This window comes from Prunus persica, chromosome G5 (assembly GCF_000346465.2).
Source record: "Prunus persica cultivar Lovell chromosome G5, Prunus_persica_NCBIv2, whole genome shotgun sequence".
NCBI lineage: Eukaryota > Viridiplantae > Streptophyta > Magnoliopsida > Rosales > Rosaceae > Prunus > Prunus persica.
In genome coordinates, this window is record NC_034013.1 from 12,816,286 (window position 1) to 12,951,953 (window position 135,668).

Here is a 135,668-nt window from a genome sequence, read left to right on the forward strand (position 1 = left end):
TCATGTTTTGTATTAAAGTTGTTGTAATTCATGTATTTTATTTTAGTAGTAGTAATTCTTGATTACTTGTATTGGCTTTCTTTATTTAATAAACAAAGCATTCAATAAAACACCTTTTTATTCAACATATTCTATACATCAAACAAAACATAATTAAAAGGAAAAACCACAACCAAAGCATAATAAAAAATAAAAAAAAATTACAAGCAAAGCACAATAATAAAAACAAACCACAACCAAACCATGATATAAAAAAACAACACAACCAAACCATAACTAAATAAAACCTAACCAAAGCATCTATGCTCCATCATTCACCGTCATTGCCTTTCATCACCCATGGATGCTCTATCAAGTCAACTTGACGCCTTTCATGAATATAAGAAGATTGCATCTCTATATATCGATCTATCATAAGGGTCATGAAACGACCATCCCTAACCAACGGTTCCTGCTCCAATGGTTCTCCACTTGGCCCCATGAGCCTTTCATAAATTCGTGTCAAGGCCGTGTTCATGGGATCCGGTTCGTAGACCTTTGCAGCATCGTAATGATACTCATCCTCCACAATCATATTATGGAGGATGATGCAAGTTATCATAATGCTTCTCAGCACCTCCTCATCAAACATATGCATTGCACCTCGAATGATCAACCACCGAGCTTGGAGGATGCCAAAACACCTTTCGACATCTTTCTTGTATCCTTCTTGATAGGAAGCAAATAATCTTTGCTTATGGGATCAGGGATTCGGAATGAATTTGACAAATGTGGTCCACCTCGGGTAGATGCCGTCAGCTAGATAATACCCCTTCTGGTAGACAGAATTTTTGATTTAATAAGTGATATTCGAGCATTCACCTCTCAAAACATTGTTGAAGACCGGGGATTGACCCAGCACATTGAGGTCATTTTGAGATCCAGCAACTCCGAAGAAGGCATGCCAAACCCAGGTATCGAATCCAGCAACGGCTTCAAGGATGATACTTTTTTGGCCTTTTCTATTTCCGTAATCTCCTTACCATGCAGCTATTCTTCCATTGCCAGTGCATGCAATCGATGCTACCAATCATTCATGGAAATCCTCGAGCTTCGGCTTTTTGTAGAAGCTGTTGGAGGTCCCTGGGAGTAGGTTTGCTACAGAGTTTTGACTGTATCACAAAATCTTACCAAGGCCTCCAACATATTGGACTTCCTCATCCGGACAATCTCATCCACCTAATCAGCAGATGAACCATATGTCAACATTCGTATAACAGCTGTAAGCTTTTGCTCCAGAATAAATCCCAAAACCCCAGCAACATCACACTTTTGAACAAAGTATGCATCATAATTGCAAATATCATGCATAACTTTATTGAACAAATGGGGTTGCATTCTATATCGCCTTCAAAAATCAACATCAGAGTACAAAGAAGTTGGGATAAAATATGTCACATCTCGGGATCAACTCCGCCGTAGCACAATATTGTCCGCTTTGGGCCCCCCCTCTTTGGCCCTCACGGTTTTATTTTTGGGAGCTCACGACCAACTTTCCAGTGGTGACCAACTTCCCAGTGGGTCACCCATCCTAGGATTGCTCTGGCCCCCAACTCGCTTAACTTCGGAGTTTCTACGACTCCGAAGCCAGTGAGCTCCCAAAAATAAAACCGTGAGGGCCAGAGAGGGGGGACCCAAAGTGGACAATATCGTGCTACAGCAGAGTTGATCCCGGGATGTGACAAAATAATCTTCCAAAAAATTCTTACCCCGAGAATGCCTATGTTTGTCCACATTCGGGCCACAGCTGACTTGTGAACCACGGCGGCGACATTGGTTCTCTTCATAAAGCAAAACCATTGCTATGACAACTTGTTGATCTTCTTCTCTCTGCAACCTTTGCCTTTGAGCTTGTCTACGGCTTCTCTCATTTGTTTCTCGCTCTTGCCTCTCTAAGCATCTCCTCATGACCTCCATTGAAAATGAAGTATGAATTCTAAACTATGAGAAATGAAAATATAGAAAGATGTGGTGTGAGAGGTATGAGCTGAGCCTATGGTTTTATAGAAAATTTTGGCTAGATAGAGATGACATGTGGCTCGATTTTAGAGGATGAAAATCTTATCTAAAATTTGAAATTCATCTGAAATTTAAAATTTTGAAAATTATTTGACATTTGAATGTTGAAATTCATCTGAAATTTGAAATTTGAAATTTATCTAAAATTTGAATTTTAAAATGTATCCGAAATTTGAACCCAAAAATCTTATCCGGAAATTTTATCCGATTACGAGATATGAATAGTCTTGACATGTAAGAACCCGAAAATCTTATCCGAAAATATTATCCAAATTAATTATTGAGGTAAAAAAAATTTGTGAAAAAAATAAAAAAATGAATAGTAATTGCCATTTGCCATGGCAACGGGTGGAAACACACATTGCTTTTTGCAAGTGCAACCATTATTCATATGAATAGTGGCTGCCCTAGCCCTCCCTTGCCATGGCAAGGGGCAAATGGGTGGAGTTGCTCTTATTGGTTTGGCTGGTCGGTGTGATTCAGGTCGGCATGGACCCACGTAATGAGGCGTGTGATTAGATTCCCCAACCCACTGTATATGGAGCTTGAATGAGGTCACCTAGATGACATAACTCTGCTACGTCACACTCTCTAATGATTTGCTAGATTAAGAGCGGATTTAATAGAGAATTAAGGCAATAATTAATGCTTGTTTCTTCCAGGGGCGGAACCACACTGGGACCATTGTGGTCCCGGGCCCCCACTCAAATTTTTTTTATATATTTAAAAGTAATATACTGTTATGTATTTCTATATATATATATATATATATATTATTTCAAATACTTTATGTTTTGATATGTACCCACATGTGTTGTGGTGAGCCTATTAAAGCACAAGGAGGTGCTTCAAATTGCCCATTTGCTAAGCTGGTAATGGTGCACTCTAGGTGTACAAATTACCTTATTTCCATTTTCAACATTTAAGTAAATGTCTTTGTCCTTTTACTTTCATTTATTTTTATATTACTCCATTTACTTAAGTTTACCATGTAAATAAGGAAATACCCCCTATTTGGATTCAAATTAAAATACTAGAAAATCAAATTCCCACCAAATCAAAATATGAAAAATCGGTTTTAGTGCAAAATACGATTTAGACTAAAAATGATGGCTCATTAAGTCAATATATACTTCATACTAAAATCCCATAAAATCAAGTTTTCTTATTTGATGTGTAAGGAATGAAAGCCACCAAAAATTATCTTGAGAAAATGATTATTCCGAAAAACCATTTTTCATACTTAGTCAATAATTTTACATAAAACATTTTTTCATGTATGATATGAATGCATGAAGGGACCTAAGGTTTTTTTTAGTTTGTGAAATTTTGATTTTTTCTTTCTATATTGGATTTAATGGGGGAAAAGCTTTAAAGATATTTGCTAAATCGCTACTTTTTTTCTATCTCTTGCAATTTTTCTTACTTAGAATGCATTTGTCTATCCCTTTGTCAAGGACAATTATGATTGCAAACAATAAGCAATATAATTCTTGACATATGTGATATATATACTATTTTTCGTATGTATTGTGAGTTCGTATTTTTGATTCTTTATAATTTGTAAGAGGCCCCCACACACATGAAATCTTGACTTCGCCACCGGTTTCTTCTGTTAAGAGCAGATTAAGTAAACAAGTGAACGTGGACTTCATGTGGATCCTCATCACTTCCAGATAAGAGTGAAATAGCTTTAGATGTCAACTTTGATTTGTTCGGCAGAAAACAATTGAATTTCTAAGATGTCAATGTTTTGGTTTGCTGTCAAGAAATGTTCGGCTGAAAAGGTTGAATTCAGTGTCTCATCTCAAGAACATGCAACAAGTTAACAATTCCATTACGGAGGGGGAAGTCTTCAATCGTATATTTCATTGTCGAATGAATTATCCTTTAAACATGTATTTGATTGTTGAATGATTGTCCTTAAAATTTTACTGGGATGTGTACAAGGTTGACAATTGGCAGACCTAGCATGAGGTAATCAGAGTGACATCACTATAGGAAACGTCATTCTTTACGATCTGCATGATGCAACACGAATGTCTTATTCTAGGGATTTAGCTTTAACTTGCCGACATCTCCAGCACTCAATATCTTGGATACTCCAATTTCATCTCGTCACAGAGACAGAGAGAGAGAGAGAGAGAGAGAGAGAGAGAGAGAGAGAGAGAGAGAGAGAGAGAGAGAGAGAGAGAGAGAGAGAGAGAGAGGCACCTCTCCATAAAATTCAGATGCAGCTATATCATACTTTAGAAAGTTGTCAATTCAATTTCAGCTAAAACCATTGTGAGAATTTAGAGGTCTCTAATCGTTTGTGGTTACTTCACACGTGGAATATTGGTTGATGGGTTGGTTTGGTTATACAATTACACAACTTCTTTTTTGTTTCTTTTTTAACGAAAAATTCCATTATAATTTATTAAATCTTATTTCTCTAGAAATACTATTGAAAAGAGCAAATCAAATACAGAACTTCGGGTGCAAAAGTGAATGTCTTTTTTTATCACTTAACTATAGCCCCTTGCAACTTTGTTTTAATTATACTTTGACCGATCGGAGTATATTATTCCCTGTTGGATGAAATATGCCACTCAATTTGCATGGTGTAATTAGAGTAGCATCACTGTACCAACGTCATTAGCTACAAACCAACCCTCAGAATGAGGAAGGTTTTAAAGTAGACAAATGAATAAGACAGTTTTGTACCAAACAAAAAATAAGATAAGTCTTTCTTAATCTTAGGCTACCAACACCAAGATGAAGAACTAGATGATGTAAACCGCAAGGAAGTTTCATCACTTTCGTCATGTCAGAGACATCGTCTGCGAGTAAAATCTGCAAGTTTGGTCTCTTGTATGTGGTTTTATGCCTTCTGGGCTTCCATTGTTTTAGGATTTCCTCATCCTGTTGCCTTTATGGGCTTTTTATATAATCCACTTCTGACCCAGCTTGGAAAGGCATTTGGCGTCTACGCATCCCACCTAAAATTCATATGTTTATTTGGAAGGCTTGCCGGAATGCTTTGGCGGTCCGACATAATTTGGCAAAAAGACGGATGCTGGTGGACAATAAATGTGCCTGTGATTGTGCGGATGAAACCTAGGAACATCTATTTTTCCATTGTGAATTTGCTTGTGCGATTTGGTTTGCGAGTCCCCTGTAACTTGATATACGACAACTCAGAGGTGGAGATTTTATGGCCTGCTGGATGGGATTGCTGGCCTTGTATGAAACTCAAGATAGAAGATATGATGTTTTGCAAATAATGGCTTTTGTCCTCTGGCGGATTTGGAAATGTCAAAATGAGGTAGTCTTCAATGGAGTGGCTGTGCAAGCTGGTGATGCAGTGACTATTTTACTGAAGCAGGTAGCAGAATTCAATGCTAGGCATGTGGTTGATTCCATGCAAGGGATGCCGCAGAATGCTTTGGCTGCGTCTGGAGTCGCCATCACTCTGGCCTAGACTTGTCCTTCCCTAGGTTCTATCAAGCTCAATTGTGATGGTGCATGGGCAGCGAAAAACAAGCCAAAGGGTGGTGGGGTGGGTACTTTGGGATGGCATTGGCTGTTTCCTTTGTGCGGGTGGCACGGGGGATTTGGGCTAGGGATGGCAACGGGCCGGTTAGAGGCAGGGTATGACAATACCATCTTCGTCCCTGCTCACCATCCCCGTCCCTATCTCCGCCCCAATCCCCGGTTTAGGTTTTTCGGGGAATCTCCGTCCCCGTCCCTGTCGGGGAAGTGCCTCCCATACCCGCCCTAATCCCCGGGTTTTAATAAGATATTTCTTGTTAAAATAATTTTCTAAAGTACAATCACATCATTGTGGAATTTTAAAAACAACCACCACAAGATATTTCTTGTTAAAATAATAACTCAATAAGGCAAAGAAGGAGGACACAAAACTTGAAATAATTTCTATCCAAATCTTTAGAAACTTTTTCAGTAAGCACAATAAATCCATCTAGTCTCTAGGGTAACTTTGTTTATTATATTATATTAATATATATTGATTATAAATAAATATATTACTTATCGGGCTGGATTCGGGGATGGGGATAACAATCCCATCCCCGGTCGGGAATTTTACAAATTTGGAAATCCCCGTACCCGGCCTCGATTTCCCCCCAAAAATTCCCCCCGTTAGGACCGGGGACCCGATGAGGACCCGACCCGACGGGTATTATTGCCATCCTAATTTGGGCTGCTTGTCGACTTTAATGGTGGAGGCGGAGGCAGTGCGTGAAGCTCTAATCCGTTGCTTGGAACTTGGGTATGATAAGGTAGTGGTGGAATCAAATTCACTTAGTTTGATTAATATGTTAAATCAAGAAGCTAGCAAGGACGTGGAGATTGAAGGGATTCTTTTTGATGTTATATGTCTGACTCAACAGTTTCACAAGGTGGAGTTTTTGCATGCTCCGCGAAATTGTAATCAAGCTGCACATTTGGTGGCAGCCCATGCTTTTTGTTTTGGTGGTAGGCACAGCTGGAATATTGTTTGTCCTGAATAGATGTTTAACTGCCTAGCCAAGGATGTTAATTGTTCTATTCGCATTTAATAAAATTTCTATATCTTTGACTATAAAAAATAAAAAATAAAAAATAAAAAAGTTTTATGCATGCAAAGAAGTTACGAAAAAAAGGAGAGTTGATTATAGTTTAGTACCATGGGGTTGCACTTGTAAGGCATATTAGTTTATGTCCTCTCAATTTTTGCACTTAGATTTTCAGGTTTTTAAGGCATGTTAGTCCCAGTTCCAGGGTATTTTCTCTTTTTAATCGTTTTTAAATATTTTATTACAACAAAACAAAAACAAAAAATGTGGAACTCATAAGAGCCATGTAGGCAACGAATCAAAGATTTGACAGAAAAAGCGAGAGGACATGGACTAACAAGTCTTACAAGTGCAATCATATGGTCCTAAACTCTCATTAACCCAAAAAATAAGGCAAAATTTTATTGAGGGCATTTTGGGTAGTTGCACAAAGCTAATGATAATAAAATTGCAGCGATCGCATACATGATCATCAATTGGGTTTGAACAAGTCTAAGCAGCACTCAGTTGCAAGTCCTCTGTTCCAGAATTTCTCAAAGTATTCAGCATATGTGAAGTTCCTGTACATGGCTGGTTGATCATGGCTGATCAGGTCCTTGGCTGGCCCAATCACTGCATCAGGTGATGGACAGTAGAAGGTTGGAATTGATATTCTCTCAGACTTGCAGTTAACCACAGCTCTGTGCAGCACACTTTTGTACTTATCATTGCTAATTACCTGATACCAAAAAAAAAAAAAAAAAGAATTAATTTGCCTTTTTTGGGTCTTATTAATTATTATTAAGGTAATAATTCCAAATATTTAGAGCATATTAATTAATTTTTACCTGCATCATATCACCAATATTGACAATAAAAGTGTTGGGAATGGGGTTGACAGCAACCCACTTGCCATTTCTAAGGACCTGCAATCCAGCCACATCATCTTGGAGAAGGATGGTGATTAGGTTACAATCTGTATGTCCAGGCAATCCATATGTAAGCTCTGGTTCTGGACAGGGTGGATAGTAATTCAAAGCCATATGCTGGCCTTGCTTGCCTAATGCCTCAACAATATAGTTCTTTTCTAAGCCCAAGCTTTCTGATATGGCCCCAAGCAATCTCAGCACCAGCCCTCTCACAGTTGTGCAATACTCACCCACTTGCTCCCTGTGGACAAACAAAGTGCCAGATCATCAGTTATGTGGCCCAAATTTAATTAATTAGAAGTGAATGAGTTTGAGTATGTTGGATACAAGCGATATTGGGGAGAGGGAAATCAAACACATGACCTCGCATGCATGAATAAATACTCTTAACCATTTGAGCTACAAGCCCCTTATGAGTATTAATTAGCATAAGATGGTGATCAATTGACAGAAAAGGCAAGAACCCTTTTTTCACCTGAATGATGGGGGATTGTTAGGCCATTCTTGGACATAGTCTTCAAGAGGGTAGCAATGGAGTCTCAGAAAGTCCCTCCAGTTGGAAAGTTTTTCAGTCCTGACATTGAAACTAGTGGAAAGCCTTGTGGTCTTTGAAGGGTCATCTGAGTACATCTTCAACCTCTCACTCTCTGGCAACTTGAAAAACTCTCTTGCTATACTTAACATGTCTTTGATCATTTCCTCTGGCACCCCATGATTTTTCACCTGACAAATATAAAAGGGTTGGTCCATAATTTTGTTTACTCATTCATTTATGTAAACATGCAGTATGTGTAAGAATTATCAATGAAATAATGGGATATATTAATATACCTGAAAGAAACCATCAGTTTGGCAAGCTAGGCCAATCTGTTTGATAATATTAGAGTGGTTGTGGCCATGGAGGTCCTTGAGATCAATGAGAGGAATGGAGGCATCTGATATCTGAACATCAGAGAGATTTGGACGGTCAGAGATGGGCCTAACGTAGTTTGAGGGGACATGGTTCACACCAGACATGAGGTCTGTTAGCAGTAGCTTTGTTGCTGTGGCCATTTTGCTCAAGAAAGAAGAGAAGTTTTGCAAAAACTAAACTTGTAGGTTTGGTGAATTGTGGTTTTGATCCCCATTTCCTTATTTATAACATTTGAAGAGACTATACTCTAAGAAGCTTCTCATAAAGTCATTAGACGGTAGCTTGGAAAACGTGTACAAATTGTGTACAGAAAGTCATTTTTTTACTCATATTATACTTCAAATTGTGATGTATACAATCAAATAAATGTGTCAAAAATCAGATGGCCAGAAGAAATTGGTGTGTATAGCTAGAAGACGATGCAAGAAATGAAAGGTCCAATTTAATTACAATACACAAAAACCAAAACAAAAACATGAATACAGACAAAAGAGAAAAATGCTGGTCGGTGTGATTCAGGTCGGCATGGACCCACGTAATGAGGCTTGTGATTAGATTCCCATGGAGCTTGAATGAGGTCACCTAGATGACATAACTCTGCTAAGTCACTCTCTAATGATTTGCTAGATTAAGAGCATTCGCAATAGGCTTTCTAAACTACTTTTTTAGACAAATTTTAAAGAGGAATCGTAAAAATGCAACTCCAACCACGCTCCCTATCTACCTCTTAAAATAGGAAGTCCTCTAGGAGTTTCTAAATCTGATGAGAGAGAAAAGACTCCTAGTAACTCTCAATAATTTAATGCTGGAGTATTTCAAACCTTTATTTAATGCTAACTATTTTTTATTTTATTTTTTAATAGAGATGAACCAATCAAAAAAGAGTTATAACATTTATGACTCTCCAAATTAAGGGGTATTGTTGGAGTTGAAATTGTTTAGAGAGCTCCTAAAATAGTTTTCTTATATTTTTAGCTAAATTTTAGCTAAGAAATAGAGAGCATCATTGTGGATGCTCTAAGAGCAGATTTAATACAGAATTAAGGCAATAATTAATACTTGTTTTTTCTATTAAGAGCAGATTAAGTAAACAAGTGAATGTGGACTTCATGTTGATCCTCATCACTTCCAGATAAGAGTGAATTAGCTTTAGAATGAATTATCCTTTAAACATTTATTTGATTGTTGAATGATTGTCCTTAAAATTTTACTGAGATGTGTAACATGGTTGACACTTGGCAGACCTAGCATGAGGTAATCAGAGTGACATCACTATAGGAAACGTCATTCTTTACGGTCTGCCTGATGCAACACGAATATCTTATTCTAGGGATTTAGCTTTAACTTGCCGACATCTCCAGCACTCAATATCTTGGTTTCATTTAACGTCCATCAGAAAAATTAATAAATAAATTAGGCACGTCTTCTTAATTTTGGGTCTCACACGTTGAAGCTAAGATGAGAGGAACCACCAGATTAGATGACGTGATTGTTTTGGTTTTAAACTAAAGTGGGAAGACCTTATGGGAGGAAAAGAAGAAATGGATACTCCAATTTCATCTCGTCACAGAGAGAGAGAGAGAGAGAGAGAGAGAGAGAGAGAGAGAGAGAGGCACCTTTGGTTGATGGGTTGGTTTGGTTATACAATTACACAACTTCTGTTTTGTTTCTTTTTTCACGGAAAATTCCATCATTATTTGTTAAATCTTATTTCTCTAGAAACATTATTGAAAAGATCGAATTAAATATAAAATTTCGGATGCGATAGTGAATGTCTTTTTATCACTTAACTACAAGTCCCTTGCAACTTTGTTTTAATTATATACATTGACCGATCCGAGTATATTATTCCCCGTTAGATGAAATATGCCACTCAATTTGCATGATGTAATTAGAGTAGCATCACTATATCAACGTCATTAACTACAAAACAACCCTCAGAATGAGGAAGGTTTTAAAGTAGACAAATGAATAAAATAGTTTTTGTACCAAACAAAAAATAAGATAAAGTTTTTCTTAAGAGTGCTGTTAAACGAATCATAAAATTAACTGAGTACACTCTACTACAAAAGTATATATTGAATTACTGATTTACCCTAATATAAAATGACCAAAAAGAATATATGGAATTGTGAAACAAATATAATTTTAAGAAGTACACCTTACTAACCATATTCAACTTTAATCAAGAGATTACTTGATTCCCATCTTTGTGATCCGCGAGTGCAGTCAGGAACAGCGAAAGAAAGAAGCTGAAGTTGATTTCTGGCCGTAGACTTTGGCCAGCAAAACAAAGCCACCGCTTCGAGGTAGGAGAATCTTAACTCATTACTAGCAAACAATAAAAAGATTAATATTTCTCAAAATCGATCCTTTCGTCTCTCTCTTTCTATGTTCATAGTGGATACCAAAAGTACACCTTATAGCACTAGCTTTGGGAGAAAAAGTCTTGTTATTCGTGCACGTCCACCTCAATGTGGGGCTTAGAACAAGCCATTAGAAAACAGTTTTGGAAGGAGACAAATGAATTGGCCTCTTATTAGTACATTGCAAATATATTATTCCAGTTTTATGTAGCATATATCAAAATAAAAGCAACATGATACAATCTTGAATCCCAACAAAATGTGTATTGGCATTCTTATCCGGAGAGCTTTCTAAAATTTTTTTCCTGTATTTAGAGGTAACAAACAATAAGAGGTGGAGAGCAAACCAGAGATGATATGCCTGAAATTTCACTTGTTCTTATTCCCTTTACGCCAGTAAATTCACGTACAACATACAAGTTATTGATTTCCAACTACGAATAGTCCATCTAGAGAGGTTGGGAAAGTTGAGAACAAATAAATTTCACAGTAGCATAGTAGTATATAACTGAAACATGCATAAAAAATCACTATTAACGAAAGAGGTGGTGATTGCAAGAACTTGGAATTGCAAAAAAGTGTCAACAGTTTTAATAGAAGCATAAATCCATATGAAAAGTCAAAGATTTATAAACACTATTAAAAAAAATCAAGCTGAAAATCAACTATAAAATAATGCTACAAGTATTAGGGTGTACCAGGGATATTTTTGGTAGTTCAATAGGGTATACTTAGTTAATTTTACATCTTAATTAAAATATTATGATATACTTAGATCATAAGGTGTACTCAGTTAATTTTAAGGTTCGTTTAGCAACACTCATTTCTTAATCTTAGGCTACCAACACCAAGATGAAGAACTAGATGATGTAAACCGCAAGGAATTTTCATCACTTTCGTCATGTCAAAGACATCGTCTGCGAGTAAAATCTGCAAGTTTGGTCTCTCTTGTATGTGGTTTTATGCCTTCTGGGCTTCCATTGTTTTAGGATTTTCTCATCCTGTTGCCTTTGTGGGCTTTTTATATAATCCACTTCTGAGCCAAAAAGAAAATTCTAAATGCAGCTATATATTTTGCCACAAAATCCACTGCTATATTTCTAAAGCATTGTATACGCTGCTCTCTACTATAACAGGGTAGAGTATCTAAATCAATATGCAGTAGGAGAAGTGGCACAGAGGAAGAGTCTCCAATCTCCATGGCTAAACTTCAAGTACAAAAATTAGCAAGCATAATGAATTAAACATCTGTTCCAATGAAAGTATTATCTTCGAGATAGAATACAAAACACAATCTCTACTTGCATTTGTAGTTTCTTTTAACTTTTGCAACTTCAACTTTCTTCAAAGAAAACAATTTAATCCCCAAAATTTCATTGTGGGGATGCACTAAAGAGAGCTTTACTGATGATGCCAGTGGCCTCAATATAGCGATCCATACATCTAGAGATGCAGCTACTCTCACTCCCACCTAGGCTGGATCCTGGTTTCGTGATGCACTTGTCGAAGCACTTTGACCTCAGGGTCTGCGTGACAAATGAAAAACAGGTGAGAAGAACAGTTAGAAAAAGAAAAGTGGTACTAGCATATACAGAAAACAACAGAAAAGTGAATTCAAAAAACTAAAAAACTTGGAGATTTTCCTTTGAAATTCAAGAAAGTAATGACTAACACCGCCTGCAAGTTTGAGTACATAATATATAATGGCATCACAATGTTGAAACTTAAGACCTAAAAGGGCCTCATCTCTAAGCATATGCAGACATGGAGATATCTGAAATATCAATATGAATACCCACTACATTCGTCTAAGCTATCTATGTATGGGTACATTCACATGCGGTTTGGTAGGGCGATTTCCCCAACTCAGATTCTTAGTAACTTCATACTTCATATCCAACATTTTGGAAATTTTCCCAAGGCAACTTCCCAAGAAGATATAACTCATAAATGTATCGGAATATGTCATAGCCTAGGCTTGACAAACACAAGGAAAACCAAAGGAAAAAGAAAGGAATATAGACATGATGACTAGTATTTGATATGTTGAAGAAACAACAAACTCTAACTGGTCTAACTTCTAACAAATAGGAATCAGAAGAAAAGATAGACGCAGTTCTATTTGATCATTAAAGAATTTTCTTTTAATCAAAAGAAACCCACAACAATGACCAGGATTAAAAGAACAAACTTTTATACCTTAATACCTCTATAAGTTCAAAATAGGCTTCACACATACACAGAACATGCATGAATATGTATTTGCTGACTCAAATAGTTTACCCAACAAACAAAAGAAGGGCAGGCATTCTATTGCAAGTCTTAAACAAGTGATCCATGGGAACTCACTAGCATTAAAAGAACAAGCTTTTATACCTTGATAAATATTTGAAGTTCAATATAAATTTCACAAACATAGAAAAAAATATGAACTGATATTGCATACTAAAATTATTTAACCATCAAACAAACAAAGGCACGGCATTCTATTACAAGACTTAAACAAGTGAACCAGAAATCAACAAATTTATACTCAACTCCAAGATTGCATATTTACATACACAAAATAAACCCAATATGGTGACGAATATAAGAAACCCATAAATATAAAGAGAGAGAGAGAGAGATTTACCTCCAAGAACTCCTCGGCATAAGCCTGAGCAAGTTGGTTCTTAAGCTGGTCCTTGAAAGCGTCAGGGTTGAATTGGGTTGCAGAAGATCCACTTGATGGGGATGAAAACGAATCCATTACTGATTGTCTCTCTTTCTAAACAACTCTTCTCTTCTCCCCTCCGGCCTCCACAACCCACAGAGACAACAACTGTATCTCTCTTCTAAAACCCTACACAACTCCTATTGCTGCTATTGCCTCTATTTTGACTTCTCACAAAATTTTGGGAGGCAATGAATGAAAACACACCGCTTTGGAGTTTGGCCCATATTTGATTGCTTCTGCTTCAAGGCCCAATCATCCTTGCTACCCTAGTTGGGCTAAGTTTGAATTCGGTCTGTCCATCTGGGACTCAGATATGCAAATTTAAAGCCCATATAAGGTCTGTTGTTAGCCGAATATTCTTTTTCTTTGGACACCCAATTTTCTTGTTTTTCTTTTTTCTTTTCCAGCTTAAAAAAGGGAGAACGATCACACTCTTTTTTATACAAGCGATATTGAGAGAATGGGAATTCGAACACATGATCTCAGATAAAAAGATAACAGCTCTAGACTACCTGAATTACAAGCCCTTTAAGAAGTTACGAGGGATGGGACTTTAAGTGTCCACAAAATTCCTCATCTTCTTTTCTACCCACCATATGTGTGCTTCCCAACTGTCTGGCCATGATGGGTTTGGGATTTTTTGTTTAGGCCCAGCCCATACAATCCTTTTCTTTTAAGTGATGTATATCCAATCCAATAGGTCATAAAACTTCATGCATCAGTAGTTGAGGAAGATTATACCTCATGGATCCTGTGTACATTTTGATGTACTTGACCTTAAGAGGCATCATTCAAAACCTAGGTTACAAAATTCATCCAATATTTAACAAAAGATCCCGTCTCTATCTGCTTAATACTATTTAAGATTGCTGCTCGATCCACCTTTCACCTGTTTCAGCATTTCGAGAGCTGTATTTCAGATGCAAACAAATGCTCATATATATCGCATTAATTTCTCTCCTGACCAATATACACATGCTAATAGAGAGAGAGAGAGAGAGAGAGAGAGAGAAGAAGGTGTGATGACAATGAAGCTGCACGTAAGACATGATAGCCGCCAACTGGAGGGTAGAGTGTAGTGTGTTTGCCTTTGCCTGCTTGCCTGCTTGCTTGGTGGTCCATTCAAGTTTCTCATCACAGGCGTACGTGGTCCTAATTATCTTTCACTCCACAACAATATGCATCAAAACATATACTACCATCCATCCGATCGATGAATTCGTTTCTGTACCATTAGATTTTAATTTAATTTCATTATAATTAATTACTTTATGCACACAATATACAACATACAGTCAATAAGAAAAAAACGTGAGTGAGTTAGGTCAGTTAGCCAAGACAGCCGACCCGCTTGCTTTCGAGTTTCATATTATTCTCTCCGTTTATTAAAGTAGTTTAGAATATCCTTCTGTAAATAAATAAAAAAGGGTGTAAAATGGGCTGGTGGAAACATGAGAGAGAGAGAGAGAAAGAGAGAGCTTCATATGCACGCATATGATACATATAGTCAGGTCACTGTTTGAACATGAAGGGAACATTAAAGTGATGTCAATAATATATTTGTGTGCCATCAATGTTTCTTAATTTCTAAGCACTAATTTGTAGGATCAACAGCTTTAAATTTTAATTTTTGTACACACAATAAAACAAATCGTGAACCGATGGATATATACAACCCTAAAAGTGGAGGGTAGAGCCCAAGCCCCGCAACCCTACCCCCTAAACCCACGTCTAGAGTGGGGCAAAGAGAAAGTGAGATGAGAAGAAGAGAGAAGAGATCGAAAGTTGGAAAAAGCTTAACTTTCCATAACTAAGTACAGGTAAGGCTTAACGAGACGAAGCATATGAAAATGATCAAATCCTATTAAGGCTATGAAAAATTGTGAATGGGGCTTAGCTTAGGCCTAGTCGGGGGTCCACTAATAACTCCAACGGGTGAGACATCATAGTCCACTCCCCCATCCCTCTGCACAAAATTGGCTCATTGCATTGATATGTGATAACTAGCTAGCTGGGGCAGTGGGCACTTTACTTGGGAGGAAAACACAAATTCATTTTCTGGCTGGTATATGTGCAATGCCTAGCTATATCTATAGTCTTTCAAGTTCAATTACTTTTCTTTTTGGGTTCCTTTTGATTCATTTTCTAGGGTGTTTGAAAACAACCCACTTCGAGGTTTCGGGTGTGGCCTTGATTTCTTCTTCACATTTTAGTTAATAACCAGACAAATCATGTGCTGCAACATTCACGTATATATAGGACAATTTCTCTTACCAGGCAATTTGACTTGTTATAAACGTTGATATATATATTTATGCCATGTTTATTTAACCTATTGTTCGGAAGTCTTTCCCTTGTTAGGAAAGACTCATGCGCGTAAACCCTACCTACTTACCATCTTCAATAGAAAGGAAAAAAAAATTATTAGGAAAGGTAGAAGTAAGAAACTAACCTTTCATGAACAGGAAGAAAAGAAAAGCGATACATCACTACCAAAAAAAAAGTGGTAACAGTTACTATTTTGTCATCAATTTTGATGACTGTTGTTGGGGTTACTAAAGGCTTTAGTAACTAAAAAAAGCAAAAAAAGTGACCGAAAGCCTTTTTAGTCACCAAAAAAGTCAAAAAATGTGACTAAAGCCTTTAGTAACCCCCACAACAGTTACCAAAATTGATGACAAAATAATGATTGTTGCCACTTTTTTTTTGTAGTGGCATATACATATATAGGAAAGAAACACACACTGACTTTCCAAATTATATACAATGAACATGGCATCTTAATTAGTCCGTCTAAGTTAATTAATCCTCACGCCTAAGCTCCAATTATTTCTTTTCCCAGAGAGTCAAATTGACACCGACCGTGCTACAGCCAGGTCATCGGCTAAGTTTAGCTACACAGAAAACTAGCCACTTGTTCATGAAAAATGTGAGAGTAGATATTAAGCACACCTTAACCCTACTAAAAATAGCACCAAACGTTTGCAAATTGACAGTATTTTAAAAGGAAGTCCAAATTGGTTGATGATTATATATTTAAGCACTAATAAATTTGTTTAAGACCCAAAATCACATTGAACTCCAAGGAACAACGTAGCTAGCACCAGATTCTCCTGATTTTGCCCCCATCTACACTATGATTTTTTTTTTTTTTTAAAATCAAATCTCTCCCACCTTAGATCTTTTTGTGCATAGAGTTGCCATCGCATTCATCCAATTTTAATTAATGCTTTCAAATAAAAAATAAAATTATATGTGCAATAAGTAATAGTGATTCATCGCTTAATTTAGGGACTAAAACATGTGTTATAGGAGAACTCCATATAATTATACATAAAAAAGATTTTGTCCAATCTTAATTATTTGTCAATACCGTGAAAGTTGACAATATTGTTCAAACAAATTACTTAATGATCAAAGAATGGTGCGATAATATATCCAACAAATATTCCACTTGGAGACAAGATGATTCTTTTTTTTCTTTTTTTCTTTTTTTTTTTAAAACAATGTTATTTTGATCACCATCTTAGTACTACTCTAGCTCAAACTCGCTTAATTTCGGAGTTTTGAAGGAATCTGGTACATGTGAGATAGTATAATCGCATTTAAAAAAAAAAAAAACAATGTTATCATAATTGCCATATAAGTGAGAACGTACCCTACATTATTAGGGCATTTATGTTTTTTTTTTTTTTCATTTATGCTAATATATTGGCTGCCAGATAGTTGGCCAAAGGCTGCTTCAAACTAATTTCCCAATGAGAAAAAAAAAAGAAAAAAAACAAAAATGAATCAAATCTGGATTGATCATAGTATTCTTTTATAAATAAAAAATAAAAATAAAAAACTTAATTAGAAATGCATCGCATGATGAGGATATAATAAAAATTGAATCGAGAATTAATGCTACTTTTTGTGTTAATATTTTGTCAAACATGCCACAGTATGAAAATTATTATCTTACAAACACTGCGAATTTTCGCGAACAGTTCTGTTATTTTATAATATGTTATCACCAAGTCATGGTTTTTCCATTAAACAAACTACTAAGACATTTAAAAATGGCATACAGTGAGTTCCTATTTATTATTTTTTACCTCGAGAAGAGTTGACACCTTACAAGCTCTAAGCTTAATTTATCCATACATTTTTACATTAATATGTAAAGGCTAAACTGCGATTTTGCTCCTTGGATTAAATTATAATTGTTAATTTATTTCTGGATTACTTTTTCCACGCCATACATGTGAGTCCTTTTGTACGTGATAGAGCTATAAAATCCTTCCAAATCTGACGAATCACGATTTAATTCAGGGGTAAAACCGCAGTTTAGCCACATGTAAATTAATAAGCTAGTTGGAGGTGCTTCCTTTGCAATCCCCTTGTCAAAATTTTCGGCAAGTGATTAAATTAATTAAGCTTAGATTAAGGAGAACAATAAGACAAGAACCCTGGTTGGGCGGCTAAAACAAGTGGTTTTTACATTTTTGGGATGCCAAAGTTGCAGGTTGGATGGAAAAAAAGGAAGAGAAGTTGGCCTCAAACACTTCTAAGTCAAATGAATTACACGCATATTTAATAAAAATAAATTAAGCAGAGTTTTAAGTGATTTCTTTCGATAAACCCAAACGTCACTGTGTTCAGGGGGAGATGACGATAGCCACATCTTAACTGTAGCATCTGCTAACCATGATTAATAATTAATAATTAAATTTATAAATAAAATATATAAGTCAGAAAAAATAATACCCCGGAACCCAAAATGGCAAAATACATAAATAAAATTGTATTTTTATTTAATTATATAGTTGTGTTTGCGTGCCGGATGAGTGTCGAGAGTCAGAAATGAGAGAAGAAAATATCAGAATTTAGGGCATATGCATAATGAAGAAAAGCTGGAGGATAGAGACATGAAGGGAAATCAGGGCTCACATTTTAATTATGGATGAAGCATATTTCAACATCCAGGCAACTTGAGTTAGGTGATGTTCATCAACCCACTGCCTAAGTCTTAATATTGAGAGAGATATATATATAAAAAATATATGATATATTAAGGTTTTAATTCCATGAGGACAATGATTGGGTGGTAGGGATCAATATATGATCAATGATAATTCTTTATATCTGAAAGTACCCTACTACCATTTCATATGTCATTTCTAAATTTAACTTTTTTTATACAACATATTAAAAGACGGGGAATTCAAACAGAAGATTTTAAGTGCATAGATACATTTATAACTTTTAAAACCGCGTAAAAAGTTGCATTTCTTTTATTTTACAAATAAGTTGTGAAACGAGGAAGCGAAATATATATTTAGTGTTAGCTTCCATCTTTTAGATTGGAGTATAGGGCAGTGACAATAATGAAGATATCTATGCAAGGGCAGTTAGACATTGCTACAGTACTTATGCCTTCGTTATTTTGCTTGATTAAAAAAAAATGGTCCATACAAAATAAATGAAACAAACTTGACACTCTACTTCCGATGGACCGACAACATGATGACATAATTAACTCATCCTATTCATCATGCAATTTTACCATGATATTTAAATTTCATAATATTGGAAGTTGAAATGGCCCTCCAAACTAATCCTACCAACTATCGCTCTCATATGCCTTTTGCTAATTAAGGTGCAGGCTGGCGGGCCTTTAATTACTTCTTCTAATAAAATAGATAGTCTAGTTAACCTCAATGTTAATTAAACGTATGTGCTACTAAATTGAAATGGATATAGAGATGATCATGATATCACATGAGGTAAAATAAATGTATGCGTAGATGGATTTAGCCAAGTTGGCTATAGTTGATGTGATCCCCACTTTACATCCGAGTTCGAATTCCCATCTTTATAGTTTAGATTAAATTAAAGTAAAATATCGCTTGTTTTAAATAAATAAAAAAGGATAAACTCATGCATAATTAACTTAATTAATGCGTGGGTATATATATATATATATATATAGCAGCCCTTCGGGTTGCCAGCTCGTCTAATAAGGCTTGATTTTGTTGACAAGCCAAGTAGTCAAGTACCTAAACACGTTTTATAATTTGTTGAAGTGACAAGCCAAGTTCAAATAGAAACCCTGCAAAACTGCAAATTACTAGTGAAGAGACAATAGTTGTCGATTGAAGGCTCTTTTGATAAGAATTTCGGAGATCTCTAGAACGAGCTTTTTCTAGTTGACATGAGACTCATAAATGCCAATATCTGACCTCCCAATATGATTAATAAATATGACTGCAAATTACCAATGGTTCAATCATCATGTGATTGTTGTAAATGACGTTGCTTAACTTCGAATAGATTATTAATTAACAGAATACTCTTTTAATGACACCTATTAATTAAGTTTCTTAAAAAAGGATTATCAATTTGAATTATTTTAGCATAATCTTGCACTAAGAAATTAGTCAAACCCAGCTGAGGTGCCACACTAAATTGATACCACTACTTGAATATATTTCACATGGACAAAAGTTGCAAACATGTGTGCGAGCTTGAATCAAGCTCAAGCCTTAGAGTAAAAATTTTATCCGCGAACTAGACGAACCTAAGAGTAAAAATTTGAAGAAAAAAAGAACTTAAATTAATATGAATGCACTGGCCAAATCACAAATGACGACGGAATTAATTTGTTTGCTTTCATCAATAAGATTTTGACCAAAACAACCAAAAAAAGATTGTATAAAATTAGGGTTAGTTGATCTCTTTAGAGGCATGAGGGAGTGGATCCTAATTTGAAGAAAGGTGATATAAATGACTGAATGCTTCAGCAAAGGGCAGTCAAACAATTATATCGCCTAACAGAGAGGATGGTCCTGTTGAGAAATAAATATGGCAGCAAGCAAGCAACAAGTCAAATTAATTATCCCCAAAATAACCCACTTAACATAAACTAATCACCATCAGGTAAATTTTACCATTTCTTTATCTTTTCACCAGCTTAGCTTAGCAGCAGATGCTTCAAAATAGGTACCGTAGAAGCAAAATTCCAAAAAACAAAGCCAAAAAGAATAAAAATGGTCCACCAATCCTAGTTGCTCTATTGAATTACAAGTTCGTGCTCTCCAAAACAGCTGGCCCTTTGGGCCTTATCGTAGATAACATTTAAAATAAATAAAAAGACTTCAATTTGAAAATGAAAAATACCACCCAGGATGATGACAGGTACAAAGCTCACATGAGCCCAACCAGATAATACATGGGGTCCCTACGCATATATAATTTCCCAGAATTTATTCACCAGAAACAAAATTATTATTTTTTAAGAAAATATATAAGGAATCAATTAGTCTTCACTTCACTTGATTGGATGTGATCTGTACGTTATTTATTTGTGATGAGTTCGATACCTAGTTAATTGTGATTAGCTTTATTGTAACGGTGTAACGTTCTTTTGGGTGCACAAGCTCGTTGTAAACGTATTTTGTAAATATTCTATAGTTTGTTAAAAAAACATATAAAATAAAAATAAAATTATGCCTAACTTGAGAAGGTTCCAGGGAGGCACCTCCATGTAAGAAAATCACACACACATGGTCACAGTCACGCATACACACACACAAATATCTCTTTTTATTTTTCTTCCTTCTTTAATTTCTTTGTTTTCTCTCTCTCTCTCTTCTCTCCTCTCTTCTCTCTCTCTCAAAGCCCAAGGTCAACAACAAGAGGAACTTCTTTGCACTCTTTGAAACGTCCATGGGGTATCTGAGTCTTGTTGGTCAAAGAAGCATGCACCGACCGTCATTGTATTGAGAGCTACGCTTCTAGCTTCTGCTTCTTCTGAGCCTGCTGCCTGCTACTTTCCTCTCTTCTTCTTCTTCTTCATCATCATCTCACAGTCACAGAATTTCCCATCAGCAATCTCAGCCCTAGAAAAAAGAAAGCAAAAAACCCACAATAATAACAACAAAAAAGAAAGAGGAAAGTTGGAAAAGAAAGTGTTGCTTCAGAGTTTAGGCCAAAACCCACCTGCTTTTTTTTTTTTCTCTTCTTCTATCTCTTTTTCTTCTTCCTTAGATCTTCAAGATCTAGGAATCGAGGTAAAAAACAAGAGGTGAGGGTTTGATTTTCGACTTTTTTTTCTTTTATCATGAATTTCGGGTCAGCTGCCCGAGATGGGGGTTTTTCTACTGAAGATGAAAACATCATGGTGACAGGTAAGCTTCCTTTCTCCTATGCCTCCTCTCCATCTTCTTCTACTTCTTCTGCTCAGTACAACAAAACCACCAGCATAGCCACTCTTGTCCCTTCTGCTCACTACAACCGTGCCGGCTACGACGACGGCCCCGACACAAAGCTCGAGCTCATGGACTCGTCGCCGAGAGATAGAGATAATAATGAAGAAGACGATGGCAGTCGAAGAGAAGAAAACCCAATCGCCATAGAAAGGGAGCACATGTTCGACAAAGTTGTGACGCCAAGCGATGTGGGGAAGCTCAATCGCCTCGTCATCCCAAAGCAGCACGCAGAGAAGTACTTTCCTTTGGATTCTTCCACCAACGAGAAGGGGCTTCTGCTCAATTTCGAGGACCGGAATGGGAAGCCGTGGAGGTTTCGATACTCCTACTGGAACAGCAGCCAGAGCTATGTGATGACCAAGGGCTGGAGCAGATTCGTCAAGGAGAAGAAGCTCGACGCCGGAGACATCGTCTCCTTCCAGCGAGGCCTTGGGGAGTTGGGGAAAGACCGGCTTTTTATTGACTGGCGGCGCCGCCCAGATGCGCCTGATCCCATCCACCATAACCACCACCATCCCCACCAGCTTCATCCTCATCATCATCATTACCAGCCCAATTTCGCAATCGCTCATCATCAGCAGCAGCAGCAGCAGCATTTCTCCTGGAACCACCACCAACGCTCGGTTCCATGGAGCCCGCTATTGATGAGGCCACCACCCGGGGGAGGACTCGTACCCCGGGACCACTTGCAACACTTGTCCCAGCAGATTAATTACAGCATGAATATGCATCACCCGTATCGAAATACAGGGACAAGTAGCACTGCTGGTGGTGGTAGTGGTGGAAGTTCTTATGGTTACGGAAATGTGGTTAGCTCTTCTGGACCAATTTATTATCTGAGATCGGCCTCATCCACTGCCCCACATGAATACGAGGGCAGCGGATTAGGATTACAACAACAACTGCAGCAGCAGCAGCAACAGCAACAACAACAACAAGTACAGCTCCTGGGTCGGGTTCATGAGCCGAATATGGTTTTGGAGTCGGTGCCTGTGGTCCACGGGAAGGCAGCAGCCAAGAGACTGAGGCTATTCGGGGTGAACATGGATTGCCCCATATCGGAGTCGGATCATGAATGTGACATATTGTCGTCGTCTTCATCTCAATATCATCATGCTACAATGGCATCTCCCTCTCACCAACTTTCGCCTTCCTCACAACCCCCACTCCAATTAAGGCTCTTTGATGGCACGCCTCTGCACTCAACTACAACAACAACAACTTCTGCTAGTACCACCACCGACTTTCTCAGCATCAGAGGCAAGCACCAGGCTTCTTCTCCATTCTCCATGTCCTTGGATTTTGACGTCTGACAACTCCAACAACAGCATCTCACAATGCCAATAAAGACACAAGGGCAAATTCAGAAGAGTTTCGGAGTTGAAATTCTTCGGTTTCGTTTGGTGAAAAAAAATCTTCGGTACAGAAAAGGGGTACAAGGTTTGGGGTTTTTTTTTTCTTTCCTTCTTCTTTTTCTTTGAAGAGAATGAATGAATGAATTCTAAGTGAGGAGAAATATGCCAACTATTAATATTATCCAACTCATGTCTTTGTCTTTAATAGTTTTTTTTTTTAAATTTTCATGTGTATAAATATTTTAATTTTTATTTAATATAACAATTTATATAGACACAGATGATGATCATATATAGTCAGCGCAGGTATATTCTATGAAGACATAGATCCATCATTGCCCCAAGATATAATATTTCATGCTTATTTCTTTTTATAGCCTCTCTCTCTCTCTCTCTCTCTCTCTCTCTCTCTCTCTGGAGTTTAGCTTCAACTCTCCCCCTTTCCCCAATGAATTTGTATCACCAAGCCACCATGCCTGCCTCTTCTTCTCACTTTTGATATATGAAGTAATTTGTTTCCAATTTATCCTTCTTTTTCTTTTGGTATGAATATTCTCTTTGGCCACCGACTTATCTCTCTATTCTGACTCTTCTGACTCTCTCTCTCTCTCTCTCTCTCTCTCTCCCCATCTCTCTATCTATCTATCTATCTATCTATCTCCCCAATGTTGTTGTTGGTTGGTTGGTTCAAGTAAGTAAGTAAATGGAGACAACCTTTCCTGACTGCTCAGCAAACTGATTATGATCAGTAGTGCTGCTAGCTATAAGCTACCTGATGTAATTGCAGTTTTGTATTTTACCTTTGGTAGGTTGTTGTTCTTGTCGCTGCGTCGTTGGGCACACCACCGCAGGTTTTTCAGACAGACTTGCAGAGATTAAAAGCAAAGGTAGGCTGTTATATATATATATATACAAATCTTTAATTACTATTTGTTTGTCTTTGTCTTTATTTTCGTCATTAATTCTAGCCACCCTCTTTTTCTGTCTGCACAAATGTAATTTTCTTTTTTCTATTTTTAAAAATCGAGTCTCCTCATTAATTTAGATCCTATCATGTTTAATATTAATTATAGCAAATAAAAATCACGATTTCATTAATTTGTAAGGCTTTGTCATAGAGTTATAAATATTAATTATAGCATACATACTTGGGTAGAAATATATGTTTATGGTATATATAATATATTATATATATACATGCAAATTGCAATTAATTGCATGCATGAAGTGAAATAAGCAATATATATATAGTAATTACATGTGTTGGAAAACCTAATCTTGAATTGTTCAACCTGAAATTATCTAAATCTGTCATTAGTTTCATCACTATAGTGAATTCATGAGAATTATGCATTGTTATCATAGAACTAGCTAGGGTTGCAATTGATATTATGTAGTTTTTGTAAGAGAAAAGAGAACAACCACCTGCTTAAGAAACATGAGATGGAAGATGATAGATGATATAGAAACATACAATTTCCAAATATGATAGAAATATATAATTTTCCAATATAGAAATGCAAACTTCAAGAAACTATACCAATTCATGATTTATTTTGTATTCATTAATATTAATAACCATCAAATCTTTTGTTCCTTAGTAAATTTTTCTTGATGCTATGATATAAGAAAATATAGCATCTCGTAAGAAAATTTTCAATCACTTTATCGCTATCGTATGATTATGATAGAAAACAAAAACAAAAAACAAAAAAAATATTTGTCGCTATTGTATTATTATTAAGAAGATTTTTGTTTCTTATTGGTAATTTGATCTAGGTTTGTTTGATCTTTAATTGTCATATAGATACTAATGTAAAATATGTTCCTTTTCCTAAACCCTTTCACTCTACTAGTGTTTCATGGTCAGATAAGGATTCTGTGGAGTCCTTTGCGAAACACTTACATAAGTTTGCTTGCTAGAGCAGTATATGAGTGGTTTCTATAATTCTTGGTACCAATGATTTATAAGTTTAAAAACTTATATATATTTTGCAAGGGTATACTACATTTAATTTAATTAACATTTAACTACGTATATATAGAAAATAATCTTCTTTTATCCTAAATCAATAAGTGCAAGTCCTACAAGTTTATGAGTGTATATTTCGTATATGGAAATAATAATTTGCCACATTTATTTGTCCGAAATCCAGCGACAAGACAAAGTAAAACCAGAGTTGATTAAGTCGCAAGGGTTCGATTTAATTGCGTATTATGTCTTGTTAGATATATAGCTTGATGTCTTTTGGGGGAGGGTGGTTTTCTCACACACACACTGTCAAGGTGCCATGGGACGGGGTTTCAAACCTAAGGCTAATGGTTTGCAAGTCAAGGCCTTTTCCACTAGGTTAGACTCCGTTGACAATTGTTTGGTTTTTTAAATTTAAACTGATGAACCCTTAATAGTAAAGTTGTAATTGAATTTCCTGCAAAACGAAGTGCATTTCTTACAATGAAGCAGCAGCATTTGGATACATGAACAGCCTGGAAATAGCTTTGCACATGATGAAACTATCATATATAGTAACATTGTTAGTTGTTTCCTTGGCAGGTCCTTCATATATACAGAGTTGTGGATATTCTTTGCAAGTATAGAAAGCTGGTAATATTCTTCGGTAATTAATGCTTTCAGGTGTTAATGGCCGTTTTTCATGGTTTTGGCATGAGTTTTTTTCTCCATAGAAATTCCCAATTGAATGTTGAGTCACCTGTTCACAAGTCTTTGGATTTGAATGAAGAGTAGAAAAATTCTCCTCTTCATTTCTGGTTTGGAATTTGAGGAAGGTTGCTGAACTTTTAAGTCAATGGTGCAAAACTAACTCTACGATATTCCTATCAAAGAAAAAAAAAAAACCCTATAATTCTATTTCGTTTTGCGGATTTTTCTTAGCTACTATTTGATCTAAAGAGTCATCTTAAGATGTCTCAACAATGCGATTGAGATTGGGAAAGAGTGCTAGTATGAATCAAGTTCATGCAAAATTTTTAAGACATATTCATATTTTTATATAAAATTGAAGGTAAATTTCTTTTCTTACCGACGCAAATGGTGCATCATCGCCGAATTAAGTCATTCAGTTGCCTAAACAAATCGAAAAGGTATAATCAAAATGTCCCCTTTAAATTGTTCCATATTATATAACTAGCCATCTACCTCATTCATTCCTAAAATGGCTCTCTATTTGTACAAAATATACAGAATTTGAACTCTTCCAATGGGGGATATTGTTTTGCTGAATTGCTGCTGAATTGTTGCCCTAGGGATATGCCTTGGTCGTAGTAACGAAAGAGCTAGATTCCGATTTTATTATTTATACCCACTATCTCCAAAAGTAAAAATCTACTATTTTGCACTCCCTTTTTTTATTTTTATTTTATTTATATAAATAAAGAAAAATTCCAAGTTTAAAAAAAGATTAAAAATAAGATGGCCAAGGGGTGACTGAGGAAGTGATGACCAACTGGATTGACAATGGTGGGTGGATGGAAGGGGACGGGACGGCAAGGAAAGGAAAGATAGGTGTGTGTTTTTTGTTTTTTTTAATATTTATTTTATAAAAAAAATTCAAAGATGTGATTGTTGGTATAAAATTAATGGGAAGATGCATGTGATTGTTGATGTAATTAGCCAGAAGGCTTCGCTGGTAATTTCATGCATGGAGATAATAATCTAATAATTGTCTCATGAAAGAAAGAACTGGATAATTCAAAAGTGTTAAGGAAGTTACACATCACATCCTGCTGACTTTCAAAACTTTGATTAATTTTCAATGGTAGATGGAAACTTGAAGACGGCATATGTGACATGACAAGAATATTCAATGGGAACGACTTTGAACAAATCTCGAAATAGAAAAAGAAACAAAAGCAAAAACCAGAAAATTATTGAGTAAAGATGAGCAGTCCTATTCATAGGCTTTGGTTTATTGGAGCAGTAAAGCATAAGTACTGTTGTATTTGGGGTTGTCATCCTTTACAAGAACAAATGCACTGCCAATGCTTAAAGCTTGCTATTTTCCAATTAAATTGACCTCACTATATATATTCTTTTATACAGACGTCCGAACGTTATTACTGTGGTTATGTCCCTGTTTTCCTCCTTATTTACAATGACGTCCATATATATATATATATGTATGTGTAAATTGTAATGCATTCAATGAGACCCCTACCCTGCAACTGGGGGCGTCTATAGATATATATGTATGTAAGTATAGATATATAGGCAGGCAGGTAGGCATGTAGGGTGAGATAAATTGATGATGGAGAAATCAGAGTGGTCAGTGATATCAGAAAATATAGGGATGCTGCTGGCATGCAGCATTGCAGGTAGCAGACCGGACAAGCATAACGAAATATTTTGGACAAGTCCCAATTGCATTTAACAGTTTGCGATTTCTCTACACGCTTCTCTTCTGCAATTATATATCAAACTGCGCTGCGTTCTTTCACATTACTTGACAGTGATCACGTCCGTACATTATTGGGTTTTGTTTTCTGATGACATGATAGCTTTGCTTCCAAGCTTATGGCTAGTTAGCTTCAATAATTAATCATGTTGGTGCAATTGGTCCACATCACATTATGAAGAAATTATATGTCAACCAAACCAAACCCATCTTCTTCTTTTTTTCGGTTTAATTACAAACATATTGGTAGGAAGCAAAAGCCAAAACTGATTTTGCTTCTTCTGAATTGCATAAGAAACCAAAACAACCTGACTTACATCAACCTAACCTAAATTGCATTGTCTTCCTAAACAACCTGGTTGGATAGCAAAAGGACATTAAGGATGACGAAAAAGGAGGTAAGAGGCAAACAAGATTCCTATGCCTTCAAAACTTCAACTTCAAAGCAGCCCCCCCCCCCCTCTCTCTCTCTCACTCAAACCCTCGAGAGAGAAGAAGAGAGAAGAAGGCAGTGCAGTCCCCACTCTATGAAAGAGAGGGCAAGAGTAGGTCTTAGGGTTGAATAGGCGTAATCAATGACGCCAATAAAAGGAAAAGAAAAGTAGTAATATTTTCTTTAGTCTCCCTTTCTTTCTTGATCTTCTTTTTCTTCTCATGACTTTGGCCAACCAAGGACGCGTGCAATCTACCCCCAATCCATACTGGACTAGTTCTTCTGCATGGCCCACGTAACGTTGATATTTTCTCTCTCTTTCTTTTCTTTAGTTTTAATACACCACATTCCCGTGATATATGAACATATATGAATGTGAATGCGATAACCTTTCTCTCTCCTCATACTGTTTCTCTCTCTAAAAGACTCAACAAAAACACACTCTCCATCTCCAACACATTGCATGTGGGTAAATAAAAACCAAACAATTCCAAATCAAGATAGGATTATAAAAAAAAAGAGTTCCAAGGAAAAGAGAGTGAGGTGGCGTGGCATGGCATGTCATGTAGCAATGTGGCCTGCTTTTGTTTGTTTCCTTATTTCTCCCACTCAACATTCCATGTCCCCAAAGGCTAAATGGACCAGACACCCATCTGGGTCTGCTCACATTCAGAGAGTTTTTCATCAAAGATGTCCAAAAGAAAAATCCAACGGCTCTGATCAACTGGGTTTTCACTTTTTGTTCCGTTATTACAATCTGATCACAGACTGTACACACTCATGCAGAAACCAAAAAAGCGATATAAAGAGAGAAGAAGAAGAAGAAGTAACAAAAAAGCTGGTGGGTTTCTGCTACGGCTTTCAAAATTTTGGTGTGAAAGACAGAGCATTAACAGCGACAGTGCAAAGGCAGCCGATCCCATAAAACAACCGCAATTATATTATTAAGGGAGATGAAAGCAATGGGTCATGGGGTGAGTGCACAGAGCAAGCACACCCTAAAAGCTCCAAAGCAGCCGTAAAGATGCGTAGCAAAACCTTACTATTTTTGTAAAAGAAAGAAGAGAAAATAGCCACAGGCCACGCCCTTCCTTATGTGGACGGTATGAGAGAGAGAGAGAGAGAGAGAGAGAGAGAGAGAGAGATTGAGAGAGAAAGTTAACAAGTAGGGTTTATGTGTGGGCCTGAGTTTTTTTTTTTTTTTTCTCTGAATTTTTCTGACCCACCTGGATGGGACTGGATGGGATGGGATGGGATGAGATGGGATTTGTGCTGCTGATCCATAGCTCTCCCTCTTTTAATGCTGAGTATTCAGTTTCATGCTAAGGTATCCAAACTGCACCGATGATTCCACAGGCCCAGTTGGATGGCCACCCCTATCCCCACCCTAATCCTTTCCTTTTCTGTCTCTTCCTTTACCCCTATTTCTGTCTTCTTTTCTCACTCTCTCCGAGTAACCAGTGACTAACTCCTTTTTATTTTTTTGACAATGCAATATTTTAAATTATTTTAGTATACGAGTGCTAGAAGGTGGATATATATATGTTCTTGATCAACAGACTTAATCCATACTTGCAGTAACTAATTTCTTTTGTTTACTATTTTCCCTTTATAAATTTTTCACTAATTAATGAGCCGGTTAGTTGGTAATATTAACATATCGAGTGACTGTTTTTTTGTTTTTTTGAATGTGACGAGGAAGTGGGTGATGGGATTTTTGTGGTTAGCCAAAGGGCATTTGGGTTTGGAATTGTTTTTGGGAAGGAAAATGTGATTATCAAGTAGAAAGTGGTCTACCACTTTGATTGATTTAACTTTACCGGCCTACTTTTGTCTCTCTTTACCATGCTTTTAATTTGTTCCTCAATGTTTATGTAACATCACAATTTTGGTTTCATAAAATTATGAAGATGTGGGTGTGGACCATTTGGACCATGTGAACCATATGGGGCACACAGAGAGAGAGAGAGAGAGAGAGAGAGAGAGAGAGAGAAATCCTGTCTGATTTACATTCTCATAAATAACAAAAACATATTGTTATATATGTTTTTCTTCCTCAGAAATTTGCACATAGGTTTATTTATGATGGTAAATGTAATGTCTGGGTAAAAGAAGAGGAGATAAAAAGATGATGATTTAAACAAGTAATTTTGATTAATTTTGATAAGATAAAAGTAATATTGATTAATTATTTGAGGGGTTATGGTGAATGATTAAATGGAAACAAAATAGCAAAGTTTGATAGGGAGGTCCCCTCTGCCATGACCTGTCACTTTTGTCTAGGTGGGTGAAGGGCATGGCTTGTCCAATGTCCATGGTACTTTCTTCTTCCCACTGGGCTAAGCCTGCAGTAATGTTACATAATGTCTCATGTGGTGTGGTACCACATGAACCAACAGTAATTTCAAAATTAATCAAATATTAATGACCTCTGTTCCTATTCATTCACTTTTTCTTTTTTATTTATTATTTTATTTTATTTTTAACTTTTTGCCCAGATGCAAGGGAGGGACCCTTCTTTTTCTACACGACAATGTGCCAAAGTATTGAAAAATGTATTTAATTTGTCAATTAATGGTGGAGTTAAATCAAGTAAACTAAAGCTATTATCGATGTAAACCTTTTTACTGACACAAAGGCATGCATCCATCTTTTTAAATTAGAGTTGATTTCAGAACAAGCACAATCCAAGGTCAGTGGTTGGTCTCCTGGTCTAAGTTGTCCAATGATTGGATGGCATCAATTTTTAGTGCAACATTAAACTATAATATATGTTTTTCTTGTCACATCTTGATGTCCACATGTGTTTTTTTAGCTTTATTTGCAATATTTCATTTGATGGGTGGGATTAAGATGTAAGGCTTAGCCCAACCCATCACTTTCTCTTTTTCTTTTTCCCTGGCTCAGCCCAACAATGAATTTCAGTCTAATTATATCAACTGCAAATTAAGAAATAAAGAAAAAAAAAAAGAACCAAGCAATGACAAATTTCTTTGCAGCACATCAGAAATAATCCTCTTTGAGATTGTAGATGGGTTTTTCACATCTCTATAAACCTGAAGGAACAGATTTTCCAGGCAATGCTTTAACCAAAATACGTATGTGTCATCATAAAATGGAAATTTTATCCACTGTCCAAGCAAATTGTTTCCACCATTCAGACACTCAGAACCATCAACCTTGCATTTTAAAGACTTGAACCCAAAGTGCAAGTCACTCTATATAACAAGTAGTACTATTATATACTGCATTTCGACTATGATTTGTACATACAACCAGGTGAAGAGTCTCTAGCTTCCAACACCAACAGCTCCTTCTGGTAGTATCCGGAGAACACGCCTACAGCTAGTGTATGTCTCTTGTTAATAGCTTGCCTGAAACCTAACAGAGCAGAAAATGGGCAAAAGTTAAATTAAAAATGGAAGACATATAAGAATGGAAGGGAAGTAGTTCACCTTATTTTTGTCTAATTTGCGGCCACCCATTTCCAATTGCATGCATAAGACACAAGTTTCATACTTCATGGAACATAACGCTGCTTCAGCCTGAAGCCATAATTTTTTATACACCAAAGCTTGTGGGTCTAACTCTTCCGTGGTCAAATGGTTGTCTCTCAAGGCGTTGCCCATAACCTGCATCTTACCATTACAAGTGTGAAGTTTCAGTTTCTAAGTAGAGAAACAACATTAAGCACTGATATGATAATTTTCAGCAACAGGTCCACAAATTATACCTGAACGATGTCATTGCTCTTCTCAGTGCCTACGCCACTACATGAAGGAAAGGAATCCAACATTCTCTCAGTGAAAACATGAGAATTAACCTTGCGCCCCTCACGGTCATTCTGATAATTAATCTCTTGTGGAACAGCCAAGGCCTTTTTCTTTGTTACTTGAAACCCCATGTTCGAGCACTGAAAAACATTATTTAGGCTCTCAGATCAACAGAACATATACACATGAGCATTTTTAATTTCATAAAAGAAAATGATGAAATTATTTCTTTCAGCCAGCTCCCAGGTGGACACAGATAAAAGTATAACAAAAATATTACTATAATGGCATTGTTATTACGATAATTATTATTAATCTCATTGTAAGCAATAATATTAAATCTACCAAACATGATAAATAAAAAAAGGCATGTAAGTGAAGGTTAATGCTCTCACAGAAAAAAAACCAGTACGGCAATAGTATGGATTCAAATGTAAGTACATATGTAATACATCTAGAAACTAGTATGTTAAAGAGGACATCATTTCTATTTTAGAAGATGAGTAAATTTCACATATATGCATCATAGCATCCCCGCAAAATTTAAAATGTTAAGTACCCAAGAGCTTTCAGATTCAAAATTTCAAACAGGAAAACAAAGTTCAGTATTTTCTTCAAAAAAATTCTCAACATTCAAGGTCACACACACATACCCCTACCTTGTGCAGCTCTGTTGATTTAACAGGACAGTATGGAGTGCCTGTAAGAGTTATATCAGAGATTGGAACCTTTCCTCCATCCCCATGTTGGATGTACGTACAAAGATTATTGATTATATTCTGCATCACATGCTTATGTTCATTTAGTGAATCTAAATCATTCGAGCACTTCTGTACAAGCAATTCTGAGAGATCGTGCATCATATTAAGTATTGTGGGAACATCTAATTTTGAATGTGTAGACAACAACTTGGACAAACCCTCAGGCAAATTCAGCACAGAGCCACTTTCTGAGTTATTAAGCAGGGGATAAACTCTTTCCAGATCATGAATGTCATTAGAAGTCTGAGTCCCTATTCCTTTAATCGATGAAGAAGACTTTGATCCTGCTTGATCAACGGGTCCATGTCCTTTGGAGGATGAATTAACAGCTGAAGATTCACTCTTTTGGAAAGATGAGAAATCATCTCCAACATAGTCATTTGCATGGTAATCTACAATTGCTTTAGCATGACGAGGAAAAAATTGAGGTGCCAGTGGATTCAAACTATTACGCACTTCTTGTTCATTTCCAACAAAGTCTGAACTCAAAGACCTTGAAACTCCATATTGCCTAGAAGCCAGGGTTCCTTTCCAACAAGGTGAGTCCAAATCAGAGTCATTCTCATCCAAATTTTTTGAAATTGAAACAGCTCCTTTGGGACCAGGATGTTTCAAACTGAAATCATCAGGAATATTGGTTAAAGTAATTAGCGGCTCAGATGTTGCCTTCAGTAATGCACCTATACCCTCACTAGAGAGAGGTTTGCCATCTTTGCCTCCTTTTCCTTTATCATTGGGACTTCCATCATGATGAATCTCTTTCCCTTCACTAGATATCAGGTCGTGAAGATCCTTTATGCCAGAAGGACTGCATTTGGAAGAACTATCGTAATTGTTCGGTGGATAATTTCCTTTAAAATCCACATTCTTTGACAAAGCGAGATTCAAGGGTGAAACAGTTGTGCTGGTATCTGACTCAAGCAACACAGCTGGAAATGAGTTATTTGTCGGTAAATGGAAAACCGTAGATTTAGCTGTAAGAGCATCAAGTTTTGTAAAGCCACTATCGCACAAAGCAATTTCAGAATTGCAATGACTCCAAGTCACATTGGGTGCAGTATATGGTAGCTGAGCTTGAGAATAATCTTGAAGCCTTGATGTAGAGGAAGTAACTGACATCGGAAACTCATGTGGAGTCGCCATAGTATTAACCGCTGAAAAAGAGAAAAATCCAGCATCTACTTGGTCTGTGGATCTTGAAATGAACTGATTTTCAGTTCCTATAGTTAAATCACTGCATTTTTCATGGACACTTTCAGAATTCTCATGATTGGGCTTTGATCCCTTAACTGCAGGCTTTCCTGTACAGAAGCAAGTTATGCATGAAGCTCTTACTGTATTGACGTCATAACAAGTAAGCCACAGAAAATAACTTTCATTTCTTACTACCCTCATCGATAATGTTCCTTCCATACAAGAAAGCAAAGGCCCTTTGCAACTTAACAAAAAATGTAGAATAACAGTACAAGAGAAAAAGAAAAAAAGGAAGAATTTATTTTTCCTAAAAGTTTGAATAGTTCTTCATGCAAACAGCGAGAGTTCTTCTGTAAACTTAAAATCGTTCTTCACGCAGTGTTATATGATGCATCCAATAATCATGATTGATAAACAATTATCTTCTCTCTTTTTTGTGGTATTTACATTCTCCTATAAGTTAGACACCTTATGTAACCAAAGTAGAAAACACTCATAGTGATCGATATAAAGTGCTAGGAAAAAATAAACAAATAAAGAGATTGTGCGAGAATGATCCGTTTGTTATTTTGAGTTGATCATAAACATTAAACAAGAAGAGATCAACTGGTAAACATCAACCTAAGAATTTACCACCACAAAGTGGCAAGTGCTTTGAAAATTCTTTGGGAAAATGTTTACTAATCTATCTTAAAGTGTTGCACAACAAAGGTGGTTGCTTTTTGTGAAATGACAATAAAACGTTGTGTGCTGGGCATCAACAATGAAAGAACTGAATTAATTTGTCTGTTTAGTAACTTAAACAGAAAAGGGATTAAAACAAACTTAATGCAGAAACTCAATTTCATAAGCATAGTAACCGAGGCAACGAAAATTACCTTGTTCAAGCAAGGTTTCATAAGCCAATGAAGCATTCTTGTTGCTGGAGAAACTGGCTTGGCTGTGCCCAAATGATGAAAGCTCCGTGTAATTGGTTAAGGACTCCTTAGAGGCCGAGGGCATAAAACCCAAGTCTGAGGCAGCATTTGCAGATGGGTACTGTGGAAAATGAGAATCCTCAACAAACTCCAAGAATGAATAAGGTGCAGTGGAAAATGGGTCATCTTCCAAGTTGATATCAGACACGGGTTTGAGCATGGAAGCACAGGGGTCTGCTGAAGTCAACGAAGACCAAGACGGTTGGTGAGAAAAGGGGTTCAATGAAAAGGGCTGAGCTGCAGGTGACAAACGGGACTGAACTACTGACGATGAAGCTCTCTTTCCATGGACATCCCCCTCCATCTCTATGCAATGAAGTTCCAGTCAACCAGGTGGTCAAAACCCCCTTGCCAAACAAAAACCCAGACCCAATATCAGAGAAAGCAATGCATTTACTCAAGTAGGTGAAAGGTTAAAACTTTTTTAGCTACCCATGAATATTGATAAGCAAAAGAACTCTAAACTTAGCCAAGAATGCAAATTTAGAACATACCTTTTGTAGAGGAGAAGCAAGCAAAGACTGGTAGAAGCACAGAGGAGGAGGATGTGCCTTTTGATCAAAAGAAGAGGGGTCTGTTGATCTTCCTCTTATTATTAATTGATTTGCAACAAACAAAGAAGCGAATTTGTTAATTTTTTTTTTTTGGGTAAAAACAGACTCGATTTTGGTTCTTTGTATATTCACCCTTTGACTTTGAGTGGATACGAATTTTTGTATAATTCTCTTCGGGTGGATACGAATTCATATAACTTTCTATTACAGATTAAAATGTGTTTGTTTTCAAACCCTGTTCTCTAATTTTCGTTTTTCAGGTGTTTATAAAGTTTTATATCATCTCCAAAGTTTAGGAATTCGACACGGATTCTTCTTGTAAATTTTTTTCACCTCAAATTTTTTGTTTCTTTATTTGTTCATATGGGATATACTAATTCTAAAGAAAAACTCAAGTAATTGTAGAGTTTTTACTGGGGAATGGTTAAGCAGGTGACAATGAGTCAACTGACTTTGAATATTTTGCCAATAGAAAAGACGACCTAGTTGTTTATATATTTGTCGACCTTTGAGCCAATACCTTGAAAAAGCGGACATCTCTAATATTCCTTGCAGACCAAACAGTTAAAGACAAATTTGATTTGACCTGTTGCCTTAGGAACGAAGAAACGAAAAGTCCCTGTTGGCTGTTACTTTCATAACCAAGTTCAGAGGAAAATTCCTAGCAAGTTTAGGCCTGCTTTTCCCATGGAGATGTTTCCCACCAAAGTACAATGGCAGAATATTTATTAATTTCATGTTCAAAACCTATTTCAGGCTGGTGAGCTGAAGAGAGAGAGAGTGAATTAGATGAGAAACCCTCTTGGTGGTGCAATTCAATTTCCCAAAATTTTATACAGGAGTTGCAAAGCCAAAAAGAAAAGAAAAAAGAAGTTTTGGTCAAGTCCTGATAGGATTGAAGATCTTTTCTGGGCAACCAATCAGAAGGGGAATCAAGGTGCTTTGAGTGACCACACCCTGGATGACAAGGCTCCACTGAAATCCCTTTCAACCGTAATGTGAAAATGCCAAAATAATCACCATCTCAGCTCAGTTGCTGTCATTATCAAAACAATAATTCCAAACAAACAAAAAATATGAAGTTGGGTAAAAGAGAAAGAAAAAAAGCCAGTAATATACATTTAAGTCACTAGCACCAAACAAACGATAAAAGTTTACAGTTTGAGTCCTTGAAATTGCTCCATTGAATATATTCCCCACTCCTAAAAATATTCAGCATAAAACCAAGCCTGCATACTGTACAACACTAAGATATGGAGATGGACAGATTTCTTCTTCTTATTTTTTTCCAAACCATATGCACATGTACTAGTTAACAACAACATATAAAAAGTACATAAGATCCTGATTATGGAACATGTTACATAACATAGCACATAGCAGAGTCACATGAGGCAACAAGCATGGACATTATCATCATTGAACATGTTGCTAACTTTGTCATCCCCCCTTTGAGTCACTGGAATTGTCCCATGTTTGTCCCCAACATTGTAGCCATGCCTATAGTAGTTGTAGCTCTCTTTGAACTCATTGATTGTGTCCTTGAAATAGTCACCGGAGGATGTGAAGTACAAAGGAGGGTTCGGGTAGGGCCAGAACTCTGCCCTCTTCCCAGCCCTCCTCACTGCCTTGAGAATTTTGTTACGATCAACATACCCGATTACCGTCACCTTTTCCATCGGTAGGTCTACGTCCACCGAATCGATCCCTGAGTACACAGAAAATTGATTTTACTGCAGAGTTTTGCATATTAATTACTTAGCTATATGTCACAATTGATTATTTACCTCTGAGCTTGAAAATGGCATTTTTGACAACCCTCTCACAGCCAGTGCAGCACATCCTGACTTTGAGCTCCACAGTCTGTAAAGCAAACACGGTTTGAGAATCTGTTCTGTTCTTGCAAAAAGTATGTTTTAGTTTTTACTTGTTTATTTGCTGAACTTTCCTTCCTTTCTTTGATTCCTTCGTTCCTTTTGTTGTTTCAAACATCTTTATACTTTTGGCAGTTATTAATTGGAAGCCAAAGGGATTAAGAAAAGCCATGTTGGGTACAAGAAACGTGGTTTAAGAGATCAATACGCGACAAACAAAGATTCTGACATGGTTGGAGTTTCTCCACCATACCAATGGTTCACTGAAACCATGATATTTATAACTCTCTGCACCGCTTCGGACAAGTTTTCTCAAATGTTTCTCTCTACTTTTGATGACAAATATATATGTCCTTCTTTGTTTTGCATCTATTTCCTTTGCAGCATGAATAAGACAAGCAGAGGCTTCATGCTGCAACTATGTGAGTGTTTGTGTGTGTATAGGATATATCTGACTAGCAGGATGAGTAGCATCAAACACATGAAGAAGAGAAGCCATATAGATAAAGAGAGATAGAGGGAGGAAGAGAAGCCATGCATGGTGATGAGATACCTCAGAAGATCGAAAACAAAATAATTGAGACGACAGCGAACCTGCAACGAAAGGGGCCGACTCTTTGGCATGTTGTATTTGATTTTCTTGAAGTGGCTGTTGCTTCTGTAATGGTGATCCGGGTAGTCAAGGTAAGAGAAGTATGCAATGGATGATATGATAGAGCCAAATGTTCTCTTTAGTACCGTTGCCATGACCAAGAACTAGTTGTGTGTTATATATACAAAGAAAGAAAGATGGGAAACTTAAAGACAAACCCAGCCCTAGAAGATATTCCTTTGTAGCCTTGGCATCCCTTTCCTCGTGTTTGATCTCTTTGCAATATATTCCAAAGGTGTCTTAAACAATTCCAAGTTAGCAGTTTCTTGGGGTTAAATTCTCTGGTTTTATTTTGGGGATAAGAGACTCCCAAATAATTAGAGCTTTTAGACAGGGAATGGTATCTAAATCCTCACATTAATGCTTGAAATGTGGGTCAAGCTAACATGGCAGCTGACATAGAGAAGAGAATATCAGCTCTTATAGGGATATGGATGAGCTTATAAGTAATAGGAAAGATGGGTTTTGATGCAAAGGGGACATATATTCTAAATATCTTCTTTCTTTTTTAAACCAGCTTTGAAAATCAGTTACACACAGCATGCACCATCTATCTACAAAGTTTATATTCCCACATTTCTATTATCTGTGCCTTCTAGTCTATGTAGGTGTTCTTCATTTCCACAAGCCTATTAGAAATGGAATCTTTTGGGTTCTATACTTTTTAGTTAAAAATATCACTTGGAAGCTCTACCAATAAACTATGCCATAAATAAACTGGTACACTAGCATTCAGAACCACTAAAGTGCGCAACAAAATGATGGCATTTTTTTCCTTCCGGCGGGCGGTGGCCACAACAGACCACACATACCAGAAAACATGTTTTTTGGGTCCTATACATGTGATTTGTTTACAGATAAATAATGCTCTACACGTAATTTATATTATCTATAAATTCTCAGAAAATAATGCTCTACACGTAATCACACGCATATGCCATTTTTACTAGTTATTAGTGTGGAATTCTGGTTTACCGAATAATTCTGGTTTAATGGGAAGGTTGGATGCTTCAATTGTTCTGCCTTTACCTGCATTCTGATAACATCTCTCTGCATTATTGTTTAAATTTCGGACAAAGGAATTTCTCATGCCATGGCAAACTTTAGGAGACAAACAGTACAAAGGAAAGAATCTCACATTTGAATATAATAATTGATAACACCTCTATGTTCTTGAAATCAAACACTTCCTCAAGTGTTGTTAGGACAGTTGGAAAGGCAGCGCGCAATGCACACGTAAAATCTAGAGGTTCTAATCCCAATTATAATTTATATTAGGCATCAGATGAGATGAGATCATGTTATTCTTAAGCAGAGAATTTGGTGATGTAGCTCCATTTGATTGTTTTCCCATACAAGGTGCTCACATAGATGCCTGGTTTTGGACATAAAAATTTGATAAAATTGGAATGAAACTTAAGAACCAGATTGGGCACTTACAGTTTCAACCAGAATTTTCTCTACCCTACATCAGAAAATTCTAGAGTTTAAAATCTTTCAGTCCACCTGGAGAGCATGCTTGAACAAAATTTGTTCTTCTCTCCATAGCCCACCAAAATTTGTAACTTAAATTTGTCAAGCACCTAATCAGCAGGGGAAAGAAAGGAAATTTGTTTTAATAATCCTGCTTTAGGGACAAATTACAGTTTGACATGTGTTTACAAACTTTCCTTTTTGTGATTTTAACGACTTAGTTTTGCATATATGTCAATATGTGATTTGCAGTTAAAGAAGGAATGACTCTTAACGAGTAAGAAATCAAGTAGTGCTCGAAAAGAAATATAGTAGGCATGCTTGACCAAAATTTGTAACTTAAATTTGGCAATCACCTAATCAGCAGGGGAAAGAGAGGAAAAATACCATTTCTCCTTGCAGACAAATCACCATTTGATATATGTTTAGAAACTTTTCTTTTTGTGATTTTAATGAGTTATTTTTGCATGTGTGTTGGTTTGTGATTTACAATTAAGGAGGCATCGCTTCTTATAAGAGCCAAGTAGTGTTCGGAAATAAATATGGTAATAGTAGGCATATATAATACAATAAAGTCTTTTGAGCATATAACCATTCAATCTATGCATATATGGTAAGAGGGTGTGAAATCTACTAACAAATTGATCCTAACTTTCTGAATTACAATCTTTTGCCAAAATGCGATGCATCACTTATCTCTTGGTTTGCCATTTTCACCTGAAAGCAACAAAATTTTGCATTCCAATTTGTGGTCACTTTCACTTGAATTGCACATAAATCTAGTGGGGAATTTTACACAAATGACTCATGTCTTGGGATGCAACCTTTGTACTAACTGGGGCCATATTTCCTTTCAGGCAACCTTTGTAGTGAGAAGTTCCTTATTAGCTGGGCCATATGTACTTCCAAATACATGGGAAATCATAATTTTTACTGGTGTCATGGTCCATGAAAGATAAATCTAGGCCATGTTGGACTACATCCTCTCTGAAAAGCTCTTGCCCATTATTCACAAATTGATAATCTCATTTCATATTTGGAATATTCTGCAGCACCCACCCCAGTTTTCTTGTCCACATAAAAAATGGTAGCTTTTGTGGTTTCAACTTTTAACATGCTCGTCTTTCCAGGCCCCCCCATATGTGGAAATAGGGGTTCATCCTGTGCCATTATTTTAAGCCCATCACTCCACTGTTTTTCTGGTGCAATTTAGTTCTTTATTGGTAAAAACAGAATCAGATTCATCCAGCGAATAACTTTTTAAAACCCAATACAAAGCATACAGTGAATAATATGTTGGTTTTTTCTTTTTTTCGTCAACACATGATGATAGTTTATTTACTTAAGTTACCAAAGTACCGGCAAAATGTCTACAGGAGGAGCCAAGTAAGGGCAACACCACCAAGAAGTTCAAAGAGGCAAACCTAAAGCGAATGAACAATTACAAAATTCATATAATTAAGCATGATCCCAAACTAAGCTCGCAAAACCCGAACCAACCCATAAACCGAAATGAACATCACTGCCAACACAAGTAACATTGCCGTCACACTTTTTGCATCTAGACTTGAAAGAAAATGCAAAACATGAGCGAGTTTGGAGAAAACTTGGTCTCCAATTATCTAACTGCGCCTAATGCAAACAAACATCCAAATCACATACCTATAGCAAAAAAACGTCCAAACAACAGCAACAAGTAGAATCATGAGGGTTCCGAGAGAGGATTAGCAACAAAAGCGCTAGCCCTTCTCTCTTGGACGGCAAGAAAGCAACCTGACTATGCTCCTGCTGCCCAAGTTAGATGTCCTCTGGCCCAAGGACCTTGTTGGGGTTGCTTCATCCTGGGGTTTGTACGACTGGGTCATATGTTGTCCGTGGAGTTAAAATGGGGAAAAAAAAAATTAATTAATTAAAATTGAAGTGGTTAATTTTGCCTAGACCCTATCCATCTTACTTTTTCTTTCTGGAGGAGTAGTGGTGACGCAAACACACTTCAAATAAAAATACAATAATTATATGGATAATAGTATCATCTATATGGAAAGCAGTCATCACTATATACAAAGCAAAACCCATTATCCTAGGGCATAAATTCTGTCCCCTTATTATTAATTTAGCCAATTTAGTCATGTGTTTATTATTAATTTAGCTAATTTAGTCATGTGTTTGTATCTGTTAATAAATTTGATCATTTTCATCAAAATTATGTTAAAACTTAAAAATAGAGATATTTAAAATTAATTAACAAATCTGTAATTAATTATAAAGATTTAAACTCAAATAATAATTATGCTAAAATGATTAAAACCCACACAACCTCAACCACCACTCCTCCAATGGTCTCGATTCCTGTAGGGAAAAAAAAAGTTTCCTAGTCAAATTGATGCCTACTCTTTTCTTACTGCGATTGAAGCCGAGAGAGAGAGAGAGAGAGAGAGAGAGAGAGAGAGAGAGAGAGAGAGAGAGAGGTTGTGGTTTAGGTGGGGTTGGAATGGTGGTGAGGGTGGCTGTGGGTTTGGGGTTGGAGTGGTGGTGGGGTTTGGGAGGTGGTTGAGGTGTGAACTCAAAATTGAGGAAGGTGAAATAAATTTCATTTTCAGATTGACTTACATATGCAAACACAAGGATCAAATTGGCCAAATTAAAAACACAGGATTAAATTGGCCAATGGAATAGAACACAGAGAACATTTTAACATTTAAGCCTATCCTCAAAGATAAAAAGTTTAACAACATTACATATCCAATAAAAGTTCATATCCTTAATGACAAGTGATAATGACAATGGCAAGTGATAATAATAGTGATAATGACAATGGCAAATGATAATAATAGTGATAATGACAATGGCAACAACAAGGGAAGCGTGATCAGTTAGTTGGTGGTGATTATGGATGGATACCTAAAAACTTGGCCGACCTTAAAAATGGTCTTAGATTTTTGTATCAACTTAATAATCTAAGATTAGGTCCGAGGATTAAACTGGGTTAGCTGCAATTTCCCAAAACAGATTGAAGACATAAAAAACCCTACCTTTCATCTAAAACCCTACCTTTCATCTAAAAAATTCATCCAATCTCATCAAATTGATCCATAATTCATAAAAAGTTATGAACTTTAAAGAATATAGGTCAAAAGGTGGCCATAACATCCATCAAATTAATCAAAAGCAACCAACTTTGTTAAGGGAGGAGAAGAAAAATTCCAAATTTGTACAGAACATTCACCGCATCAGAATTCTTTAAAAAAACAGAGAAAAAAAAAATTAACCAATGAACCCTTACATGCTAAACACAAAAAGCCCTATCCTTGAAACATTAAGCAGCAGCAGGGGCTCCTATCAGAGGAGGAGGAGGAGGAAGAGGGTAGGAAGAAACAAAGGGAAGACTTCGGAGGATGAGAAACCGAACCCGCCTCGGAAAAGGAGCAGAATGGAACAAATGCTCCAAAACCCTTGCCAACAAAAACGTATACTCCTCCATCAGCTCAGCCAGACCCGCCACCAGTATCATTTTTCTCTCTCTAGCTTCTGTATCTCCTCACCCGCTTAATTTCTCAAAGAACCCAACAATTATAACACCCAACTTGAACACAAAAGACTCTTGCTTGACTCTAGAAATTTCCCTTCAACAACTGTTTCTTTGTTTCTTAATCTTCTCTTACTTGACTCCTATACTTTGAATTTATACATGACATGTGGAAGTCGGTGGAGGGTAGTGGCAATTATGTGCAGAGGGTCATGTGATCTGATGTGGGTTTGATTTTTGGTTTCTGAGTGAGCATTACCACGGCGCCCCCACAGCCCCCCATATCTAGGCTAGGAGTTTCTAGTTTCCAGTGTGCTCAGCTTGTTGGCTGCCACGTGTGCGTCTCCACCAGATGACTCTCACAGGATTTAGATTTTTACTCAATTTATAAAGAAAAGGTGGTGGTTTGGCTTTCTCAATCCTTATCCTCTCTATCCGTTTCTTTATTTTACAATTATTACGTGTCCCTTTGCCACGTAGTGCACTGCATATGCTAGACTGATTTGTTTCTCTAGGAATCCCTAAACAATACAGCTTTACTTTTCTGGTGTTTCATAAGCCAGCTGTTTTTTGTTTCACCATTTCAATGGTGGAATGCCAATCGATTCCTTGATTAGCCCCTTGATTAAGGCTAATCCAACTGTAATTAGATTACTGCTTTGAATGCTTTCTTCACATTAGACAAAGCTCGAATTTGATTTGATCAGAAAATAAAAGGGGCAAAACAGAAGATAATCAAACAAATTAAATTACAAATTTTACACTTTATTATATGTTGTCAAAGCTAACTAGACTCTATACAGAAAAACAGAGTTGTCTGGAAGTGGAAACACAGACGAAATCTTAATACACACTGTCAAATATTTTTTCTCATCTAAGGTTACATATGCACGCACATATGAGAATGCGATTTACAAGCCTAAACCCCGTTCCAAATGAAGTAAACACAGAGTGGAACGAAACGCCTAATCACCTATGGCCTCTTCCCTGCAAAGTCAAGATCTTAAGGCTATCCAAATCCCACTAAAAGCTATGAACAGGGTTACAGCTAAAGGAATGCCGACCGAAATAACAAATGTAGAAATCAGGCCACGACGTTTAGGCAGCGCCTTCGAAGCCACTGACAGCCCCGTATGGTTGCTGTGTAATAAACTATCCCTACCCATCCTTGGCTTCAACTTTCCTGGGGCTTCTTCGGCAGTTTCCCTGCTCTTATCAACCATTTCTGCTGGCGAGTCTTCAGCCATTTTCCCGTTCACTTCCAACTTTGAAAGACGGCACTCTGCATCATGCTCATCGGAATCAGGAATCTTCTGTGTGGATTCTCTGGTCTGCATGAAACAATATTGCTCAGTTAAAATTTGATGAAAGCATAAAACATTTATGTATAATTAGAATCCATATATTGGCTTCACCGATAATTCTTACCTCATTAATGGTTGACTGCACTTCATCTTCTTTCCCAGGGGTTGGTTCTCTCACATTGCTATCAGCAACTGGATTCATCTGCAAGCGGATTCTTCTGGGAGCAGTGCCCTGAGTTACAGATTCATCTGACTTTAATGGTTGTTGAGGCTGGCGGGCCTTGATCCTGATTCCAGTTGTACCAACAATATCCGAACCATAGTTGACAGAGTTCTTCCTACTGGTTAATTCTTCCTTATTATTGATTTTCGCATGCTCTTTCTCCTGTCCATCAGAGGTATGACTCTGCTGTACAGCTTCTCTAGCCTGCATGGAACAATCAGAGTTAAATTTATAATGCATATAAAAAAGTTATTAAACTGGTTCCACAAGGACCCTTACATCAGTATTAGTTGATTGTACTTCATCTTCTTCCTCATCATCTCTATCTCTCACATTACTATCGACAACTGACCCAGTTGAAATATTCATCTGGAGACGGATTCTTCTAGGAGCAGTGCCCTGAGTTACATAATTTTCTGAATTTGATTGTTGTTGAGGCTGGCGAGTCTTAATCCTGATTCTAGTTCTACCAACCTGATCATAACCATGGTTAACAGAATCCTTCCTACTGGAAAATTCTTCCCCATTGTTGAATATCGCATGCTCTTTCTCCTGTTCGTCAGAGGTAGGACTCTGCCGTATATCTTCTCTAGCCTGCATGAACAATCAGAGTCAAATTGATAAATGCACACGCAAAGACTCATTAAATTAGCTTCACAAGGACACCCTTACCTCAGTAATAGTTGATTGGACTTCATCTTCTTCCTTCCTATAGTTTGCATCACCCATGTTGCCATTGGCAATTGATCCAGATGAAGGCTTGTCCACACATAAAAGGAGTCTTCTTGGAGCAGAGCCCTGATCAACAAGGTTACCCGAATTTTGAAGTTGTTGAGGATGGCGGGCCCTAATCTTGATTGCAGTTCCACCACCATGATCACCACCATGGTTATCAAGATTCTTGCAACTGGTAGACCCATCCGAACTATTGAACATATCATTTACTGAACTCACAGGAAACTGCTCAGCAAATGCGGAAGGAGGAAAATAATTGCCAGCCATATTTCCCATTCTAGGTTTTTGGTTATCCAGCGATGCTTGAGCTTTAGCTTGGTAATAACCCAATGAGGTTTTCTGCAGCAGATCCTCGGCATCAAATTGCTTGTTGTACAAGCCAGAAGCTCTCCTTTCCAGATCATGCTGGTGCACAAGAACAAAGCAACAGTTTACAGTCAGACTTCATCTTTAAATACACTAACCAAACAAATTTATATGATAAATAACATTCAATAAGCAGGCTCAACAGGACAACAACCAAGAATACCACAATTGTGGTGGGTTACAAGAAAGAAGAAGATTATTCTTTTACCCATACCTGGGCAATGTTGGTGTCTGTGTTATCCCATGCACCATCGAGACATGAGTTTCCTGGAGGCATGGTCTGTAGCATGCATGACTGACCAGATAGATAGGTCTCGTTTCCAACCACCAAGTTCTTCTGACTCGTTGACTCCTCACAGGAACTCGCATAAGGGTTAATGCCGAACTCATCCAAAAATTCTGGGAAGGATACATCCTGTTCACATGTGCCATCCTGAAAATGGAATCCATTATTGTAATTGCCAAAGTCACTGGTAAAAGGTGAACCCACGTAATGTTCTAGCTCTGAGTTAATCAGCGATTTCATAGGTGAAAAGACTTTGCAATCAATCTGGCCACCGAAGGGCTCATCGAACACTTGATTTTCTTCCATTAGGAGATGCCTCTACAGTTGAGAAGTACAAAACCACAATATTTGGTCACTGAATTATTCATATCTATAAAATTGTGTAAAGTTATAAGGAATAGGATTACAGTCGTGACCACAAATACAACAAAGAATTGGAATCTTACCTGGATGCCTGTTTCTTCTGCTCCAGGATCTTCCACATCAGAGGCCATATAACTGTCACCAGGTACCGGAGGCAGAGCATCAGGGCTCATGTTATCAGATTTATCATTCCACCACCTCATGATACTTTCTGATTGCTTTTCACCTTGCATATCAGATGTAGCTGTTTCCTGAACTACATCTGAGGATGTCTCGTCAGGAGAAGACTTAGTTGTGGTAGGAGATAAGCCAGTTTGTTCTACTTCATCATATTTTAGTACATCAGCCTTCTCTTCTGGCTTATGGAACAAGCGACACAGAACAAAGGCACCCTGCATCACAGAGACAAACACATTTTTCAGAACAAGTATGAACTCATATCAATTCCAGGGCATACCAATTTCATAATGCACAAAATTTCCATGCCATTAAGTATATGTATACAAACAGAAGGCAAAGAAGGCAGGCATTCTGCTCTTTAGTGGGAGAAAGGGACCAAGGGAATACCTGGCCAGGAGCAGTGCCATCAAGGTCCTTCTGAGTGGCACGATACTCATGCATGATCCAGCTGGTGCGCTCACCCCTGGGAGCGCGACCTCTGTAGAAAACCAGGGTCTTCTTCATCCCAACTTGGCCAGTGCTGTTGGAGGCAGACTTGCATTGGCGGGACTTGATGGTCCTGTCCTTACCAGTGGCCTTCCAGTAGCCAGCATCAGTGGCTCTGTTAGACCTATGGCCATTTGGGTATTTCCTATCCCGGGGGCAGAAGAAGAACCACTCTTGATCATCTGACTTTATCACCGACAGCTCTGCGCAGGCACGTCAACATATACACTAATTACACTCCGTGCATCTACAAGCTAAAGGCTTCAGGCTTCATAATTACTACTATATTCAAATTGGTTAATTAAAAAAAAGGATTATTATTTATAATTATCAAGATTAGAGTAGGATTACGCAAGGAATCTAGATAATATAGTGACGAATTATTCATGGTGATGTAGAGAATAAAGGAAAATTCTCAGTCCAGCCAGTCAGATATTCTCATTCAGAAATTCCGAAACCCCAAATAAACAAAGAAGTAAGCAAAGACTATAAATTTTAGTTCAAAAGCCAAACAAAAACTAGAGAGAGTGACAGAGAGAGATAATTACTGGGTAAATCCCAAGGCTCCCATTTGCAAACGTCGATTTCGGGGATCACTTGGACCTCGGAATTACGACCGTTGATCTTGAGCTTCAGGTAGTGGTTGATGAGCTCTTCGTCCGTCGGTCTGAACCGAAACCCTAGAGGTAACGAATCCATTGATAAAACCGCCATGTCTGATCAGTGATCTTCTTCGTCCCTCACTTTCCCAATTCTCAGAACTACTTTGAAAACCCTAATTCACAAAATAATTAAAACTACAAGATTTGTGCTTTTGAGTAAAGATGACTAATTGGTTCTTGCTTGCTTCTTCTTCTTCTTCTCTCCTTCTTTTTCTTCTTCACTTTTTTGTTTACGGAAAAATGGAAACAACGTGCGCTGCTTCCTCGTGCTCTCTCATAACAGTCACTCGCGACCTCGCTTTTACCAAACTTGGCACTACTGGTGGACTGAGTTGACCAAACGCCAGACCAGCTTCTCATTGGCTGGATTTATATGATCATACCTGACTGCGTAGCAGAGGATTCCTCTTAGCTGAGCAACCTAGCGCTGCGTTTTGAGCCGTTTGACTATGCCGCGTAAGTGGAAAAGCTACAAGACACCACGTGTCCCCCGTCCTCAGGCTGTGGTGCGATGCAATCCCAGTCCGTACTGTCTTCTTTGCCTCTTTTCTTTTCTTTTTCTTGTCGTTACTTTTCTATTTGATTCCTCCATCAAATTCGCGGCTGAAATTATTGTTTGTCGCTGATCTCATGGTGAACACGTGTGTTGCATACAATGCAATAAACATGAGAATTTGATCAAATATTAACTTTTTATCAGGAAAAAAAAAAATTGACAAAACATTTCAAACCTTAAAAATAAGGTATCTGTCACGATTCACCAGACCAAACAAGCAAGCAACCCAGCATGGCAAGTGAAACATCACATGCCACCCTTCCCCCTTTTGTCTTGGTGATCATAAAATTCTATTGACAAGTTGTAATCATGTTTATTTCACGTTTTGTTTTTGTGAGTGCGAACCCTTTTGCCCTCTGGTTATAGCGGGAGAATAATCTTATGAAGAGATATACTGTAAGGAATTGCTATGGTTAGTTACCAAGCTTAGTAAAATGCTCCATTGTATTTACAGATGTATACATTATTCATTCATTTACAATTGACAAAAGTAAATTACCAAATTTCGGTTGCAGTTGCAGAACGTAATTTGCATGGAAAATCGAAGGACAAAAACGACAAGAACAAAAGAAAAAACTGTGTTTTTATTATTTATTTTTGAGGATCTTTCTTATTGAGAGGAACTATAGCATACTAAACTTACACACACTACACGAATGCTAAAATTCGAACCCAAAACCTTACTTGAAGGAGTAAATACTCCATACCACTACACTAGTAAGTCCTTTACAAAAAATTTGTGCTTAAGTATGTGTCTTCACATTCTTTGGGTGCTAATTATTTTATTTTAGTCTCAAGTCCAAAAACTATCACAAATCACAAACTCCAATGCATAGGGAAAAGCCTGAGAAAAGGATCGTAGTCCCAAATAAAATGTCGCCACTTGCCACCTTTAATAAAAGTTTAAAGTTAGATTCTCGGCGCTGCAGCACATGAATATATCTTCTATGTCTGTAGGTTTTGCAACATAATGCAAAGTCTTGTTCAAACCCTAATGACATCCCATGACTTCTCATGCCCTTGGTCGGCTGCTCCATCCTTTCACTCCATAGTAGCCTAAATTCTAATTATTGGACTTAAGTGATCATCAACCGTTGACGTATTGTGTCGTTCATACAATTTAAATCCTACAAAGCACAACGGCTCATAATCAACTATGAGCCGCATAATTCTAATGAGATAATATGGATGTGCAGTTGAAATAACAACTTTTCAAATCAACTAATAAAATTGAAAATGGTACATTGGAAAGAGGTAATCAGCAATGGTGCCCTAAACAAAACAAACAACAAAGTAAAAATTATACACCACACGCCATAAAGTTTAAGTTCCACTTCTACATATCTTGTTTATTTACAGCTTTACCTACAAAGCAGGATGGTAACCAAGAGGCACATTTGTGTCCACCCTCTGCACAACTCTCCTCAAACTCCACTGGTGGAAGAATTCCAAGATAAGTCTCAGTGCAGTTCCAAGTCCAAGAACCACAATAATACCTGTACATGTAACAATGTCTCTTACAGGTCACAGTTCAACAACCAACACCATAAAGCATACTAGTTTCATTAGGCACAAACATACCTATAATGATGTTAATGGGGAGTGCAGAGACACCGAGGGTAACGGATATTAGCACGTCCAACAGCAGACCACCAATGAGGATTGAAAATGCCACATAAAGTGGGCTAACACAACCCTGCTGACCGGTGCATATGAAATAGTAGAATCAGCAACTATCTTCATAAAACTTAATACAACTCTGGCAGATTGATTAGTGACCGCCTTACCCTGTCTCGATTTTGTGACCGATAGGTTGAGTCAACTCTCCAGACCCAGTAGCTCCCCTGCTATGCCAAACACACTGAGAGTTAAACTTTGACATGATATGCTTCCATGTTACACACAAAAAATGGGTAATGGCACTACCACAAATCTATGCTCAGATCAGATGTAATCATGCTACATCCTGTTTTCAGTCATATTGGTAATCATAATACTCAATTATCTCTTGTATCTAAAAAAAGAACCCCGGTTCCATGGCTGAGGCAATTGGGTGTGGAGCACCACTCCAAAAACCAAAGTTTTAAAAGACAAGGATAGGATAAACTAAATGGCTAAATTAGAAAAAATGGATAACGTAACGGGTAAGATTTTTGGATATTGAAAGACTTTGAAACTTTCCAGCTTCAAACTTCAAACTAGATAAACGACTACACTATATTACAAGAAGTTGTATAGAATACAATTCTTTAAATATAAAATTACGACTTTTGTAAAGTTATTGGTTACGCTAGTTCGATGCATACATACATTCATACATATTAAGTTATGGGTTGACGAACATGGCAAAGGCTACCCTTTGCACCAAAAGGTACAGAGTACATACAGTCGGCTGGGATTGTGGAGGTGGCACATTTGCAGCTACCCCTCTGCATAAAAAGATTATATCTTTTTGTAAAGTCCGACTTTAGAAATGAACTAATTTACAAACCATGAATGGAGTTAGTGAGTGAATTTACTGGCATATCTCGCATTTGTTCGATCCTCTGGTTCGAAACCAAGTGTCTATACATGATCGGTGGGATTTTGCAAGCCCACCTCGACATTGACATCCAAGGTCTATCAAAACTTCATCTTTCTCCTGCTGACACACTCTGAGGAACAAGCACAACAAACCCAAAATAAAGATCTCTATTTTCAAAACCAGATTGAAATAAATTGCAATTGAAAACAAAAAAAATCTAGTTATTTTTTATGATTTTGATGCTCACCTGCATTGTTCATGAGAGCTGGAAGTTCTCGACAGGTCACCCTTTTTGGGAGAAGGTACCTCCCTCGACAAATTGGCCGTGGTTTGCTCATGAACCTCGCGAGACGCCTCATCCAAAACGACGACGTTTAGAAGCGGCGGCACCGTATCACCGAATGAGGAATTGGAAAGTGAGCTAGGCTCAGCTCCGCTATCACTCTGCTGCTTCTCCAAGTCGGGTATTTCATTCTCTTTCTCACTCCTCATCGATCTCTCACTGCTTCTGTGCTCGTCACCTTTGCTCAGAACCATAGAGAGACCCCAATTGAATCGAATTTCCAGTTACGCTGACAATTCACATCAATTTCGAAAATTGAGAGGAAATTATTATAAATAAACAACAACAAAACAAACTCAGTGGTAATTAGGGTGGTTTACCTCTTGTTCGAACTTCAGTCATAAAACCCACAAGCTCTCTGGCTTTGGCATAACGAGAAGAAGGAGAAGAAGAAGAAGAAGAAGAAACAGTAGAGGACATGAATTTTTGGGATTTTAGAAGTTTGGTGCTCCTCTCGCTACTAGCTTCCAGCAGAATATGTAGTGTAAGGAAATCATTTTTTTTTAGGAGTGGGGATAGCCTGGCCCAGTTTTATCTTTTTTGTTTGGGCCTTTGCCCCCATTTTAAAAAAAAACATATATGTATTTTTGGAGTGCTTTATAAATTGAATTTTTGTTTTTAAAAATTGGACATTGCTAAAATTTGATATTAGAAAAATAGATGATGAACTTTCATACTTAAAATGGTAGATACTATGATGGTGACATAAAAATGTATATAAGAATAAGGACGTAGGATTAAAATAAATATTACTTAATTAGTATGGTTCTTCCGACAACTGTTAAGGTTGGTGAAAAATCTTTAAGAATCAAACTATAGCGAAAAATGATTTAGAATTTAGTGACATGTTCACTTTGAGTAATAAGTATCAGAATCATTCTAATTCATTGTAAGGGCAATAGCAGTTTGTTTACTAGGGTTTTTCTTTTTCTTTAAACCGCAATCAAGCGGCTTTTACCATGAAACAGAGTTTTGAGGCTTTTATTTCATGAAGGTTTTGAGGTTTTTCTCTACACCATCAAACATTTGCATTTTTCATATCTTCAAATTACACCATGTTAGCCTAGACTTAAATTGATATTAATAGAATGGAAAAAGGCCCATACAAAATTTTGTGAATATATAAATATTAAAATATCCATTATCTACCTTACAAAAATAACAGGATCCATCAATATGGCAATGAGGTAGGAGGCACAGTTAGAGTCATGCCAAATATATTTCTCAACCAACCCAACTACAAAGATTGCTTGTGTCGACTGCTCACTCTCTTCATCAACTCATCTCGTAGCCCTATCTTGCCAATCAAGTCTATCAAGCTTTCACTGTAATCTCTCCTCTTCCCTGTGATGCGATCAGCATTATTATGGCTGGAAATTAAAGGACTAGATCAGGTGAAAGCATATTTCATGTACCAAAACGATCCAGTCAAATCTGATACACCAGGCCATAGAAGTGTTTGTGACAGAACGTTGGCTCCTCTACTTGTTAGTTTGCGCATAAGTAACACCCCCACCTTTGACATAACGAGTTCCAGTAACTATACTTGCACCAGTTTCCTGATAATAAGCATGCCATAAGTAACTAAGAATGATTTCAAGAAATTAAGAATAGGGAAAATTTTGTTTTTTGTTTTCCTTCATTTTTTTGTCTGTCTATTTAGCAAATAGAGTCCCAAAAGAGTCGGAATGGTAATATTAGTTCAAATTTTGGTTATTGGATTATCAAGTATTTGTTAATTGGTATTAGTCTTGGTTGCCACTGGATGGTGAAATTATGTTTAAAAAGAAAGACAAGACCAAGAAAGTGTATTTTCCAAAATAAGATTTTTCAGATAGAAACAATTCACCAACCTTCAGAAAATACACTTTCTTGGTCTGTTCTCTTTTTAAACTTAATTTCAACATCCAGTGACTACCAAGACTAATAGCCATTAACAAATACTTGATAAACCAATAACCAAATTTTGAACTACTATTCCTATTGTAACTCTTGTGGGACTCCATCTGCTAAATAGACAGACAAAAACAAAACCGGCACTGTAAGTGGCTTTTACTATGAAATAGAGTCTTGAGGGATTTATTTGTGAAGAGCCTCATAAACACGTCCTAATTAGCATCTCTATCATGAAACTTTACATTTTTGTCTCTTCAAATCACACCATTTGGCCTAGACTTAAACTGCGTCAACAATGTCGGAAGGGTGAACATGAACAAAGCATGGTCAAATGAGATTGGAGAGACAGTGAGTCATGCCAGATATATTTCCCAACCAACCCAAATGCAAAGCTTGCTTGTGTCGACTGCTCACTCTGTTGCCAATCAAGTCTACGCTTTAACCACGATCTCTCCTCTTAACTCCCTTATGCTATCACTATTTTATTATGGTTAGCAAATTCCATCAGGTGACAGCACGTAGCACTGCACGTGATTAGAGTATTCCCACCATGCTGAGTTCCGGCAATTTTTTCCGGCAGTTCATGAAGAGTTTTGTGAAGTGGAAGAGCTGGCTGCAAGAATAACGGAAGCTGAAAATATTACAAAGCGGGAGAGAGCTAAATGTGGAAATGTGATGTCTACTTTTGGCGAAATTCTTGAGTGAGGCTGCCCTATGTGGTAACTCTCACGCCACATTGTGAGAGTGTTGCAGTATATGTAAGGATACGAGAAACTACTCATAAACAAAAGAGAAGATATAAAATTTGTTTATATAGTGGCCCCGGTAAAATCTCTTCTATATCACTAAGAACTTACAAATAAAAAGTACCTTTAAAACGTTTACAAATTATTTGTGTGTTGTAATTTACGGATCTCACGTTGTAACGAGAAGATAGGCAAGGCCTTTCAGATATTCAACAATTTCAGATCCTCCAAGCTTTGAAATTCCATATACCCTATCAACAAAGCTGATTGGAACCTATGGATAGGTACATAACCAAAAACAGGTACAAAAGGGAGATAGTCAATAATGCAGTTATTTAAAAGCAAAATGAAGGGAATGGACAAAATTAAGTGAAAAAACAAAACCCAAATCTTCTTGGTATACATCCAAGGGCTTATATGGGCACTCACACAAGCAAAAAGGGCAGCAGGATTCAAGCCACGATTTTAATAGATTAATAATATTCCTCAACTCTAATACTTCATACCAATGGTTACATTATCTAAAATTAATAATGAAAAGAATGATAATAACCTTAGCTTGCATTTCGTCAACATATTCAAGCATTTGTACATTGGCGACCAAACTTTCACGGTTTCCAGTTTAACCAAAATAAAAGTGAATAGCATGGTAAACTATTGGTTCCAGGCTGTGTGATTCAAACATTTATATATCAAATACAACCACAGAAATCATTGTTACCACAATTGAATACATATCGATCCTTTTCTAATGAGCATGAGAACCTCTTATTGTACCTATGTTATGGTTCTTAATTTCTGTCGGGATCTGACAGAAATCACAAGCTAAACAAATGCAAAGCTGATAAGCACAAGACTTCACTATAATTTAAAATCAACATCCTAATTTCCACAGAATCTGAAAATCGGAAAAATAACAAAGAAAAACCGTTCATGGCAGGAGGCATGAAGACAGACACAAGAACTGTGCTGTTTGTTATTAAGAGATAGGAACAATGGAATAGTGGATGTGACGATCAAGAGAAACAAAAAGAAGACATGGGCAGTACACTTATAAGAAAACTGAAACTTTCAAAGATGTCAACAAGCAACAGCCACAGACACAAAACTAGCTTCATGATCATGGACTATCAATTTCAACCAGAGGCTTCAGGCAAACATCTATGATATAATTGTACCTACCTCTTCAATATGGTAGCCTTTTCTAGAAGCTCGAACTATCATCTCCATCTGAAAGACATAGCCCTTGCTGACACAGGAACTGATGATATCTTCAAGCACTGATTTCCTGTAAAGCCTACAAAAGAACCACACCAATGTCTGTCCTATAATTGTGTGAAGTGTGATATACAATCAAGCTTAATACATCAATTTAATCATGTACCGAAAAGATCCGGTCAAATCTGATACACCAGGCCATAGAAGTGTTTGTGCCAGAACATTGGCTCCTCTACTTGTTAATTTGCGCATAAGATTCCACCCATGTACACCCCCACCTTTGACATAACGAGTTCCAGTAACTATACTTGCACCAGTTTCCAACTGTTTCCTGATAATAAGCATGCCACAAGTAACTCAGAATGATTTCAAGAAAAAAATTGTGAAAAATTTAGCAGAGCCCCCTCAACTATGACCTGTGTGTTCCACTTTGCCTTATAGAACGTTTTGAAAATTAAGGGGGTCCTCAAAGCCAAATTGAAAATCTAGGGGACAATGTGAAACACAAGCAATAGTTCAGGGGGGACAACTAAATTTTTCCTCAAGTATACTATGGTATAGTGGGTAACAACAAGAAAAAAAAACTTGTTCTTACTTGATGAAGCTTGGCAAATACTTTGGCTGCATCATGAGAAGTAAACAGACCAAATGAATAAAACTGTGAAGACTATAAGAAATTGGAAATGCAATCAATATATGAACATTCAAAGAAAAGGAAAACAAAAAACAAAAAAACATACTCAATTTTGGTGGCCAGAGGAGGACTCCCTTATCACCAAAGGAAAGAGCTAATTCAATATTTGTAATTGTCTTCTTTGAAAAAGTGACATGAACAAGGTATTGATGGTTCAAAAGAAACTACTCAAATAATAATTCCCCCTAAATATTTCTGGAAATCAATATGTACAAGACGCAATCAATAGCTTTAAGCAAATGAGGGAGTACACTATATACTAATACAGAAAGGAAACAACTTTTAATAGAGAAAATTTTCCAAGTTGCTTTTGCAATCCAAAATTAACAAACCACCCACCCTTTCCTTAATCGTGTCATCTAAAACTCTTGGCCAGTGGGAAATTATCCCTTCCAATGAAATATGGAAAGTAATTTCTCAAGGCAAACACTTAATGATGCTGTAAATACTGAATAATAATCATGAACATCCTAAAGACATACTAATACTTACATGGTGTGATAAATCCGCGTCCATGATCACAACAAAATTCCCAGACGCATGCTTCAAACCATGAATGTAAGCCGTTCCTAAAATTTTACAAAACAATAGAACAAATTAAACCATATTTGAATTTTGGCAATTCTATTTGATTCAACTGAAAACAGAAAAATAAAAAAACAAAACATAATCACATGCCTAATCCAAGCTTCTTAGCTCTAGCTCTCAACAGCTGCACCACAATAAAATACACAAATAAACAAATGAGACCCAAAAACAATCAAAACCAGTCTTGAGAAACATAAAAAAAATTTGGTGCAGAACACGATTTACTCACAATCCGATCTTCACCATAGAGTTGCTGCAATTGCTCAACAACCTGCTGAGTACCATCCGGGCTTCCATCGTCAACGATGATTATCTCAAAGTCAACGTCCCTGCACCCAGAAAACGATATTTTTGTGATGGGTTTTCCCGGAATTTCATTTTCATGAATTCAATTGCAGAGAAACGAGTGATGGAGATTTTACCGGAGATGCTTGAAGATGAGGTAGACGAGGAGGGCAATGTTGAGGCGTTCGTTATAGGTTGGGACTATGATGCTGTACTTGTTCTTCTCCATTCTCAATTTCTCATTCACTCGTTCTAATTCATCAGCAATCTATGCATATGGGATCAAAATGGTTCATAAATTAGTCAAAGAATCACAAATCAATTTTGCCCTAATTAATCATTTTTACACAGAATAATTTCAGGGTCGTTTGGGCCTGCTTGAGCTGCAGGTTGACAAAGGGTTAGTTAACAGTGGCGCCAATTTTGGGACAATATAGGCCCGACATATGTTCGGGCTTGGAAAGACCCAAGACATACGTTTATGAAGGGGATACTACAGACACCCATAAAATTGATTGGTACACCCGGAATTAATAAAAACTGTAAAATTCCAATATTTTACAACTTTTTTTTTTGGATTCATTGAGAAAATAAAAAAATAAAAAAATTAAGGAAAAAAAAATCTCGACCATCACTGATGTTCCTTGTGTGAAGACATCGACATCATTTTAGGGACTCAAATGGACCGAGAAGTCCAAATATCTTAATTTGAGGTGGTGGGTGTAGTTACATAAAATTTTTGTTTCAAAATTGTATAGAATACTAGGCCATCCCATGCCTACATGTGGCTCCATCAATGGAGATGGGGCCACGTTACCTCCATCACAAATGGGCACTTCAAAATTAAAATTGTGTGGTTGTTTTTCAAAAATTATTCGGTTAAGGGGCATTTAGTTTTTATTTTGTTGGAAGAGGTTTTGAGTTTTAATCTCATACAATTTATCAAAAACAACAACATTCAATCATCATTGGTATTTTTGTTCTTTATGGGTTTGTTTCAATCTTCTATACCTCCCAAAAACTAGAGTGTGAGTAAGAGTCACAAAAGCATAAAGTTCAAAGAGTATGTGAACCAAATGTCAAGCAATCCCCTCCCTTTTGCTATCCTTCTATCTTTTGTGTTTTCCATCTGAAATGATTAATATCCTTGTATTGCCAAGTAAGGCATTCCTTTATTCCAATTTCTACATCCTCTGGATCAACTCTTTATAAATCTATCTAGCTCAATGTTTTCCTCAAATCTAAAACACAAACCCAACTCACAAACTCATCCTAAACTTCCCCCCTTTGTGGCCTCTCTCAAAAACAATGACCAACGAGTCAGTCAAAAACTGCAGCCATGATGCAGGCAAGCACAAACAACTCGACAGAGAAATCAGAGACATGGTCTCTGTCATCACCAACCGAGTCACTGACCTCCACAAATCTGGCTCAGTCAACCAAGAAGACGACGATGAAACCGGCGTGAGAATCATCACACTGGCTGGAAACAACAATGGAGCCTCACTGAGAAGTGAGCTGGATCATGAGAACAACAACAAGCCAGCAGGGCTTCATGGTGGTGGCCCGGCATTTGGAGAGCAGCCTGATGGGTTGAGCACTTATGTGAACAGCAATTTCCAGAGCGTGAACAACTCTCTTATGATGGGTGGCAGCTACAGCACGAATGATCCCGGTGTTCGGGTGGATATCACTGATGTTGTGGAGCCTCATGGGTATCATATCAAGCCGGAGAAGCGTGGATGGAAGGGGAAGAAGAAGGAGAAGGAGAAGGAGAGGGAAAACATCCACAGTGACCAACATCATGAGCATGATGATGAGTGAGGAGCTTATTTATATATATATACGTCTTGATTTCCCGTGGAGTGGCTTAATTACCAAGTTTAATAACAAGCCTTTGTAAGGCTTTATGGTTTTATGTTATGTAGCAAGTAATTGAAGAGACAAAACAAATGTTATTGCGTTCTATATATAATGTATTGTCTGGTCTGGACTTTCTCTTTTGGCTAAGGATTGCAAAAATTATGTAGCATGTCATTCACGGTATTTATTTATTGGATATTGTGTGTATGTATTAGGGTTTACATAACATTAGTTTCTGTCTGATTGCTCTGTTTCTCTGGCAAATTATCAGTGCTGAGATGGAGGGTTTCTTTGTGCACTCTATCATCTGATATTGCAGGGATTGAATTTTGTTAATAGAGCAAAGGACTAATTGTGCTCTAGTGTTTTGATCATTCAGTGCAATGGTAAAAGCAGAAGCAGAGGTTCAATGCCATTAGGTGAATTCATTTCATCTTCGACTAAAAGAGAGGATTTTTGCTCACCACCCCAACCTTAATTGTCGTTCGATGGATTTAATTTTGAAGTTTGTGTAGTCCGATGACAATTAACGTGGTGATAATGTTCACTAAACAGCTACAGATTTCTGAAACACATGCCTTATTGTGAATTCTTGCCTTCATCATCTACTAATTTGCTAACCTTCCACGAGATTATAAACTCTTAAACTCCCAAGGCTCCACAAAGAAAGACAAACATCTAGAAAATGGTAAAGATTTCAACTACAAAACCAGTATGTATTTCAAATTCGTGTAACAGATTTCATTACCATAGCTTTAACAAAGAACCTTGGGGACATTTTTGCAACCATCAGAATAAAAGAGGGGGAGAAGTTAATCTTCTTTTATTCTGGTTATGCCAGCTGATTTTGCTTTAGCTTCCTAGGTAGAAGATCATAACAATCAAGTGGGAGGGAAAAAAAATGAATGCCTGTGAATTGGAAAGCATATGAAACTTGGCTTCAAGGACACCGCGAATCAATGGAGACCGTCTTGGCTTCAAGGACACCGCGAATCAATGGAGACCGTGATGGCTGGTAAATGTGGCTCCTGCTCCTTGATGGCATTAGTTTCTTGGACTAGTTTTGTCACACACTTCTGCATCTCTTTTTTCTTACCCCAAAGAAGAATGTACAAGCCAATGATTACAATCACAGATCCCAACAAACTGTTCAATGTCAAATGCAGCACCAATGAGGAAAGTTAGCACCACAGGTAGCAATTATAAATAGTGTTTTCAAGTGCAGAACATATGGGAAAATTCACCTTCCAAAGTGGAGTTGTTCATGGAAAATGGGGATACCGATTAGCGCCGCCAGTATCTGAACGAGGGGGCTAAATGCTGCAGTAAACACAGGACCCCTTTTCTTGACACACCATGACATCCCCACAAAGCCTAAGCCAGATGCTATCATTCCCTGAACACATCAATAGTTCTCTAATGAACTCAGAAGTCACTCAGAGCATAAAATTGATTGGCTCTCTTTTTACTAATTTTTTTTCTTTAGAAGAAAGGAATACTTACAGAAAACAGGACAGTGATGACTTGTGTCCTTCCCCTCAGAACCCACATGGAAAGGTTCCTTCCAGTGCAGAAACCCAAAATGGCAGACTGAATGGCACCAAAGAAAGTCATTATGGTTGTGCTAGAATATTGGCAGGGATACATCTTGCTTATGTTTGATTGTACAAGAAACCATGAAGACCATAAAAGGGTTCCTACAACCAAAGCTATTGAACCAATGGTCCATCTCTCTTTGTTTCTGATGTGGCTCAGCTTGGTCCCATGATCCATGGCTTGAGTGGTTGTGGCTTTTGAATGATCAAATAAAGGAGCTCCTTTGTAAAGAGTCAGTATAAAAGCACCACCAATGCACACCAGGGTACCAATTACTTTGGCTCTTCCACTGTTGCATTTTAAGTTCACTGTCTCTAACCTGTAAAAAAGGGAACAACATTTCATACAGAAGCCTAAAGATTCAAGAAACATGTAGTTGTGGTACTTAATGATTGAATTCGTACCCGAACGGTAATGCCATTATGAATGTGATCATAGGCACCATGTTGATGAAGGCACAGGCAAAAGTAGCAGATGTGTATTGAATTCCAAGGAGAAAGAAGTATTGTGTGATGGATGTCCTGCATAAAAGCGTTACTTAGGTTATGTGTTCAGCTCTGTAAGCACGAAAATAATGCAACTAACATGAACAGATGGAAATTCAGCATTAAGTCGAAGTTTTACGAACCCGACTATTGCACTTAAGAAGAGGAAAAATAGAATGCGAAGTGTGAGTTTGGGTCTACTAGTCCTGCAAGCAAGCTTTTTTTATATGAACTAGTAAATGAAACAAAACAAAAAAGTACTTCAAAGAAAAAATGGAAACAACAAAGGGAGTAAAGTCTTAAGCTAGCTAGAAACTGACGCTTGCCTACCTCTCCCGAAAGTAGCTAATTGGAGCTAAGAAAATGGTAGAAATTGTCAACCGGTACGTAATCAGAACCAAATGGTTCATTCCCTCATCAAGGACTTTCTTGAGAAGAATATTCACTATGGCGAAGCAGAAATCGATTGCTATCATAGCAATGAAAGGCTTCCATTCATCACAGCTCTTCATGACAGCCATTTAATATCCAACAAATCTTCAACAGTGAGACTAGAACCTCAGCTAGCTCTCACTCTCCTGCAAAGAAAAAAATTCTGCAGCTTAAACAACACACAGCACTCTAGGAGGAGGCAGAGCAAGACCTCTCAATTCTGCCTTTTTGCCAATGAAATTCTTATGCTTACTAAAGCACCTGAGGCAAACACCTGACTGATGAGCTAAATAGACAGGCTCCAGAATAAGTGGGCACAAAGCAAGATTAAAATTCTTCAAATCAAATCACTGCTTTAAGCAACCAACTTTGACATTATTTAATGTTTGATTCCCTTTCTTTTTGCTTTTTTTTGACTGATCCTTTCCGATATAGGGAGATTAATTGGGGAATCGTTTGCTAGGCCTGCACGGTTTATCAGGCATCAATCCATGATCTCATGCATCCCTAGCAGCTGTAGCCTTTGAGGTATATAGGCCATGAGTTTCCCATTTGCATATTTCTTTTCTTTTTTTCTTTTTGTGTATACTAAATCAGGTGATGATCTTCACAACAGTGAAGCTTCTTTAGTCAACAACTCTTACTATATTAGGCATCTTTTGAGTAGTGGTGTAGGAAAGAAATACTCTTACCTTCTTCTGTGCATGGCATCTAATACTTTCATCTCTGAAACATAAATAAACAGCATATGTACAACAACTATGTGGCCTAGAACAAAATGTCAAATCTTCCCCACCAAAAATCTTAAAGAAAACGAAAGAACCATAATGTTTTGAAACACGGTTTGCTCGCGAAGGATCCATTAGGGGAGTGGTTTGGAATAATTGCTCCTCTGGATTCGAGTCCTACCTTCAAAAATATGATTTGCTCAACTAACTTATTTTGATGAACCCATATGTTAATTGAGCATATACAAAAGATTGAAATGCCCAACTTTAAAATAAATAAAAAACAAATGCTGCATATGGATATATAGAGGATAATATTACTTACACAGAGAGAGAAATGAATGAGCAGACAGGAAATTGTAGAAAATCAAAGCTTTCTGTTCATTCACAAAATGATAGGCATGATAATAAAGATGTGATGAGGCTAACATTATTGAATCAGGGTTGTCATTATCTTTAATAGCTAGCTTTTTGGTTGAGGTTGCTCTCCTTTTCTTCAAATTTTCAGCAGTGTGGTACCAAATTCAAGAATCTATATGTCAAATAAGCTAGCTTTCTGGCATGACCACGACCATCAAACAGTTGCTTTTATGGGATGACTACGACCACTCTTTTATTTATTGGGACCCTTTGCATGTCCGTAGCTAACTTTTGTTAATTTGCAGGTTTTGCCGACGCCCTACTTCCACTAAGGATTTTAGCTCTAACTTTGCATATCTAGGGGATTAAACTATCCTATTATGAGCTGAAGAGAAATGCTTAGGTGGGCCACCGATGTGCGTGTGGATAATTTGTGACTGTAAATGCATGTGGATTTGATAATGAGGCGTGTGTATATTGGAAACTTGATATCTCTTGTGCGCCTACACATGCGACCGAACTTAGCAAAATCCTATGAGTCACTTTGATTTTGTTCGGCTTTGTGAGCCTATTTCCCATCACCTCAAAACTATCTTTTTCTCAAGTAGTTAGTGCATATCTATCTACCCACTCTTTTAGTGCAGATATTTAGGAGACACTGAAAAGTGCAAAGCTTCACTTGATACTAATCTATTGAGGGCATTCAGCCTCTTTCATGGGTTAAAAACCAAAAAGCAAAAGTTAATTGCAACACAGGAATACATGTCCATGATTCATAAAAACCACTCATTCATGCACCTAATTAGCCCCAAAAGATTTATAAAAATGGAAAGTAAAAAGAGCTCCAATACATGAAGTACTTATATGCCATGTGTCAATGCAGAATAATATACCATTTCAATTAAAAATTTCCACGTGTGCAAATTTGATAATTTTGTCACTTTCTGCTTATTTACATAAATTGTTTATATATAATTGGGTCATTTATAGATGGAACTTGCTTAATAACATAAATGTTGAAACTATGCCACCACGATCCGCACATATGTACACCCTTCTATGCATATTGTTGAACCTATATTAAGAATTGAAATTATTAATTAAATGAGAATAATATGGTAAATTCACATTTTTTTTATATTAAAAAAATTAAAATTAAAAATAAAATCATATAATAGGTTTTACTTTTATAGAACATAACTACCCATGTTATCATAAAATTATTAACTCACGCATGTGCCAAGGGGCTAGTAAAAAATTAAAAAAATAAATAAACAAAGAGCTCGGATTTTCTTTTTCAAGTCAAATGATGGACTTGGTAAATTCCACAATAGAATATTTTTTATATATAAATTACTCTAAACTATAGCGAAGTCGATTTGTACTTGAGTGTCAAAGGACGGACTCACTTCCCTCGTCAAATGACCTAACTAACATCTCCCAAAATAAAATTAAAAAGAAAAAGTAAAGCTTTAAGGAACACAAAAAAAAAAAAAAAAACCCCCCGGTTTTTTTAAAATGATATATAAACGCGTTACGGACGTAATTTTTTTAAAATTTTCTTAGGAACGTTCAGGACGTACTTTGAACGCTAATTAATTGTAACTATATTGACGCAAGGCTCCCGCGTTCCGCGCTTGCTTTGAACGCAAGCTAACTATACATAAAACGACATCGGTTCAACGCAGGCGTCCCGCGCTCCCTGCTTACTTCGAACGCTAACTGTTCATATATAAACGCTTTGGGGCCCTCCTCGCTCCCAGACTCGTAAAACCATTTGGGCATTCTCCAATTCTCCAAATCCAACCCAAATTTCACAAACTTTCAGGTACTTCCAAAACCCTAATGTGTCATATTGTTATAATGTTTTAGTTGATGCTATTGGTTCCCAATTGCAGCCTGTTCCTGTAATTTTCTCGCATTAATTCAACTTGTATTTGAGCGATTTCTCACTTTCATTTGCCAATGCATGTTCGCCGTTAATTCTGGCTATGTTTTTGTTGAATTTTGATATGCATTATTGCGATTGTTGTTGAATTTGTGTTCTGTTTTCGCTTCAGGTATCTATCTACAAGCTATCGCTGGAGATGTTTGGTTCAGTTGACAGTAAGCTCTCTTATCTCTATGTTTTTTGCATGATTTATGAGTCAAGATTTTGTTGCCGCATCTTATTTAACTGCATTCAGTAACTTTCAATTTTTCCATATGTGAACAAGTGTTTTTTGTGTTTTCTTTTTTCAATCATATATCCTTTATTCTGGAGAAATCATGATGCTTTTTTTCCGCGCAAAAGTTATTTCAAAAAACTTGCGCCTTTGCACTAGCCTAGTTAATTGTTGGTGACAATTCTTTAAGGCCTTTTCTTTTCTTTTCATGTTGAAACTAATTCTCTTTTTGGTTCTATGAACTTTGGTGGTGATTTAGAGATCATAAGGATGAATCAATTTTGAAGATATGCGTATATAGGACTTGTAACTGGTCATACACATTTTGTTTGCTTTGTTGTAACATGAACACGACCTGCATTTGCTAGCACTCTGTCAATGTGCTCTGGTTATTTTCATCCGGTGCTTTTAGGCCCTGGGAATATGTTTGCTTTTCTTCTCTGTGAAAAATAAGTTAATTCATGGAATATTGTTTTACAGTTCTTGAGCAATCATATAGAAGCCCATTTATGTCCCAGTCAGTTTCTAGGCAGACCCGCAATACTAGTAACGATCCTTCTGCTCCCCAGATCTTTGGTAGCACAACCCCATTTGGTCCACAAACAGGGAGTCCCATATTTGGGGTCACTTCGAATGGTGTATCTGCTGCAGCCCAATCTTCTACACCCTTTCCTTCCTCCATGACATTTGGTGCCTCATTCTCAACAGATTTTGGAAATACAATGTCTACTTTTGGAGCATCTTCTACTCCTGCTTTCAGCAGTTCATCGTTGCCCTCAATTGTTGGTAAGCCGGTGGATTATTTGGAATTTCTCCACTTTTTGTCCTTCATCGTTCTTCCACTGTTTCAGTGTTATATCATTATGGTGAAAGATGGTTATTAGAATCACTTACAATGTCACTTTCTTACGTATGAGATTATTGACCTTTGCTTGCATATTTAGTTGTCTGCTTTATTAAACTGCAAGTTTGTGCATGAGTTTCTTTTTCCAAAATTTATGCCTATATATAAGTGGACTATGGTTTATGTATGACATTAAGATATTGTTGAAAATATTCTTTTCAATGTACATTTAATTGCTGGATCTGTCAGCTGACTTGTGAAACAAATTTTGTATGGTGTGGGAACTTCACTTGTGTCTTTAATTGGAAAGTGTCCTAGACTTATTTCCTTGCAAAATGAAATTGGATCATGATTTATGAGGTACTTAAATTATTGTGTAGGTTTCTGGTTGTTTGTTCCCTTTGGTTCAACATGCACCCCAGCCTTTGGTTCTGCCAGCATGCCAGCTTTTGGTGCTACAAGCATCCCGGCCTTTGGTGGTACAAGCCCTTTCGGAAGCACAACTCAACCATCACATCCAGCATTTGGGAGCAGTATATTTGGTTCTTCCACGCCATTTGGTGGATCAAGTCAGCCATCCTTTGGTGCTACAAGTAGCGCAGGGCTTCGTTCCACAACAAGTCCTCCGTTTAGAAGCACAGAAACTGCCACTGGGGTTTCAAGTTCCCCCGGAATTGGACCTGCGCTAGGATTTTATATTTCAATTACCCCAGCTTCTGGTTCGTCTAGCTCCACTTTTGGTACTTCAAGCAATCCTACTTCTGCTGCTTCAAGTACCCCTGGATTTACGTGTGGAAGCACAGAAGCTGCCACTGGAGTTTCAAGTTTCCCCTTGGTTGGATCTGGGCATGGATTTTATGTTTCAAGTACCCCAGCTTCTTGTTCCTCTTGCTCCCTTTTTCGCACTTCAAGCAATCCTACTTCTGCTGCTTCAAATACCCCTGGATTTACATGTGGATGCGCAGCTGCCACTGGGGTTTCAAGTTTCCCCTCAGTTGGATTTCGGCATGGATTGTATGTTTCAAGTACCGCAGCTTCTGGTTCCTCTAGCTCCACTTTTGGTACTTCAAGCAATCCTACTTCTGCTGTTTCAATTACCCCTGGATTTGGAAGCACAACTCAACCATCACATCCAACGTTTAGGAGCAGTATATTTGGTTCTTCTACACCATTTGGTGGATCAAGTCAGCCACCCTTTGGTGCTACAAGTAGTGCAGCGCTTCGTTCCACGACAAGTGCTCTGTTCAGAAGCACAGAAGCTGCCACTGGGGTTTCAAGTTCCCCCTTAATTGGACCTGCGCTAGGATTTTATATTTCAATTACCCCAGCTTCTGGTTTGTCTAGCTCCACTTTTGGTACTTCAAGCAATCCTACTTCTGCTGCATCAAGTACCCCTGGATTTACATGTGGAAGCATAGAAGCTGCCACTGGGGTTTCAAGTTTCCCCTCGGTTGGATCTGGGCATGGATTTTATGTTTCAAGTACCCCAGCTTCTTGTTCCTCTTGCTCCTTTTTTCGCACTTCAAGCAATCCTACTTCTGCTGCTTCAAATACCCCTGGATTTACGTGTGGAAGCACAGAAGCTGCCACTGGGATTTCTAGTTTCCCCTTGGTTAGATCTGGGCATGGATTTTATGTTTCAAGTACCCCAGCTTCTGGTTCCTCTAGGTCCCCTTTTTGTACTTCAAGCAATCCTACTTCTGCTGTTTCAAATACCCCTGGATTTGGTTCTTTAAGTACTCCATCTTTCACCTTTTCATTCCTTCCTTCTTTTTGGAAATCAACTTCTACATTTCCTAGCAGCCAATTTGGTCCTTCATGTCCTTCTGGAGCGCAGAGTTCTCCATTTGGTGAGTGTTTAGATATATATATATATATATATATATTTATGAATGGTTGTACAATTTGAAAACAGAAGAAAAAAACTGGATCGCTGTTTCTGGAGGTCAAAGAATACCTCCTCGATTTTGGTTCCATTGTAGCTTTGTTATATTCTCATAAGTTGTGATGCAAGGTCTTCATATTTTCCTTACATATAGGAATACCTCATTGTGTGCATGAGCTCAATCAAATATATAGGAATACCTCATTGTTTATTGTTTCATTTTTGCTATATCATATTCTTATAATTTCTGATGCAGGAGCTCAATCAAAAACATTTGGAAACACTGCCTTTGAGATATCAGCTTCTGGGGCCCAACTTTGGGGAAGTAGAGTTCCTCCTTACACAACAACAACTGAACCAGATGACTCTGTTGGTCTAGAAACTAAGGGAGACCTCCAGTCAATATCGGCGATGCCGATTTATGGAGACAAAACTCACGAGGAACTGAGATGGCAGGATTATCAATTGGGGGATAGAGGTATATTTAACTTAAGAAATTTCTTGTGAGCAATGATGGCCTCTACCAAGTTCTATATATAATAAATGTATAATCTTAAATTTCAGGTGGACATGTTCCTGCTGGAGGGAGTTGTTTTCCCTTGTCGACCTCAAACATTTTGAATCCTGCACCAACATTTGCTCAAACATCTTCAAGTCTTTTTAATCCCTCAACTCCATCGAATATATTTGCTCCACAACTTCCATCCTTTAGTTTTACAGGCTCTAGGACCTCATCTATACCATTCACTTCATCAACGTTTCCTCTCTCAACTTCACCCAATCTTTTCACAACTTCGTCGTCATCTCCTTCAGTATTCAGACCAGCTTCATCTCCATCTCATTTTAGTTCATCAGACCCATCTACATTGGCATTTCCTGCTCCAGCTCCCAGAACAGATTCAACATCTAATTCTGGCCTGTTCAATTCTATATTTGGTGAGTATTTAGATGTATATGAATGATGGTTGTACTTTTTGGAAAAAGAAAAAATTTTGGACCACTGTTTCTGGAGGTCAAGGAATACCTCATTGTATTTTGTTATATTGTAGCTTTGTTATTACGGGGATTCATATTTTTCATACATACAGGAATGCCTCGTTGTGAGCAATCAACAAGGAATATGTAGGAATTCCTCGTTGTGTTTTGTTTCATTGCAGCTGTATTATATTCTTATTATAAGTTATGATGCAGGAGTTCAATCAACAACATGCGGAAACACTGCCTGTGGGATATCAGCTTCTGGGGGCCAATTTGGGGGAAGTAGAGTGGCGCCTTACACTAAAACAGCTGGACCAGATGGTGGATCATTAAGTGGGTTATACCAATCAATATGCGGGATGCGGATTTATGGAGACAAAAGTCATGAGGAACTGAGATGGCAGGATTATCAACTGGGGGATAGAGGTATATTTTATTTAAAATATTTCAGATCCTCTAAACTTTTGCTTGTGAGCAATGATGAGCTTTACTAAGTTCTGTATATTATGAATGTATAATCATAAATTTCAGGTGGACGGGCTCTTGTTGGTGGGAACTGCTTTGGCTTGTCTACCACCCAGTCAAACGTTTTGAATCCTACTCCAGCATTTATTCAAACATCTACCTCAACTGTACCTAATATATTTGCTCCACAAATTCCAGCCTTTACTCCTACACCCTTTGGAGCCTCATTTACACCATTACCTTCAGCATCATCTTTTCCTGTACCTGGACAAATTTCATCTCCGCCTCTTTTCAGTTCATCAGTCACGCCCACATCTGTGTCTGCATTTCCTGCTCCAGCTCCAACAACTTCCCCATTTAATTCCGGCCCAATCAATCCTATATCTTCTATTGCACAAACAGGTGGTACTGCTGGACTAACTACCACTTCCTCTGGTGGGCTGTTTACAATTCCTTCTGGTCATACACATATATCCCATGAAGAGAGGTTTCCATTAGAGGTTAGTGTTACAAACAGCTGTATCAATCTTCTTTTTTTGATTGTTGAAGGTTTTTATTTTACTCCCTTAAGATCTCTGACCTTTTTTGTTACTAGACTAAAACATGAGCTTTAAGTCATTGAGGTCTTAAATTTTGAGTTAAGGTTAGTTAATATGCCATCCCCATTGCTGGCTTGACCTAAGCTTTGCTTTATAGGTTTGATAGGGTTTCGATCCAGTTCGTTTCAGCCTTGCCCATTCAAAGCGCGGTTGTCACCAAACATTGATTTAAATTGCATCTGTGCAGCTTTAGTACACAGGGATTTGAGACAATTCATTAGTGTGTTAATGTGTACCAAGTGATATTTTAGTGTGTTAATTTATATTGAGAATCGCTTGTAATTTATGACTAAATATCTCTTTGTTTTTCTGCTAGGAAAAAAGGAGGTTGAACATTATGATTGCAAGGTCTAATCGCAAGAAAAATGGTCAAAAGGTGAGAATGATGCCATGCCATCTGGTGAATAGTTAATCTGTATAGTTTTTCCTCTACGAGCTAATGTGAACTTTGTTCTCACACCTTCGTGCTCTTTTTCCTTTTGCAGTCCCCTTGTTCTTCTGTCCTTTCGTGGCCATAGGCGGCGCACAGGGAAAACTAGTAGATGCTATGGACGTCCTACAAGAAGCATTGCTTTAGGGTTTTTTTTTTGGATCAGAAGCATTGCTTTCGGTGTTTAGTTCAATCGAAAAGTATTTTTGATGTATCTAGTTAAGCTGTTGTTCGCATTTTCAGGACAAATTTCTGTGCAGAATGGTCATTGACTTGGCAAATTTATAAATTTTCTTTTTTGGATCAAGTGGCAACTTTACAATTACTGAGTCATTAGAATTAAAATCATGGAAAAAATAATAAAGTAATATTCTGGCAACCAAGGATCAATACATGTTAAAAATGATTTAACTAGAGCCATCTATAGATTTACATAATTCTAGTTACATCTTTAGAAGATGGTTAACTTACTCAAAACAAAAGAATGATTAAAAAGGTATTTTTAAAAGGCTTAATTACTGATATGTCCCTTATACTTCACCGAAAATCTCACTTTGCCCCCTACACTTCAAACTGAGTCAATATGCCTACCTGTGTTTTATTTTTGTGTCCTCTATTAACCCTTTCTGCCAATTGGTCAGTAAAACTGTTAACTTACTTATGTGGCATGAGTATTTTAGATATTTTAGCTATTAAAAATTTTCAAATTTTAAAAAATTGTTTATAAAACATTTTGATAATTAGAAAGTTCTTTAAAAAATAAAAAAATAAAGCCCCTAACACCCGAATAGCCCCACCGCCACCTGCCGCCCGAAACCTATGGCCACCACTCCACCATTGTTCAAATATGATATCCCCACCCAGGTGATGCACCCACCCCAAACCATTAATAACAATCAATCCCAACCCACATAGCCACTTTCAACCCCCAACCATACTCACCCCGAGCTGACACCCCAAATCCACACCCAACCTCACAAATCCAATATGCCCCAAGCCGTAGCCATCCAACAAATTACCCAAACGCCAAAACCCCAAGGCGCAAGAACTTCTCTTATCTTCTCCAACTGGGTTTGATTTGATTTCATGCTTGTCATTTTCACATATATCTCTGTGCAGCCATGAGGGTTATGTGATTGGAGTTTATAAACAGTAAACTCATATTGAAGAACTTTATTTTGTTTTTTGTTTTTTTACCATGACGGAGGAGAAATCAGGGTGGCAAGTTGGGGAGGGAATGGTAAGCATGGGTTTGGGGTGGTTGTTGGCAATGGGGAAGGGTTGGGTTGTGGTGTTGGGGGCTATTCGGGTGCCAGGGGATTTATTTTTTCCCTTTCTTCTAATTTATTTTATTATTAAAATATTTTAAAATTATGAGAATTTTTAATAGTTAAAATTACTAAAATATCAAGGCCACGTCAGCAAGTTAACGATTTTACTGACCAAACTAACAGAATGAGGTAACGAGGGATGCAAAATAAAGCACATGGGACATATTAACTCAATTTGAAGTGTAGGGGGCAAAGTGAGATTTTATGTGAAGCACAGAGGGCATATCAATAATTAAGCATTTTTAAAAACACCCAAAACAAAAAAAGCAAAAAAAAAAGATATGATCTCATCCATTATCCCAGAATCTCCAGATGCGTAGAAGAGTGGGTCCCAAGAGGCATTTGACCACCTGCTGTACAAATCATATAGCCGCAAAATTAGTATAGCCATGCGGCTTCCCTGGGATCATTTTAAAAAATAATAATAATAAATAGTAAAGCCGAGCGACTATACTCCTTTTAAATATAATATACTCAAAAAGTATAGCCGGGCGGCTATAAAACCATTTTTTCTTATAAAATACAGTATAGCCGTACGGCTATACTATATTGACACGTGTCGCCGAATCGCTAGTTGTGCGCTCAGCGCCGGGCGGGGTCCCTTTTTTTTTTCCACAAATAGTATAGCCGAGCGGCTATACTCTGGATTCAAAAAATATATATATATATATATATACAGAGAGCTTCCATTGAGGGATCCTTCAAATAAACTTATTTGAGGGATACCCCTTGTAGGGCCCATTCCAGATTGTATTTCACTAATCCAAACCGTCTATTTTGTAGATACTCATTCAAAGATCATCTCTACAAAAAAATCATTTGAATCCGATATCATTTGATTATTCAATTGAGTTCTTGAAATTTTAGTACTTTCTTAAAGCACCGTGTTTATTGATTTTGTAGGACACAATTGGATATCGAAACGGTTTCCGATGTGTCTAATTTTTTGTAAGGATGATTTATGAATGAAGACCTAAAAAATAGATTGTTTGGATCGTTGAAAAAAAATTCATAGGGTACCCTAAAGGGAGTCCCTCAAATAAAATTATTTGAGGGATCCCTCAATAGAATGGACTACATATATATATATATATATATAAATGAGAGTATAGTCGGGCGGCTTTACGGGGGTTTTTAAAAAAAATATATAGTATAGCCTCGTGGTGATACTCGTTACATAGATACTATGATCTTTTTTTAAAAAATTATTTTCACCCTATTTTTGTTTAAAGCATTATCCATTACTATTAGGCCATTATCCGAGTCTTTATTGTCCCTTTTTGAGTTTTTACTTTTTCAAAGTTATTACCCGTATAAAGAATTTATCATTTTCACATTTAATACTCATATTGTACATGTACATACTTATTTTTCATGTTTAATACTCCTGATTTTTTAGAAAAAAATTCAATAATACACATAAAATTCACATGTTATACACATAATTTTCGCAAAGTATTAAATAAAAATAATATATATTAAAAAATTTAAACCTATGTATATGTATCAAAACTAGCATATTAATATCTATAAAGTATAAACTAATGCAAAAAAAAGGTCCTTTTTTATAATTTTTAAAAAATAAATAGTGTAGCCGAGCGGTCCTTTTAAATATAATATACTTAAAGTTTCCCCTCGGTTGGAACTTGTATCTGGGCATGGATTTTATGTTTCAAGTACCCCAGCTTCTGGTTCCTCTAGCTCCACTTTTGGTACTTCAAGCAATCCTACTTCTGCTGTTTCAAATACCCCTGGATTTGGTTCTTTAAGTACTCCATCTTTCACCTTTTCATTCCTTCCTTCTTTTTGGAAATCAACTTCTACATTTCCTAGCAGCCAATTTGATCCTTCATGTCTGTCTGGAGCGCAGAGTTCTCCATTTGATGAGTGTTTATATATATATATATATATATATATATATGAATGGTTATATTCTTATAAGTGGTAATGCAAGGACTTCATATTTTTACTTACATATAGGAATACCTCATTGTGAGCTTGAGCTCAATCAAATATATAGGAATACCTCATTGTTTATTGTTTCATTGTCGCTGTATCATATTCTTATCATTTGTAAATAGTACAGCCGACCGGCTATACTGGGCTATTGCTCCTTAATCTTTTTAATAAATAGTATAGCCGACCGGCTATACCTTTGAAATATAATATATTAAAGGAGTACAGGGTTTTAAATTTTTTAGAATTAATAGTATAGCCGCGCGGCTGTACTGGGGTCCTTTTTTTTTGAAAAAATAATTAGTTTTCCCCCATTTTGGTTTATACAGATAAGGGTAGTTTATCGCATTATCCATTACTCTTAATTTTTTTAATAAATAGTATAGCCGCACGGCTGGACTGGGGTACTGTCGTCCAGATAGCTCTCTCTTCTTCTTCGCGCCGAGTTTTCTCTGAATTGAATAGTCTGAAATACTTAGAGCTGCTTTGAGCCTCTTTGGCTGTGTTTCGATAAATGGGGAAGAAGACGAAGAAGCCAGGAAAAGGCAAAGAGAAAACAGCGAAAGCTGATGAAAAGAGAGCTCGCAGAGAGACCAAGAAGCTCTCGCCCGAGGATGACATCGATGACATTTTGGTAATTTCGTACTCGACCTATGCATTTATATGTGTTTGTGTCATTGTGTGCTTGTTATTTAGAGTTATGGATCATTTGAGAACAGCTGAAATAGTCTGTGGGAGTTTTAAACCAGTTCCTTACGGGTTTAATAGTTCGTTGTTGAATTTGAGATATTCGTAGTTAAAGTTTTTGAATTTGGTTTTTATGGAAAAGCGTTGCATAAGTGAAAGTGTAAGATGATATTTATGGGAAATCAGTTCTGCAATTTAGGGAGTGTTTTAGTGCAGAAACAAAAGGGTGCCCTGCTCGCCTAGAAATGTTGTGTATTAAGAGCGATGGTTTGTTTTTGAAGTTCATACAGAGATGTTTGTGAACTCAGTTTTATTTCCTGATCTCAATGGTTACCTTTGAATTGGTGGCAAGATGAAATGGAAATGGAAGTGTTATTCGATTTTTGAATAATTTGCTATGTATTTGACTTTTCCACTTTTGAATATACAAAAGGAAGAAGCCAAGAAGAAGGAAGTCCATGTTGAGGACAATGTCCCAGCTCTGTCTCCGCGATCAAATTGCATGGTAATGACACACTTGAATTTTTTTAGCAATTTTCATTTAGTGGATTAGTCTTAGCTTTGTTTGTGAATGTATGGGCGCATTACCCCTTGTGAATCTCATATTTTGTGCTTGTTAATTGTGTAGCTGAACATAAATCCCTTGAAAGAGAGAGTTAATCCTTTTCGGGGTAACGGGGCCAAGTGCCCGAAGCGGTTTTCAGTTTTTTGTGTACCAAGATTAGGTGAGTGATTCAGAATAACTTCATAATGTCTATCATATCTTGACATCTTTAACAGCCTTGACCTTGTGGTCTCTTTTTGACATGACAGGTTTTCTTATATGGTGGCTATTCCAAAGAAGTTTTATCTGATAAAATTGGCTCTGAGAAAGGAGTTGTTCATTCAGACTTGTGGTCTCTTGATCCTAGGACTTGGGAATGGAACAAGGTTTTTACTTCAAACCACTGTTTACTTTGTTCACCGTTTTGTTTCTCTGTATTTATCAATGCATATTAAAGGGTGAAGAAAAGCGGGATGCCTCCTGGACCTCGAGCTGGGTTTTCTATGCGTGTTCATAAGAAGTGAGCTTTGCTCTTTGGAGGTGTGGTGGACATGGAAGTTGGAGGTTTGTTCTTTCAATTGTACCTTTCTATTTTCGCTAGGCAATACAGTCCTGGCTTGAAGCTAGTAGTGACCTTGTAGGGTAGGTGGATTTATTTTCCTTTTGTTCCTGGATGCATGCAGGTGATGTAATGATGAGCTTGTTCTTGGACGAAATTTATGGTTTCCAATTAGACAACCATCGCTGGTAAGCCGCATCTGAGGTTTATTTATTTTATTTTTGACACTTTGAGACTATTGTAATCATTGTCCATGCCCCTTAATTTGTCTCTTTCAGAAGGTTGTAATTAAGTTCTGGTTACCTGTAAAACTACAGGCTCTTTTTATAGATGAGGTCCTTTAGTTTTGGAGTCTCTGTTTTTCTGGTTATTAATAGTATAGCCGAGCGGCTACTCCGGGATCATTTTTTAATTTTTTTTAAAATTAGTATAGCCGAGCGGCTCTACTACCTTTTTTATTACCCACCGTTAGTACAGCCGCGCGGCTATACTGTTGACACGTGTCGCAGCGTTGCTAGTCGGGTGCTACATGCTAGGCGGGCCTCTTTTTTAAATTTTTTTTTCTACAAATAGTATAGCCGTCCGGCTATACGCCTTTAAAATATAATATACTTTTAGCGCGTCCAGCTACACTGTTGACACGTCTCGCGGAATCGCTAGTTGGGCGCTTTTTTTTTTTAACAAATAGTATAGCCGCCCGGCTATACTCTAGATTTTTTTATTATAAAAAAAGGTATATCCGGGAGGCTTTACTGGGTCCTTTTTTAATTTTATTTTTTTAAATAGTATACGCTTTATCGATAGTTTATAGCATTATCCATTACTATTAGGCCATTATCCGAGTTTCTATTGTCCCCTTTTGAGTTTTTACTTTTCCAGAGTTATTATCTGTATAAAGAATTTAGCATTTTCACGTTTAATACTTGTATTGTGCACATACATACGTATTCTTCATGTTTAATAAACTTGGTTTTTTACAAAATTTTCAATAACAAACACAAAATTCACGTATTATACACATAATTTTCGCACAATATTGAATAAAAATGATATATATTAAAAAAATTAAATCTATAAGTATATATATATATCGAAATTAGCAAATTATATCTATAAAGTATAAACTAATATAAAGAGAAGAGTCCTTTTTTTAATTATAAATTTTTATAAATAAATAGTGTAGCCGATCGGCTATACGCCTTGTAAATATAATATACTTAAAGAGTATAGCAGCGCAGCGAGACTACGGTTTTTTTAATATAAACAAATAGTATAACCACGTGGCTATACGCTTTTTACATGTGGCGCCGAATTGCTAGTAGGGCGCTAGGCGCTAGGCAGTCCGCTTTTTTTTAACTCTCAACTTCACCCAATCTTTTCACAACTTCATCATCATCTCCTTCAGTATTCAGACAAGCTTCATCCCCATCATTTTTTAGTTCTTCAGCCCCATTTACATTGGCATTTCCTGCTCCAGCTCCAAGAACAGATTCGACATCTAATTCTGGCCTGTTCAATTCTCCATTTGGTGAGCATTTAGATGTATATGAATGATGGTTGTACTTTTTGGAAAAAAGAAAAAAAATGGACCACTGTTTCTGGAGGTCAAGGAATACCTCATTGTATTTTGTTCCATTGTAGCTTTGTTATATTCTTATAAGTTATGATTCCAGGGATTCATATTTTTCATACATACAGGAATGCCTCATTGTTAGCAATCAACAAGGAAGATGTAGGAATTCCTCGTTGTGCTTTGTTTCGTTGTAGCCGTATTATATTCTTATTATAAGTTATGATGCAGGAGTTCAATCAACAACATGTGGAAACACTGCCTGTGGGATATCAACTTCTGGGGGCCAATATGGGGGAAGTAGAGTGTGGCGCCTTACACTCGAAACGCTTTCTAACAACTAAAAACGTTTGTGACAACATTTTGACAAAAAAGTTTAGAAGAGCTTATAGATTATAGAAGCACTTTTTGAGGAAGCACCTGCCATGTGCTTCTAAAAGCACTTTTGTTAGAAGCATGTATAAGCAAAGTAATGAAAGGGACTATTATTCCCATACTCAAGGCCAGGGCAAACCTGCGACCTAGAGCTGGTTGAACTAATGCAAGGGACTATTATTCCCCTGCCCCCAGTATGGAATTGCACAGGACATTTTCTAGATTATCCATCAACATGGGACTGCTAACGGGTATCGAACTCGGTTGGGTCTCAACGCATAGCTCGCCCCTTACCAATTGAACCAACCTTTCTGTTTTCTTTTCTTCTTCTTCTTTCTCCCATCACTCTTTTTTCCTCTTTTTTTTTTTCCTCCTTTTCTTTTCTCTCCTCTTCGTCTTCCTGTTTCTCCCGTCACTCTTCTCTTTTCTCTTTTCCTTTGTCTTCCTTTTTCCTTTTTCCTTTTTTTCTCTTTTCTTTTCTCTTCCTTTTTAATTCTTTTTTTCTCATCTCTTCTTTTTCCTCTCTCTCTCTTTTCTTTTCTCTCCTTTTTCTTCCTCTCTTTCCTTTTTCTTCTGGTAATACGTGGATTCGATCGATGTCAGTCCTCTTGCTCCTTGTTTCTATTGAAATCCTTGTTTGCTTGTTTTATTTTGGTCAATTTTCTCTTTGTTTGTTTCTCTATCTACTTCTCGTTTTTCTTTCTCTCTCTTTGTAGAAGGCCCTTTGACGTTACCTTTGTAGATAAAATGAGTTTGCTTGTGGTCGGTATTGACAGTTCCATTGGTTTTTTCAACTCCAACAAACTTGTTCGAGTTTTTGGCTTTCCACTGCCGCGTCATTATTTTTCGGCCCATGAAGTAGTTTTTTCATTATTAGAGCATCTCCAAAAGATGTGTCAAACGTGCCACATAGATATTCAACAGCTAGAAATAACATCTCACATCACTCCAACCAATATGTCAAAGCTGATGTGGAATGAAGGCTGTAGGTTAAGATGTTATTTTGGACATCCCAAAAGCAAGATGTCAAATAAATATTTTCTTTTCTTTTCTTTTCTTTTCTTTTCTTTTTAATTAAAAATGAATCAACACTAAAATGTAATAAAATAATAATTTAATTTGACATATCTAGTGGAGTGTAAAGTTGTGTAAGATGTCAAATTACCACATCAGCCATCAAATTTAAATTTGATGTTTAATATTTAACATCTCCCTTGTAGATGCTCTTAGTCTTCCTTAATTTGGTTTATTGTGTAATGGGCCTTGATATTGGCTTAGTCCATGCCCACGGGATAAGAAATTTTGGTGGTGTTCCATTGAAAAATTCAAACTAATTCGATTGTACGTTTATGATCGGCAGTTAACTTAATATATGGTGTTGTTCCATTGTTAAAATTGAAAGGAGTTCGGTTGCATCTGATCGAATTTTTCACAAAATGGAAGGGGGAACCCTAAATCAAATTTAACGGTTTTTATTTGAAAACTAACGAAAGGGAGAACCTTGGTAATGAAATGGAAGTTCAGGGGGCAAACTGAGACTATTTAGAAACCACATAGGGTGTTTCAACAAATAAAGTTATTCCTAATTTATTTTATATATTTTTAAACATTTTAAATAATTTCAGGTATTTTTTTATATTTTATTTTTAATAGTTAAATTTACTAAAATACCCATGTCACGATGATTTAACGATTTTTATCTAAAAACACACGTAATGGGGCAACCTTAATCACATAATAAAATTTCATGAAGAATTTGAGTCATTTAAAACATCATAGGGCAAACTGAAACTATTTAAAACAGCATGGGCATTTCAACAAATAAGCATAATTATAAAAGGATTCTAAATGTTTGGGCGTGTGTCCCATTTTACCCAATTTCCTTTTTCTTTTTTCTTTTTTTTTTTCTTTTTTTGCCAGTGTAAATAGCTTTTGGCTTCTCCAATTCTGACATGACATTGGCGCGCGAGACTTGGAATGTTGCAAGCCAAGCCATCTTTTCATTACGCGACTTCATCACTTTCCTCTCTCCCTCTATCTTTCCATTTCATCACTTTCGACGCTCAGTTTCTTCTTCGAAACCTTACTTCCACGTTCGGTCTTCTCCATCGCTTTAGCTCACTTTCAGGTACTTCGAAAACCCTTGCCTTCACTTTTAGTCTGCTTATCAGGTTTACGATTGCGTTTAATTTCTGCTGTATTGTATTGATGCTCTGGTTTTCTGATTTCTGCAATGGCTTGCGTTAATTTGGCTTGTGTTTTAGCGATTTCTCGCATTATTAGATTCTCGTTGCCTTGTTATTTTGTGATGAATTTATGTTCTATTTCTGTTTCAGCTTGGGATCGACAAGTCTAGCCCTGATCTTGAATACAGAATCGTAAGAGAAGATGTTTGGTTCTACTAACTGTGAGCTTCTTTTCTCTATCTTTTATTTGATCCTTGAGTTTGATTTCTTGATGAAGACCTTGAGCCTCATACTAACTGTGTTTTTCAATTCATTCCATGTTATTTTCTATGTTATTTTTCTTAAGGGAGAATTTCATTTAGATCCCATGAAGTTTGGCATAATTACAGCCAGACTCCACAGGTTTCATTTATTACAGTCACACCCCCTAAATCTAACAAGACCAACTTAAGCTAGAACTGTCTTATTAGTAAAGGTTGAATAAAATATTAATTAAATTTTTTTAATTTTCAATTTAAAAATAAAAAAACTTACAAATTCAATCCTCCCTCTTTCTCTCGCTGGGCAGCCCGCTCCCCCCATCCCCATCTCCTCCCATCTCCACCCACCACGCCCCACCCGACAACCCCCACCCAACCACCGCCATTCTCTCTCTCCTCGCCCAGCCCCACCTCCGCGACCCACTATCTCCCTCTCTCCTCTCTCTCCCCCTTCTCTTTTTCTCTCTCTCCCTCGCACACACAAGCAAAAAAATTAATCAAGAGACATAAATTTTGGTAAAATGCCTTTCTAAGGTTTTGGACTGTTAAGAAGTCAAAGGTTAGCTGACTGTACTGAGCTCTGTGAAGCAATGTGGAAGAGGTTCCCATGTGTAATTTTGTAGTTGTTTTAGAGTGTGGTTTGCTTCAAAGCTTTGAGTTTGTGTAATCTCTGTATTGTTGAAATCATTTTTGTTTTTCATTGGGGGAGGAGTTTCTGTTCTTGAAGCTCCGCTCCTTCTTCAGCTTCCGACCACCTTCTTCCCCAGCGCATCCACACTCCGCCCCTCTGTCTATATCTTTCTCTATGTGGCAACCAGGGGCATAAAGGACTTGTTGTGGACTTCTTTCCTTGCCAAATGAATTTGGATGATCTCTCTTTTTTATTTAAGTAAATAGATTATTGTTTAGGTTCTGGTAGTTTGATGCATGCACACATGTATTGGATTAGATTGAATAACATGTAATGGTAGTTTTATTCATTTCCATTTATCTCTTTGTGCCCAATTACTTTGTTATTTGGATAACTTCTTGTCACTGATGATTCTCACTCTCTCAACAGGTTCGTCTGGTTTTGGTCAGAAGCCTGTTTTTGGAGCATTTGGGTCCAATCCTACGCAACCAAGTCTTTTTGGAAGCACAACTCAGCCATCACAGCCAGCATTTGAGAGCAGTTTAGTTGGTTCCTCCACATCATTTGGTATATCAAGTCAGCCAGCATTTGGTGCTACCGCCACCCCAGCCTTTGGTGCTACAAGTAGTCCAGCCTTTGGTGCTACAAGCATCCCCCCAGCCTTTGGGGCTACAAGCAGTCCAGCCTTTGGTTCCACAACAAGTCCTACGTTTGGAAGCACAGGATCTGCATTTGGGGTGTCAAGTTCCTCCTTGTTTGGATCTACGGGAGCATTTGGAGCTTCAAGCACCCCAGCTTTTGGTTCATCTGGATCCACCGTTAGTACTTCAAGCAATTCGGGTTTTGGTGCGTCAAGTGCTCCAGGTTTTGGAAGCACAACTCAGCCATCACAGCTAGAATTTCGGAGCAGTATATTTGGTTCCTCCACAGCATTTGGTGGATCAAGTCAGCCAGCATTTGGTGCTACCACCACCCCATCCTTTGATGGTACAAGTAGTCCAGCCTTTACCTCCCCAGCCTTTGGTGCTACAAGCACCTCCCCAGCCTTTGGGGCTACAAGCACCTCCCCAGCCTTTGGGGCTACAAGCAGTCAGGCCTTTTGTTCCACAACAAGTCCTACGTTTGGAAGCACAGGATCTGCATTTGGGTCCAATCCTACTCAACCAAGTCCTTTTGGAAGCACAACTCAGCTATCACAGCCAGCATTTGAGAGCAGTATAGTTGGTTCCTCCACACCATTTGGTGGATCAAGTCAGCCAGCATTTGGTGCTACCACCACAGCAGCCTTTGGTGCTACCACCACTCCTGCGTTTGGTGCTACCACCACTCCTGCGTTTGGTGCTACAAGCAGCACCCCAGCGTTTGGTGCTACAAGCATCCCCCCAGCCTTTGGGGCTACAAGCAGTCCAGCCTTTGGTTCCACAACAAGTCCTACGTTTGGAAGCACAGGTTCTGCATTTGGGGTGTCAAGTTCCTCCTTGTTTGGATCTACGGGAGCATTTGGAGCTTCAAGCACCCCAGCTTTTGGTTCATCTGGATCCACCATTGGTACTTCAAGCAATTCGGGTTTTGGTGCGTCAAGTGCTCCAGGTTTTGGAATCACAACTCAGCCATCACAGCTAGAATTTCGGAGCAGTATATTTGGTTCCTCCACAGCATTTGGTGGATCAAGTCAGCCAGCATTTGGTGCTACCACCACCCCATCCTTTGATGGTACAAGTAGTCCAGCCTTTACCACCCCAGCGTTTGGTGCTACAAGCACCTCCCCAGCCTTTGGGGCTACAAGCAGTCAGGCCTTTTGTTCCACAACAAGTCCTACGTTTGGAAGCACAGGATCTGCATTTGGGTCCAATCCTACTCAACCAAGTCCTTTTGGACGCACAACTCAGCCATCACAGCCAGCATTTGAGAGCAGTATAGTTGGTTCCTCCACACCATTTGGTGGATCAATTCAGCCAGCATTTGGTGCTACCACCACCCCAGCCTTTGGTGCTACCGCCACTCCAGCGTTTGGTGCTACAAGCAGCACCCCAGCCTTTGGGGCTACAAGCAGTCCAGCCTTTGGTTCCACAACAAGTCCTACGTTTGGAAGCACAGGATCTGCATTTGGGTCCAATCCTACTCAACCAAGTCCTTTTGGAAGCACAACTCAGCCATCACAGCTAGAATTTCGGAGCAGTATATTTGGTTCCTCCGCACCATTTGGTGGATCAAGTCAGCCAGCATTTGGTGCTACCACCACCCCATCCTTTGGTACAAGTAGTCCAGCCTTTGATGCTACAACCACCCCAGCGTTTGGTGCTACAAGCACCTCCCCAGCCTTTGGGGCTACAAGTAGTCCAGCCTTTGGTTCCACAACAAGTCCTACGTTTGGAAGCACAGGATCTGCATTTGGGTCCAATCCTACTCAACCAAGTCCTTTTGGAAGCACAACTCAGCCATCACAGCCAGCATTTCAGAGCAGTATAGTTGGTTCCTCCGCACCATTTGGTGGATCAAGTCAGCCAGCATTTGGTGCTACCATCACCCCAACCTTTGGTGGTACAAGTAGTCCAGCCTTTGGTGCTACGACCACCCCAGCGTTTGGTGCTACGACCACCCCAGCGTTTGGTGCTACGACCACCCCAGCGTTTGGTGCTACAAGCACCTCGGCTTTTGGTGCTACTAGCACCCACCCTGCCTTTGGGGCTACAAGCAGTCCAGCCTTTGGTTCCACAAGAAGTCCTACATTGGGAAGCACAGGATCTGCATTCGGGGTGTCAAATTCCTCCTTGTTTGGATCTACGGGAGCATTTGGGGCTTCAAGCACCCCAGCTTTTGGTTCATCTGGATCCACCGTCGGTACTTCAAGCAATCCAGGTTTTGGTGCGTCAAGTGCTCCTGGTTTTGGTTCATCTATTACTCCATCTTTCAGCTTTACGTCAGCTCCTGCTTTTGGCCAATCAAATTCTACATTCGGTAGTGCCTCATCTCCATTTGGGGCACAGAGTTCTCCATTCGGTGAGTAAGTTTAGATGTATATGAGTGGTGGTGCATTCTGAAAGAAAAACTGGACTAATGTTTTTGCTGGTCAAGGAATATCTCATTGTCTTTCATTACAGTCAAGGAATGCCTCATTTTGCTTTGTGTCATTGTATCTGTATTATATTCTTATAATTTGTGATGCAGGAGCTCAGCCAACACCATTGGGGAACAATACCTTTGGGCAGTCAGCTTTTGGGGGCCAACAACGTAGGGGTAGTAGAATGGCTGCATATACAGAAACTCCTGAACCAGATGGTGGTAGTGGGGATACTGCTGCAAAATTGGATTCAGTATCAGCAATGCATGTATATAAAGACAAAAGTCACGAAGAACTTCGCTGGGAGGATTATCAATTGGGGGATAAAGGTAGTTATTAGAAAAGTTGCCGCAATTGTCAGAAATTATGACATTTATTAGGTTCTAAACATTATAAGTTTAACTTCCAGGTGGTCCAGCTCCTGCAGGTGGGAGTGGCTTTGGCATGTCTACGGCACAACCAAACTCTTTGAATACTGCGTCATCATTTCCTCAAGCATCCACAAGCCCTTTTAATACCGCAACTGGACCTAATTTGTTTACTGCAAAAACTCCATCCTTCTCTTCCACTGGCTTTGGAACATCGTCTACACCATTCAGTTCATCATCTTTTGGTTCATCCAGTACTCCATCTTTCTGCTTTTCATCAGCTCCTGCTTTTGGCCAATCAAATTCTACATTTGGTAGTGCCTCGTCTTCTTTTGGAGCACAGAGTTCTCCATTCGGTGAGTAGTTTTAGATGTATATGAGTGGTTGTACAGGACTATTGTTTTTGCCGGTCAAGGAATATCTCATTGTCCTTCATTACAGTCAAGGAATGCCTCATTTTGCTTTGTGTCGTTGTATCCGTATTATATTCTTATAATTTGTGATGCAGGAACTCAGCCAACAACATTGGGGAACAATGCCTTTGGGCAGTCAGCTTTTGGGGGCCAACAACGTGGGGGTAGTAGAGTAGCTGCTTATGCGGAAACTCCTGAACCAGATGGTGATAGTGGCTATACTGCTGGGAAATTGGAGTCAATATCAGCAATGCCAGTATATAAGGACAAAAGTCATGAAGAACTTTGCTGGGAGGATTATCAATTGGGAGATAAAGGTATGTTGCTAGTTATTAGATAATTTTCTGCGGTTGTCAGAAATTATGACATTACTAGCTTCTAAACATTCTAATTTTAACTTCCAAGTGGTCCAGCTCCTGCAGGTGGGAATGGCTTTGGCATGTCTATGTCACAACCAAACCCTTTGAATACTGCACCGTCATTTTCTCAAGCATCTACAAGCCTTTTTAATACCGCAACTTCATCTAGTTTGTTTGCAACAAAAACTCCACCCTTCTCTTCTACAGGCTTTGGAACATCGTCTACACTATTCAGTTCATCATCTTTTGGGTTTTCTATTTCATCCAGTATTTTACCCCATCATCATCTCATTCAGGTTTTGGGCAAACCTCATCTCCATCTCTCTTTAGTTCATCAATGCCATCCGCATTTTCATTTTCTGCTTTAGCTCAAACATCAAATTCCACATTTAGTACGGGACTATTCAATTCCACTGCTCCAGTTGCACCGACAGGTAGTACTTTTGGACTAAGTACCACTTCGGTTGGATCTGGGCATGGATTTTTTATTTCAAGTACCCCAGCTTCTGGTTCCTCTAGCTCCACTTTTGGTACTTCAAGCAATCCTACTTCTGCGGCTTCAAATACCCCTGGATTTGGTTCTTCATGTACTCCATCTTTCAGCTTTTCATTCCTTCCTTCTTTTGGGCAGTCATCTTCTACATTTGCTAGCAGCCAATTTGGTCCTTCATGTCCTTCTGGATCGCACAGTCCTCCATTTGGTGAGTATTTGGATATATATATACTTTCTCTAATGCGGACGTCCGTACATTCCTAATGTCCGGACTTGTTGCTTTTGTTGTTCTGGAGGTCAAGGAATACCTCCTTGTATTTTGTTCCATTGTAGCTTTGTTATTTTCTTATAAGTTGTTCCATTGTGCTTCATATTTCCTTACATATAGGAATACCTCATTGTGGGCATGCGCTCAATCAACAAGGAATATATAGGAATACCTCGTTGTTTATTGTTTCATTGTGGACATCAGCTTGTGGGGGCCAATTTGGGGGAAGTAGAGTGGCTCCTTACACTGAAACAGCTGGACCAGATGGTAGTTCATCAAGTGGGGTATACCAGTCAATATGCGGGATGCAGATTTATGGAGACAAAAGTCATGAGGAACTGAGATGGCAGGATTATCAATTTGGGGGTATATTTAAGTTAAAATATTTCATCAGATACTCAAAACTTTTGCTTGTGAGCAATTATGAGCTTTACGAAGTTCTGTATATAATGAATGTATAATCTTAAATTTCAGGTGGACGGGCTCTTGGTAGTGGGAGCTGCTTTGCCTTGTCTACTACCCAGTCAAACCTTTTGAATCCTGATCCAGCATTTATTCAAACGTCTTCGAGTCTTTTGAATACCTCTTCTCTACCTAATATGTTTGCTCCACAAATTCCAGTCTTTACTCCTACAGCCTTTGGAGCCTCATTTACACCATTGATTTCACCCAATCTGTTTTCATCTCTGTCTCTTTTTATTTCATCAGCCATGCCTACATCTACAGTTGCATTTCCTGCTCCAGCTCCAACAACTTCCACATTTAATTCCGGCACAATCAATTCTACATCTTCTATTGCACAAACAGGTGGTACTGCTGGACTAACTACCACTCCCTTTGGTGGGCTGTTTACAATTCCCTCTGGTAATGCACATATATCCCATAGAGAGAGGTTTCCATTAGAGGTTAGTGTTCCAACAACTGCTGCATCAATCTTCTTTTTTTAATTGTTGAAGGTTTTTATTTTACTCCCTTGAGATCTTTGACCTTTTTTGTTACTAGACTAACACATGAGCATCAAGTCATTGAGGTCTTAAATTTTGAGTATTAAATGCCATCCCCATTGCTGGCTTGGCCTAAGCGTTGCTTAGATAGAGTTTTGATCCAGTTATTTTCTGTCTTGCCCATTAAAAGTACGGTTGTCACCAAACATTGATCTAAATTGCATCTGTGCAGCTTTTTGTACACAGGGATTTGAGACACTTCATTATGTTGGCATCTAACTTAGTTTAGTGTGTTAATTTGTACCAAGTGATATTTTAGTGTGTTATGTTATATTGAGAATCACTTGTATCTATGTGGTTGCAATTTCACTTTGGTTGCCATTGTCTTTAAACCTCCCATGGCATCCCAGGAAAAAAGGAGGTTGCCGATTATGAATGCAAGAAGGCGTAATCACAAGAAAAATGATCAAAATGTGAGAATGATGCCTTCTGGTGAGAATAATTTTTCTTCTACGAGCTAGTGTGAACTTTGTGTTCACACCTTTTTGCTTCTTTTTTTTCTTTTTCTTTTTTTGCAGGGCCCTTCTTCTTCTTTCCCTTCCCGGCCATAGGCGGTGCACATGCAAAACTAGCAGATGCTATCCACTTCCTACAAGAAGCATTGCTTTAGGTGTTTAGTTCAATCGAATAGGATTTTTGATGTAACTAGTTAAGCTGTAGTTGGCATTTTCAGGACAAATTTCTGTGCAGGATGGTCATTGACTTGGCAAATTTATAAATTTTTTGTTTTTGGTCAAGTTATGGAAACAAAAGAAAGTAAAGTTCTGGTAACCAAGGATCAATACATGTTAAACCTGATTAACTAGAGCCATTTATAAATTTACATAATTGTCACTCACTACGGCAACACACAATGAAAGAGGGGGGAGGAGGATGCATAATTTATTATTGGGAGCACACACGCATTAAAGAATGATTAGCCTGCAGAGAAGACTTAGCTTGTAAGGTTAAAAAGGTATTTTTAAAAACACCTAAAAGAAACAAAAAAATTAATTTTTATCTGATATGATCTCATCTATCACCCCAGAACAGAGGATGCATAGAAGAGTGGGTCCCAAGAAGCATTTGCACCACCTGCCGCCCAATTGTTGTCACAGTGTAAAAACTGCTGCTGGTCTGAAGGCCAAGCACCTGAAGCTGATGACCCCAAAATTGCTGACCCATCAATCTGTGACAGCTGCTGTGTGCTCAACGCTGTCACTTTACCATCCCTAGCAAGGCTTGTGATCTGCGATGGCAGCTCCATAGGGCACTGCTCTGTAAATGAACCAGTTTGCGTTGACCATGTTGACCAATTCGGCACTTGGTCATATGCTAATGCTGGGGACTCATTGCTCCAAGCCATGCTCTGGTTTGATGCTGTGTGACTAGGCTGAGCTTGATGATGACCCCACCGATGATCATGACCGTTAATATCTAACACAATGGGATCCTCCTTCGCCGACCCGGATGAAGAAGGAGGCGGGTTCGGGTTCACAAAACCCACCACGCCACGTGGACCAATAGGAAACGGCTCCATCTTGGCACCACCATTATTCCCCTGTGGTTGCGGAACCACACACCCTTTGCCGTCGAGCAGCTTAGCCCTGAGCGCGCCAAGCAACCCATCGGCTTCAGCCCCATTTCCACATACAGCCTCAAACGAAAATGGCTCCACATTTTCGGCCACGCCGGCACCGCCATTGGCATGGCCGGACTCATTGGTCGATTGGGGCAATTCGAAGTTGGTTCGGGCGTTCGCACCGCGCAGCGCTCGAGCCGCGTCGTCGTAGGCTCGAGCGGCGTCCTCCGCTGTGTCGAACGTCCCGAGCCAAAGCCTCACCTTTTGCAGAGAGTCCTTAATCTCGGCGACCCATCTCCCCGATGGCCTCTGTCGAACGCCCACGAACCTGTGGTGGCCTCTCGTCGATGATTTCCTCCTGCCCCGGACGCCGTCGTTTTGTGCGCGCAAACCCATTGATCGGTTTTTGCTTGTCTCTGATTGAAACCGTCTGAGCACGAAGTGGCGGTGGCTTTATAATGATGGGTTAGCTGAAGAATCTGGGAGCTCGAGAAGACGACGAATAACAAAGTGACAAAACGTCGCCGTTGAAGCCTTGCAGGCTTGATTGTTTTTAACGACAACAACATTAAAATACATAGAGAAATGGTCACAGCAATATTTCTGCTTCCTCTTATTGTAAATTTCATTACATCATTGCATACGATATGTCCTCTCTGCCTTGTCTAATCTAATGCAAGCAAATAAAGTGAAATACCTTTTGTACCCTTTGCCGTAATTTTCGATAATGGTTGGGAATTAACCGCTGTAGAAAAATGGAATCATGGGTTTTACTGCTGTGAAAGTTGAAATTTTGGGATCTACCGCAACGCGAAAAAGAAAAGGGTCGTTGGAGTTACCGCTGTAACTTGGAACTTGTAGTAAGATTTATTAGACCGCTCTAATGTGAAAGGACTCTAAAGGGCATTTATTGGGGCTAATTTGGGAATTTTGGCCTTGTGTTTTTCTTATAATGTTTGAATACGACGTTAATATATCTTGGTCTGATTAATGAACCAATGAGTGATTGGCAATGCCACTTGGCTGATTATATTTGTTTACTTGAGAATGACACATCTTGATCCAAACTTGAGGAAATAAGCTTGGCCTTGATTGCACTAATGATCTGGCTGCTTCGTTTGGATTGAACTAATGTATTGATCTTTTTTTTTTTTGGTCGAAAATAATGTATTGATTAGTGATCCTTGTTTATAAGAATTAGTTTGGATTCAATTCCAATCCAGTAAACATCGAGGCACCAAATAAGACCAAAATGATTATCCTCTGATTTCATCTTAAATAAATGATTTTTGTCCCCCATCGGATGAAGCAAATCTCATATCTATTCACTCATTTTTGTCCCTCTTACGAATTATTTTTTCTAACTTGTTTGCGACGCATAGAGCAATTCTTTCTTGTTGGGTTCATTGGTTATTTAATGATAAACAGTCTTAGTTTTAGATTTCCTACTAAATAGGTTGGTGGAGGTTTCAAAATTTGACATTATTTTAAGACAAAAATGTTCTCATATCTTAAACCTTTTCAAAGCTAATTGTTTGGTCGAGGATTGTGCTTATGTAGCTTTGTCTACTTTGGTACCTGATCTTTGGGCATCCCTACTCTATGCTGCATAGGAGGTAAGTTGTCTTCTGTATATTCTGCCATTTGGAACTTTGTCGATTAGGCTAATAATATCATACATATATACGTACATTTTTTTTAGTACAAACAATAGTCAAAACTAGATGAGAGAGAAATTTCTCACACACCTACTACCATATGATGCCATGGGGATTCAAACGTGAGACCATTATAATATGCAAGTCCAGACCCCTTTTTACTAAACTTACAGTTAAATTAGAAGAAAACATGCACATGAATTTTAAATGGTTCCTCTGAATTATTTCTCTCGCTGAAGTATGTGTGGACACATCACAGGAAAGTGTGTGCCTTCTGGACGATCAACAAGCACTCTTTTTTCTTGTATTATTCTTCAACAAAAAGAAACTATATCAAAATGGTTAATTATCTATGATAATCTAACTAAAGGTACCACAACATATCATGGGCATAATCGTTTAATAGTGTACATACTTAATAGAGGTACGTATTTAGTTATATATCCATTCTTAGCACTAGTGGATATCCATAGAGAATACACGACATTCCAATGAGTGCATTCATGTCTTCAGTAAGTGACTTCAGAATGGACATTGGGCATCAGTGCCCATTTTGGATGATAAGAACTACTTACTCATAGGTATATCAGACAGGTCTGAAAAGGCAAATATGGTAATGCAGCACAAATGTAACTACTTGAATCGTTTTCCGGCAGTTCTTGCTGAATGTCGAACAGGTGTTGCTCTCATCAAATCTTTGTTTCCATAATCTGATCTTCAACCTTAACATTTGGGGAATGTTCTTCTACATATGTAGTTTCATTTTTATGATCACTTTGCTTTGTTTGCAGATGTTGAACCTTCACCACCTTTAAAGTCATATTTTGTGTGTTGTCCATGAAACCAACAAATTCCTGAGAGTGTGGATCATAAAAAAAATGATATCTACATTCTATCAACACGACATACCTATATGAACGGAAACTAACCTCAGTAAGTTCTTTAGGGAAATCAAGTTGGGCTTCAGGGTCTTGTGTCACAGTCCACCAAGCATCGGAAATACGATCTGGGACATGAAAAGCTAGTGTTGATATGTTTAAATAGTATAGCCGGTCGGCTATACTATTTAATATTCGAATATATTTAAAAAGTACGGCAGCGCGGCTGTACAATTTAAATATTAATATATTTAAATAGTATAGCCGCGCGGCTATACTATTTAATATTTGAACATATTTAAAGAGTATAGCCGCTATACTATTTAATATTCAAATATATTTAATATATTAAATAGTATAGCCGCCCGGCTATACTCGTTAAATATATTTGAATATTAAATAGTATAGCCGTTCGGCTGTACTCTTTAAATATTAATTGTATATCCGCTCGACCATTTATTTCAATAAAATGGGTCCACAACCTTGAAATTACACCGATTATGGCTTAATCTGTTTTAGACTAGCAAACTATGTATATATTTTTGTTACTGCAGATTGATTTATTATTTCCTAACATGGACCTGCTGATTATGGCAAAATTTGTTTTAGACTAAGGATTATTTCCTAACATGTGACAGGTGGTGGAGATGAACAAAAACCACACCAAAATCTGAGCACTGGTACATACAAATCATCTGCTGGAAGCCTTGACCAGTTTTCTGCTGAGAGACCATCAAACCAGAGCAGCACCTATACTGAGAAAATTTCATCTGCCGCATCTGCTATAGCCGACAAGGCAATATCTGCTAAGAACGTCGACGCTTCCAAACTCGGATATGGAGGGAACAATGCAGCCAAGCCTGGTGGATCAACGGCGCCTGAGAGAGGCCGTTGCTGAGATTTTCCGACATGTGGTTGAAGAAGGTGCGAAGGGACGGGGTGGCGCTCGGGCCTTGGGCTTGGGCGGAGCCGCCAGAGGTTGCGGCGGTTGAGACTGGAAGGATTGGAGGTGGGGTTGGGTTCGACATTGAGGGTAGATGGATCTGATGTGTGAATTTTTCTTTAGGGATTTTGGGGTTGTTTCTGGTTATAAGAGGATAGAAGACTAATTTAAAATACAAATTAAACAGGCCCTACAGGCCTTGTGTAAGCCCATGGAGATTGAGCTAACAAAAATTCAAAAATTTATGACCTAGTCCAAAACAGAACTAGTTCATTTACTATATTCTAATTATCTTCCATTGAGTGTTACCAAATTTGTTTTATATATAATACATATATATTTATGAAAAACATTTGAACCATAAGGTGTGGTGCTGTTGGTAAATTGTCACCTCCAACTAGTAAGCTACCTAGTACCTCAATAGCAGGGGTTTGAAACCCGTTGGAAACACTTTGTGGCCAAGAGCAAGCCGAACCTCGAGCGGAGATTAATCTTACCTTTTGGATGTGGGGACACCTCATGATATTTAAAAACAAAAACGAAAAAAACCATGTGGGGCCCCTTGATATGAGATCGTAGGTAGTTGCCCTTGGAGCTATGATGTCATAATTTTCATACTATCTCTACTATCCCTTCATTACATAAGCTAGGGCAATACTTGATTATGTAATGAAGCACAATATGGTATTTTCACTGTACTCATTTGGATAAAAATTCAACATCGTATTGTTTGCAGCAATTTATTCCCCTTCAGTTATGTTTCTTTGTAAAAATTACACATTTTTTTTTTGTTCTTGATAATAGGACGAGGGAGTAGTAGAAGAAAACATATGACATTTTCATTTATTTTGTATTTTTAAATAATAGTACACATGCATAAAAAACCAAGATATCTAATATAAAGGAAAAAAAAGACAATTATTATTATTAATTTTTAAAAACAAATCCGACTTAGTCAATTTTCGCTTATTTTAAGCAACAACGAAAAATAAAAACTAATTTACTCTCACCAAAAAAAAAAACAAAAAACTAATTCATTTTCATTTTGTCGGAACCAAAGCGGTAGTTATATAATTACGGACTTACTTTTTACGCTACTATGCGTGCTTAGTTCTAACGCGACGCGCCTCCACACTCGTGTAAATAGCTTTTGGCTTCACCAATTCTGACATCGACGAAGGAGACTTGGGAGATTGCAAGCCAAGCCATCAATCATTCTGCGACTTCAAACCCTTCCCTCTCTTCCGTTTTCTTTCCATTTCATCACTTTCGATCTCACAACTCGAAGCCATCGTCGTCTTCAGATCGACGCCCAGTTCCTCTTTCGAAACCCTACTTCCACATTCGCTCTTCTCCATCGCCTTCGCTCACTTTCAGGTACTTCGAAAACCCTAGCCTTCGGTCCTAGTTTGTTTATCAGGTTTAAGATTGCGTTTAATTTCTGTTGTATTGTATTGATGCTCTGGTTTTCTGATTTCTGCAATGGGTCGCGTTAATTCGACGTGTGTTCGAGCGATTTCTCGCATTGTTAGATTCTCGTTGCCTTGTTAAATATGAGTTTGTGATGAAATTTGTGTTAACTTTGTGTTCTGTTTCTGTTTCAGCTTGAGATCGACAATCTAGCCCTGATTTTGAATACAGAATCGTGAGACAAGATGTTTGGTTCTACTAACCGTAAGCTTCTTTTCTCTATCTTTTACTTGATCCTTGAGTTTGATTTTGCTTCCTCATCCTAACTGCATTCATTTTTTTTTCATTTCATTCCATATTTGAATAATTGTTTTCTATGTTTTTTTTTTTAATCACACATATCGTTTCTTCTGCTGATGTGTTTTCTAGATTTTACTGTTGTTTTCTTTCGAACAACGTCAACGACGAGTGTAATTTTATTTGTTCTTTCCTTCCTCTGTGCATTTTTGTGTGTGCTTGCTCACACATGTACTTGTATAATGCTCAAAACTTTTTTTTAAAATTTTATCTTTCTCCCCCTTGCAGTTTTCTCTGTTTCAGGGCAACTGTTTTTTATGTCTTCCAGGCCCCTAATAAATTGTTGGTGATAGTTGTATGAGGACTACCCTTTTCTTCGTGAAATTCTCCTTCTGGTCCTATGAACTTGGTGGTGATTTTAAGACTATGAATTTTGAAGATGCGTATAGGGCCTGTAATTTGTCATTCCTGTTTTATTTGTTTCATTCTAAGATGAACATGACATGCATTTACTATCAGTTTTGGGCTATGATTATGTGTATCTGATGTTCTGTTAGTGCTGCTTTTACTCCCTGAAGAATCTTTGTGATTGGTAATTTTTTTTCCTCACGAAAATTAATAATTCAATGTGTGGAATATTGTTTAGCAGCTTTTGGGCAGTCATCTAGCAGCCCGTTTGCGTCCCAACCGGTCTTTGGGCAAACCAGCAACACAAGTAACAATCCTTTTGTTCCCAAGCCTTTTGGTAGCACAACTCCGTTTGGTGCCCAAACAGGGAGTTCCATATTTGGCGGCACTTCAACTGGTGTATTTGGTGCAGCTCAATCTTCTTCACCTTTTCCTTCCTCAACGACCTTTGGTGCTGCTTCATCTTCACCAGCTTTTGGAAATACAACTCCTGCTTTTGGAGCAGCTTCTAGTGCGGCTTTCAATAGTTCACCATCACCTTTTGGTGGTAAGTTGATTGAGTTAGTTTAAATTTCTACATTTTGTTCTTCACCACCTTTCAAGTGATTCATTTTAATGTAATTACTGTGAAATACGGTTATTAGAAATTTGTTTACAATGTCCCCTATCATTTTTAATGCTCTTCAGGTTTATACTGAGTTTTCTTGGAAATTTATGAGGTTATTGAGCATTTTCAAATCTAATGCTATATATGAGTGGATTATGCTTTCTGTGTGAGATGGCTATGTTGTTGTCAAAATTTTTTGTTCAGTATACATTTTTTGGTGTAGTGCCAACTTGTAAAGGACTTGTGTATGAGATGGGGTCCAACAGCTGACTTGTGGAAGAAATTTTTTTTATTGGGCTGGAACTTCAACTGTTTTTTGTTGTTGTCATGCCGCGGACTTATTTCCTTACCAGATGAATTTGGATTATCTTTATTTTTGTGTGTAAGTAAATAGATTATTGTTTAGGTTTCTGGTTATTTGATGCATGCACACAAGTATTGGATTAGATTGAATGTATATAATAGAGGACTAGGGTTCAAGTATTAAGAAATATCACGAGTGTAATTAAGACTTTGAGAGTGGAAGAGGTATGATTATTATATCTTTAGGTGGTCTGGTTTTTGCGTGAGGGATTGGTTTCATCTTGTATTTTAAGCAGACATTTGTTCACCTCAAATAGAGGAGCTTTACTTCTTAATCTATACTTGCAGCTTTATATATTTGTCTTGCACCAGTTTGTATTTTCTTTTGCTTGCTGAGGTTACCTCCATTTTAGAAGCTCATCAACAATCTACATAGAATTATAATGGATGCGTAATCTACAAAATTGCTTTGTTATTTGGTTAACATGTTGTTCATTTTCGTTCATCTCTCTGTGCCCAAATCTTTGTTATTTGGATAACTTCTTGTCACTGATGATTCTCACTCTCTCAACAGGTTCATCTGGTTTTGGTCAGAAGCCTGTTTTTGGAGCATTTGGGTCCAATACTACTCAACCAAGTCCTTTTGGAAGCACAACTCAGCCATCACAGCCAGCATTTGGGAGTGGTATATTTGGTTCCACCACACCATTTGGTGGATCAAGTCAGCCAGCATTTGGTGCTACCACCACCCCAACAGCCTTTGGTGGTACAAGTAGTCCAGCCTTTGGTGCTACAACCACCCCAGCGTTTGGTGCTACAACCACCCCAGCATTTGGTGCTACAAGCACCCCAGCCTTTGGGGCTACTAGCAACCCCCCATCCTTTGGGGCTACTAGCACCCCCCCAGCCTTTGGGGCTACAAGCAGTCCAGCCTTTGGTTCCACAACAAGTCCTACGTTTGGAAGCACAGGATCTGCATTCGGGGTGTCAAATTCCTCCGTGTTTGGATCTACGGGAGCATTTGGGGCTTCAAGCACCCCAGCTTTTGGTTCATCTGGATCCACCTTTGGTACTTCAAGCAATCCAGGTTTTGGTGCGTCAAGTGCTCCTGGTTTTGGTTCATCCAGTACTCCATCTTTCACCTTTACATCAGCTCCTGCTTTTGGCCAATCAAATTCTACATTTGGTAGTTCCTCGTCTCCATTTGGAGCACAGAATTCTCCATTCGGTGAGTAAGTTTAGATGTATATGAGTGGTGGTACATTTTGAAAGAAAAACTGGACTAATGTTTTTGCTGGTCAAGGAATATCTTATTGTCTTTCATTACAGTCAAGGAATGCCTCATTTTGCTTTGTGTCATTGTATCTGTATTATATTCTTATAATTTGTGATGCAGGAGCTCAGCCAACACCATTGGGGAACAATACCTTTGGGCAGTCAGCTTTTGGGGGCCAACAACGTGGTGGTAGTAGAGTGGCTGCATATACAGAAACTCCTGAACCAGATGGTGGTAGTGGGGCTACTGCTGCAAAATTGGAGTCAATATCAGCAATGTCAGTATATAAAGACAAAAGTCACGAAGAACTACGCTGGGAGGATTATCAATTGGGGGATAAAGGTATGTTGCTAGTTATTAGAAAAGTTGCCTTGGTTGTCAGAAATTATGACATTTATTAGGTTCTAAACATTATAATTTTAACTTCCAGGTGGTCCAGCTCCTGCTGGTGGGAGTGCCTTTGGCATGTCTACAGCACAACCAAACTCTTTGAATACTGCGTCATCATTTCCTCAAGCGTCTACAAGTCCTTTTAATACCGCAACCGGTCCTAATTTGTTTACTCCAAAAACTCCATCCTTCCCTTCTACAGGCTTTGGAACATCGTCTACACCATTCAGTTCATCAACTTTTGGGCTTTCTACTTCAACCAATACTTTTAACCCATCATCATCTCCCTCGGGTTTTGGACAAACCTCATCTCCATCTCTCTTTACTTCATCGGCGCCATCCACATTTTCATTTTCTGCTCCAGCTCAAACATCAAATTCCACATTTAATACGGGAATATTCAATTCCACTGCTCCAGTTGCACAGACAGGTAGTACTTTTGGACTAAGTACCACTTCGTTTGGGCAGAACACAGGCCCATTTGGTCAATCAAATGCATTCAATACTCCCTCTACTGGTTATGGTTTGGGGAGCTCCTCTACTGCTAGTGCTACAAGCAACCTGATGGGTTTTAGTCAACCTACTGTAAGTATTTTTCTTTTCCTATTAATTGTAGTAGGTTTTAATTGATAATTTTAGTTGATTTTTTACCTATTAACTTGCCTGTGCAGTCTTCTTTTCCCCAGCCTTTCCAGTCATCTCAGCCTCCTCAGAACAGTGGGTTTGGATTCAACAGTTTTAATCAAACTCAGCCAGGTATCATGTGTTTTGGACATGCTTATGTTTTTTCAAGCAATATAGCCATTGAGCTGCTTTTTTCCTTCTGTTGATGGTGCTGACTTTATCAATCGGTTGTCTTTGCCTTCGTAGGCAATACAGGTGGCTTGGGTGGTTCAGTGGGAATTCTTGGGCAGAATAACTTTGGACAATTGTATGTCATGTGACTCATATCTCATGTGGTTAATAACTCTTGTGTGTATGTGTTCATAGTATATTTACTGTTAATTGTATTTGAATGTAAGTTTGTAGAATCATAGTGGTGTGTCCTCTTGTTTCATTTACATTGATTAAAAGTTGCAGAAATTTTTGGGACAAAACAAATCTCATTGATGTGGAATGTCTTAGTATATTCATTCCCGTTCATCTAGAAAAGGGTGACTATTAAATTAGCTTGGGAGTGGGAGAGTTATTTTTATTTTGTTGATTTAATTGGTTATTTAATGATGGATAATCCCCAACTTCGGAGTATATGAAATGTTGGCATTTTGTCTAAGACGATGTTCTTATTCCAATCTCATGTAGCTTTATCTAGTTTGGGAGGTGTTTGGGCATCATTAAGCTACATAGGGTTTTTGTTTTGTTTTAAATGTCCATGGATTAAGCTATATGGAGTTGTATTCTGTTTATTTTTCCATTTGGAAGTTTCCAATTAAAATCTGGACTGGAAAAAAAACTATTTCTGTTGTTTTTTACAGGTCTGCTACTCAAAGCTCTGCAGCTGTACAACCAGTACCTGCTACCAATCCATTTGGAACGCTCCCTGCAATGCCTCAGATGTCAATTGGTCGTGGTGGAACTGCACCATCAATTCAATATGGGATTTCAAGCATGCCTGTAAGATGAATTTCTTATAATGTTGTTTTGTTTAATTTGAGATTCAAGTTGATGTAAGTGTTAGTTTCTATTGAGAATCACGTTTATGTGGTTGTGATTTCAATTCAGTGGATATTTTCTTAAATGTCCTGTGAAGGAAAATGGAATATGACACTCACTTTGTTTTTCTGCCAGGTTGTAGACAAACTGGCGCCTGTTAGAATGTCATCATCTTTAGTGACTTCTCGACACCTGACTCAAAGGCGGGTCAGATTGCCTGTGAGAAAATATTATCCTAAGAATGATGATCAAAGGGTGAGGATGTGCTTCTTGTGAACAGTTAAATTAATCAGTTTTAGGGTTCCTATTCAGGCTACATATGAATATTGTGCTTACACCTTTTTTCTCTTTTGTTTTGCAGTTCCCTTTCTTTATTGATGATGAAGAATCAGTCAATACCCCCAAGGCGGATGCCCTTTTCCTTCCCAGGGAAAACCCAAGAGCACTCGTCATTCGTCCCAAAGAACAGTGGCCTTTAAGGGCCAGTGCCGAGAAAGCATCCCCATTAAAGGATACTTATACTCCGGTGCATGAGAATGGTAAGTTCTGTTACTTGAGTGGCGGTCGTTTGAGTTGTATTAGAAGGTAGAAATGAGGGTTAGCCCAGCCTGTGCTAGGATAAGTAGCACATTATGTCTTTCTTGTCTGCTCTTTGTGCCTTCCTTTGTCAATATTCCCTAAAACGAGTGACACTTTAAATAGTAGTTTTGCCGTGTATTTCTGTTGCCTTTTCACTGCAGCTTCTTCATGTGTGGGTTCAACTTTGTAATGGCATATATAATGAGTATGTAATGCAGCTAGTTACCATTTATTAGGCATTTTAGGTCCTGGCGTTTTTATTTTTTATTTGTATTTTCATCATTATGCACAAATGTTGAAAGTTTTGAAAATTTTATCTAATTCATTTAGTGTGAATGAGCATATTGTTGACTCTACTGAACACTTGTTGATTGAGGAAAAAATCTGGGAGAAGCATGTAATCCCCTCTTAGGTGCCTCCAATTCTGAGGATAAAGGTAGTGAGTATATGTTTTTATGACTTCAGGTTTTGTGCCATTTACTGTATAGCTAGTAGTTTCTTGTATTTTTTGGTGTATTTAGTAAGTAACATAAGATGCCCGTCCTTTTGTTTTGCTGTGGTTGTATTTTAAAGTCATGAGCTGTAAGCAAGAAATACTGACCTGATGATGCAAAACATATTGAGCCATAATGCATTCAGTTGAATAGTGTTTGTAGTGTTGACAGATTTGCTTTATGTTGTTTCAGAAACTCCACATGAAGATGGCATTGTCAAGGAGCGTGTGAATCATGTCAAAGCCAACCAGAAACCTAACGGAGTCCATGATGATCATTCTATTCAGAAAGGGGACTCATATATGACACTGAGTGGGCATAGAGCCGGTGAGGCTGCTATTGTATATGAGCATGGCGCTGACATTGAGGCACTAATGCCAAAGCTCCGGCGCTCTGATTACTATACAGAGCCTCGAATCCAGGAACTGGCGGCGAAGGAAAGGGCAGAACCTGGGTTCTGCTGTCACGTCAAGGATTTTGTGGTCGGACGAGTTGACTATGGTAGCATCAAGTTCTTTGGTGAGACAGATGTGAGACGCCTTGATCTGGAATCTGTGGTGCAGTTTAACAATCGGGAGGTGATAGTGTACATGGATGACAACAAGAAACCTCCAGTTGGGCAAGGCCTCAATAAACCTGCTGAGGTAACACTTCTCAACATTACATGCATGGACAAGAAAACAGGGCGCCGGTTTACAGAAGGGCCAAAAACTGAAAAATACAAGCAGATGTTGAAGAAGAAAGCGGAGGATCAAGGTGCCGAGTTTGTCTCTTATGACCCCTTGAAAGGAGAGTGGAAGTTCAAGGTAAGCCACTTCAGTGAGTACAAGTTGGGAGATGAAGACGACTGGGATGTGGATGGTGCTCAAGATTGCTGACGGAAGATGGAGTCGATGTGTTAAATATGTGGTCTTTTGTGTGTTTCCGACCAAGGGTTTTGTCATGGATGAAGATTAATTTTGGAATTGTATAGAACTTAGGGATAAGTGGTACCGTATATAGCTTTGGAAGCGATGTTTGCGCTCTGACTATATTACTGGTGTGTTGGTTGTGTTTTGGGTTTTAGAGTCGTGTTTTGTCTTACATTTCTATTCTTTTCAGTGTTATTATTGGTCTTTATTTTTACTTTGTGTTTTGATGGTGAAGCAGAGAATATTGGTTGGGTCAAAATTCATATTTGGGTTTACTGAATTTGGTGTGAAAAGTGGAAAAAGAAAAAAGAAAAAAGGTTTATTGTTTTTTAACCCTGAAATTGTTTGCATTCTTTTAATCATGTTTTGTTTTATACACAAAATTTCTCCGTTCTTAGTTTTTATGTTTTGCCATGGCATTTCCATTTCCATCCACAGTTGTCTCCATCTCTAACTTGTCTCTCAAGTAAGTATTTTTTGAAGTCCAACTCTTTCACACAATTTGAGAGTAATAATTCAAATGAAAACAAAAAACAAAAAGGTTACAAGTGTACTACCAGAAAAGCATAATGTAAGTTTACTTGTGTTTTGCAGGTATTTATAAATTAATTTCATGTATTATACAAATATATCACATATTATTGAATAAAAATGTTATAAATTAAAAATATTAAATAAATAACAATACGTATTTTTACTGTATTTTCCTTATAATTTTATCAAGTAATATATTCGGGTATTTTATTCATATTTTTCCTTTTTTGTGATTGGGAGAAGACGCTTTTTTCTCATTTGTGATTGGGCTTTGAAGTTTGAAGTTTTAAATGTAGCCCACGATGGAGAAGACGCTAGGTGTCCATGTGAAATTCATTTCTATATATACATGGCCGTCCCGATAGGGTTTTAGGGTTTGTGGGAGGCGCCAGTCCTGAAACATTGAAACCAGAGGAAGAAGAAGAAGATGAAGACGATACTATCCTCGGACTCCATGGAGATCCCCGACGGGGTGACCATAAAAGTGAAGGCGAAGGTGATAGAGGTGGAGGGTCCGCGAGGAAAGCTGACCCGAAACTTCAAGCACCTGAACCTGGACTTCGATCTGATCACGGACGAGGCCACCGGGAAGAAGAAGCTGAAGATCGAAGCCTGGTTCGGGACCCGCAAGACCAGCGCCGCCATCAGAACGGCTATCAGCCACGTCGAGAATCTGATCACCGGCGTCACCAAGGGCTACAGGTATAAGATGAGATTCGTCTACGCTCACTTTCCGATCAACGCTTCGATCCCCAACTCCAACAACGCGATCGAGATCCGAAACTTCTTGGGCGAGAAGAAGGTGAGGAAGGTGGAGATGCTTCAGGGCGTGAACATCTACCGGTCTGAGAAGGTGAAGGACGAGCTGGTTTTGGATGGAAACGACATCGAATTGGTGTCAAGGTCTGCTGCTCTCATAAACCAGAAGTGCCATGTGAAGAACAAGGATATTAGGAAGTTTCTTGATGGGATTTATGTGAGTGAGAAGAGGACGATAGCTGAAGAGGAGTGATTAGATTTTAGGGATTTGTACTTGTTAGAGTGCTTTTCTGATATTGAGTTTTTCATCTTTACTTCATTTTTTTTTTTTATAATCTTGGATGGAAATTTTGATGAGTAAGTTTTACTATATTTTGGGTTTCTATTGCCAAACATAAATTGGGGAATTCTGGGGTTATTTTATTATGCAGGTTATTGATTTTTAAAGTGAGAAATCTTTCATTTGCACAATCTGGAAGAACACCTCACTTACACTTAAAAATAATTTGCACTAACAAAAATCCCCCAAAAATGGTTCTTTATAGTTGCACTATCAAGTAAGTTAAACCCTGGAAAAAGTAAGGTGTCATGCCTTTTTAGAATTGGTAAACTGATTGTGAATTCCACTAAAAACCCAACCCATTAAAACTTGAAGCTGTGATCCGAACTTTAAATTAGTCCAAGAAAGTTTCATATCCATATCAATGGAGGGATGCTCTTATTACCTGGCAATGGTACTGGTTCAGCTCATATATGGTGGATCAAACATCCTCATAAAATTCTCCCTTGCAGAAGGACTCAATCCGATTGTCTTCGTCGTTTACCGGCATGTTATGGCCATGGTTTTGGTAGGACCATTTGCATATGTACTTGAAAGGTAAGCTATCAATTCATTCTTGCACCTCTTCATATTTCCAGGCAGTAAAAACAGAGAAAACTAATTCTTGAATGGATTTGCAAAGCAGGAAGCAAAGGCCTTCACTTTCATTTTCTGTAGCTGCAAAAATTTTTATGCTTGCATTATTTGGAACCACCATCCATCTGAATGTGTACTATGCTGGTTTAGCATACACTTCTCCAACAGTTGCATGTGCCTTGAGTAATGTTATTCCCAGCTTGACATTTCTAATGGCAGTTCTACTTGGGTATATTCTCTGTCCTTTCCTCTCCCTTGCTTAATTAGAAAGGGGAATATAAATGTTCTTCTTTCCTGTTCTGCAATTTGTTTGTTCTTACACAGGTTGGAGAAGTTGAAGATTAGAACTGCTAGAGGTCAAGCTAAGGTGGCTGGCACACTTTTCTGCATTGGTGGTTCTCTTGTTTTCACTTTCTGGAAAGGAGGATACCTATTTAGAGGTTTTGTAAAGAGGCCACTGATAAATATATCTGTTGCTGAGATGAGGCATGTTAAGGAAAACTGGATCAAGGGGGCTCTTCTTATTCTGACGAGTCACATTGCATGGAGTGCATGGCTAATCCTCCAGGTGATTTTATAATTGAATTAAGATGACACCCTTTTATGTCATGTAATGTCCAAGTTTAGTTCTTTGTCCAACTTTGGCTCTCTGGTCTCACAGGCTGTGGTCTCCAAAGTCTACACTGCTCGATTATCGCTAACCACGATGATATGCTTTTTCGCGTCGTTGCAATCTTCTTTTCTTGCCCTGTTTTTCGCAAGAAATCCAATTTCATGGAGACTGGAGTGGAACCTGCAACTTCTAACCATCGTCTACTGCGTGAGTGTTCTCTTTCTCATATCTTATTATTAGGTTCACAACGTCGATTTCAACAATTGATCATGCAAATTCTTATCCAAATCTGTGGTTCGATTTGAAAACCTCACAGCAGAACATGTAGAAGAGAACATTGTCTTGTGTGTGTGTATAAAGTAAATCAATGGGACATCCTATTTTGTTGTGTCTTGGGTGTTTTTCTCCTTGTTGGTATAAGAGATATTTGAATCTGTCACAAGTTCTGGTCTTCATCCACTCCTTACTTTTGCAATAGGGAGTTGTAATCTCAGCATTAGCCTACTACCTACAAACATGGTGCATCAGTTACAGGGGACCAGTTTTTGCAGCTATGTTTAGTCCACTTCAAGTCGTTATAGTGGCATTATTCTCGGCACTTGCTTTCGCAGAGCGACTTCACTTTGGCAGGTAACCTGAAGAACACAAACAACTCTTCCTGTTCCATCTTACTACTTCCAAATTTGATGGTTTCATTTATCCATTCTATCACGGTAGTTAGTTTGTCATGAAAAATAGTCACAAATTCAATGTGGATTTTGTGTAAGTGGTGGTGTCCAGCTTGATCGGAACGTTTCTCATTATTGTGGGTCTCTACTGTGTGCTGTGGGGAAAGAGGAAAGACAATCTTGTTGCTGAACAGACAGAGAATGGAAAAGGGGTACTTGAAGACATTAAAGTGCTGGAGAATGATATTTCAGTCACAAATCCAGTCGCTAGAGAAAGGACATGATCATAAGAGTTGAGTTTCTTTACACATTATACAGAAGATCAATCCCAGATAAAATTTCACAGAGGTAAATGCGCACCACCTAACTATAAATGATTGCCAAATTGATAGTGGTTTGAGTCCTACAATCCAATCCATATGAACTTATTAATACAACAAATCAACAAGAGAAATCCTTGTTCTCTTTCATGGTGTCATTTCAGGTAGTTTTCAATATCAATCACAAACCGGTATATCACAACACTTTTTAGTAGCCTCTCAATAGCTTCATTTGCAGATTGAATTGGAATTATTTCAATCATTGGATGAATTCCATATGAAGCACAGAAATCTATCATTTCTTGGATATCCTTTGTTCCACCTGTTACACTACCAGAAATGGTTTTCATACCTGCGAAAAGGTCAATGCATGGAGTTCATTATATATACTTGCAATTGCAATAACAGTTGGATATATAAAACTGTCATTTCAATCATTTGAAACATGCCAATGTACCGATATTAAGGTTGGCAGGACTGATTTTGACTTCTCTGGGGAATCCCACCATAACACCAGAACTCCACCAGTTTCAATAGTTCCATGTATGGATCAAAAGGGTGATCACCAGATGCTATCTCAATTATAAAGTCTACTGACTTCACCAGGGCCTACATGGCAAACAATAACCGATAAATACTAAACCTATAGGATAAGCGATCATTTCCACTATTTTTTTCTATTGTTCATGTGATGAGGTCAGAAACTTTATGTATTTTTTACCTTCATCTGATTTCTGTCAGATGAGACCACAAAGTTATCTGCACCCAGCTGACCTAAAGCTTCCTCTTCCTTGGATATGCTAGTGCTGAAAATTGTTACATTCAAGCCAAATGCCTTGCCAAACTTCACTGCCATGTGACCTAGGCCACCAAGGCCAATCACCCTAGAATTTACCATGTTGGTTCATCTCGTGGCATACCATCGAAGCATAAACAGTAATTCCAGCACAAAGTAGAGGGGCTGCCGAAGCCAATGGATAGTTTTCTGGTATGTTGAAGCAGTACCTGCAATACAGGCCATTTAGATGTGAAATTTGAGGAGAGGGCAAAAAGGCAGTTCAATTCATACCATTCATGGACAAATATATGACTGGAGTATCCTCCTTTTGTGATTGTACCATCAGCATCAACACCATTAAATCTGTCATTGCAGTACTCACAATCTCTGCATGAGTTGACATGAGTTCCCACTCCCATGAACGGCTATACTATTTTTATTAAAAAAAATATTGCTATAGTAAAGCCGTCCGGCTATACTGTTTTATTGAAAAAATTAAAAAACCCCGGGTCTATCTAAAGAGAGGGCCCATGTGCAACCGGTATAGCCGCTCGGCTATACTATTTTAAAATTATTTATAAAACCGAGTATAGCCGGTCGGCGATACTATTTACAAAAAAGGAGCGCTTAGGCGCCCATGTGTCAAAATACGTATAGCCACCCGGCTATACTATTTTTTAAAAATAAAAAATTCCCAAGTATAGCCGCACGGCACAGATATAGCCTCTCGGCTCGACTCGTTTTTGAAAAAACTAAAAAAATCTCGCATAGCCGAACGGCTAGACTATTTTTTTAAAAAAAATTACCGAACTTAGTAAAGCCGCCCGGCTATACTATTGTTTTAAAAATAAAAAGAACCCGAGTATAGCCGCGCGGCGAGACTATTTCGATGTTCTATGTATAGCAAATTCACCAACTCAGCTTCATCTTGGTATATACCTTGTCATCACTGGATCATTATTCCTCATGAGAAATGGAATCTGAATATATTATCCATTAATCAACACTCATACAGCAGCAGGATTATAATATATCCGGGTTAGTTGAGCAATTCTTACATGACTGGTTTACTGATATCTCTCAATGATGATAATCTTTCATTTTATAATAACACCGAATTTTCATTTCCGACGCACTTCTTGGTGATCTCACCACTTATTTTGTCTTTCTACCGTTTAGCAAAGCCTTTAGCCATTAGTTGCATTTTTTATATTGGTATAGATGCCTGTCTCCATCTTTTTCTTGTTTTCCAAGTGCCATAGGTCAAGATAATTAAGGCGGCGGGTACACTTTTCTGCACTAGTGGTTCTCTTATCTTCACTTTCTGGAAATGATTATTAAAGGTTTTCTCTTTCTTGGGAGGCCAGGCCACTAATCTTAAATGTATTTAGCCCTGAGGCTTTGGCCTCTGTTATCACTTTACCACCAGGATATGCTTTTGTGCATCATTGCAATCTTCTTTTCTTGCTCTATTTTCAAAAGCAACCAAGGGTTCTGCAGGTGATTAAATACACAATGATACTTCAGTGATGAATCCTGTTATTAGTGAAAGAAAATGGTCATAAGAACAGTTGATGTAAACGATTTCAGTTTTATAATGATGCAGAAGACCAAATCCCAGATGCAATTCCACAAGGGTAAATGACCTAGGCCGCTTACTTCAGTGATGCAGCCTGTTTTAGCTACACTCCATCCGCTTGCCGGTATTGTGGCTAGTTGTGGTAAGCTCATGAACCAGTTTGACAGCTGTGCTGTTAGGCATATCTACAGAGAAAAGAATTGTGTCGCAAACGGATTAGCTAACTGGAGCTATAACATGGGTCTTGGCGTGTGTTATTTTGATTTTGCTCCAAGTTGGATAGGTTCTTTAGTTACTGACGACTTGATTGGGGTGTCTCGTCCCCGTCTTGTTTGTGTTGATTTGTTGTAGTTCTATTCCTTGGGGTCTTTCCCCCCATTTCACCCAAAAAAAAAAAAAGACCTAGGCCATTTTTTCTCATAAATAAAATCCGTTTTTTTTATTCTTGCGCAATGGCTTAATAGTCGGAAATCATTAGAATGGGAGGAGGTATCGGAAAGAATTCAAATTCTCATTCCCCAGTATCGGTTATATAAATAAAAAAAATTGAAGAAATAACTCTAGCCCATTTAGCTGAAGTGGTATTTTAGCCCTAAACCCTAAATAATACGACAAAATTGTATATTTAAAGAGTATAGCCGTCCGGCTATACTATCAAATGCCACACAATTGAAATCTCCACTATGATAACAACTCTGATGCTATAAAATCTTAAAATCCTTAGAAGAAACTCTGTGATAATCGTTCTTCCATTTAAACAAACAAAAAAAATTGCAAAATCAGAAACATACGTAAATTGGGCGCCATGGTAGCAACGGAGAGAGACTCGAACTCGTAGTTAGGGGGTCTGGGCGGAGCTAGGCGGCCCTTAGGCGGTCTGGGCGGCCCCTAGGTGGTCTGGGCGGATCTAGGCGGGTCTGGGAGCCAGGGCGGGTCTGCGTTGGTGTCGAGGTCTGCTGCTCTCATAAACCAGAAGTGCCATGTGAAGAACAAGGATATTAGGAAGTTTCTTGATGGAATTTATTATGTGAGTGAGAAGAGGAGTGATTAGATTTTAGGGATTTGTACTTGTTAAGAGTGCTTTTTCTGATTTTGATTTTGAGTTTTTCATCTGTACTCTTCTTTTTTTCTCTTTCTTTTTTGTTTTGGTTTTTTTTTTAAAATCTTGTATGAAAATTTTGATGAGTAAGTTTTACTATATTTTGGGTTTCTGTTGCCAAACATAAATTGTGGAATTCTGGGATTATTTTATGCAGGTTATTGGTTTTTAAAGTAAGAAATGTGATGGCAAATCTTTCATTTGCACAATCTTCAGTTTTTAAATGTTTGTCTTTGAGCCAAAATCTCTAAGAACACCTCACTTACACTTAAAAATAATTTCCACTAATAAAATGGTTCTTTATAGTTGCACTATCAAGTAAGTTAAACCCTGGTAAACTGATTGTGAATTCCACTGGGGAATCCCACCATAAGACCAGAACTCCACCAGTTTCAATAGTTCCATGTATGGATCAAAGGGTGATCACCAGATGCTATATCAATTATAAAGTCTACTGACTTCACCAGGGCCTACATGGCAAACAATAACCGATAAATACTAAACCTATAGGATAAGCCATCATTTCCACTATTTTTTCTACTGTTCATGCGATGAGGTAAGAAACTTTATGTATTTTTACCTTCATCTGATTTCTGTTAGATGAGACCACAAAGTTATCTGCACCCAGCTGACTTAAAGCTTCCTCTTTCTTGGATATGCTAGTGCTGAAAATTGTTACATTCAAGCCAAATGCCTTGCCAAACTTCACTGCCATGTGACCTAGGCCACCAAGGCCAATCACCCCTAGAGATTTACCAGGTTGGTTCATCTTATGGGGTACCATCGAAGCAAAAACAGTAATTCCAGCACAAAGTAGAGGGGCTGCCAAAGCCAATGGATAGTTTGCCGGTATTAATGTATGATTGGATGCAACTTGCTTCTTTATCAAACCGGCGTCCTCATGAAAGGTTGGATCTCCTACTCTTGCGAGATACAAGAGAGGTATTGCACTTTTCTCCCATCTTAACATTGGGAATTTCAGGTGCACGTGGATATGGTATATGTAAGAATGAGATGCTACTTCTCATCTAACACGTTGTTTGAAATCTTATTTAGAATAGTTCATATATATCAATGCCATATGACTTCTGATACCTTCAATTTATTTCAAAACTCTTCTCTTCGTTGTCTCATTAGAATGTTTTGTATCCAATTTTTCATATGCAGAGAATATACTGATGTATCTCAAAGCAGAAGGGCAGGTTTTCAAGTGCAATGAGAAAAAAGCTGTCATTGGGTTTAGTTTATAATTACGATGGATGCATTTTAGAAAGTAAATTCTTACACAAGCAATTTTATACTCTAAAATTCAAAATTCTTTTATCTCTAAAATGTTGGTGGATCCCTTTTTTTTTAATATTTATTTTATTTTATTTTATTTATGGGTTTAACCCGTATTATTTCTCATAAATAAAATCCATTTTTTATTCTTGCCTAATAGGCTAATAGCTGGAACTCATTAGAATGGAAGGTATCAGAAAGAATTTAAATTCTCATTCCCCAATATCACATGTATAAATAAAATAATTGAAGAAAGAACTCTATCCTAATTAGCTAAAATGGAATTTTAGCCCTAAACCCTAAAATAACATGACAAAATTGTATATTCAAAGAGTATAGCCGCCCGGCTATACTGGTTAAATATATTCGAATATTTTAAAGGTGTAGCCGGGCTATACTCTTCAAATGTGTTCAAAACGAACACAACACGAAGCTTGCACTCGCATTCACAGCCATTTCGCTTCTCTATAAGCGCTTCCAAGCTTCAAAGACTCGGTCTTGAGCCTCTCTCTCTCTCTCTCTCTCTCTCTCAACTCAAGCTTCGAAATTTGTTCTTTCGTTTCAGCTGCTGGGTTGATTGGATTGGATTGGACTCTCTCTATGAAAACCATCAAATGTCATTCAACTATTGAAATCTTCACTAAGATAACAACTATGATGCTGTAAGGGAATTAGGCGGCGTCTAGTCAGCCTGGGCGGATCTAGGCGGATATAGGCGGCCTGGGCGGTTCTAGGCGGCGCCTAGGCGGCCTGGGTGGTTCTAGGCGGCCTGGACGGGTCTGAGCATCCTTTTTTTGCCAAATGATGACAGACGAAGCTTGCACTCGCAGAGGAATGTGGTGCGCGAGTGAAATGAAGAGACAGAGAAACGAACACGAAGCTTGCACTGGCAGTCCAATCTTCAAAATTCAAATACTCGGTCTTGAGCCTCTCTCTCAACTCAAGCTTGGATTATTTTTTTCTTCGGTTTCGGCTGCTGCTTTGATTCGATTTTTTTTTTTTGTGCTTTTCTGTTATTAAAATTGGCAAAGTCAGATGAACATCCAAGGCAGTTTCTTAGTAAGCCAGAAGAAGCCCAGCAGATGGTTCTTTAACCTGAGGCACACCTTGCAGTTTGGCATTGGATTACACCATGCCGGTCTGAATGACAAAGATAGATCTCTGGTTGAGGAACAAGATTCAGGCATTTTTGTTTTACCTCAGTAAGCATGAGTCTTTCCTGAAAAACACATTAGGAAAAGAATATAAAAAGATCATTTTCTTAATCTATATACTGATTAGGCAGATGTATTAAATTATAGGTATTGGTTTGTACCAGCACATTGGCATGGGGTGTAAACCTTCTAGGTCATCATCTGGTCATTTTTAAGTAAGGCAAAATTTGTGCGGTGTCTTTTTCATTTGGTTCCTATACTCACAAAGGTTTCTAGCAGGATATTGTAGCAGCTGTTCTTCAGGACAAATTTACGTAAGTGTTGATTCTCTTGCAGTTGCAGGGAACAGAATATTATGATGGGAAGACAGAGATATGTTGATTTTCCAATATCAATTACACATATATTGCAAATCCTGGTTTTGGTCACACGTGACTATATAGAATAAAAAATGAAAAGAAAGAAATATGTGAATCAGATTACATGCTTTTCTCCCTTTATAAAAAACAGTTGCTCAGATTCTACAGGAAAGATGGGAGAGTAGATGTCCATCACAATCCGCCCGCGCCTCACAATCAATAAACACGAATCATATTGGTGGAGATGAGGCATGTTAAGGAAAACTGGATCAAGGGGACTCTTCTTATTCTGACGAGTCACATTGCATGGAGTGCATGGCTAATCCTCCAGGTGATTTTATAATTGAATTAAGATGACACCTTTTTATGTCATGTAATGTCCTAGTTTAGTTCTTTGTCCAACTTTGGCTCTCTGGTCTCACAGGCTGTGGTCTCCAAAGTCTACGCTGCTTGATTATCACTAATCACGATAACAGTTGGATATATAAAACTGTCATTTCAATCATTTGAAACATGCCAATGTACCGATATTGAGGTTGGCAGGACTGATTTTGACTTCACTGGGGAATCCCACCATAACACCAGAACTCCACCAGTTTTCAATAGTTCCATGTATGGAACAAAAGGGTGATCACCAGATGCTATATCAATTATAAAGTCTACTGACTTCACCAGGGCCTACATAGCAAATAATAACCGACAAATACTAAACCTATAGGATAAGCCATCCTTTCCACTATTTTTTCTATTGTTCATGTGATGATGAGGTAAGAAACTTTATGTATTTTTACCTTCATCTGATTTCTGTCAGATGAGACCACGAAGTTATCTGCACCCAGCTGACTTAAAGCTTCCTCTTTCTTGGATATGCTAGTGCTGAAAATTGTTACATTCAAACCAAATGCCTTTTGCCAAACTTCACTGCCATGTGACCTAGGCCACCAAGGCCAATCACCCTCGAATTTACCATGTTGGTTCATCTCGTGGCATACCATCGAAGCATAAACAGTAATTCCAGCACAAAGTAGAGGGGCTGCCGAAGCCAATGGATAGTTTTCTGGTATGTTGAAGCAGTACCTGCAATACAGGCCATTTAGATGTGAAATTTGAGGAGAGGGCAAAAAGGTAGTTCAATTCATACCATTCATGGACAAATATATGACTGGAGTATCCTCCTTTTGTGATTGTACCATCAGCATCAACACCATTGAATCTGTCATTGCAGTACTCACAATCTCTGCATGAGTTGACATGAGTTCCCACCCCCATATGGTCACCAACTTTGAAGCGCTGAACATTGGAAGCCACCTCTTTTACAATGCCAGCAATCTCATGCCTGGTTCCAAATAATCACAAACAGAACAGATGACTTTAATTAGAAGGAGAATAAATTAAGGGTTACTTAATATATCTGTTATAGAATCAGTCCACATACCCAGGGACAACAGGATACTTTTGAGTCTCCATGTTGGTTTCTGGTCCAAATTACATCAGCATAGCAAACTCCACAGTGGGTAATTTTTATGGAAACATCAGTGCCAAGAGCCCTGATTAATTAGAATATATTCATAATAAGTCGACCTTCACGGAAATCGTATGATGTAATTATCGTAATAAGTTCTTAACTTTTATGACTGATCACAATCGCAACATTCTGAAAGGTTAAGGAGAAAGCTGCAATGAGAAGCCGATCGGCTATACTCGGTTTTATAAATGATTCTTCAAATTAGTATGGCCGCACGGCTATACTATTTATACAAAAACTAAGTATAGCTGCGCGGCTATACTATTTTTTTTAAAAAAATATTACTGTAGTAAAGCCGTCTGGCTATACTGTTTTATTTAAAAAAAAAATTAAAAAATCCCTGGTCTAGCCGCACGGCTATAATATTTTTAAATTATTTTTTAAAAATCCCGAGTATAGCCGTGCGGCTATACTATTTATAAAAAAAAGGAGCGCTTAAGCGCCCACGTGCCAAAATAACTTTTTTTAAAAAATAAAAAATTCCCACGTATAGCCGCACGGCTGTACTATTTATACGTGTGAAAACAGGTATAGCCGGCTCTACCTTTTTTTAAAAAAACTAAAAACTATTTTTAAAAACAAAATTACCGAACATAGTAAAGCCGCTCGGCTATACTATTGTTTTAAAAATAAGAAAATACCCGAATATAGCCGAGGCCCGTTCGGTGGTGTTTTCGGAGGCCGTTTTCCGTTTTCATTCTCACAAAACAATGAGATTTCTGAAATCATTTTCAACCTTTTAGTTATAATTCACTGAAAACGCAGAAATGATGTTTTCATTTTCAGAGAATAATTCACTGGGAAAAAAAATAGTGCAGAAGCCATAACCACGATCGTCAAATACCACCCAACAGCCACTACAGGCCAATCGAACCACAATCACCACAACAGACCAGCCACCTGCTAATCGCACCACCACCCAGTCGAACCCAATTGACCCTACCATCAATTCCACCTGTACCAAATCGAAGTACCACCACACACTCAGCAAACTGCCAAGGAGAGAGAGAGAGAGAGAGAGAGAGAGAGAGAGAGAGAGATGGGGCCTGGGATGGGAAGAAGAAGAAAAGAGAAAGGAGAGAAGGGGAAGAAAGAAAGCAGAAAAAAGAGAAGGGAAGGGAGGGTGCTGAAAGACTGCTTTTTGAGATTTTTTTAATGATAATTTCAGTCTTTGAAAAATATCAGATTTTATTTTATTTGTTAAATTATACAATTTTCATTATTTATGTTACCAAACGCGTTTTCAATGTTTTTATTTCCTCAATCTGTTTATCAATTAATTTATCAAATACATTCTCGAATCCTGAAAATACAAATTTGTTTTCACGTTTTAATTCTCTGAAAATTTTATCTAAAAATATTACCAGACGGGCTCTTGTTATCTCATCACTTATTTTGTCTTTCTACCGTTTAGCAAAGCCTTTAGCCATTAGTTGCATTTTTTATATTAGTATAGATGCCTGTCTCCGTCTTTTTCTTGTTTTCCAATTGCCATAGGTCAAGATAATTAAGGCGGCGGGTACACTTTTCTGCACTAGTGGTTCTCTTATCTTCACTTTCTGGAAATGATTATTAAAGGTTTTCTCTTTCTTGGGAGGCCAGGCCACTAATCTTAAATGCATTTAGCCCTGAGGCTTTGGCCTCTGTTATCACTTTACCACCAGGATATGCTTTTGTGCATCATTGCAATCTTCTTTTCTTGCTCTATTTTCAAAAGCAACCAAGGGTTCTGCAGGTGATTAAATACATAATGATACTTCAGTGATGAATCCTGTTATTAGTGAAAGAAAATGGTCATAAGAACAGTTGATGTAAAAGATTTCAGTTTTATAATGATGCAGAAGACCAAATCCCAGATGCAATTCCACAAAGGCTAAATGATTACCGCCCAAGCCCAACTATAAATGAATGCCGGTAGATCCTTTGAGTTCGAAACATACGAATTTATTAATATGTATCAAAAAGGGAAATCTTATTTTCTTTTATGGCCTCATTGTTTACCCAATGGTTAGAGTTGGTTAGAGCTGTTAGAATTGTTAGGAGGTTGGTTTGCTTAGCTGTCAGCTGTTAGCACGGTTATTTACTCATTAAGCAAAGAGACTAAGTAGATTTATATATAAATACTGTACTGTACAACGATTCAGTAAGAAATACATCATTCAGTTTTCTCATCTGCTCTTAGAAACTTCCAGTAAACTCTTTTATTCCCCTGTCTCTACTACCATGGTTAGCACTCATTTCAGGGAGTTTTCAATATCAATTACAAACCGGTATTTCACATCTTTTTTTACTAGCCTCTCGAGAGCTTCCGTTGCATATTGAATTGGAATTATTTCAATCATTGGGTGAATTTCATGAGCAGCACAGAAATCTATCATTTCTTGCGTATCCTTCGTTCCGCCTGTCACACTGCCAGAGATGGTTTTCATACCTGCCAAAAGGTAAATGCACGAGTTCATTATACTTGCAACTTTACCACTACCAAGAGAGTTGGATATATGAAACCAAATTATCAATCGTTTGAAAAATGCAAAAGTACCCAGATTGAGGCTTGCAGGACTGAATTTGACTTCACTGGGGAATCCCACCAAGACCAGAGTTCCACCAGTCTTCAACAATGCCATATATGGATCGAATGGATGATCACCAGATGCTGTATCAATTAGAAAGTCCAATGACTTCACCAAGGCCTGCATAGAAAACGATAACCAATAAATATTAAACCAAAGAATAAGTCCTCTCTATTGTTTTCATATGATCACTGATCAGGTATAAAAAAAACACTTGCTTTATAAGAAAACCTATGTATTTTTACCGTCATCTGCTCTTGGTCGGATGAGACCACAAACTTATCTGCACCAAGCTGGCTTAGGGCTTCCTCTTTCTTCGATACACTTGTGCTGAAAACTGTTACATGTAAACCAAATGCCTTCCCAAACTTCACTGCCATGTGACCAAGACCACCAAGACCAATCACTCCTAGAGATTTACCAGGTTGATTCATCTTGTGGCGCTTCATAGGAGCATAAACAGTAATTCCAGCACAAAGCAGAGGTGCTGCTGAAGCCAATGGATAGTTGTCAGGTATCTTGAAGCAGTACCTGTAAGATGATTTCATAGAAGCATGTTATGAACTTGGAATTATGCCACTTTAGAAAAGCATTTGGTGAACAGAATTACAACCACAGAAAGATTAAGGAGAGGAGATCAAAGGAATTCTGATTGTCTAGTCATGAATTGTATAAAGTTTATTAACACAAGGAAAAAGGATGCAAAAAGCATTTGGCTTCATAGATTTCACACCTTTCATGGACAACTATATGACTGGAGTATCCACCTTTTGTAATTGTACCATCCGCGTCAACACCATTAAAAGTGTAGACTGAACCCTTCGCACAATAGACTTCAAATCCCTCATTACAATACTCACAATCTCTGCATGAGTTGACATAAGTTCCCACTCCGATATGGTCCCCAACTTTGAAGCGAAGAACATTGGAACCTACCTCTTTCACAATACCTGCAATCTCATGTCTGGTTGCAAATAGCCACAAACCACAAGTTTTAGAAGGAAAATACAAGAGTTAGATATTTATCATACAGTCAGTCGACATACCCGGGCACCAAAGGATACTTTGAGTCTCCATGTTTGTTTCTTGCCCAAATGACATCAGCATAACAAACTCCACAGTGGGTAATTTTTATGGAAATGTCATCAATCCCAAGAGCCCTGAAGAAAGCACACGAACCAAATGACAAACGATTAACTAGAAGGCATTATGAAACTAATGGAATGACAAGAAATTCATAAAATTTGATCTTTATTGCAAGTAACAATCTAGAAAGCCAACATTTTGAAAGCTTGATGCTATTGCAACAATGAGAAGCCTTCCCATCAACAGATCATGATTCATGCTCAATTGAGAACTTGGAATTCTGAAGTGTTGCAACAAGATAGAGGCAGTGTCTTCTATTGTTATCTTTCATCGAGAAGTTAATACATGCAATTTATAGACAGTAAAAATGATTGAAAACAAACCTGCGGCTGAATTTGTATTCAGATAGAACTCCAGATGGATCCCTTGCAGCATATCCAAGGCAGTTCTCATTTGCGCTCTCGGAGCTCATTGTTAACTATACCATCATAAATCATCAGTTTCGTTAAAACTAACAGAACCAACCATTCCCTCCGAAATTGCCTCAGCTTATTGGCAAAACACATAGAAACATAATATCCTACATCAAATATCAATCGGTGTCTGTTGCTGTTAAATCGTTGGAACCCAGATATTGAATGATTTCCATAACCACAAAAACAGAAAGGCTGCAGCTTTTAAGAGATTGAAATCAGAGAAACAGCTGCAGTTAATGGTCCAGGGCCAGACAGTCAAATATCCGTTGACTATTTCAGATTCAAACACTGCCCTGCACTCTCAGAGCGAGAGTGGGGTCCTTGAGAATAAAATTAATACTCTTTTCATCTGTTCTCAATCATACAAAGCAGTTTCCAATCGGTTAATCCTTTACAGGCTATGCATGCAAAGATTGAAATTGAGAATTGCAGATAAAAGAAATCTAAATTATCAACAACAACAAAAGTTGAAAGAACTGAGTGCATTACAAGAAATGAAGAGAGAAAAGAGGAAGGTGCGTTTACCCAAAAAGATACGAAGAAGAATGGAGAAACACAGAGAGAGAGAGCTCAGTTTTGTTTGTTTGTTCGTCGTTGTAGTTTGGAAATGTCCAGAACCAGGGCCTTCTTTATCTTGTGTTGGCTTTATTGAGTTTTTATCAAAAATAGCCCAAATTTACCCCACTTTTAAAAATGTCAATTTTTATAAAATCTTTTAAATATAGTCAAAAATTCATTTAAATAGACACAAATGCCCTTAAAAATTAAAACCCACATAAACTTCAAAAGTTCCAATATATTTTGAGTCCCAGTTATTGATATCAAAGATCTAGACTTTGAAGAAAATTGATGCGCAAACTTGTAGATGCCTAACAAAACCTGTTAAAAAAAACATCTATGGATATATGTTTACCAAACCTTTGCCCATAGCCTAGAGGAGGAGATATCATAGTGCTTAATATACACAAAAGAATTTCAAATGACAACAGGAAGGAAGCCAAACAACCTGTTTAAAAAAACATCTATGGGTATATGTAAAAAAGCACCATCACACCATCAAAACACATCTAAATTGATGAATATTTCAATTTCTTGTTCCTATCAAGTTAAGGAAATGAAGAAACAATTTAAAGAAAGAAGCAACCGCACGAAGAAGCACAAAATATGCATAAAGAAAAAGAAGATCACTTACCAATAGTTCGACTAAGGTGCGTGTGATTCTAAACTTTGTGTAGTAGGGTTTTGCTTTTTAGGTTTATGTGGGTTTTAATTTTTAAGGGCATTTGTGTCTATTTAAGTAAGTTTTATCTTTATAACCCAGTACAGTATTCACTGGATTATTTGGTCCTCCTCGTTTATAGATTATATCAACCAGTGCGATGTCGTTTTATTTATTTAAACAAAAATAGTCCAATGCTCTTCTTTTTTTTTTGAGAATTCCGAGGTCGTCGTTTTGTATGGATTATATAGTGTATCGAATGATAAAAGAAGATTGATGGTAACACAAATATTGAATTCAATCATGCTAGAATTCGAAACAACATCTGCCACCAATATTATTTCAATTATCAAATTTGTCCTCCTAAATTATACAAGCAACCTGTAATCACTACCGAACCTAAATTCATCCGAAAAGAGGACAAAACAAAAAGAACAGTATTTCCAAAAACAACCATAGATTAGTGAAACAGCTATTGATAGCAGCACAAGTAGGAAAGGGAAAGTTGACTCATACAGCCAAAGGGAGCACTGAAATCACAATGGAACACACTAAGCAAGGCGATAGGGTCCAAGCCGAATGGGAAAGCTCAGACAGACTTCTTATTTCTTTTGCTTTTTGCGCTTCACAGAAGGCTTCCTATTTTGGACCTTCACTGCTGAGGAAGTTCTAAATTCAGTAACTTCTGGGTCTTCAGGCAGTGAACATAACAAGAATTTTTTGGTGGAACCAACTTGGTTGGGGAACAGCTTCAGCATCTTCCTTCCCCTCATCCATTTTAGCATTATCTTCATGTGTGTTTTGCTGTTCAATCCACTGAGACCAGAATCCTGATTTTTTCAATTAAAACATTAATCAGAAACATGAACCAACAAAAATTTAGAGAACCACAAATACATGAAACATGTGGTCTGGGATGAACAGGCATCACTATGTAGAATCCAAGGCTATATTGGAAATTTCAGATAAAAAGTTTGACGAAAAGCACTCTATATTAGATATCAGTAAACCAGGTACCTATTACAGTATAGACCGCCTTAGTTTGGTAAGGAGTACTTGCTAGCATACAATTCCTAGACATGGTTACACTCTAGCACTGGAAAATTAGTATCGAACACATATTTATACAGAAACAAATGACCAGCTATGTATTAGAGTTCTCAAATTTTATATTTCCAACTACTAGAAAATGTTATGAACTAGTGCAAGAAAAAGTATGCCCAAAGATAACACCGAAAAATTAGTACTTTCTTGTATCATAAATACAAACAAAGTTAGCATAAACTCTAGGATTGTCATAAATATGAACACAGGCTTTCTCATTTCTATGGTTAGGCCTAAAAAGCACAGATGCCTGTGCTTTAATTTCTTAAACTTAAGCACCTTGTGATTTCGGTGTTATATTTAAAATTTTGAATGTTAGTATTAACAGAAACCATTCAAGTTTTATTAGAAACTTGTTAAAGCTAGAAAGTATAATCAGCCAAGGATACAATTATAAGATGGAAAGTATGATTCAGTACATTCTCATAGTTACAGTTCAAGTTATCCTACTCTAATGAATGACAGAATATTACTTATTGCATAAAAATAGCTGTATGAAAGCTAGGTTACATCACCCTTCACTTCAATCTGACATGCCTGGGAGACTGCCTCAACAGGACAAGATTTGGTTTCAAACCCAATTAATAAAATTTCATGCACAACTAAGCACAGTGATTAGAAATGAAAATGACCCAATGGAAAGGGTCACATTCACACACGCACACACAAATATATATTATATGAAACATAACTATTATAATTTCACAGAAAGGGGGAGAACCTTAGCCTGAACCCAAGTATTGGAGATGGTGAGAGGGCCATGTTGCTTGACGACGTCGTATAGATCACGAGCAATGGAGTTAGCCTCCGGAAAGCTCACTTTGGGGTTGATTTTCCTCAAATTCTCTGCGCGCTTCCGAGAGAAATGCCTCACAAACGCAGTGGCGCTTGTAATCAAACCGCTTCCAGTCGAAGTGGAAGCCCTAAACGCGCCACCGCCAAACCACATCTCCCGATTCCACGAGCTCACAACGCAACCGCTCTTCTTCCTCACTGCTTCTTTCACTGGAAAATTGGAATTAGATCAAGGGGTTTAGGGAGCTGAAAACCCTCTTTCTTTCATCAATGTCACGCGCTGCTCACGTGCATTTGCAGTTCGATTTTGATGTCGTTTTTCTCTTTTGGACGACATTATTAGCTCCCTCCGCGTGCAGGCGTAGGATTCTATTTCTACTATTGGGTCGTCGAGGCCGACAAAAAAGGGCGGACTGGCCCAATTCAAACTCCACTGGGCTTTCTTTTGGGTGAGGCTGGCCCGGCCACATGTTTGTAAATTTCTTTAATAACCTATTTATATTTTAAAATCAAAATTTATATTTTGTAAGCACAAAAGTAATTAATAAAAAATTTCCAGTCGTCTTTGCCCTCACAAATTCACAATCCGGTTGGTCCCAATTCGAATCAGCTCACCTCCAATCCAAACATCCAATGGAGAATATTTTTGTTGACATGAGTTAGGTCAATTGATTAGGACAGTGAGCATGTCTCATTGCACTTAAGTTCAAATTTCATCCTCATAGATTAGATTTTTTTTTTCAGAGACCTCGTAGATTAGATATGGATTTTATAAAAATTATAATAATAATAATTAATAACAACTTTGTTTTTCAAATTTGTATTTTAAAAAATAAAAAATTGGTTTGTCCAAAGGCCCAAGTAGACTACAGCAAGAGCAGAAGGCACAAATAAAAAGCCCAAATTTAAGAACAGGCCAAAGCCCACAAATAAAAGCTCAAAAACCAACTTTCCTACCCTAACCGGTAGACCGTAGCCAAAATTTTGAATTAGCATCCCACCGACCTAGCTAGTCCTAAATCGATTAGGAGAACTGAAAATTAGTATAAATATCGTAAGGCAACTCTCAGTCAGCCTAACTTTTTCCACTTTCCCGATCAATTTCACAGTTTCAGCTTCTTAATTTCCCACGGTTTCAATCATTCACAATGCAAACAAATCATCCAATTCCCGTCGAAGATCAGTATCATCTCAAATTCAAACTCTTCAAGGAAACCGAAACGGTTTGGACAGACGAAGACGACGTTCCAGTCGAAGTCAGTCGTGAGCCGCCGCTCTTTGACTCCGAAATCGACATTACGCTCTCTCGCGCCGATTTATTATTAGTATTTGAAGAAAGTCATAGCACAAATTCCGCTTCCGATTCAATTAGCCTGATGGCCGACGCCCTGGCCGCCATGGAAATCCCGGAGTTCAAACACGAGCACATCATTGGGTCTTTATTGGCTGGTTTTAAGGCGAAGAAGTCGGAATGTTTGCCCCATGTGGTGAGCCTAGTAATGACGAAGAATAGGAAGCAGAGAATGGAACGATCGCAGATTAGGGGAGAGACGATGTGTGCGATTTGTAGGGAGGAATTTGAGAGCGGTACGAATGGGAATCGGCTTCTTCACTTGCCCTGCTCTCATATTTTTCATGTCAACTGCATCGAGAAGTGGCTCGAAACCTGTCCTAGTCATCGCTCGTGCCCCTTGTGCCGTTTCCCACTGTGTCGTCGTTTTGATTATCAATTAGTTTTTATGTGATCAATTTTTATATTTTATCTTTGTATTTCTTTGAGTTTCATTACCTCTCCAGACAAACAAAAAAAACTATTGTAAATGCAATTGTTGCTGCAAGTGTGGAATTATTTTTATAGAAGTACATTTTTTTCTCCAATTCATAGGAGATTGGCATGAATTCCGGTGGTGGATTGTTCGTGTGAATAATAATAATAATAATAATTGAATTTAAAAGAAGAATAAAAGTTAATTTAATACTATTATATTGTAAAAATAATCGCTGTTATATTGTATTTAGTTGTCTAAAGAAGATAATTGGCATGAATGCCGGTGGTAGATTGTTGGTGTAAATAACAATAATAATAATTGGATTTTAAAAATAAAAAAACTAATTTAATATTACTATACTGTAAAAATAATTGATGTCATATTCTATTTAGTTGTCTAAAGGAGATTTTGGACACAACACCGCGAACTTCGGAAATAAACTTTTTTCCTCTCATAGCATCACCGCGTGGCGCTTTCAGCTTTGCATTGGTGTCAGCCCGCCCTTTACCATAAGCAGCAGAGAAACGAGTCAAATTTCCAGCTGTCCCCTCTTTTTTCTTTTTTTTAATATCCTTTTTTCATATATTTATTTTATTTTCTGTAAATTACATTCTGGAAAGTTCATTGGCGGCTCCACCGTCCAACACTTTGCAGTGCAGTTTGGTAAAAATTTCCTTCCTTTTTATTTATTATCATCTTTGTTTGTTTGTCTAATCGTAAAACAGAATCTACACCGACTTTCTTTCTTTCTTCCATTATTAATCGTCTGTCTCTTCACTCTCTGCCTCCTTGTTTTCATCTGCACGCCTTCTCTGTTCTGCTGTGACTTCTCCATCCTCAGCGAGCCCAAACTCCCAAGGTGATATGCTTCTTACCAAGAAACCATTTTTTTAATTTTAATTCTCTTCAATTTCTTTGCTCTTTTTTTTCCCCTCTGTGATTACTTTTGTAAGTTCAAGCGATCATTTCTGTGCTCTGCATCCGATTTCCTGCTGTGTTTTAATATTTTTAGTCTTGTGTTAATTAATCTATCCGAGTTCAATTTGAATTTCTGGTGTTTGATAAATTGGTTGAGTGATTGTTTCTGGCTGTTGATTTTGATCACTCAAGTCACTGGTTGGGAGTGACCAACTTTGATGTAATTTTTGGTTTTTTGTCTGTCTGAGTGGTTTGATTGATTTGATCAGATGGGTTCTAAATTTCGATGGCATCAGCCCATCAGGGTATCATATCACAACCTCCAAGCATGATCAAGTTTTGATTATGTATAGTTAACAACGTTTTAGGACAATAGGAGATTCAAAATCCCATTTCTCTTCGTATCAAGTTTTTTATTGTTGGCTGCATGTATCTCAGTCAAAAGCGGGATCTTTTATTTGTGATTATAAATCCTCGTGTGTATTTTCTTTGCCTGTTTTTGCTGCTGTCTAAGTCTTGCAGATTTCTTCAAGTTGTGAAATATTGCTATCTCCAAATGAATTCCTGTTTCAAGCATTATAATATGCAAGTTTTTTACATTGATGTAGACACTCCCAACTTCCTAGACCAAAACAGAGTTATTCTGATCTAACTATATGCATTATGAGGATAGAGGCGATTCGTGGTTGTTGAATTGAAGTATGCTTCTTAGGTTTCTAACAGATTTTTTGCAGTGTTACCATAAAGAATGGCAGATACCGAGGACATTCAGCCTCTTGTCTGTGATAATGGAACTGGAATGGTTAAGGTAAGGCCATAGATTCATTTGGTCTAGCAATGTAGGAAAATCCATCTTAGTATACAAAAACTCCCTTGGTCCCTTGGTATTTACCATTCCTTATGACCTCCTTGAACAGGCTGGATTTGCCGGAGATGATGCTCCAAGGGCCGTCTTCCCCAGTATTGTTGGTCGACCTAGACACACGGGTGTTATGGTGGGGATGGGACAGAAAGATGCCTATGTTGGAGATGAGGCCCAGTCCAAAAGAGGTATTCTCACACTAAAATACCCTATTGAACATGGGATTGTTAGCAACTGGGACGACATGGAAAAGATCTGGCATCATACTTTCTACAATGAGCTTCGTGTGGCTCCTGAAGAACATCCTGTACTTCTTACTGAGGCACCCCTGAATCCTAAGGCAAACAGGGAGAAGATGACTCAGATCATGTTTGAGACCTTCAATGTCCCTGCTATGTATGTTGCCATTCAAGCAGTTCTCTCCCTCTATGCTAGTGGGCGTACTACAGGTTCTTACCAATTCAAAAAACTGGGAGTGATCTATCTATTTAAATTGTTATAATTCTGCCACCAAGTGCAAACAAAGTAATAAATTTGGAAGAAAAGTTCTAATATTTTGAAAGTTCATTACCTTTTAATCAACGAAACGTTTCCCAGGTATTGTGCTGGACTCTGGTGATGGAGTCAGTCACACAGTTCCCATCTACGAAGGTTATGCGCTTCCACATGCCATCCTCCGGCTTGACCTCGCTGGAAGAGATTTAACAGATGCCTTAATGAAGATCCTGACTGAGAGAGGGTACACTTTTACTACAACTGCTGAACGGGAAATTGTACGTGACATTAAGGAGAAACTTGCCTATGTGGCACTTGATTATGAACAGGAACTTGAAACTGCTAAAACCAGCTCATCAATTGAGAAGAGCTATGAACTACCTGATGGTCAGGTAATTACAATTGGAGCAGAGCGATTCCGTTGTCCCGAGGTCCTATTTCAACCATCATTTATTGGAATGGAGTCTCCTGGAATTCACGAGACCACCTACAACTCAATTATGAAGTGTGATGTTGACATCAGAAAAGACTTGTATGGTAACATAGTGCTGAGTGGAGGGTCCACCATGTTCCCAGGAATTGCTGATCGAATGAGCAAGGAGATCACAGCCCTTGCACCAAGCAGCGTGAAGATTAAGGTGGTAGCACCTCCAGAGAGAAAATACAGTGTCTGGATTGGAGGGTCTATATTAGCTTCACTGAGCACATTCCAGCAGGTATCGGTTACACTGCTTCTCCTATGACAGTAATTTATACTTGATTTTCCCTTCATTTCTATTGATCATAGAAGAAAGAAAAAAAATGATGATAGTGAATTCTTAATTTACTTTGAAATAGCTTATGAGTTTATGCTTAGAAAGCTAGAAAAATATGTGAAATCTTTCTTCTTCATTTTCTCCCAAATAAACTTCTAAAAGTTTAGTACTTTCGGATTGTTGCGAAACTTTTCCTCTTTTCTTGTTATTTTGTTTTTGGATTTGGATGCGTTGGAATGATTATCATGATGGGCAACTCTTCATTTTTTATTATTATCAATTCTTGTAGTATTTTTACTACGGCAGTATGATTCTATGATTATAATGTCTGGTTATTGTTTTGCTTGAATGCAGATGTGGATATCTAAGTCAGAGTACGATGAATCAGGGCCATCCATCGTTCACAGAAAGTGCTTCTAGACATGTGATCGTATTGTCTCTTCCCCTTGGACTATGTGGTTTTGGATTGTTTGTCAGATGTTTTAGTGGTGTGAGCTTGGTCTGTTTGTCATCTTGCTTCAGTTTTCTCTGTTTGTCGTGTCATATGTATACTTGATAGTAGCAACACTAGTTCTTGAATCAAATCGGTATTGTAGTTGTTCTGTACACATAGTTCATGTGGTTTTCGCGGTTGTTGAAATAAATAGAATATAATAGCGAGTAATGTTGTTGTTTTGGCTGCAGTAATTTATCAATATCGTATTTTTGGTTGGGAAATGAGTGAAATTGGCTGCATAAACTGCGTTTGCCCTCCCCTAATATCAGCATGGCTTCGTCTCTCTCTCTCTCTCTCTCCAGCTGAATGTCATTCTTTCATATCTTACCTATGCATTGAGTCTTATCTTCAACCACCCAAAAAAAAGTATTAAGACGTAAGCACTGCGGGATGTTACGGTCAGTTGCGCAAAGCAACGTGCTTGACGTGCTTCGTGACTGACTGACCCTAGCAGCGTGCTTCGTGACTGACTGAAGCTAGCAGCGTGCACGATTGATTCTAGCACTACGCTTCAGTTATGAAACTACGTTGCAAGTTCGCGGTGCGTTGGTACTTTAGCAGAAAGAGACATTGGCTGGCAGTTCGAAACGGCTGGAAAGAGAAACGTTATATCAATCCACCCCCATAAGTTATACAGGCACACACTGAACTTCCTATCTGTTAGCATGGATCAGCATTCAGCAGCTGGCCAGTAAGACAAGAGGCCAAATGCATGTTCAGTAAAAGTCGAAAAAACCTGGACGGTTATTTTTACAGCTGCAGAAGCAGATAAGTAAAATGATCTACTTACTATATATGCTGGTTTTTGGATCTAGCTAAAACGGTTTTGATCATTTTTGCTTAGTGATTAATTAGTACCAAATTAATTAAATTAAGCTATTATGGCACCAATTAAATAACTGAAAAAACTTCCAACTCGAATTCGAAATTACTAGTTACATACATGTTGTGTACAGCGGCTAGCTCTATGGACCGCTTTCCGGCGCGGGAATTCGCTGGGAACTATTGTCCGTGGTGGGTTGTGGTGGCGATGGAGGCGGCGATTGAGGAAGGCACGTGCGGCGGCAGGTGGGACAAGAGGAGTGAGAAGACAGCCACTCCTGTATGCAGTGAGTATGGAAGCCATGTTTGCACCTCCCCAGCACTCTGATCCCTTCCCCCTCCACAAACTCCGACAAACAAATGGCGCACTCCGCCTCCGCCCCCGCCAGCGTCGCCTTCATCTCCGCCGAGTAGAAAAGTTCCGGCGCCCCCTCCAGGCACGAAACTCCCGCCACATTGCTCTTCTGCTGAGCTTGAACCAATTCTTGCTGGGTCTGCGGAAGATGACTGCTATCATCGTTGTCCCGTGGGCTGTTGTTGTCGTCGCTCCCGCCGCCGCGGAGGAAGCAGCGGATGGCGGCGTTGAGGCCCAAAGCACAAATGAGGGCGGAGAGGAGGATGATTATGACCATGGCGGCGTTGGCCTCGAACTCTTTGGAGCCAGAGTAGGGCCACCAGCGGCAGGTGTGCGAAACGCATGTCGTTTGTCTGGTGGGGGGAGGGGAGGAGAGCGACGGAGAGAGGTGGACGAAGCCAAATTCAGCTACTTGGGATGCTGCTGATAGCTCCAGTGATCTTCTTGGCGGTGGTGGCGGTCTCATTTATGTTTTGTTTTAATTTGCTCTGTTTTTCTGATGATCCAGCTTTCCTTTTGCAGAAAGGGGAATGTTTTATATTAATTCTGGTGTTTTTCTTTTACTGTTTTCTTTTTTTGGGTTCTTTGGATTCTGACATGAGGTTGTTGAATGATGATGGAGAGAGAGAGAAAGAGAGAGAGTGATTGCGTGAGTGTTGAGATTAGGATGATTTATAAGTCTTAAGGCAGGAAGAAATGCATACGTGTAGTTGAGGTTTTACATTATTTTGCCTGGTGGCTTTTGAAACAAATTTGTCATTCACATGTGTGGGGCATACGATTCTCATTGTCTACCTTCTTCTGGGAGCTTCATTCACTCCAAAATATTAATTATAACTCACAAATGGTTAAGTAATAATAAAAATGGTAAATTTGAACGTGTTAAAACTACTTAATATCTCTTGCATTTGAAGTTATGTGTTGGAGTCTCGTCTCTTTCAATATATTTTGTATAAAAAAGTACTTAATTTTACCTAATACATATGATTTATATATGTAATTGCGCGAATTAGGATTTCTTTTTGAACTCCAACAAGAATTATAAGAATTTTACTCGTTTTTGAAAAAAAGGTGGAAAAAGTAAAATTCCGAACCATTATTAGGTTGACTATGAGTGTGGGTCTAGCATCTAGTACTTGATAGTTTTATCCTTACTTTAGTTGTTTGACATAGCATATGATATCTCGTTTCAAGAAGAATATAACACAACTTAAGCTAACAATATACTCGTGTTATGTTACACAAGTCTTCGATTTAATTACAATCTGCAACTAGGTTAGAGGGAAAGGAATGATTCTTTTTCCAAATACAAAGAATTAAGTCTCCTCACTTATTTTGGTTTAGAACTTTAAACGTGAATCTTGAAAGATAAACAGAATTTGAAAACTGTAACCCTTAAAAAAAATAATAAGAAAAAAGGAAAATTCAAAATTTAATCAAATGAACAATTACCATTAAAGCAAAATCTAATTAAGTAAAAGATGGATATATTTGAGTGTGAGGGAAAGGAAGTGGAGAATGAGTCTTGTTTTAGGATCTGCTATGTCACAGTGAAGTAAACAATTTATAAAAAAAATAAAAAATAAAAAAAAAGTCATGAACATGCAATCTCATAGGGGCAGGAAGATTCATATCTATCCAAATGTACAGGGTTATAGGAGACATCCACAACCTAATCATTTTCTCAATTACAAATTGCATTCTTTCTCATGATTGCAAAGAAATTATGACACATATCAAGATGCCAAATTAAATTCCAACTTTGACACGTATTTGAAACTTCTACTTCAATGCATAAAGTTTTAATTTACGGACTCTTAGTTTATCGATATTTTTTTTCTTTTTTTAGCTTAATATGAAAAAGAGTTTTAAGTTCAGATATTTTCTTTTTCAAAGTAGATGGAATGGGAGTCATCAACACATGAATATTAAAATTGATTTCCACCATCAAGCAGCTTCATGTATATCTTCTGAACTCCTTTTTCCTTCTTATTTAACACATTAATTTTGGTAGTTTTTGTCTAAAATGATGATTTGATATAAGTCGACAAGCTTCTCTCAATGGAACTAGCTAGCCTTGATCCATTGGTAACAACAAAGGAAAAGAGAGGAATAAAAAAAGAAGAACAATGATTATATGGTAAAGTGGAGCCGCTGGGTTTAGCAGATATAAATAATTATATGAAGAAAGATCTGTAATTGGCTTTTCTGTAGCCCAAGATTAACAAAAATCTGTGTGCTTCTGCTTCTGCTGCAATGTGCAGTCGACCCCCGACCCCATATGGCTTTTTTTTCAATGTAAAAAACATGAAAAGTTAAAAAGCATTGAATTATGTGGATATGCTGATAAGGGCAGGGAAGCTTTGTCTACAACTGAAACAAGGATTGTTTGCTTTTGGTATTATTTGGGGAGAGAAAACAGAGGTTGGCTCTATGCTATTATATAATTTAGAGAAAGAGAGAGCGAGAGAGAGAGAGAGAATTTGACACTTCTAAAACCCCATCCCATCCTTGTTTCCTTGATTGATTGCCAGATATTTAGAACAAATCAAAAAGATTACACGCCTAACTAAGAAAACTACTTAGATTACTCAATTCTAATCATGTTGTGGTCGAGCCACCAAACAAAGCCTAGATGACTAATAGCGGTAGAAAATTCAAGATTACTTTTAAAATTATGAAAATTTTGATTTTTTTAATCTCATAAATTGAAGATAAGGCCACAATAGTAAATGAAAATGGGTATGGTATGGGCTTTAGAAGGACGGTTGCATATTTTGGATCCACAGAGTCGGCTTATACAAGTGACAAAAAAAACAAGAAATTACACCACCAGTAAAGCCAAGCTAGCCATTTTGGAAATGAGTCAAAACTGAGGTTGCCTGCATCGCAGGACAACTCAAAAACAACAGCAATAAATAGTAGGGATTTGGGACACATGTCCATGGCCCCCTAAAATCAATGCGTTTGGTTGAGGCTGCTTTCAGCTTCAGCTCAGCCCACTTTCTGTGCAGACCTACCAACTTCTGCCGTATCTGTCATTTTTCTTGTCTTTTTTATTTATTTTTAAACATGTGTTTTGTGTCCCCACTTCTGCTTGGTCGAATTTGGCGTTTGGACCAAGATGAAAACAGTGCTCATAATTATGATAAGAAACGGAAGGGGCTCAGAAGACAAATCACCAATGCAAATGGCGGATGTATACAGTAACAGTGCCGTGGCGACCAAGATATTCAGGTGGTAACGATTGAGGAAAGTGATGGGTTAAGTAAATATGTTGCAATCGGAGAAGGTTAAAAGACGGTTTAAGTTATGGGTCTCCAAACTGCTAGCATCAACAATGTATGGTGGGTCGAATGAAAAACACTTTCCTTCTCATATTGTGACGTGTCTTTCCACCATGCTAGTTTGGTGAGTGCAATGTAAACATATGTGCATGAACCGGGCTTATTGGGTTGCAATGAAAATGAGATGGTTAGTTTTGTTCGTACTTATAAGGAGCCGAATAGTGTTCTAGTTCACGACTTGTGTTAGTTTTGCGAGTATAATGTGGACATCTAAGCCTCATACCACCCGCTTGAGTTGGAATGAAAGTTGGACAATTAGTTTTGTTTTCGCACATGCGGTGGCACCAGTGAAAAAGTGGCTAAACTCTCCCATCCCCCCAAGTGCCCCTAATTTGATTCATGTTGAAAACAATCTTGAGACAACTCAATATAATACTTTCACTTCTTAATGAATGAAAAAAAACAAAAACAAAAAACAAAAAAGCCAAGCAGTGTTCCTGCCAAATGACATGTTTGTTTTTGGCAAAAAGTCATTTTAGGTCTCTGTGGTTTATCACTTTTACCACTAAGGTCCCTGTGGTTTCAATTTTGTCACTTTTGTCCCTGTGGTTTCAATTTGAACCAATATAAGGACAATTTCCAATTTCTAATACTTATTGAAGGGCATTTTAGTCTAAACTTGCAGCACCTCCTCATAAGGGGGATAAATATGGCCATCTATACATAAACATCAACTAAAAAAATCATAATCGAGCGGGTCTTAGGATTACACAAGGGAGATACATTTCTTTATATTTTTTTTTTGAACCCAAAGAAAAACTCACAATTATAATCATAATCCATCTCATTTCTTCATAAGGGATGAAGGTAATCTCCAGCCAAAAAAGAAAAATAAGGTAGCCAGAGCAAGTCTACTTCGATCTTTTGTAAGCATCATAAAAGTAGCCTAGGATTACAACAGTGTCATCAATTATAGCTCTTACTACACCTTGTGTAGTGTCACAAGCTTTGATAGTTTCTTATTATGTAATTCAACATAATCTCTAAAAAAATTATTGATGAAGGTTGTATAATGGTACCTCTCTTTGTACATCTCCAAGGAGCATTGTTTATTGCTGGTTTAGACAGTGGAATTGTCAATGTTTACAACAAGGAGTTTTTGGAGGTCTAGTGACAGTGGAGGTGGTTGGGAAGGGGCTGCAAGTTTGGACTAAAATGCCCCTCAATAAGTATAAGAAATTAGGAATTGTCCTTAAATTGCATCATATTGAAACCGCTGCTACAAAAGTGACGAAATTGAAACTACATGAACCTTAGTGGTAAAAGTGGTAAACCACATGGATCAAAAGTGACTTTTTGCCTTTCTTTTTCGAGTGCAATACGGACATCTAAGCCCTAGCCGGCCCTCTCTTCTAAGCTGAGAGAGTTTCTTCGTAGGTTTCGGCGACGGCCAATATGTTTTAGCCCATAATGAAAATGGACCTATGATTCAATAGTTGGGCCCAATAGGCCTTGTTTCACTGGTTCAAGCAAATCCGAAGCAGTTTGGACAGCGTATGCTGCAACAAGTAAAATTGCTGGGAGTTGGAGGGACTGAGAGAAGCCGTGCTGTGAAATGGCGGTAGCATCTTCCTCGTCGTCATCATCGTCATCGCCGGTACGGTGGTGGAGGACGGCGTTTCTGACCGTGAGAGACGAAACCCTAACAACTCCTCTGCGCACCCCAATCCCCGAACTCCTCCACCATTTCATCTTCTCCCATTCTCACACTCTCCTCTCCGCCGCTCCCTCCCTCCCTCCCCAGGAAGTTACCTCCGATTTGCTGTTCGTCATGGAACTCATCACCACAAGGCCTCACGGCATTGAAGACATGACCCCTACCTTCACTCACACAACTCACTTGGTATGAACGGCAGAGAGTTTGGCTTTTTGCTTCTTTGCTTCTTCGTTTTCGTTGTATATTGAGAATTCTTGTCGTTTGATTCAGATCCATGACATCTCCCATCGTCTTCCTCTCGAGATCAATTCAGCTTCGTGGACTCTCATCCTCGACGCTTTTAACAAAATGCTTCGAGTTTTCGTCAGCTCTTCGACATTCACACCCGTTATGGAAGCTCTACAGACCCTAAGGTAAGCTTCTATGGTTTTCATTTCGATTCTGAGCAAATGTGCATTCTATTTGCGAATTCGATTGTAATTTGTAAAATTCGTTATCTTTAGACGTGTTATGAGCACGTATCAGAGGAAGTGTTCGACGGCGGATGAGATTCAGCTGGTAAAGTTCCTTCTGCACATCATTGAGAGCTCTCATGCAGAGCTGAGTAGCTCATCACACTCAATCCGCAGCCAAAGCTCTGTTCTTGAAGCTGGAAAGAGAATGCCACTGTGGGAAAATCAGACCCTTGCATTTACTATGCTTGGAGAGACAATCTCTAGAGTTGGCTCATCCTTGCCTGTGGACATCTGGAGATCAACGATTGAGGTCGCGATTCTCTTTTACACTTGGTATTTGTGCGAATGTTTCTGTATATATGATGCTGATGCTGTTTTGCTGTGGACTAGGTTTTTAGGAAAGTGATGGATGGCTTGGCAGCTAAAAGCCTTGTGGAAGACACTGCTATGTCCAGGTATCCCGAGAGTCTCTAGTTTTGCTTGTTTCAACATGTAATACATGGATTCGTCATCCTTATATATATTGGCATGGCACTTGTGCGTTTTGCAGGTTTTATTTATCTCTTCTGCATTGTCTGCATTTGACTCTCGCAGATCGTAAGTGTTCCCTTTCTGACCACGTAAGTTGCTTTTGTGTACCAAGATTAAAATCAACTAACAGAGTTGTATCCACTACCATTATGTTTCACACCTCCTGGATTTGATTATCCTTTCAGGTGTCAGGTTTTGTGGCTGCTTTGAGAATGTTCTTTTCCTATGGCATTAGTAGTAGAACTCAACTTACTTGTCCAGTAGTTGGTCAAAAGGAGAAGGAACTTAGTTTAGCGAGCCTTAAGACACGTTTGGAAGATCCTAAAAAGACTGATCGTACCCCATATAGGCCTCCACACCTACGCCAAAGGGACAGTTCAAATACGAAGCAGACAGGAGCTCGGGGTTCTCAAAGTTTATCAGATCAAGAATCTTCCGTACTTGATTTTGCATCATCAGATTCAGATTATAGTGACAGTGATGGATCAATTAAAGAGACTGAAAACATTCAAAAATCAAAAGTCAGAGTTGCTGCAATAGTTTGTATACAGGTAATTTTTGCAATTTTTTTTTGGTTCTTAGCATTACCTCAAAAAGGTTATTTTGCAAAGCAATCTAGCGTTTCTTTATGTGTTAAAAGTTTAAGGAAGGAAAATGTTAAAGTATAGCAAATGTTTTTGTGATCTTGCTGGAGAAGTTACTATATTTCGAATACCTTACTCTTTGAAGTTGATTTTCTGAGCTGGAATACTTGTTAATTTTATGAATTTAACAAGATTTTAACAAAATGACGTGGTTTCATTATCCATTATATGTGGAGAAATTGGTATGGTGCCTTTTGAGCATGTAATCTTTAATGTCTGCACATTTACCTTATTTCCTTTGTTAATTTGGCGAAGGATCTTTGTCAAGCTGATTCCAAATCATTTACTAGCCAATGGACGCTGCTTTTGCCAACAAGTGATGTACTACAACCTAGGTAAAGCATCCTAATTCCTCGTCTTCATGAATAGTTCATTTCATAAACTTAACTATCTATCACCAAATTTTCATTCTCACTTATTTCATGTTACCTTCTGATTTACAGGAAGTATGAAGCAACACTAATGACATGCTTGCTATTTGATCCTTATCTAAAGGTGTTGTTCCCTGTTCTTTCTTATTATATTTAGTCACTGCACTTCCTTTTCATGAATTATTTGACACCTATGCCCTGCGGTTTATGTAGAGATAACTTTGTACTTATGCCATGTTGCATGACAATTCTTTTTCTCATTTTCATAACTTTCAAACATATTCTCATGGTCATGTAGTAATTTTTCCCTAGTGGTGCTTCTAGCTGACGTGTGCTTCGTTATGGTTCCCAGGCACGGATTTCATCTGCCTCAACCCTGGAAGCAATGTTGGATGGTCCATCTTCAGTTTTTCTGCAGGTAGCAGAATTCAAGGAATCTTCTAAACGTGGATCCTTCACAGCTCTTTCAAGTTCCCTTGGACATATACTCATGCAGCTTCATACAGGTTTGTGAAAGCAGTAATGTTGCACAAATTTATTTTTGGTGCAATAATATTACTTTTACTTGTTCGAGTATTTTTTGGTTATCTTGATGTTGCAATAATTCTATGATGTATCTGGTGTAGGTATTTTATACTTAATTCAACGTGAAAGTCATAGTAGATTGATGGCATCCTTGTTCAAGATTCTCATGCTTTTGATATCATCTACACCGTATGAAATTCTCCTCCCCAAAATATCTTATTGTTAAGGATTGTTTTTTTTTTCTTTCTTGGTTTTGTTTTAATGTGATTTAGTATTTACTCCATTGTGTCTCTTATGTTGTTTTTTTAAAGCTGTATTCAGATTCCAAAACCTCATGTTAGAACAAACTTTAGTGTATACTTTTTATAATTCAATTCCGAAATTGGGCACAAGTGATATGGCTTACAGCTTTAAGTGCATTGATATTACCTGTTTGGGCTTGAATATTTTCCTTATCCACTTTTCTTACTTTTGGGTGAGAAAGTCATCTCCTTCACATTAGGATCTGATTTGGAAACCCTAGCAGCATTTGCAAAAGTTTTCCCAGTGTCCACTACAACTATCAAGGTGCATTTGTCCATCTTAGTTCCCTGTGAGCCTCTGTGTAGCAGGCCTCGGCACACGTCTTATAGGACAAGTTGGATGCTTAGTCCGTAGTCATGGAAATAAATGAAATGATTAGGCTCTGAACAGGCTGAAGAATCTTGAAAGAGGCTTTCGGATGGTAAACTTAACTTATGCATATAGAAGTACATTGAATTCTTATTTTGATAGGACCTGTAATTTGGGAACTAACTTTTATCTGGACACCCCATTAACTTAGTCAGAGCCTAATCATTTCATGGAAATAAATGAAATGATTAGGCTCTGAACAGACTGAAGAATCTTGAGAGAGGCTTTTGGATAGTAAACTTAACTTATGCATATAGAAGTACATTGAATTCTTATTTTGATAGGACCTGTAATTTGGGAACTAACTTTTATCTGGACACCCCATTAACTTAGCCATAGCCTTCCATCGGGATTCTTTTCCAACCAAATTAATTGGTACACCATCATTGGCTTTCTATTGATATTCATCTGTTTAAGATATTTGCCGGTCATAATCTTGACAACCAGTGGTATTTTTTATTTATTTTATTTATGGCAATCCTGTGTATTTAAGTTGAGCTCTGTAATCATGGGAGTTTGTAATATACAATGCCACAGAACATATATTATTAAAAAAGAGAAATAAACATAAAAATGTATTGTGGAGAGGATTTGAAAAATGGCCCGGCCTGCTTTGACCGCTGATTCTTTATAATAGCATTTTATTTATTTTATTAGATACTTGTGGACACAACAGATCCGATGCATGATGTTACTGCTGACCTTTTTTTAGGAAAACCTTGTGTACTTATTGTTTCTATCGATGATCATTCTACAGATATTCAAGAATGCCTGGAGAATTGTTGCCAACAGTTTTTACATCTCTACAAGAAAGGATAACAAATGGGTTTTCATTCAAAAGTGATCAGACGGGTCTGCTGGTTAGTCATCCCTTTCTCTTTTTATTTTGCAGATACAGTACGCAAATAATATCTGTGATGCCTGCCTTTCCTCACTGTGATATCTTATACAATTTTTTTAATCATTTGACAGGCTTCTTGTATTAGTTGCTTGACAACAGCTCTGAATATCTCACCGTCTTCACTGCAAGTTAAAGAAATGCTTCTGATTGAGATATCTAATGGTGAGCTTAACTTTGGTGGCCTAAGAAGATTAAATTTACTGGTGCTCATGTTTGCTAATTCCTAAGCTACAGCGTCCTATTGAATTTCAAACTTTTTCTCATTTTTCTGTGCCTTTCGCCAGGTTTTGCTGAGGCTAAAAAGAAGTCTGGTGTTCTTTGTACATTATTTCAATTTTCAGAACAAGTGACCAACCCAACGATATGCTTTGAGGCTCTTCAGGTAATTGATTTCTAATAATCAGGTTTTAATAGCAGTTCTGATTTTTTTCTGGCCAACCATGAGCATGTCATCCGCTGTCATGAAATGTGTGTGGTTTTCCTGATAGTGTCTTTTCTTCTGTGCACTTGTTTAATTTCTTTTTTTTTTCTTTCCAAAGTATTATGGTGGATAAAGGCATGTGGCAATGTCGATAAATGGGATTAATATATCTAAGGAAGATGTTGCATTACATTGCTTGCATTGTTTCTTACAGGCTCTTAGGGCTGTTTCACACAATTACCCAAGTATTATGGGTTCCTGTTGGAAACAAATTTCCGCCATGGTTTATGGTCTTTTGAGGGCAGCTACTCCTGAAGTTCCTGCAGGGTCTTGGAAGGGGCATACTGGAAATTTTGTTGGATTTATTGGGGAAAAAGTCATTACAGCTGCTATTAAAGTAAGTGTCCTTTAATATCTTTGGTTTTCCTCCCTCAAAAAAGAAAAAAAAACGTAATTTTCCTTGGGTGAATCTCTTTGTTTTACACTAAAAAATAAGGCAAAATCTTAGAAGTATTTTAGGCCAGTGTAATGATTTTTCCCCTCTGCGGACATATGTGATGATCCTTTAATGTCAATTGTATCAGGTTTTGGACGAATGTCTACGTGCAATATCTGGATTTAAAGGAACTGAAGACCCTTTAGATGATAAATTACTTGATGCCCCATTTATTTCTGACTGTGTAAGGATGAAGAAAGTTTCATCGGCTCCTTTGTATGAATCAGAGAGCTCAGAAAATACTAGAGATGAACCCACATCAAGTCAATCCGGAAATGAACAGTGGTGTGAGGCAATTGAGAAGCATATGCCTTTGGTTCTACACCATACTTCTGCAATGGTTAGTTGATATAAACTATTGACCTTTGATCACATAACTTGTTTGAATAAATAAGAAAACCTTGTAAACAGTTGTCAAAGCCAGAGTTCTGGCAGATTACAAAACCTTGTCAAATCATACAAATAGTTGTCAAGGAATTTGAGGGAAAAATAACTTTACATGAAGAACTGTAAAATAGTAAAAAGAGATGTATCTATTGCTAAAATGGTAGAAAAGAACATGTTCTTTTCATTTGGCGACTATCACCATTTGGCCCACGGGAGAATATGGTCATTTGATCATATGATTGAACCGCTGAAACCTCCAAATAGAACTCCCTATTTGAGAGCAGGATGGAGAGCATCCAAATCCTGCCCAAGTTGGGTAAATCTACCTAGTGCAGAGGAGATATCTTTCTGTGTTTTAATCTCTCTGAACCGTTCCCTTTTTCTTGAAGGTGAGAGCTGCCTCGGTTACTTGTTTTGCTGGTATTACTTCTTCTGTCTTCTTCTCATTCTCTAAGGAAAAGCAAGACTTCATTCATTCTAATTTAGTAAGTTTTCTTGTTACTAATTGTTGGTGCTTTACTTTAACTGCTCTTCTCTGTAAATGGAACAGAAAGCTTTTTCTTATTAGCTATACCTACAAAATCTTTTTAGGTTCGTTCTGCTGTAAATGATGCCGTGCCTTCAGTTAGGTCAGCTGCTTGTCGAGCCATTGGCGTCATTTCATGCTTTCCTCAAGTTTCTCAAAGGTGATTTTGGAATGTTTTTTAATGACATTGATTGATTTCTCAGAATTCTTTTTATCTGTTATTGATTTGATCCTTTATCAATTTTGTGCTTTGTTTTGTTCCTTGGACAGAAATTCACTAAAAACTTAATTATATAGTGCAGAGATCCTTGATAAGTTTATTCATGCTGTGGAGATTAACACTCGCGATCCCTTGGTCTCGGTATTTTTTTATTCCCTAATTTTATTTTCTATTTAATGAAGTGGGCGTTTCATTTCGTTTCATAAGCAGTCAAACCTTTCCTTTAATTCTTATTTCAGGTGCGAATAACTGCTTCTTGGGCTGTGGCAAACATATGTGATTCTATTCGTCATTGTATTGATGATTTTGCCTTGAAACAGTCTGGAGGTCAGCTTAAATTTAGAAGAGTGATAGATCAAAAGCATTTGCACTGTATCATTGTCATTTCAAACTATAATCTTCTCTCTCTTTTTTCCCTTTTTGTATAGGCTCTCCTGAAATCCCTAAATTATTCACATTATTAACTGAGTGTGCTTTGCGTCTGACTAAGGATGGAGACAAGGTAAATATTTTAATAAGCCAAGTCATTTGAAATCTTTTACTCTGTAATAGTTAAAGAAGATGTTAATAAGCCAAGTCATCAACATTGGTTGCATGTAAAAAATTAATAGATGGTAGATGATTATGGTTATTAAGGATTTATGCACAACTATTTTTTGCTTTATTCCAGTATTTGTATTCAGTTGTATGTATATCTCTCACAGCTCTGAGTCTTTTCTTTTCCCTAATGTCAG

General features: G+C 37.9%; 22 protein-coding genes and 1 pseudogene across 48 annotated transcripts in view; 9 read left to right on the top strand and 14 right to left on the bottom strand.

The window, feature by feature from the left end:
- Positions 6,872-8,642, bottom strand: LOC18777942 (protein DMR6-LIKE OXYGENASE 2). Its single transcript, XM_007209223.2, has 4 exons — positions 8,357-8,642; positions 8,001-8,248; positions 7,445-7,766; positions 6,872-7,335 (listed from the first exon to the last, which is right to left on the bottom strand). The coding sequence occupies exons 1-4, from the start codon at positions 8,576-8,578 to the stop codon at positions 7,090-7,092; spliced, it is 1,038 nt and encodes a 345-aa protein (XP_007209285.1). The 5' UTR covers positions 8,579-8,642; the 3' UTR covers positions 6,872-7,089.
- On the bottom strand, positions 11,877-13,701 carry LOC18776151 (mitochondrial import inner membrane translocase subunit TIM13). Its single transcript, XM_007209742.2, has 2 exons — positions 13,437-13,701; positions 11,877-12,330 (listed from the first exon to the last, which is right to left on the bottom strand). Exons 1-2 carry the CDS (start codon positions 13,551-13,553, stop codon positions 12,178-12,180), a joined length of 270 nt encoding a protein of 89 aa, XP_007209804.1. The 5' UTR covers positions 13,554-13,701; the 3' UTR covers positions 11,877-12,177.
- Positions 20,937-26,024, top strand: LOC18776633 (B3 domain-containing protein Os03g0120900). 2 transcript variants are annotated; one of them, XM_007209969.2, is made up of 3 exons: positions 20,937-21,588; positions 21,692-24,014; positions 25,682-26,024. In XM_007209969.2, the coding sequence occupies exon 2, from the start codon at positions 21,841-21,843 to the stop codon at positions 23,083-23,085; it is 1,245 nt and encodes a 414-aa protein (XP_007210031.2). In that variant the 5' UTR covers positions 20,937-21,588; positions 21,692-21,840; the 3' UTR covers positions 23,086-24,014; positions 25,682-26,024. The 2 variants fall into 2 exon arrangements, with proteins under 2 accessions (XP_007210031.2, XP_020420552.1); XM_020564963.1 differs by having other exon boundaries at positions 20,937-24,014.
- On the bottom strand, positions 30,986-35,476 carry LOC18776854. 5 transcript variants are annotated; one of them, XM_020564509.1, is made up of 6 exons: positions 35,172-35,476; positions 34,579-35,024; positions 32,399-33,807; positions 31,706-31,885; positions 31,428-31,610; positions 30,986-31,346 (listed from the first exon to the last, which is right to left on the bottom strand). In XM_020564509.1, the coding sequence occupies exons 2-6, from the start codon at positions 34,979-34,981 to the stop codon at positions 31,335-31,337; spliced, it is 2,187 nt and encodes a 728-aa protein (XP_020420098.1). In that variant the 5' UTR covers positions 34,982-35,024; positions 35,172-35,476; the 3' UTR covers positions 30,986-31,334. The 5 variants fall into 5 exon arrangements, with proteins under 5 accessions (XP_020420098.1, XP_020420096.1, XP_020420094.1 ...); XM_020564507.1 differs by having other exon boundaries at positions 30,986-31,353; positions 31,428-31,604; positions 35,172-35,474; XM_020564505.1 differs by having other exon boundaries at positions 30,986-31,353; positions 35,172-35,474.
- LOC18777699 (heavy metal-associated isoprenylated plant protein 30) lies at positions 36,321-38,156 on the bottom strand. Its single transcript, XM_007211047.2, has 3 exons — positions 37,700-38,156; positions 37,019-37,094; positions 36,321-36,939 (listed from the first exon to the last, which is right to left on the bottom strand). Exons 1-3 carry the CDS (start codon positions 37,850-37,852, stop codon positions 36,617-36,619), a joined length of 552 nt encoding a protein of 183 aa, XP_007211109.1. The 5' UTR covers positions 37,853-38,156; the 3' UTR covers positions 36,321-36,616.
- LOC109949075 lies at positions 42,369-42,859 on the bottom strand. The gene has a single exon (XM_020563299.1). It carries the CDS (start codon positions 42,739-42,741, stop codon positions 42,547-42,549), a length of 195 nt encoding a protein of 64 aa, XP_020418888.1. The 5' UTR covers positions 42,742-42,859; the 3' UTR covers positions 42,369-42,546.
- LOC18777917 (NAC domain-containing protein 14) lies at positions 43,484-47,648 on the bottom strand. The gene is made up of 8 exons (XM_007210309.2): positions 47,248-47,648; positions 46,601-46,902; positions 46,117-46,425; positions 45,599-45,988; positions 44,956-45,423; positions 44,563-44,877; positions 44,185-44,487; positions 43,484-44,087 (listed from the first exon to the last, which is right to left on the bottom strand). The coding sequence occupies exons 1-8, from the start codon at positions 47,411-47,413 to the stop codon at positions 43,752-43,754; spliced, it is 2,589 nt and encodes an 862-aa protein (XP_007210371.1). The 5' UTR covers positions 47,414-47,648; the 3' UTR covers positions 43,484-43,751.
- On the bottom strand, positions 48,478-51,276 carry LOC18777191 (E3 ubiquitin-protein ligase MARCH2). 6 transcript variants are annotated; one of them, XM_020563673.1, is made up of 8 exons: positions 51,105-51,274; positions 50,689-51,013; positions 50,437-50,571; positions 50,304-50,346; positions 49,705-49,761; positions 49,499-49,616; positions 49,283-49,413; positions 48,478-49,044 (listed from the first exon to the last, which is right to left on the bottom strand). In XM_020563673.1, exons 2-7 carry the CDS (start codon positions 50,976-50,978, stop codon positions 49,283-49,285), a joined length of 774 nt encoding a protein of 257 aa, XP_020419262.1. In that variant the 5' UTR covers positions 50,979-51,013; positions 51,105-51,274; the 3' UTR covers positions 48,478-49,044. The 6 variants fall into 6 exon arrangements, with proteins under 6 accessions (XP_020419262.1, XP_020419261.1, XP_020419260.1 ...); XM_020563672.1 differs by having other exon boundaries at positions 48,478-49,071; XM_020563671.1 differs by lacking the exon at positions 48,478-49,044 and adding an exon at positions 49,106-49,189.
- Positions 51,888-56,528, bottom strand: LOC18777344 (dolichol-phosphate mannosyltransferase subunit 1). Of its 6 annotated transcripts, XR_002271647.1 has the most exons (10): positions 56,349-56,527; positions 56,156-56,255; positions 56,017-56,050; positions 55,831-55,907; positions 55,240-55,265; positions 54,811-54,975; positions 54,609-54,723; positions 53,600-53,700; positions 52,200-52,343; positions 51,888-52,128 (listed from the first exon to the last, which is right to left on the bottom strand). XR_002271647.1 is itself a non-coding variant. In XM_020563708.1 (9 exons), the coding sequence occupies exons 1-9, from the start codon at positions 56,438-56,440 to the stop codon at positions 52,325-52,327; spliced, it is 729 nt and encodes a 242-aa protein (XP_020419297.1). In that variant the 5' UTR covers positions 56,441-56,527; the 3' UTR covers positions 51,888-52,324. The 6 variants fall into 6 exon arrangements, 5 of the variants coding, with proteins under 5 accessions (XP_020419297.1, XP_020419300.1, XP_007209485.1 ...); XM_020563708.1 differs by having other exon boundaries at positions 51,888-52,343; XM_020563711.1 differs by having other exon boundaries at positions 51,888-52,343; positions 53,551-53,700; positions 56,349-56,526.
- On the top strand, positions 57,274-58,338 carry LOC18776338. Its single transcript, XM_007210668.2, has one exon. The coding sequence runs from the start codon at positions 57,520-57,522 to the stop codon at positions 58,033-58,035; it is 516 nt and encodes a 171-aa protein (XP_007210730.1). The 5' UTR covers positions 57,274-57,519; the 3' UTR covers positions 58,036-58,338.
- Positions 58,752-61,384, bottom strand: LOC18777539 (WAT1-related protein At3g30340). 3 transcript variants are annotated; one of them, XM_020563706.1, is made up of 7 exons: positions 60,486-61,384; positions 60,299-60,361; positions 60,075-60,191; positions 59,578-59,989; positions 59,319-59,470; positions 59,057-59,220; positions 58,752-59,019 (listed from the first exon to the last, which is right to left on the bottom strand). In XM_020563706.1, the coding sequence occupies exons 1-7, from the start codon at positions 60,674-60,676 to the stop codon at positions 59,015-59,017; spliced, it is 1,104 nt and encodes a 367-aa protein (XP_020419295.1). In that variant the 5' UTR covers positions 60,677-61,384; the 3' UTR covers positions 58,752-59,014. The 3 variants fall into 3 exon arrangements, with proteins under 3 accessions (XP_020419295.1, XP_020419294.1, XP_020419296.1); XM_020563705.1 differs by having other exon boundaries at positions 58,752-59,220; positions 60,486-61,383; XM_020563707.1 differs by lacking the exon at positions 60,299-60,361 and having other exon boundaries at positions 58,752-59,220; positions 60,486-61,383.
- Positions 62,905-69,348, top strand: LOC18776171 (nuclear pore complex protein NUP98A). Its single transcript, XM_020563704.1, has 10 exons — positions 62,905-63,503; positions 63,736-63,781; positions 64,321-64,626; positions 65,065-66,534; positions 66,826-67,047; positions 67,134-67,505; positions 67,761-67,973; positions 68,079-68,512; positions 68,928-68,987; positions 69,097-69,348. Exons 2-10 carry the CDS (start codon positions 63,763-63,765, stop codon positions 69,127-69,129), a joined length of 3,129 nt encoding a protein of 1,042 aa, XP_020419293.1. The 5' UTR covers positions 62,905-63,503; positions 63,736-63,762; the 3' UTR covers positions 69,130-69,348.
- Positions 76,564-85,843, top strand: LOC18778108 (nuclear pore complex protein NUP98A). The gene is made up of 12 exons (XM_020564232.1): positions 76,564-78,191; positions 78,400-78,470; positions 79,570-80,677; positions 81,713-81,811; positions 81,995-82,140; positions 82,309-82,530; positions 82,611-82,925; positions 83,078-83,299; positions 83,396-84,042; positions 84,223-84,468; positions 84,577-85,007; positions 85,457-85,843. Exons 2-9 carry the CDS (start codon positions 78,452-78,454, stop codon positions 83,707-83,709), a joined length of 2,445 nt encoding a protein of 814 aa, XP_020419821.1. The 5' UTR covers positions 76,564-78,191; positions 78,400-78,451; the 3' UTR covers positions 83,710-84,042; positions 84,223-84,468; positions 84,577-85,007; positions 85,457-85,843.
- Positions 85,905-87,270, bottom strand: LOC18777402 (AP2-like ethylene-responsive transcription factor PLT1). The gene has a single exon (XM_020564231.1). It carries the CDS (start codon positions 87,061-87,063, stop codon positions 86,125-86,127), a length of 939 nt encoding a protein of 312 aa, XP_020419820.1. The 5' UTR covers positions 87,064-87,270; the 3' UTR covers positions 85,905-86,124.
- On the top strand, positions 91,018-98,790 carry LOC18776896 (nuclear pore complex protein NUP98A). 2 transcript variants are annotated; one of them, XM_020564228.1, is made up of 12 exons: positions 91,018-91,523; positions 91,751-91,820; positions 92,500-92,808; positions 93,746-94,399; positions 94,568-94,789; positions 94,878-95,422; positions 95,509-95,593; positions 95,708-95,768; positions 96,313-96,451; positions 96,626-96,745; positions 96,852-97,029; positions 97,756-98,790. In XM_020564228.1, exons 2-12 carry the CDS (start codon positions 91,802-91,804, stop codon positions 98,439-98,441), a joined length of 3,018 nt encoding a protein of 1,005 aa, XP_020419817.1. In that variant the 5' UTR covers positions 91,018-91,523; positions 91,751-91,801; the 3' UTR covers positions 98,442-98,790. The 2 variants fall into 2 exon arrangements, with proteins under 2 accessions (XP_020419817.1, XP_020419818.1); XM_020564229.1 differs by having other exon boundaries at positions 92,503-92,808.
- LOC18777224 (60S ribosomal protein L9) lies at positions 99,299-100,174 on the top strand. The gene has a single exon (XM_007209567.2). The coding sequence runs from the start codon at positions 99,436-99,438 to the stop codon at positions 100,018-100,020; it is 585 nt and encodes a 194-aa protein (XP_007209629.1). The 5' UTR covers positions 99,299-99,435; the 3' UTR covers positions 100,021-100,174.
- Positions 100,257-102,434, top strand: LOC18776477 (WAT1-related protein At5g07050). Of its 2 annotated transcripts, none has more exons than XM_007208810.2 (6): positions 100,257-100,644; positions 100,733-100,912; positions 101,008-101,251; positions 101,345-101,503; positions 101,775-101,926; positions 102,077-102,434. In XM_007208810.2, the coding sequence occupies exons 1-6, from the start codon at positions 100,472-100,474 to the stop codon at positions 102,246-102,248; spliced, it is 1,080 nt and encodes a 359-aa protein (XP_007208872.1). In that variant the 5' UTR covers positions 100,257-100,471; the 3' UTR covers positions 102,249-102,434. The 2 variants fall into 2 exon arrangements, with proteins under 2 accessions (XP_007208872.1, XP_020419945.1); XM_020564356.1 differs by having other exon boundaries at positions 102,064-102,258.
- LOC18777905 lies at positions 102,419-111,005 on the bottom strand (annotated as a pseudogene).
- On the bottom strand, positions 112,142-114,827 carry LOC18777851 (probable cinnamyl alcohol dehydrogenase 1). Of its 4 annotated transcripts, none has more exons than XM_020564518.1 (7): positions 114,717-114,827; positions 114,099-114,193; positions 113,676-113,789; positions 113,363-113,593; positions 112,875-113,160; positions 112,599-112,749; positions 112,142-112,490 (listed from the first exon to the last, which is right to left on the bottom strand). In XM_020564518.1, exons 2-7 carry the CDS (start codon positions 114,185-114,187, stop codon positions 112,294-112,296), a joined length of 1,068 nt encoding a protein of 355 aa, XP_020420107.1. In that variant the 5' UTR covers positions 114,188-114,193; positions 114,717-114,827; the 3' UTR covers positions 112,142-112,293. The 4 variants fall into 4 exon arrangements, with proteins under 4 accessions (XP_020420107.1, XP_020420108.1, XP_020420109.1 ...); XM_020564519.1 differs by having other exon boundaries at positions 114,099-114,540; positions 114,717-114,815; XM_020564520.1 differs by having other exon boundaries at positions 114,099-114,295; positions 114,717-114,813.
- Positions 115,691-121,448, bottom strand: LOC18776163. The gene is made up of 3 exons (XM_007209672.2): positions 121,430-121,448; positions 117,236-117,519; positions 115,691-116,240 (listed from the first exon to the last, which is right to left on the bottom strand). Exons 2-3 carry the CDS (start codon positions 117,461-117,463, stop codon positions 116,013-116,015), a joined length of 456 nt encoding a protein of 151 aa, XP_007209734.1. The 5' UTR covers positions 117,464-117,519; positions 121,430-121,448; the 3' UTR covers positions 115,691-116,012.
- On the top strand, positions 119,475-122,821 carry LOC18775719 (actin-7). Of its 4 annotated transcripts, XM_007209186.2 has the most exons (6): positions 119,687-119,741; positions 119,920-119,937; positions 120,731-120,804; positions 120,914-121,307; positions 121,456-122,069; positions 122,463-122,821. In XM_007209186.2, exons 3-6 carry the CDS (start codon positions 120,745-120,747, stop codon positions 122,526-122,528), a joined length of 1,134 nt encoding a protein of 377 aa, XP_007209248.1. In that variant the 5' UTR covers positions 119,687-119,741; positions 119,920-119,937; positions 120,731-120,744; the 3' UTR covers positions 122,529-122,821. The 4 variants fall into 4 exon arrangements, with proteins under 4 accessions (XP_007209249.1, XP_007209248.1, XP_020419904.1 ...); XM_007209187.2 differs by having other exon boundaries at positions 119,475-119,937; XM_020564315.1 differs by lacking the exon at positions 119,687-119,741 and having other exon boundaries at positions 119,783-119,937; positions 120,720-120,804.
- Positions 122,638-124,624, bottom strand: LOC18776118 (RING-H2 finger protein ATL79). The gene is made up of 2 exons (XM_007209504.2): positions 123,548-124,624; positions 122,638-123,288 (listed from the first exon to the last, which is right to left on the bottom strand). Exon 1 carries the CDS (start codon positions 124,245-124,247, stop codon positions 123,570-123,572), a length of 678 nt encoding a protein of 225 aa, XP_007209566.1. The 5' UTR covers positions 124,248-124,624; the 3' UTR covers positions 122,638-123,288; positions 123,548-123,569.
- The window catches only part of LOC18776418, a 9,129-nt gene continuing 2,089 nt past the window's right edge, over positions 128,629-135,668 (top strand). For both annotated transcript variants that reach the window (XM_020564595.1, XM_020564596.1), the window contains exons 1-20: positions 128,629-128,971; positions 129,056-129,198; positions 129,289-129,550; positions 129,631-129,695; positions 129,791-129,860; positions 129,957-130,322; positions 130,671-130,750; positions 130,859-130,910; positions 131,139-131,292; positions 131,413-131,500; positions 132,741-132,843; positions 132,956-133,046; positions 133,169-133,266; positions 133,520-133,702; positions 133,890-134,141; positions 134,578-134,673; positions 134,780-134,874; positions 135,012-135,075; positions 135,174-135,261; positions 135,363-135,436. In XM_020564595.1, the coding sequence (XP_020420184.1) occupies positions 128,684-128,971; positions 129,056-129,198; positions 129,289-129,550; positions 129,631-129,695; positions 129,791-129,860; positions 129,957-130,322; positions 130,671-130,750; positions 130,859-130,910; positions 131,139-131,292; positions 131,413-131,500; positions 132,741-132,843; positions 132,956-133,046; positions 133,169-133,266; positions 133,520-133,702; positions 133,890-134,141; positions 134,578-134,673; positions 134,780-134,874; positions 135,012-135,075; positions 135,174-135,261; positions 135,363-135,436 (2,712 nt within the window). In that variant the 5' untranslated portion in view covers positions 128,629-128,683. The remainder of the gene's footprint in view (positions 128,972-129,055; positions 129,199-129,288; positions 129,551-129,630; positions 129,696-129,790; positions 129,861-129,956; positions 130,323-130,670; positions 130,751-130,858; positions 130,911-131,138; positions 131,293-131,412; positions 131,501-132,740; positions 132,844-132,955; positions 133,047-133,168; positions 133,267-133,519; positions 133,703-133,889; positions 134,142-134,577; positions 134,674-134,779; positions 134,875-135,011; positions 135,076-135,173; positions 135,262-135,362; positions 135,437-135,668) is intronic.

Coding starts and splice junctions, on each gene's coding strand:
- LOC18776896 (XM_020564228.1), top strand. Junction 95,423..95,508: donor TGGGTTTTAGTCAACCTACT/GTAAGTATTTTT, acceptor TTGCCTGTGCAG/TCTTCTTTTCCCCAGCCTTT. Junction 96,452..96,625: donor ATGGGATTTCAAGCATGCCT/GTAAGATGAATT, acceptor TTTTTCTGCCAG/GTTGTAGACAAACTGGCGCC.
- LOC18776151 (XM_007209742.2), bottom strand. CDS start 13,553: ATGGATTCGTTTTCATCCCCATCAAGTGGATCTTCTGCAACCCAATTC. Junction 12,331..13,436: donor ATGCCGAGGAGTTCTTGGAG/GTAAATCTCTCT, acceptor TTTGTCACGCAG/ACCCTGAGGTCAAAGTGCTT.
- LOC18775719 (XM_007209187.2), top strand. CDS start 120,745: ATGGCAGATACCGAGGACATTCAGCCTCTTGTCTGTGATAATGGAACT. Junction 120,805..120,913: donor ATGGAACTGGAATGGTTAAG/GTAAGGCCATAG, acceptor CTCCTTGAACAG/GCTGGATTTGCCGGAGATGA. Junction 122,070..122,462: donor CACTGAGCACATTCCAGCAG/GTATCGGTTACA, acceptor GCTTGAATGCAG/ATGTGGATATCTAAGTCAGA.
- LOC18776163 (XM_007209672.2), bottom strand. CDS start 117,463: ATGTGGTTTGGCGGTGGCGCGTTTAGGGCTTCCACTTCGACTGGAAGC. Junction 116,241..117,235: donor ATACTTGGGTTCAGGCTAAG/GTTCTCCCCCTT, acceptor TGAAAAAATCAG/GATTCTGGTCTCAGTGGATT.
- LOC18777699 (XM_007211047.2), bottom strand. CDS start 37,852: ATGGCAACGGTACTAAAGAGAACATTTGGCTCTATCATATCATCCATT. Junction 37,095..37,699: donor GTCGGCCCCTTTCGTTGCAG/GTTCGCTGTCGT, acceptor TTTGCTTTACAG/ACTGTGGAGCTCAAAGTCAG. Junction 36,940..37,018: donor TGCCATTTTCAAGCTCAGAG/GTAAATAATCAA, acceptor CTGTGTACTCAG/GGATCGATTCGGTGGACGTA.
- LOC18776633 (XM_020564963.1), top strand. CDS start 21,625: ATGAATTTCGGGTCAGCTGCCCGAGATGGGGGTTTTTCTACTGAAGAT.
- LOC18776171 (XM_020563704.1), top strand. Junction 66,535..66,825: donor AGCGCAGAGTTCTCCATTTG/GTGAGTGTTTAG, acceptor TTTCTGATGCAG/GAGCTCAATCAAAAACATTT. Junction 68,988..69,096: donor GCAAGAAAAATGGTCAAAAG/GTGAGAATGATG, acceptor TTCCTTTTGCAG/TCCCCTTGTTCTTCTGTCCT.
- LOC109949075 (XM_020563299.1), bottom strand. CDS start 42,741: ATGATACTGGTGGCGGGTCTGGCTGAGCTGATGGAGGAGTATACGTTT.
- LOC18777402 (XM_020564231.1), bottom strand. CDS start 87,063: ATGGGTTTGCGCGCACAAAACGACGGCGTCCGGGGCAGGAGGAAATCA.
- LOC18778108 (XM_020564232.1), top strand. Junction 81,812..81,994: donor GCTTTTGGTGCTACTAGCAC/CCACCCTGCCTT, acceptor TACTTCAAGCAA/TCCAGGTTTTGGTGCGTCAA. Junction 82,531..82,610: donor TTATCAATTGGGGGATAAAG/GTAGTTATTAGA, acceptor TTTAACTTCCAG/GTGGTCCAGCTCCTGCAGGT.
- LOC18777344 (XM_007209423.2), bottom strand. CDS start 56,440: ATGGAGAAGAACAAGTACAGCATCATAGTCCCAACCTATAACGAACGC. Junction 56,051..56,155: donor TCTATGGTGAAGATCGGATT/GTGAGTAAATCG, acceptor ATTGTGGTGCAG/CTGTTGAGAGCTAGAGCTAA. Junction 53,294..53,599: donor GCCTATCTTCTCGTTACAAC/GTGAGATCCGTA, acceptor TTATTCTTGCAG/CCAGCTCTTCCACTTCACAA.
- LOC18776118 (XM_007209504.2), bottom strand. CDS start 124,247: ATGAGACCGCCACCACCGCCAAGAAGATCACTGGAGCTATCAGCAGCA.
- LOC18777917 (XM_007210309.2), bottom strand. CDS start 47,413: ATGGCGGTTTTATCAATGGATTCGTTACCTCTAGGGTTTCGGTTCAGA. Junction 44,878..44,955: donor TCCAATCAACTATTACTGAG/GTAAGGGTGTCC, acceptor TTGTTCATGCAG/GCTAGAGAAGATATACGGCA. Junction 44,488..44,562: donor TACAATCAACTAATACTGAT/GTAAGGGTCCTT, acceptor TGTTCCATGCAG/GCTAGAGAAGCTGTACAGCA.
- LOC18777539 (XM_020563706.1), bottom strand. CDS start 60,676: ATGGCTGTCATGAAGAGCTGTGATGAATGGAAGCCTTTCATTGCTATG. Junction 59,990..60,074: donor ATAATGGCATTACCGTTCGG/GTACGAATTCAA, acceptor CCTTTTTTACAG/GTTAGAGACAGTGAACTTAA. Junction 59,221..59,318: donor GAACAACTCCACTTTGGAAG/GTGAATTTTCCC, acceptor GACATTGAACAG/TTTGTTGGGATCTGTGATTG.
- LOC18777942 (XM_007209223.2), bottom strand. CDS start 8,578: ATGGCCACAGCAACAAAGCTACTGCTAACAGACCTCATGTCTGGTGTG. Junction 7,767..8,000: donor AACAATCCCCCATCATTCAG/GTGAAAAAAGGG, acceptor GTTTGTCCACAG/GGAGCAAGTGGGTGAGTATT. Junction 7,336..7,444: donor ATATTGGTGATATGATGCAG/GTAAAAATTAAT, acceptor TTTTGGTATCAG/GTAATTAGCAATGATAAGTA.
- LOC18776338 (XM_007210668.2), top strand. CDS start 57,520: ATGACCAACGAGTCAGTCAAAAACTGCAGCCATGATGCAGGCAAGCAC.
- LOC18777851 (XM_020564518.1), bottom strand. CDS start 114,187: ATGAGCTCCGAGAGCGCAAATGAGAACTGCCTTGGATATGCTGCAAGG. Junction 113,161..113,362: donor CATATAGTTGTCCATGAAAG/GTGTGAAATCTA, acceptor ATCATCTTACAG/GTACTGCTTCAAGATACCTG. Junction 112,750..112,874: donor CCGACCAAGAGCAGATGACG/GTAAAAATACAT, acceptor TTTTCTATGCAG/GCCTTGGTGAAGTCATTGGA.
- LOC18776854 (XM_020564505.1), bottom strand. CDS start 34,981: ATGGAGGGGGATGTCCATGGAAAGAGAGCTTCATCGTCAGTAGTTCAG. Junction 33,808..34,578: donor TGAAACCTTGCTTGAACAAG/GTAATTTTCGTT, acceptor GCTTCTGTACAG/GAAAGCCTGCAGTTAAGGGA. Junction 31,886..32,398: donor CAGAGCTGCACAAGGTAGGG/GTATGTGTGTGT, acceptor AATGTTTTTCAG/TGCTCGAACATGGGGTTTCA.
- LOC18777191 (XM_020563673.1), bottom strand. CDS start 50,978: ATGGTTCTGAGCAAAGGTGACGAGCACAGAAGCAGTGAGAGATCGATG. Junction 50,572..50,688: donor AGCTCTCATGAACAATGCAG/GTGAGCATCAAA, acceptor CTTGTTCCTCAG/AGTGTGTCAGCAGGAGAAAG. Junction 49,762..50,303: donor CTCCACAATCCCAGCCGACT/GTATGTACTCTG, acceptor TTGGCATAGCAG/GGGAGCTACTGGGTCTGGAG.
- LOC18776477 (XM_007208810.2), top strand. CDS start 100,472: ATGGAGGGATGCTCTTATTACCTGGCAATGGTACTGGTTCAGCTCATA. Junction 100,645..100,732: donor TTTGCATATGTACTTGAAAG/GTAAGCTATCAA, acceptor TTTGCAAAGCAG/GAAGCAAAGGCCTTCACTTT. Junction 101,504..101,774: donor TTCTAACCATCGTCTACTGC/GTGAGTGTTCTC, acceptor CTTTTGCAATAG/GGAGTTGTAATCTCAGCATT.
- LOC18777224 (XM_007209567.2), top strand. CDS start 99,436: ATGAAGACGATACTATCCTCGGACTCCATGGAGATCCCCGACGGGGTG.